The sequence below is a fragment of the Salmo salar genome, chromosome 12 (assembly GCF_965601325.2).
Source record: "Salmo salar chromosome 12, fSalSal1, whole genome shotgun sequence".
Classification (NCBI taxonomy): Eukaryota; Metazoa; Chordata; class Actinopteri; order Salmoniformes; family Salmonidae; genus Salmo; species Salmo salar.
Window position 1 is genome coordinate 73678772 of NC_138302.1, and position 105000 is coordinate 73783771.

Here is a 105000-nt window from a genome sequence, read left to right on the forward strand (position 1 = left end):
GACAGGGTGTCAGTGTGGGGTAAGACAGGGTGTCAGTGTGGGGTAAGACAGGGTGTCAGTGTGGGGTAAGACAGGGAGTCAGTGTGGGGTTAGACAGGGAGTCAGTGTGGGGTAAGACAGGGTGTCAGTGTGGGGTTAGACAGGGAGTCAGTGTGGGGTAAGACAGGCTGTCAGTGTGGGGTAAGACAGGGTGTCAGTGTGGGGTAAGACAGGGAGTCAGTGTGGGGTTAGACAGGGAGTCAGTGTGGGGTAAGACAGGGTGTCAGTGTGGGGTTAGACAGGGAGTCAGTGTGGGGTAGGACAGGGAGACAGAATCAGAGCACAGGGGATGGGGGTTATTACCAACCACAGACAAACACATAAACATACAACAATTACAAACAAAATATGTGTCTCCAATCCACTCTCAGTGAGTGAGGAGTTAACTGTCTGTTTAGTGAGTGAGGAGTTAACTGTCTGTTCAGTGAGTGAGGAGTTAACTGTCTGTTTAGTGAGTGAGGAGTTAACTGTCTGTTTAGTGAGTGAGGAGTTAACTGTCTGTTCAGTGAGTGAGTGAGGAGTTAACTGTCTGTTCAGTGAGTGAGTGAGGAGTTAACTGTCTGTTCAGTGAGTGAGTGAGGAGTTAACTGTCTGTTCAGTGAGTGAGGAGTTAACTGTCTGTTCAGTGAGTGAGGAGTTAACTGTCTGTTCAGTGAGTGAGTGAGGAGTTAACTGTCTGTTCAGTGAGTGAGTGAGGAGTTAACTGTCTGTTCAGTGAGTGAGTGAGGAGTTAACTGTCTGTTCAGTGAGTGAGGAGTTAACTGTCTGTTCAGTGAGTGAGGAGTTAACTGTCTGTTCAGTGAGTGAGGAGTTAACTGTCTGTTCAGTGAGCTCCAGCCACAGCAGTAATGCCTCTCTCTGCTCTAGGCTTCTGACTGTATAACTAATATGTATATTATAGTTGAAATAAAACATTAAGCTGAACCTACCAGGATGAGACAACTGTCCTGACAGTACATTCCCACACACATGATGCAGACACACACACACACACACACACACACACACACACCTGACAGGAGGGAGAGGAGTCTGTGTGTGTGTGTGTGTGTGTGTGTGTGTGTGTGTGTGTGTGTGTGTGTGTGTGTGTGTGTGTGTGTGTGTGTGTGTGTGTGTGTGTGTGTGTGTGTGTGTGTGTGTAATGGTCCCTGGTTCGAGCCCAGGTTGGGGCGAAGAGAGGGACGGAACTTACACTGTTACACTCAATTGGATTCAGGTCTGGGGAACGGGCGGGCCAGTCCGTAGCATCAATGCCTTCCTCTTGCAGGAACTGCTGACACACTCCAGCCACATGAGGTCTAGCATTGTCTTGGATTAGGAGGAACCCAGGGCCAACCGCACCAGCATATGGTCTCACAAGGGGTCTGAGGATCTCATCTCGGTACCTAATGGCAGTCAGGCTACCTCTGGCGAGCACATGGAGGGCTGTGCGGCCCCCTAAAGAAATGCCACCCCACACCATGACTGACCCACCGCCAAACCGGTCATGCTGGAGGATGTTGCAGGCAGCAGAACGTTCTCCACGGCATCTCCAGACTCTGTCACGTCTGTCATGTGCTCAGTGTGAACCTACTTTCATCTGTGAAGAGCACAGGGCGCCAGTGGCGAATTTGCCAATCTTGGTGTTCTCTGGCAAATGCCAAACGTCCTGCACGGTGTTGGGCTGTACGCACAACCCCCACCTGTGGACGTCGGTCCCTCATGGAGTCTGTTTCTGACCGTTTGAGCAGACACATGCACATTTGTGGCCTGCTGGAGGTCATTTTGCAGGGCTCTGGAAGTGCTTCTCCTGCTCCTCCTTGCACAATGGCGGAGGTAGCGGTCCTGCTGCTGGGTTGTTGCCCTCCTACGGCCTCCTCCACGTCTCCTGATGTACTGGCATGTCTCCTGGTAGCGCCTCCATGCTCTGGACACTACGCTGACAGACACAGCAAACCTTCTTGCCACAGCTCGCATTGATGTGCCATCCTGGATGAGCTGCACTACCTGAGCCACTTGTGTGGGTTGTAGACTCCGTCTCATGCTACCACTAGAGTGAAAGCACCGCCAGCATTCGAAAGTGACCAAAACATCAGCCAGGAAGCATAGGAACTGAGAAGTGGTCTGTGGTCCCCACCTGCAGAACCACTCCTTTATTGGGGGTGTCTTGCTAATTGCCTATTCCATTTGCACAACAGCATGTGAAATGTATTGTCAATCAGTGTTGCTTCCTAAGTGGACAGTTTGATTTCACAGAAGTGTGATTGACTTGGAGTTACATTGTGTTGTTTAAGTGTTCCCTTTATTTCTTGGAGCAGTGTATATATAAAGTGGGTAAAACAGTATATAAACATTATTAAAGTGACCAGGGTTCAATGACTCTATGGACTGTAAATAGGGCAGTAGTCTCTAAGGTGCAGGGTAGAGTACAGGGGTGGTAGGCGGCTAGTAACAGTTACTAAGGCAGAGTTACCAGGGTTACCTTGTCCCAGACCTGCTGTTTTTGACATTCCCTCTCTCTCTCAACCTGTTGTCTCAACCTCTGAATGCTCAGCTATGAAAAGCCAACTGACATTTACTCCTGAGGTGCTGACCTGTTGCACACTCTACAACCACTGTGATTATTATTTTACCCTGCTGGTTATCTATGAACGTTTTAACATCTTGAAGCAAGATATGTCCTTAATGGCCATGTACTCTTAAAATCTCTACCCGCCACAGCCAGAAAAGGAATGGCCACCCTTCAGAGCCTGGTTCCTGTCTAGGTTTCTTCCTAGGTTTTGGCCTTTCTAGGGAGTTTTTCCTAGCCACCATGCTTCTACATCTGCATTGCTTGCTGTTTGTGGTTTTAGGCTGGGTTTCTGTATAAGCACTTTGTGACATCTGCTGATGTAAAAAGAGTTTTATAAATATATTTGATTGATTGACAGATGACCAAATCGTTATATTTAGGAAGTCAGTGTGCTACAATGGTTTCATAGTAGCCTACCGTCTCTCTTCTGCTACTCTGTAATACGATTTTAGATGATGACGTAATCCTTTGGGAATTTAACTCCACCTCCATCCAGTGAGAGTGAACAGACTAATCTGACTGGCTCAATGACCACCCAGAAGACGTCTTGTCCAATCAGATTCGAAAATAATGAGCTAGCCATTGAATAACGATACGAAGAAAGTCTCGCGTGATTTAACGTACGTAAGCTCACTTACGTCAGTCCCATGATGGCTGAAGATCCTGGAGGAACAATTTTCAATTTCTCTCCCACTTTTTTATTTTTCTCTTTACCTCTGCTTGTCATAGAGACATGGCAGGATACACAGCCCCGATAAGCGGCCACAGACCCTTGTTACCGCCATGCCCAAGAAAGGGAACCGAAAACGGCTGAAATTTCGGGCCGGGGACGTTTGCTCGGAGTCAGGTACTGTAGTTAGCTTGCTAAAGCTAACTTGTTTACCCAGCCGGTAACAGGCCACCGTACGTCATCAGTAACGTACAGTGGTGCGCAGAGTGGGTGGGTCCTCGAGGACGGAAGTCAAACCACCCGATTCTACTACCATCATTAGTAGTCAATACATTGCTTGTTCATATTAAGGAGGATTTCAATGTTACCCATAAAAATAGAACGTTCAGATAGAAATATGTAGGCCTGTTTCTGCTGGATGTTAGTCAGACATACCCACCAGTTGAGTTTAAAATTAAATGCTAAATTGGGCGTAGCTACGTCAGACTTTGGTATCAGAATTTACACCTGTTGCACCAACCTAAAATAAAACTAGTCGTAGCTAAATCCGGTGTAAGCAATGCGCGTTCATGATCATTTATGTTTTCTTGTTTTGGTTACTAGGCAGCGCCCCTATGCGTGCACGTTTTCTTAACCACAACTGGATGGATCAATCAATAATTACTGTTGGAATGAATATCACTCTGATGAAAATATTGGAATAAAGTAGGCTAATGACATTGAAAGCATGTATCATATTGTTCCTTACCGAAGCTCCCAAAGTCATCCAACCGTTTTAAATACTTTAAATCGATAGCTGTGTGTGGTGAACAATCATTCAGCTCTTTATGATTGGGACAGCGTTATCGCGCAGTTTTGAGACAAGCGTGGGGACTCGTCTCAATAAATCCATTCAATTTCTGTTTTCACGTACACTCCGTTTGGATATTTGGTTACAATTAGGCTGGGGAAAATGTTAGCCAAATTGAGGTGAGTGTTCATGATGATTACCGTCTAACATTGTTATGAGAACATTTTCCTTGTATGTTCTGTAGCTTACACATTCCATGGTGAAGGAAGTGCTAGGCAAATAAGTGGAGTGGCAGCTCATCTATTACTTTGATAATATCTGAGACACATTTAGGCAAGCCTGCAGAGGTTGTGAAATATCAACACAAGACTCACATCCTTTTGAAAATATAGTTTGCTATTTTCTGTCCATATCATGAAATTGCACCCTACTCCTGCTCCCTACTAGGCGTTGAGTCTACTCCCAGTCGTAGTTCAAAGAAGGGCAACAGGTAGAATTTTTAGGTCCAGCATAGATCACATTTTACATCGCACATAGAGTTACGACCAACTGGTGCAAGCGGCCCCACTACTAAGGGGCATCTCAGTAGTGTAGCTAGACTTATTCTCCTCCTTGTCTTCCTTCCTCTGCTGTGTCCTGAAAAAGGTGCAAGTCTCTGTTCGAGGGCATGAAATCTGTGATGCATTGTGGGTAAAGTAGTTAATTATGATGTAAGATGATTTGTTGATCAGTCAGTAGTAGAGGTCGACCGATTATGATTTTTCAAAGCCGATACCGATTAATTGGCCGATTTAAATAAAAGCTTATTTTATTTTTAAATTGTTTTTATTTTATTTGTAATAATGACAATTACATTAATACTGAATGAACACTTATTTTAACTTAATATAATACATCAATAAAATCTATTTGGCCTCAAATAAATAATGAAACATGTTCAATTTGGTTTAAATAATGAAAAACAAAGTGTTGGAGAAGAAAGTAAAAGTGCAATATGTGCCATGTAAGAAAGCGAACGTTTAAGTTCCTTGCTCAGAACATGAGAACATATGAAAGCTGGTGGTTCCTTTTAACATGAGTCTTCAATATTCCCAGGTAAGTTTTAGGTTGTAGTTATTATAGGAATTATAGAACTATTTCTCTCTATACGATTTGTATTTCATATACCTTTGACTATTGGATGTTCTTATAGGCACTTTAGTATTGCCAGTGTAACAGTATAGCTTCCGTCCCTCTCCTCGCTCCTACCTGGGCTCGAACCAGGAACACATCGACAACAGCCACCCTCGAAGCAGTGTTACCCATGCAGAGCAAGGGGAACAACTACTCCAAGTCTCAGAGCGAGTGACGTTTGAAACGCTATTAGCACGCACCCGGCTAACTAGCTAGCCATTTCACATCGGTTACACCAGCCTAATCTCAGGAGTTGATAGGCTTGAAGGGGTGGGTATAATTTGTGGAACGTCCCAACAGGAATCTGTTCCTAAAAACGTAAAGTAAAAGGTTGCCTACCAACAACGCATACAAAGTAGCAACACATACAAACCACGTAGCTTATTCTTAATGTTTGTCCATAGGCAACCAGAATGAGGACAGACATTTTTCTGAATAAACGTGATGAGTGAAAAATGCAATGAAATAGACCACTCACTACCCGGTATCTTATTCTGCCGCCGTACAGTTTTGTATGCGTTGTTTTTGGCAACCTTGTTATTTACAAAGTTTTTGGAATAGATTCCTGTTGGAACGTTCCACAAATTATACCCACCCGGCTTGAAGTCATAAACAGCTTGAAGCACAGCGAAGAGCTCCTCGCAAAACGAGCCTGCTGCTGTCTACCACCGCTCAGTCAGACTGCTCTATCAAATATCAAATCATAGACTTAATTATAATATAATAAACACACAAATATGAGCCTTTGGTCATTAATATGGTCGAATCCGTAAACTATCATCTCGAAAACAAAAGTTCTTTCTTTCAGTGAAATACGGAACCGTTCCGTATTTTATCTAACTGGTGGCATCACTAAGTCTAAATATTGCTGTTACATTGCACAACCTTCAATGTTATGTCATAATTACGTAAAATTCTGGCAAATTAGTTCGCAACGAGCCAGGCGGCCCAAACTGTTGCATATACCCTGACTCTGCGTGCAATGAACGGAAGAGAAGTGACACAATTTCATGTTAGTAGGCAATATTAACTAAATATGCAGGTTTAAAAATATATACTTGTGTATTGATTTTAAAGAAAGACATTGATGTTTATGGTTAGGTACATTGGTGCAACGACAGTGCTTTTTTCGCAAATGCGCTTGTTAAATCATCACCCGTTTGTCGAAGTAGGCTGTGATTCGATGAGAAATTAACAGGCACCGCATCGATTATATGCAACGCAGGACACGTTAGATAAACTAGTAATATCATCAACCATGTGTAGTTAACTAGTGATTATGTTAAGATTGATAGTTTTTTATAAGATAAGTTTAATGCTAGCTAGCAACTTACCTTGGCTCCTTGCTGCCCTCGTGTAACAGGTAGTCAGCCTGCCATGCAGGCTCCTCGTGGAGTGCAATGTAAGGCAGGTGGTTAGAGCGATGGACTAGTAACCGGAAGGTTGCAAAAACGAATCCCCGAATCCCCCCTGAACAAGGCAGTTAACCCCCGTTCCTAGGTCGTCATTGAAAATAAGAATGTGTTCTTAATCTGACTTGCCTAGTTAAATAAAGGTGTAAAAATATTAAATCGGCAAATCAGTGGCTGATTTGTTATGAAAACTTGAAATCGGCCCTAATTAATCGGCCATTCCGATTAATCGGTCGACCTCTAGTCAGTAGGCAGTCGCCTACAATGTCGAACAAGCCCAAAGCCAAAAGTGTCTGACAATGGTTTCACCTAACAAGTGTTTTCAGGTCAGTGCAGACAAAGGAAAAGAGATGGGGGGGAGCAAGAAGTTGTAAAATATAACTATTGAGATGCACCCCATGCCACCCTTTGCTATTGTGAGTGATTGGTAAACTGCATCTTCTCCGCTCTCTTGCAGTGACAGTTGCTGATTTCGCCAACGCCGACCCAGCCGTTGTGAAGTCAGGGAGGGTAAAAAAGGCAGTTGCCAATGCAATTGAAAAAGAAGGTAAGAGCGTCATTCAAAATGTTTCGATTTGTGCTACAGACATTGTGTTTAATCGATACACCACATTAATGTGCTTACTAACTTCGCACTGTTTGTCCTGCAGTGAAGATGTTGTGTGGGCTAGAGGGGTCTCAGGGTTCACTACAGGAGGTGTTCTCGTCAGCATCCACCCTCACCGGAGACACACTGGAGAGTAGCGACGACCTCGACCCCGGGGAGGATGGAGAGAACGAGGCCAAACAGGCCCGCAAGAAGAAGAACAAGAGGAGGAAAGGTACGCTTCACCTCTCTCTAGTCATGCATTGGAAGAGAGTTGAGGACTGCGTTTCATTCCAGAGAGTTGCTCCCTTTCCCCTGTACTCGTTCATGCTCCTTCACAGATATTATACAGTGCAACTGGGTAGGTAATTGCAATAGGCTGTAAACTAGGCCATCTTTTCTTTCACCTATCCAGTCATCTCAGATCTGTAAGGGGAGGTGAACAAGGACACATGGGTGTGAACAACTTTCCTGACTGTAACAGCCCATTTTTTGGGGGATTGTCTGTTTTCCCAGAGTGCAGTGAGTGCAGTGATGGGGAGGACTACACAGTGGATATCTGGCTGGTGCTGGCTTCCTATATCCGTCCAGAGGATGTGTGTACATTTGCTCTGATCTGCAGAAACGCCTGGACCGTCACCTGCACTGCTGCCTTCTGGACCAGACTATACAGGAGGTAGGGTTAGACCCTCTCATTCCCACGGCTCTTGATAAGACTTTAATCCTGGGAAGTCGGATTCACATTGTCCTTGAAATTTGGCGCCTGAAGGAGAAGTACCCTTGTTATTTACATATGTTGTTTCCCTGCCTCGCTCTATGCTCTCACTTTCATCTCCCTTTCTCTCTCTCTCTCTTTCTCCCCCATAGACACTACAGTCTGGATACTCACCTGCCGTTCCGTCTGCAGCCAGACTCCATAGCCAGGAAGCGTTGTCTACGGGCTCGCGTGATTCGCTCCCTCTTCCACCTGTATGAGCCATTCAGCTCACGTGTCTCTCTGAACCCTGCCCTCCCAGAGTCCACGCCCACCACGCTACTCAACTCCAAGGTAAAGAACCAAGATGGCGCCAAGCGGGGCAACAGGCTAGAACTTCCAAAGAACTATTTGGTTTGTTGAGTTTGATGTTCTCGCCTTATTTGGATCCTGAGAGGGTCGGTGTACTTGATCTGGGCTGCAACTCACTAATCCATCAAATTCTGGCATTAACCTCTATGGGCTAGGTGGGACGCTAGCGTGCCACCCGTGGTGCACTCCATCAACAGCAGGTGCATTTCAAGAGCGGCAAATTTGAATCCAAATAAATGTCAAAATTCAAATTTTTCAAACATACAACTATTTTACACCCTTTGAAAGATAAACATCTCCTTAATCTAACCACGTTTTACGATTTCAAAAAGGTTTTACGGCGAAAGCATAAATTTAGAGTATGTTAGGACAGTACATTTACAAGAGTTGTGTGTAATGTTTTGTCAAGTCAAAGACAGGGTCACCAAAACCATAAAACCAGCTAAAATGATGCACTAACCTTTTACAATCTCCATCAGATGACACTCCTAGGACATTATGTTAGACAATGCATGCATTTTTAGTTCTATCAAGTTCATATTTATATCCAAAAACAGCGTTTTACTATGGCATTGATGTTGAGGAAATCGTTTCCCTCCAATAACCGGCAGTCAAGTCAGCGTCACAAATTAAATAATTAAAATTAGAAAACATTGGTAAAATATTATATTGTCATTTAAAGAATTATAGATTTACATCTCTTGAACGCAATCAACTTGCCAGATTTAAAAATAACCTTACTGGGAAATCACACTTTGCAATAATCTGAGCACTGCGCCCAGAAAAATACGCGTTGCGATACAGACTAGACGTCATGTTGGGGAGATCTAAAATCGAAAATACTATGTAAATAATCCATTACCTTTGATTCTCTTCATCAGATGTCACTTCCAGGTATCACAGGTCCATAACGAATGTAGTTTTGTTCAAAAAAGCTCATCATTTATGTCCAAAAATCTCCGTCTTGTTAGCACATGATCTAAGCCAGCCGGACTTCTCGTCATGAACGAGGGGAAAAAATATATTTCCGTTCGTTCAAACATGTCAAACGTTGTATAGCATAAATCATTAGGGCCTTTTTTAACCAGAACATGAATAATATTCAAGGTGGACGAATGCATACTCTTTTATAACGTATTGGAACGAGGGTACCCAACATGAACTCGCGCGCCAGGTGTCTAATGGGACATCATCGTTCCATGGCTCTTGTTCGGTCAGATCTCCCTCCAGAAGACTCAAAACACTTTGTAAAGGCTGGTGACATCTAGTGGAAGCAATAGGAAGTGCCAAAATATTCCTCAGCCCCTGTGTTTTTCAATGGGATAGGTTTAAAGTCAATACAACACATCAGGTATCCACTTCCTGTCAGAAAATGTCTCAGGGTTTTGCCTGCCAAATGAGTTCTGTTATACTCACAGACACCATTCAAACAGTTTTAGAAACTTTAGAGTGTTTTCTATCCATATATAATAAGTATATGCATATTCTAGTTACTGGGTAGGATTAGTAACCAGATTAAATCGGGTACATTTTTTTTATCCAGACGTGCAAATGCTGCCCCCTAGCCCTAACAGGTTAATGTCCACTTGACACTTGTTCAATCAAATCACATGTTATTGGTCACAGACACGTGTTTAGCAGATGTTATTGTGGGTGTAGCAAAATGCTTGTTTCTAGTTCCAACAGTGCAGTAATATCTAACAAGAATATCTAACAATTTCACAACAAATACCTAATACTCACATCTAAGTAAAGAAATGGAATTAAGAATATATTAATATATGGACGAGCAATGTCAGAGCGGCATAGACTGAGATACAGTAGAATAGAATACAGTATAAACATATGAGAGGAGTAATGCAAGATATGTAAACATTATTAAAGTGGCTAGTGATCCATTTCTAAAAGTGGCCAGTGATGCCAAGTCTATGTCTATAGGCAAGCAGCCTCTGATGTGCTAGTGATGGCTGTTGGCCTTGAGATTGAAGCTGTTTTTCAGTCTCTCGGTCCCAGCTTTGATGCACCTGTACTGACCTCGCCTTCTGGATGATAACGGGGTGAACAGGCCGTGGCTCGGGTGGTTATTGTCCTTGATGATCTTTTTGGCGTTCCTGGAGGGCAGGTAGTTTGCCCCCGGTGATGCGTTGGGCAGACCGCACCACCCTCTGGAGAGCCCTGTGGTTGTGGCGTTGCAGTTGTCGTACCAGGGGGTGATACAGCCCGACAGGATGCTCTCAATTGTGCATCTGTAAACGTTTTAGGTGCCAAGACAACTTTCTTGAGCTTCCTGAGGCTGAAGAGGCGCTGTTGCACCTTCACCACACTATGTGGGTGGACCATTTCAGATTGTCAGTGATGTGACACTGAGGAACTCGAAGTTTTCTATCTTCTCCACTGTGGTCCCGTTGATGTGGATAGTGAGGCTGCTCCCTCTGCTGTTTCCTGAAGTCCACTATCCGATCCTTCGTTTTGTTGAGGGAAAGGTTATTTTACTGGCACCACTCCTCCGCCACGGCCCTCACCTCCTCCCTGTAGGCCGTCTCGTCATTGTTGGTTATCAAGCCTACTACTGCTGTGTCGTCTGCAAACTTGATGATTGAGTTGGAGGCGTGCATGGCCGCGCAGTCATGGGTGAACAGGGAGTACAGGAGAGGGCTGAGCATGCACCCTTGTGGGGTCCCAAATGTTGAGGATCAGCGAAGTGGAGGTGTTGTTTCCTACCTTCACCACCGGGGGCGGCCCATGCTAAGAAATGTTTTCCCCATTTTCTCCTCTGCAGTGTCTGCTGTTCTGGGTCAATAAGGTTGTGGGTTCTCCACCTGATCCGATGTGGGAGTTCAACTTCAAGTTTGTGAAGCCGGTATGTATTCATGCCGAACTGTCTGAAGGACACTAGTGAAGTATGTTTGATTTTGAAGTCCAACATTTTAATTGTAATCAGGGGTATGGTAGTTTCTATATGTTTCTGTGTCTCTGTCCACTAGGTGGTGAGGTGTAAGGGTGGTAATGCCACCCGGGGTCTGTTGTTGCCCCGTCAGTATGAGGATGTCCATGCTAACCCAGACTCAGACTGCTACCTGCTGCAGGTCACCACCCTGAACTTCATCTTTACCTCCATCGTCATGGGGATGACCCTCGCCCTGGTCAGTACACCACTCTCCCTGGCTTTCACACTGAATTGAGTCTGTTGTCTCCATCCATGAAGTTGCATTGTTAAAGGCCCAGTGCAGTCAAAATTCAGTTTTTTTCTGTGTTTTGTGTCATATTGTACAACAGCTGATGAAAGGAAGACTTTTAAAGGGGGAACAAATGTGGTCAGTGTCATTTCCTGATTGTTGTTGGTTGAAAATATAACCTTCTAATCAGCAAGTTTTGCCTGGGTAGAGTTGTGGCTTGCCTGGTGACATCACCAGGCGGTATAAGTTAGTAAACCAACAAAGCGTTTCAGACCTCTGCCAATAGCGACTAGTTGTCAGGTTACAGATCCCTTCCTTTAGGCCCCTCACTCAAATTCTTGCTTGAGAAATCGTTTTTTTTGCAAAAAAGTGGTTTTTGTTTCTTTTTGTCGATTTCTTTGAAAAGCGACTACAGTTAGATACTCAACCTAGAAATGATTTGATATTGAGTTAAAAGAACAGCTGCTTTGGGCCTTTTTAAAAGCCCATTATGTGGTTGTAACTCGGGCCTGTTTTTAGGATAGGGGAACCTGTGTCTCCAGTCTGTCTAACCCACTCTCTCTCTTCCCTTCCCAGTTCAACATCAACGTGAGCACAGACATGCGTCACCACCGAGTGCGCCTGGTATTCCAGGACTCTCCCCCCCAGCGGGGGAGGAGGGGGGAGCAGGGGGGGACACAGGTGGTGCTGGATCCTGTACACAGCGTGAGACTCATGGACTGGTGGCATCCGCAGTACCCTTCCTCCCCCTATATCTAAAACCCATCTCTCATCATGTTAGAACCCTCTTACTATCCCACATGCCCCACACATTACACCCCTTTAGTCCTAAACCCCTGACTGTACCGTCTGCCTGTACACCTACACCACCCAATATCCCCTTTACACCTAAACCCCTGACTGTACCGTCTGCCTGCACACCTACACCTACAACACCCAATATCCCCTTTACACCTAAACCCCTGACTGTACCGTCTGCCTGCACACCTACACCTACAACACCCAATATCCCTTTACTCCTAAACCCCTGACTGTACCGTCTGCCTGCACACCTACAACACCCAATATCCCTTTACACCTAAACCCCTGACTGTACCGTCTGCCTGTACACCTACACCACCCAATATCCCCTTTACACCTAAACCCCTGACTGTACCGTCTGCCTGCACACCTACACCTACAACACCCAATATCCCTTTACACCTAAACCCCTGACTGTACCGTCTGCCTGTACACCTACACCTACAACACCCAATATCCCTTTACACCTAAACCCCTGACTGTACCGTCTGCCTGTACACCTACACCACCCAATATCCCCTTTACACCTAAACCCCTGACTGTACCGTCTGCCTGTAAACCTACACCACCCAATATCCCCTTTACACATAAACCCCTGACTGTACCGTCTGCCTGTACACCTACACCTACAACACCCAATATCCCTTTACACCTAAACCCCTGACTGTACCGTCTGCCTGACACCTACACCTACAACACCCAATATCCCTTTACACCTAAACCCCTGACTGTACCGTCTGCCTGTACACCTACACCTACAACACCCAATATCCCTTTACTCCTAAACCCCTGACTGTACCGTCTGCCTGCACACCTACAACACCCAATATCCCTTTACTCCTAAACCCCTGACTGTACCGTCTGCCTGCACACCTACACCTACAACACCCAATATCCCTTTACTCCTAAACCCCTGACTGTACCGTCTGCCTGTACACCTACAACACCCAATATCCCTTTACTCCTAAACCCCTGACTGTACCGTCTGCCTGCACACCTACACCTACAACACCCAATATCCCTTTACTCCTAAACCCCTGACTGTACCGTCTGCCTGTACACCTACACCTACACCACCCAATATCCCCTTTACACCTAAACCCCTGACTGTACCGTCTGCCTGCACACCTACACCTACAACACCCAATATCCCTTTACTCCTAAACCCCTGACTGTACCGTCTGCCTGTACACCTACAACCACGCAATATCCCTTTACTCCTAAACCCCTGACTGTACCGTCTGCCTGTACACCTACACCACCCAATATCCCTTTACACCTAAACCCCTGACTGTACCGTCTGCCTGCACACCTACACCTACAACACCCAATATCCCTTTACACCAAAAACCATCCTCAGTACCCTGTCTCCCTGTACAGCCAGAACCTTGCTTCAGCTCAGCCTTCTACAGCCCCAGACACAAAACACCAAAACACCCAGCTCTCCAGAGACCAACCCTCAATACCTTCCAATCCCCTCACATTGCCTACCCATACCCCCACCCTCCCTAAGTTTATGTTGAACAGATGCAGAGACAATGTCATTTCTTTTAATATTTCCTCCTTTCTGTAACTGCTAAATCTTAGTTTAAGGCCATTTTTAAACGGGGGACTTTTGATTTTACATTTTGGTTTGACTTTAATTCTAGGGTCCCAAATGCTGATTTTCTGCTTGTGTAATTGTATTTTAATTGATACCTCTAATCATTGGTACTTTGTAAACCCCTACACCACCTCAGGAAGGAAGGGGAGATCTGAAGGCTGTGATGGGAGCAGCATTTTATATCCTGCTTATGTCTGTGTTAGAATGTTTCTGAACACAAGGCCAGTCTTGTATGTAAACAATGATCAGTAGAAGCAGGCCAATCTTGCTTAATTTCTAACGAGGGTGGTATTTTAAGGATCAACATGTAATACCCACAGGAGACTGGATGGCAGCTCTGTTCTACTGTTCACTCGTCGTCCAATGAAAATGCAGTTAAGAACATTAGTGTTTGATTTTAGTTTGAATATAGAAGTTTGTTATTGTGTGTAGTGGAAAGCAAAGCTTTTTGTTGATGATCAGACCTGAAGTTGCTTCATTGTAAATGAATGTATAGCTGGTTGACCTTGTGAGGGAAATATGTCTGTTTGCTGAGAGCCAACCATCATTTCAGTCCCCATGTAAAGCCTGTGGATGCTGTCTGTATGTGCTTGTTTGGTCAACCTCCTGTACTGAAATACAACTGGAAAGAACCCCCCCCCCCCCCCCATTTTGTTTTTGTAAGATTTTGTTTTTACAGATTTAATTTGACAATTGACATCAACTTAACATTTCCACCGACATAGATCCACCAAACCAGACGTGGTATTGGCAAAGACTGAATAGAACCCCCTACATGCTGGGCTGTTTTTATCAGTACAAATGAGGTTTCCTACTATCATATGTTTTACATATGGTGATGCCTACTTCAAATGTGGATATACAGCATGAGGGGTAAACTAATGAGGAAATGAATACAGTACTTAGTCCAATGTGTTGATAATAGTGCCCTCTTGTGGTCAACTGAGGTAACATGGAAAGAGTCAAAACTTTGAAGCACAATGAGACGGTTGCTTGTACATTGATTTATTTGATAGATTTTTGGGTAAAACAATTTAAACCATAAAAGTACAAAGAAATTCCAGAGGATCACACAGGTAGCAGGTAGCCTAGTGGTTAGAACGTTGGACCAGTAACTAACAGGCAGGTAGCCTAGTGGTTAGAACGTTGGACCAGTAACTAACAGGCAGGTAGCCTAGTGGTTAGAACGTTGGACCAGTAACTAACAGGCAGGTAGCCTAGTGGTTAGAACGTTGGACCAGTAACTAACAGGCAGGTAGCCTAGTGGTTAGAACGTTGGACCAGTAACTAACAGGCAGGTAGCCTAGTGGTTAGAACGTTGGACCAGTAACTAACAGGCAGGTAGCCTAGTGGTTAGAACGTTGGACCAGTAACTAACAGGCAGGTAGCCTAGTGGTTAGAACGTTGGACCAGTAACTAACAGGCAGGTAGCCTAGTGGTTAGAACGTTGGACCAGTAACTAACAGGCAGGTAGCCTAGTGGTTAGAACGTTGGACCAGTAACTAACAGGCAGGTAGCCTAGTGGTTAGAACGTTGGACCAGTAACTAACAGGCAGGTAGCAGATAGACTAGTGGTTAGAACGTTGTACTAGTAACTAACAGGCAGGTAGCCTAGTGGTTAGAACGTTGTACCAGTAACTAACAGGCAGGTAGCCTAGTGGTTAGAGCGTTGGACCAGTAACTAACAGGCACGTAGCCTAGTGGTTAGAGCGTTGGACCAGTAACTAACAGGCAGGTAGCCTAGTGGTTAGAGCGTTGGACCAGTAACTAACAGGCAGGTAGCCTAGTGGTTAGAGTGTTGGGCCAGTAACTGAAAGGTTGCTGGATCAAATCCCCGACCTGACGAGGTAAAAATCTGTCATTCTGCCCCTGAACAAGTCAGTTAACCCACTGTTCCTCGGTAGGCCGTCATTGTAAATAAGAATTTGTTCTTAACTGACTTGCCTAGTAAATAAAGGTAAAAAAAAACCACAACATTGCAATATTGATATTAGATTGTTGGATTACAGAAAATGACACTTGATCAAAATGAATTCATGCGGGATCCACGAAGGTGGTTGGGCGAGACCCCTAGGGCAGGGTTCCTCACCTGGTGGTCCATTTTTATTTGGACCCCCAAGTTTTCTGGGGGGATTATTAAAAACAGACTTAAAAACACCAGAAAATCAGCTTCAAGGGATTTTAATTTTGGAAATATTTTCCAAAGTATTCCCACGCATAATAGAGATATACACTGTACCATTTTATTAGCTACCTACCTTTCACAAAAGTGGTTTGCACCTACAGACAATGAGTCACTGGCTGTGGCTTTCTCTCGCGCTCTCTCTCTCTATATATATTAGGCAGACATCGAGGCACTCAGTTACTGTTCGATTGAATGTTACAATGGGTTAAACAAGTGACCTAAACAACTTTGAGCGTGGTTATGATCGTCATGGCCAGGCACGTCGGTTCCTGTAGCTCAGACGGTTCACACACCAGTGTCTAGAGTTTCCCCAGAATGGTGTGACAGCTCGTTGATGAGAGGTAGAAGGAGAATGGCAAGAATTGTGCAAGATAACAGGTGGGCTGCAAATAACAGCGCAGTATAACAGTGGTGTGCAGAATGCTCAACTCGTCGATCCTTGTCACGGATGGCTATTGTAGCAGACGACCACACCAGGTTCAACTCCTATCAGCTAAAAACAAGAAGCGGCTCTAGTGGGAACGTGATCAACACTGGACAACAGAGGAGTGGAAAACAGTGCCTAGTCCAGCAAAGGAGACAGCAAGGGGGGAGGTCTACATAATAAACTGGCCAGTGAGAAAGTGATCGAATACAATTGTAAACAAGGTTTTTTGTTTTAGTTAAATAATATATCTCTTTGGACATATTGTGGTCAAGTTGCAGTCTAGAAATTATTTGTAATTATGTTCAGGCCCCCTGACCATCGCTCTAGAAAAAAACCACCCTGCAGCTGAATTTGGTTGATAATCCCTGCCCCAAAGCCCAGGCCACCTGATTCAGGATGATATTTGCCTTGCGACTACGCTGAAACAGACCCATTCAGTTTCAATACCATACTATAATTACGACACACATGCACGCATTAGTGAGAGGGAAGGCAAGAAAGGTGTGCACTACTGTAGAGCTATGCTCCATTTGAAAAATTGTCAGGCGGTCAGGAATGAGTGACCATTAAAGCCAATCCTGGGCAACCATGTGCTGCGTGCACTGACAGTCAACGGGCATAACGTCACTCTCCCGAAAATACCCGTCCAACAGAACTACATCCCCCAGAATTCCCATCACGCTCTGCCATTGGTGGCCGCAGTTGTCACAAGTGCATACAGGTGACTAGGGACGCGCCGAACTCCGCTGACAACATCACAGCCAGCGGGACGAAAACAATCAGCAGCTGGAGAGCCACGGGAGAGTAGCAGCCGTTCTACTGAAATTAGAACAACACACAAAGCTTCTTTTATTTGTCTTTTTTTGCGTAGTATGTGTGTGAGGGTCCCAGCCGTTCCGCGGACAGTATCGGAGCGCACTGGTGGAAGAGCCACCTAGTTTCCAGAACCTGACTCTAACTTCGTATCGTCTGACCTTCATAGCGGGTAAGTGATATTCCACCGCTGAACTTCTGCTGCGCACTCGCACCGCAAATCCACCACAAATGGGCCAACTCTGGAAAACTCACTGGGTTGCATGTATTGTGCGCCATAGTTCAACAGAACTTTGGAAATAGATTTCATGGTCATCTTGAAAGAATGGAAGTTATTTAGCTCGAGCGTTCACTGACACTGCTAGATAAAAAGGCATGTGTGTTATAAAAATGGGCTTATAGTTTTAGTGCATTGAAAACACATTTTATATATCATTGTTTGCCAAATAAACAGTAGGCTAGGCAACTAGATGTATTTGTTGATTTAATTAAGTTGGTAGTCTAGTCAGCTTTTTATTGTAAAGTTATTGGTATTTTTCTTTAAACATTGACAGCTACGAACATGGTATGATCAATGTTTATGTTTAGTGCATTTTAGTGCACTTTCTCCTGAACTGTCAAATTCAATATCCTACCCAGATGCCTTTGCCATTTATGACCAACCTCTGGTTTCCGTTCAGCGCAGAGAAGGACTGAGCATATCATCGAAGACACTCTATCCAGAGCTATGCTGCTGCTATATGCAAACCGTGTTTGTGATACTCAATATATGTAACGAGAACTGCTGGAAAGCTGCGCGCGGGGGACCAAACAGAGCCGAGCGCAGTCAAGTCCCGAGCAATGGCCTCTCCTTCGCGCTCTACCGCGCGATCTTTCCGCTTAGTTACATACAGGGCGTGTTTGTTGTATGTGTGTGTGCATGTAGGCCATCATGTAGTAGGTTATGTTTGTGTTTATATATAGCAGGAGGCAGGGGCGAAAATCTGATATCAACTTTGGAGGGGACAATTACATGAAATTTTCTCAAGAGCAATTCCTGAGGGGGACACCAAAAGTAGTGCTGTAACACATAGCCTACATTGTAATATGGTAAATGTATATTGAGGAACCAAAGAAATAAGGTGTTTGCCGTACTCCTAACTACCGGTACCCAAAACTACACAACTAATCACAACAGCAATACCATTGCCTTTAACAAATCTTAGTTCAGTCGCCAGTTTAAGTTGAGAGTGGGGGTATCCATGGCATTTTCCAATTATGTTCCTATTTTACAAGTCAAAAAAATTGAGAACCTTTCATAATGTTGCCAAACAAAGACTCAACAAACTTATCTGAGACTCCGTCTCTGCCAGTCTGTCCCTGCATATCTGTCCCCAACTCTGCTGTCTGTGTGCCATCTGTTGCCTGCTCTGCCTAATGTCATCATTGTGAAACATTTCCATTAGAATTTCATTTCTTTCTTATGAACATTTTATCAACTAGTCTTTGAGATATTAGGCTACTAGGGTTCTTACTATGCGTTTTGGTATATTGAAAAATACTCTGATGTCCGTCTTTTTTATTTTTTCTGCCATTTTTCTACCTGGCTGGCTGGCTGGCTGGCTGGCTGGCTACACACACAGTGTGTAGGTTATTTACAGTAGGAGATGGGCTTCTATCATCTTCAATCATTCTATTTGGGCTTCGATCTAAAAGGTAGCTAGCAAATGTGAAACGGATTAAAATGACAAGAGTTGACAGCTGTATGAGTTCACCATTTACACAACATATGCTGCAACCTTTTGTAATTGTAATAGTTTGTTTCATATTGGCTGGCTTCCAACAATAGCTCAATTTGCAAAGCTAGCGAGCACCAATTCAGTTTCAGTGGTGTTTGCTATAATCTTTGCTACCCGGGTTAAATAAAGGTGAAATAAAATAAATAAATAAAAGTTCCCTTGCGACAATTTAGCTTTTGCAACGAGACCATTAAATATATTTAAGACAATGGTAGAAGAGAGTTCTGTTCAGTTTGGATTTCAGTTTATCGCTAACCTTATCACAGGGACTTTGAAGCACTAATTTACATCATCTGCATGCTGATCTTGGAATAAATTGACGATAGCAAAGATTCCATCTTTGACGACGCCACATAAATGGAATAGGTACTAGCTAGCTTAATAGTTAATATTTGCGCGCTAGCTCTGCATATTCAGCTAGTGTGTGTGCGCGATTGACTGGATTAACCTCACGTCAGTTACGTGCATTGAGTGCCTTTCAGACAGTAGATACGACCTCTCTGTTACCTTGCCAACTAAGGAACTGGCAGTGGATCAAACCATTGTGAGGCAAAGGGTGGGGGGGTCGCAATCTTTTGAAACTTAAAAACGCGCTATTAACCTCTATGGGCAAGGCGGGACGAATTCGTCCCACCTACGTAACAGCCACCTGAATTCAGTGGCGCGATTTTTGAATCGTTTGAAATACTATTACTTCAATTTCTCAAACATATGACTATTTTACAGCTATTTAAAGACAAGACTCTCCTTAATCTAACCACACTGTCCGATTTCAAAAAGGCTTTACAACGAAAGCAAAACATTAGATTATGTCAGGAGAGTGCCCAGCCAGAAATAATCAGACACCCATTTTTCAAGCCAGCATATAATGTCACAAAAACCCAAACCACAGCTAAATGCAGCACTAACCTTTTATGATCTTCATCAGATGACACACCTAGGACATTATGTTATACAATACATGCATGTCTGTTCAATCAAGTTCATATTTATATCAAAAAACAGCTTTTTACATTAGCATGTGACGTTCAGAAAAAGCAAACTTCCGGGGAATTTACTAACAGTTTGCTAAATTACTCACGATAAACGTTCACAAAAAGCATAACAATTATTTTAAGAATTATAGATACATTACTCCTCTATGCACTCGATATGTCCGATTTTAAAATAGCTTTTCGGATGAAGCACATTTTGCAATATTCTAAGTACATAGCCCAGCCATCACGGCTAGCTATTTAGACACCCGGCAAGATTAGCCTTCACCAAAATCCTATTTCCTATAAGAAAAATGTTCTTACCTTTCCTGTTCTTCGTCAGAATGCACTCCCAGGACTTCTACTTCAATAACAAATGTAGGTTTGGTCCCAAATAATCCATCGTTATATCCAAATATCCTCTGTTTTGTTCGTGCGTTCTAGACACTATACGAATGGTAAATAACGGTCGTGCGCATGGCGTGACAAAAAATGTCTAAATATTCCATTACCGTACTTCGAAGCATGTCAACCGCTGTTTAAAACCAATTGTTATGCCATTTATCTCGTAGAAAAGCGATAATATTCCGACCGGGAATCTGCAATAAGCTAAACAGCCGAATGAAATTTCTCCACGGGGGCGAATCGTGTACGCGCCTCATTCAATGGTCCTCTGATCGGCCACTTGGATAAGGCGATAATCTGTTTCAGCCAGAGGCTGCCTCGTCATCGTTCAGGTTTTTCCCGGGTTCTGAGAGCCTATTGGAGCCCTGGGAATTGTCACGTTACAGCTAAGATCCTTACTCTTCAATAAACAGATGCAAGACGCACGACTCCTTGTCAGACAGGCCACTTCCTGCATGAAACCTTGTCAGGTTTTTGCCTGCCATAGGAGTTCTGTTATACTCACAGACACCATTCAAACAGTTTTAGAAACTTTAGGGTGTTTTCTATCCAAACCTGAACAATAATATGCATATTCTAGCTTCTGAGTTGGTGTAGGAGGCAGTTAAAAATGGGCACATATTTTTTCCAAAATTCTCAATACTGCCCCCTAGCCCAAACAGGTTAAGTGTCTATAATCAGCACAATTGCTTTCATTGCGTATTATTAATATTATTTAAATTACATAGTTATGTTTCAGTGATATATTGGGGGGGACAAATCATATTTTTCCCAGGATGGGGGGGTCGTGTCCCCCCCCGTCCCCCCCGGGATTTCCGCCCCTGGCACGAGGGTCATTTTTACATCGGTTTTGTTGCGCAATGTGAATAATTCTCACTGGGCTGTATGATGTTTGCTTTAACTCGAACAACCTACGCCACGGCCAAAGCCCTCTGATATCAAGTGATGTCACATTATGGGTGGTGGTCTTCCAATACTTGACTGCTGCACCCTGGTCCCTGCACCCCACCCAATGTCATCTGTTTGGTTTTACCTGTTGAATATTCAGGCAAGATATCCAATGCTTTACCAGTTCTCTCTGTCTCTGTCTCTGTCTCTCTCTCTCTCTCTCTCTCCTCATCCCATTTTTTTCCTGCTCCTTATTTTTCCCTCAGTGGGAAGAGAGTGCTCCAACGCTCATCTTGCTGTAGTCCATACTAAGCCTATCTGCAATAAATGTAATACCATGAATTTGACTAATACCTCATTGTAATAACACACAATGAGACCCAGGGGACTGTTGCCTGACCCATCATTGGTCCATTTGATCATGCAGGCCCATTTAGGACAATAGTGTTGAAAGGTCATTTGGTCAGGCCTAGTCAACTGCCCTATTGTCCATCTCACTATTATCTGACTTTACACCACTGTTATGTGTTAGGGGAAATCTCCCATTCTCACCCTGACTCAACAACTTTCACTATTAGGACATTTCTCAGAAATGTCTTTATCAGTGTGACCTCAAAGCAACCTACTGACAAGGATTCATGTTCATATGGTCAATATCAGCAGGAGACAAGTCAAGTTTCAAGCAGAAACGGTGGAAAAAATGATATCTGAGCCATTTTTGGGAGTAGTGGCAGACAGTTAAACTGGTTTAACTCATAAGTAGTTACTAGCTTTCTGTAATTATATTCCACATCTGTATTTCTACAGGTCATCAGCAGCACCGCAGTGTAATATGGTGAACATGCAGTAGACTAGATCCAGACTCTGTAAATTAGGAAATCACTATTTGAGGAATGTGGATAGATGGACCTTTGTTTGGACGCGGAGGGATGCCTCTTATAAGCCCTGTCTGTCTCCATACTCCCAGCATCCCCTCTGTTCTTCCATTCAGGATGACTAACCTAACTTGTGTCCCATGATGAGGCGGGTTGGACGCCCGATGAGATTTAAATACAGTATAAGTTGAACACAATGTGCAGGTGAATGAGGCTGAGATCAGATAGATACTGAAGACAGGGAGCCTCTTCTCCTCTCTGTGACCACTGCTCAAGATAAACAACAAGTCACAGATCATTGACAGGTACTACAGTAGTGGCAGAGCAAGCTCCACTCTCTGCTGCGTTAGTACACACACACACACACACACACACACACACACACACACACACACACACACACTTGAGTGCTAACAGGTTCAGCTGGGGGTCAGAGGACAGATGGGAGGTAGGGGAACGACAGGCCTAGGGCGGCCATGTTTGTTTTGATGCGTCTGACTGACTCCAGATCAGATACACACTTACAGGACAGACAGGCTTGGAGAGAAGGTTACTCTGCACACACACACACACACACACACACACACACACACACACACACACACACACACACACACACACACACACACACACACACACACACACACACAGACTGGTGAATCCAAGTGTGTATCCGTTGCTGTTGGTACAATCATGCACAGTAGACTCAGACTGAGTCGTATCTTTCCATTGCATGTGTTTGTTTAATATCGGCCTCAAGGTTCATTCTAAATTTCCATTCTCTTGGCGAGACACAAACCCTGCTTCTGTGTGTGTGTCTCAATGCTGGGCATGACTGTCTGTGCTGTAGGTCATGAATTAAGAAAATGGATGTTGCCAATGACAAATATGAGAGGAGACAGTATTGCTAGCCCTTTCTTTGTAATATTTGAATGAAGATATTGACTGTCTGGTATCTGAGGTCAGACATCTTAATATGATTTAGTTATGAAACCATTGAACTAAATCCAGGTACACAGTCATTGACCTGCTTGTACAGAGACCAGTGTGTGGTGTGTGTGTGTGTGTGTGTGTGTGTGGTAGTTGGTGACAGTTGGGCCTTTTTCTGTTCATGTGCAACCTGATCTGGACTGTCTCTCCTCTCTCTCAAAGACAGCTGAATGAGCTGGGGGGGCACAAGGTGAAAGGTCAGAGGCTGTTGAAATCAAACTGATCAGCTTGGCTTTCAAAACAAAATGCAGCTGCAGAACACAAACTACTCTTGGAACGTTTCAGTCTGCAGAACTTCACTGTAGGTTATACTGGGGACAGTGTTTCATAACCTTCTAGTTTACCTGATGCCTGGTTAGATTTCTCAGCAGGTCAACATATTTCTAGTGATCTGCTATCAGAAGCACATATTTACTGTTTACAGCTTCTATTTCATCAGAAAGGTGTGTATCAGCTGTGAGAGAGCCTGATGGGCTTGTTCCAGTGCTCATGTTATGTCTGTATCCTGTTTGCTGTGTGTGTGTGAGCTGTATTTTCTGGCTTATTGGACTAGTGTCCACATGGAAGTGGTGGTGACAGGGTTCATTTACTACAGGTAAACACAGGCACCCAGAGATGGGGTCAGTGGTGCCTGTGATCAGATGACAAAGAGCAGCAGGTGTGTGTGTGTGTAAACACAGCTCCATCTCGTTCCCCATTCCATGTGGCACCGAGGACCCAGAGCCCTAAAGAGCAGGGGCAAAAGGTCTCCCATGAAGCCTGGCCCTGGTTCCTAGAAATCTGCTTATTTTAACACTTCCGTGCGGTGCTCTGAGCTGCCTGATGGCTGTTTACTTTTACTAGAATGCATTCCTGGCTGATGCTTCAGTAGCACACACAAGGTCTGTCATATTGAGTGATATCACTTACATTAGGCAGGTTTCCATTGACCCAGGTTTATGCGACAAAATCCTTGTGAAATGTGTAATGGAAACGGAAGATACATTTTTTATCTGTTCGACAGGGGTGGATTTTTCTTTAGTCGACCAATGATGATGGAAACAGTGTTTTTGAATGAATTATGATTAGAGAATAATTTTGAAGGTATGCAGGGTAAGTCATCACGTATCTATAAAGCTCCACTTAATATTTAATTCTAAATATTTAGGCTTACTTCTTGCTAAATACATTTTTTCTGCAATCAAAAAAGGCCCAACTGGCACCAATCATTCTCATGTGCCAACATATCAGCACGATCCATGCCATGGTAAATAATTGGATGGGGAAACTTGCATCCAGCCGACCAGAAAAGTAAGACAAAGCAATTCAGGCATTCTTGAAGGTCAGGACAACGATTGGCACATGAGAATGATTTGAATTTGGCAAATATTAGTCCATTTCTGCTTTCTCTCCATGCTGTCCATTGGTGGCTACCTGAGACATGAAACAGATAGGTGGGAGGGCATTATTAACGTATAATTTGCCTAAATTGATCATGTAAACACTTCAACCACTTAATTATTCTTCTACACTAGGGTTTTATGAATGAATGTATTTATTTTGGTCTACCGTCATTACGTTCAGTTGTTTTTATCATCACAAGATGCACCATAGAAGGTAATTGGCACATCTATTTTCTATGCAAATCTTCTAAATGTCGACAAAAAAATCACTGGACACGTTAATGGAAACATAGCTACTATGTAATAACTATGTAATAACTACTACATGCTAGCTACAATGTAATAATTATGTAATAACTATGTATGAACTACATACTAGCTACAATGTAATAACTATGTAATAACTACTACATACTAGCTACTATGTAATAACTATGTAATAACTACTACATACTAGCTAATATGTAATAACTATGTAATAACTACTACATACTAGCTACTATGTAATAACTACTACATACTAGCTACTATGTAATAACTATGTAATAACTACTACATACTAGCTACTATGTAATAACTATGTAATAACTACTACATACTAGCTACTATGTAATAACTATGTAATAACTACTACATACTAGCTAATATGTAATAACTATGTAATAACTACTACATACTAGCTACTATGTAATAACTACTACATACTAGCTACTATGTAATAACTATGTAATAACTACTACATACTAGCTACTATGTAATAACTATGTAATAACTACTACATACTAGCTACTATGTAATAACTATGTAATAACTACTACATACTAGCTACTATGTAATAACTATGTAATAACTACTACATACTAGCTACTATGTAATAACTATGTAATAACTACTACATACTAGCTACTATGTAATAACTATGTAAGAACTATATGTAATGACTACTACAACCTAGCTACTATGGGAAATAAGGATGTTGACCTTTAATGATTTGCAACCAAAGTCACGTACAGTGCATTCAGAAAGTATTCAGACCTTTTGTTACGTTACAGCCTTATTCCAAAATGGATGAAATAGTTTCCCCCCTCAATCTACACACAATACCCCATAATGACATGTAAAAACAGGTTTTCAGAAATTGTTGCAAATTTATTCAAATAAAAAAATTGAAATATCACATTTACATAAGTATTCAGACCCTTAACTCAGTACTTTGTTGAAGCACCTTTTTCAGCGATTTACAGCCTCAAGTCTTCTTGGGTATGACCGTACAAGCTTGGCACACCTGTATTTGGGGAGTTTCTCCCATTCTTCTCTGCAGATCCTCTCAAACTCTGTCAGGTTGGATGGGGAGCGTTGTTGCACAGCTGTTTTCAGGTCTCTCCAGAGATGTTCGATCAGGTTCATGTCCGGGCTCTGGCTGGGCCACTCAAGGACATTCAGAGACTTGTCCCAAAGCTACTCCTTCGTTGTATTGGCTGTGTGCTTAGGGTCGTTGTCATGTTGGAAGGTGAACCTTCGCCCCAGTCTGAGGTTCTGAGCACTCTGGAGCAGGTTTTCATCAAGGATCTCTCTGTACTTTGCTCCGTTCATCTTTCCCTCGATCCTGATTAGTCTCCCAGTCCCTGCCGCTGAAAAACATCCCCACAGCATGATGCTGCCACCACCATGCTTCACCATTGGGATGGTGCCAGGTTTCCTCCAGATGTGACGATTGGCATTCAGGCCAAAGAGTTCAATTTTCATTTCATCAGACCAGAGAATCTTGTTTCTTTAGGTGCCTTTTGGCAAACTCCAAGCGGGCTGTCATGTGCTTTTTACTGAGGAGTGGCTTCCGTCTGGCCACTCTACCATAAAGGCCTGATTGGTGGAGTGCTGCAGAGATGGTTGTCCTTCTGGATGGTTTTCCCATCTCCACAAAGGAACTTTGGAGCTCTGTCAGAGTGATCTTTGGGTCACCTCCCTGACCAAGGCCCTTCTCCCCCGGTTGCTCAGTTTGGCTGGGTGGCCAGCTCTAGGAAGAGTCTTGGTGGATCCAAACTTCTTCCATTTTAAGAATGATGGAGGCCACTGTGTTCCTGGGGACCTTCAATGCTGCAGAAATGTTTTGGTACCGTTCCCCAGATCTGTGTCTCGACACAATCCTGTCTCGGAGCCCTATGGACAATTCCTTCGACCTTATGGCTTGGTTTTTGCTCTGACGTGCACTGTAAACTGTGGGACTTTATGTAGACAGGTGTGTGCCTTTCCAAGTCATGTCCAATCAATTTAATTTACCACAGGCAGACTTCAAGTTATAGAAACATCTCAAATAAGATATTTCTGTTTTTTATTTTGAATACATTTGCAAACATTTCTAAAAACCTGTTTTCGCTTTGTCATTATGGGGTATTGTGTGTAGATTGATTATTTGTTTTGTTTAATACATTTTATAATAAGGCTGTAACATGTAAAAATTTGGAATTCTTTCCAAATGCGCTGTAGGGTGGCAAATCTAACAATTGTGGGAAAATTGATTTCCACTTGCTCCCTAACATGTATTGGCATATTCTGCCAATCACTACTGTGTTCTCCTCTTCCTTTTTGTTTTCAAAACCGAAACACCAGGGACAGACAGGCACCTGACCAGGGTGATGTGATGAGATTGGGCGGGTGGGTGGGGGGGTTTTGAAGCATGTGCTGGATATGTGACACTACTTCCTCTTCTTAGCCCCGCCCTCAGGGTCCCACTTCCTCTTTCTGAGTCTGAGATTTTGTGGTCTGTGTATCACCTCTTTGCTTGGTAGTAGTCATTTCTGAGCCTGCTGGAGTTTTTCCTGACCACATGACCATAAAACATTTTGGACCCACATTATAGGCTACAACGAGGGCTAAGTGTTCTTCCTGGCCAGCTCATATGGTCACTAGAATCTCCTGACCCTGTAAACTTTTCATAGCTAGTGCTACCAAACATTTCCATATAATATAGCCTACACCATCACAATAAAGACATGATTTATTTTAGACAGGTCCAAAGAAACATGATATGAAGAAAATGTAGTCTATTTCAGAAGAACAGAATAGCATACTCTGAGTTGTCCTAGCCCTGATCTGGCTATGCCAAGTTCATTTAGCGGATGAGATTTGCTTAGAATTCCATGGCATTATTTTATAGTTTGAAGAATACAATTGAACAAAGCTCAATAAAACAGAAAGTATATTTTCTCCAAATGATTTGAGTGAGTGCGCACATGCGTCTGTTCTGTGTTGAGCGGTTAACAAAGAAACAGGTACTCCTATGTGCTTAATTTAGAGTTATTAATGTAACGTTAGTTGTGATACAGATGTTGGGCTATGTGTTTTGATTTTTAATACATTCTAAGGCAGCATGATGCGACTAATGATGATTTGAAAAAAGTAGCATGAAAGGCATGAGCTCTGCTTTGTTTTTTGTGCAGGCTGTACACACCTCATCAGTCTCTCATTCACAATTTGTCAAGCACTTGATAATGCCTCAAATTTCCCGGCTGTATCCCCTTTTTGTGGACGTAATGCCCCATAAAAAAATCCATGCCTTTTGCGGCCAGTGGCATTTCTGCCATTGGGCTGAATATGATGATTATAATTCCCTTCTCCCGGCTGCGTGCCAAAGCACCTCTCACTCAAATGGCTCTTCCTCATGTGATCGGGTATTTCTCACAGGCTACAAGTGAAGACAGACACATCGGGGATGCAACTGCGTGTGCGTCCTTATCCAATTCCGAGGCGCATATTGAAGATATTGGAAGAACTGTCCACATTTACTTTTCGTCAGCCAACAAGATGAGTAGGCCTAACGAACAGCAAAGGCACTAGCCTATGTCAATCTACTATCCCCCACAGTACAAAAGTTGACCTATTCTGTGCGAGAAATAAATATTCCAAACAGTTGGGGGATGCGATAGATCCCAAATGTATACAATTACTAGCATCAAAAAACTGTTTTAGTCAATGAGCCTGACGCAACAAATTACAACGTTTAGCTTAAAATGTTGATAAACTATTAGGCTATTTCTTCACATTATAAGTGCAGCAATGCGTACACGGCAGTAGGCTATAAACATGAATGTTCCATTAGCAGGAAAACACCATTCTCAAAAGTGACCACGAATGTGATTATGCATTTGTGCATTTTTATGGTGAAATGATCTCCCCACACTTGAAACTCACGCACTACATATGCATGCCAGTTAGGCTCTACGCCAGTTGTAAAGTGGATTAGTGTGCTTCATTTTAAAAATGATCTGGCCACTAGTTGTGATACAGACCTAATCTAAACATATAGGCCTATGGGCTAGGCTACATGAAGAGTGTGACTATGATTTGAAAAAGTCGCAAAAAAAAGCATGGGCATCATTCACAGGTAATAATTCATCATTCACAAGCGATAATACACCATTCACAAGGGATAATACATCCTTCACAAGGGATAATACATCATTCACAAGTGATAGGCTAATATTGTCACTCATCACACTATTATTGATTCAATGTTGTCTTTACATATACTAAAGAACATATGTGTGAAATTTGTGTAGATTTAGAATGGACCATTATCATGCACCTGTCTCGAAACAGGGGGGAAGAATACATGACGTCTACAGTAGGCACTTAAATAGAGATGATTTTCCTGTGGTTCAGACAGGTAGGAAGTTTGGTAGGCTACTAATGACCATCAGCATCAGAGGAGAAACCTGATTAATGTGACTAAACGGTCAAGTGGAATTTGACTTGCGTCATGACTCCGCTGGTGTGGCTGTAATACGGTCACCGTAACAACCCTAGTCCACATTTCCTCCTAAATGCATTAGAAGAAATCTGCAGGCCTCAATCCCAAATGAATTGACTCTGTCCAATCCAACACCAGGAAAAACATGAACAACATTACCAAAGCAGAACGATAGGAATAGATGAGAAAATGAAGGTAGCCTACTGAATATGGATTGATTATATAACACACTCAATCAGCCTGTTATGTGAGCGGGATGACGTAAAGACAAACTCTATTATATCCTACATACACACACATACAGTATTCACACCCACACTTTCTCCTAGGCTGTTAAGTGAGGGTGAAGACACTGTAAAGACTGTCTGTCTGTCCTACCATCCCTCCAGCTCAGTACTCAGACAGAGAAAGTTTTTCTAAGCTGTTTGATATCAGCACTTCCGTCAGTGTTTAAATCACTCCTTCCCTTAGTGTTGATACCTCAGCTCGCTGTCCTCCCTCCTCTCTATGCTGTCTCAGCAGAAGACTTATCTAGCAGGATTAGTAATGCTGGAAATCACAGCTATTTTAATAGGCTCTATATGACACAGATATGCTTTATTTGATAAAAACCTTCCTCTTTTGCTCACAGGGAGTTATTCACAGGCGCTGACATATTGTCTGTGTGATGGTGGGCTTGCTTGTGTAATGTGTGTGTGCAGCATTCCTGTCTGGTGTTAAATTCACCAGAAACCCCTTCATGTTTGGTGATAGTAAAGGCGTTGCTGAGCAGATCCTGAGTTTCTGTTATAGTGACTCCCATGATGATGTCACCAGTATTAGCACCTTGAGATATGATGCATGAACACTGTTTATTATTCTGTCAGCATTTACCGACACGACCACCATCGGCAACGGCCCTGTACGCTCACTGACTAAGCTCCCGAAACATCTTACCACTTCTCTCTCGCTCTCCCTCAGCCTTCCTCGCTTCCCTGTTCTTCTCTCTGTCTGTCCTTGCTAGCCCATCTCTCTCTCTCTCTCTCTCTGTCTCTCTGTCTCTCTGTGTCTCTGTCTCTCTGTCTCTCTGTCTCTGTGTCTCTGTGTCTCTCTGTCTCTCTGTCTCTCTGTCTCTCTGTCTCTCTGTCTCTCTGTCTCTCTGTCTCTCTGTCTCTCTGTCTCTGTGTCTCTGTGTCTCTGTGTCTCTGTGTCTCTCTGTCTCTGTGCGTGTGAATGTAGATGCCAGCTAGGTCAAAGGCAGGCATAGTTGTCATACTTTAAAGTGAGCAGCTCCCTGCTAATCCCCCCTGATGTGGCGAGGGAGGGAGGGACAGAGAAAGAGATTGGGAGAGAGAGAAAAAGCGAGTCGAAAAGATAGAGACCCCTCGGACAGCAACAGTAACACAATTAGACCCAACCAAATCATGAGAAAACAAAAAGATAATTATTTGACACATTGGAAAGAATTATCCAAAAAACATGGCAAACTGGAATGTTGACCCTAAACAGAAAGTACACAGTGGAGGTATACCTGACCACTGTGACTGACCCACAATTAAGGGAAGCTTTGACTATGTACAGACTCAGTGAGCATAGCCTTGCTATTGAGAGAAGCTGCCATATGCAGACCTGGCTCTCAAGGGAAGACAGGCTATGTGCACACTGCCCACAAAATGAGGTGGAAACTGAGCTGCACTTCATAACCTCCTGCCAAATGTATGACCATATTAGAGACACATATTTCCCTCAGATTCCACAGACCCACAAAGAATTCCAAAACAAACCCAATTGTATTAAACTCCCATATCTACTGGGTGAAATACCACAGTGTGCCATCACAGCAGCAAGATTGGTGACCTCTTGCCACAAGAAAAGGGCAACCAGTGAAGAACAAACACCATTGTAAATACAACCCATATTTATGTTTATTTATTTTCCCTTTGGTACTTTAACTATTTGCACATCGTTACAACACTGTATATAGACATAATGACATTTTAAATGTCTCTATTCCTTTGAAACTTTTTTGAGTGTAATGTTTACTGTTCATTTTTTATAGTTTATTTCACTTTTGTTTATCTATATCACTTGCTTTGGCAATGTAAACATATGTTTCCCATGCCAATAAAGCCCTTTGAATTGAATTGAATTGAGAGAAAGGAAAGCGAGCGTGAGAGGGGGTGGAATATCAGTAAATGGAGGGTATTTAGTCCGTGACGTCAGTGAGAGTGTGGGACCGCCCAGACGTATACTCATCTCCCAAACGCCTGTCATTCCAACTCTGCCAGCATTCTGACTTTCACCCATGGTCAACAAATATCCAATTCAATTGTATTTGTCAAATGCGCCGAATACAGCTGGTGTAGACTTTATCGTGAAATGCTTACGAGCCCTTCCCAATGATGCAGAGTTTAAAAATACAGTAGTAACACAAGAATGGAGCTATATACAGGGAGTACCAGTACCAGATCAATGTGGAGCTATATACAGGGAGTACCAGTACCAGATCAATGTGGAGCTATATACAGGGAGTATCAGTACCAGATCAATGTGGATCTATATACAGGGAGTACCAGTACCAGATCAATGTGCAGAGGTACGAGGCATTTGAGGTAGATATGTACATGAAGGCAGGGTAAAGTGACTAGACATCAGGATAGATAATAATAAGGTATTTGAGGTAGATATGTATATGAAGGAAGGGTAAAGTGACTAGACATCAGGATAGATAATAATAAGGTATTTGAGGTAGATATGTACATGAAGGCAGGGTAAAGTGACTAGGCATCAGGATAGATAATAAGGTATTTGAGGTAGATATGTATATGAAGGCAGGGTAAAGTGACTAGACATCAGGATAGATAATAATAAGGTATTTGAGGTAGATATGTACATGAAGGCAGGGTAAAGTGACTAGACATCAGGATAGATAATAATAAGGTATTTGAGGTAGATATGTACATGAAGGCAGGGTAAAGTGACTAGACATCAGGATAGATAATAATAAGGTATTTGAGGTAGATATGTACATGAAGGCAGGGTAAAGTGACTAGGCATCAGGATAGATAATAATAATAATAGTAAAATAAAGACCAGAGTGTAAAAGTGTGTTAGTTTGTATGTTTGTGTTGTGTCGGCATGCGTGTGTGCGTATGTATTGTTTGAATGTGTGAGGGATTTGTGTGGGAGTGACAGTGTAGTGTGTATATATAAAGTCTAGTGAATGTGCATAGGGTCAGTGAGATAGAGTCAGTACAGATAGTTTGGGTACCATTAGTTGACTATTTAGCAGTCTTATGGCTTGTGGGTAGAAGCTGTCTCAGAGCCTGTTGGTCCGAGATCCGATGTGATTAGAGTGAACAGTCTATAGCTTTGGTGGCTGGAGTCTTTAGCAACTTTTCGAGCCTTCTTTTGACACCACCTGATATAGAGGTCCTGGATGGCAGGGAGCTCAGCCCTAGTGATGTACTGGGATGTCCGCACCACGCTCTGTAGCGCTTTGTGGTCAAGGGCGGTGCATTTGCCATACCAAGCGATGATACAGCCAGTTAAGATGCTCTCAATGGTGCAGCTGTAAAACTTTTTGGGGATCCGAGGGCCATGCCAAATCTTTTCAGCCTCCTGAGGGGGAAGAGGCGCTGCCGTGCCCTCGTAAATAATAATAATAATAATAATCTTGTCGACAGAGAGTCCCCTGTTTATTCAACCAATCGATGGTTAAACGTTTATTTTTCCATATATAGACACACCCTATATTTGAATAAAATCCACTATATGTATGCTACTGAGCTTGTCTGATGCTTTAAGCTCCTGAAGTTAACCGGTAATAGGCTACCCCAGCGGATGGCAACCTTTTCCATTTGGAGTGACAAGTCATCATACCATTTCTAATGATCTGCGCATCAGTTCTGATTTTCATTTAATTTATAATAAGGTCTTCATATCTCAAAATCAATGTCATGTGGCTATTAATCACAACTCTAGCTAAATGAAAATTATACAAATCTAAAAGTAACTTCTATTGCCATTGCCAGTATGTAAAAATAGACTACATAAAGCCAACAAATAAAAACATTGCAGCCTGCAGGTAGAAAATATCCTGATTTTAAAAATGAGTATTCTAGAAATCACATTGTCTACACATGGCCTGTCTGCAAGGATCTTAAAACATTGTTTCAACTATTAACTTGGTCAACCTGAAGCTTTCAACATTGTATCAAACATTGTATCAAATGTTCAGTTTCCTGCACCAGTGAGCTCTGGACAGACGGACACAGCTGTAGGCTATTAGCTGTAGGCTATTTGCGCAGGGATAAAAAGTAATCAGGTAGGCCTATTTTATGACGTTTCCACTCGGCTAGAGAATGACATTTTTTTCCCCCTTTCATGCTGAGGGGTTATCGAATGGGAGACAGCTGGAAAGATTTTTGAAATAGAGAGAACTATTGTCATTCTCAGTGGATGTAAAAACACTTTGTTCTCTTACTGTTTGTTACCTACAGTGATGGTGAGTTAAGACAATCAGAAATACTATCAGATCCCCCAATAGGCACATTTCTAAGTCTACATTTGATTTCTAAGTCTACATTTGATTTCTAGGTCTACATTTGATTTCTAGGTCTACATAGGTCTACATTTGATTTCTAGGTCTACATTTGATTTCTAGGTCTACATAGGTCTACATTTGATTTCTAAGTTTACATAGGTCTACATTTGATTTCAAGGTCTACATTTGATTTCAAGGTCTACATTTGATTTCAAGGTCTACATTTGATTTCTAGGTCTACATTTGATTTCAAGGTCTACATTTGATTTCAAGGTCTACATTTGATTTCAAGGTCTACATTTGATTTCTAGGTCTACATAAGTCTACATTTGATTTCTAGGTCTACATTTGATTTCTATGTCTACATTTGATTTCAAGGTCTACATTTGATTTCTATGTCTACATTTGATTTCTATGTCTACATTTGATTTCTATGTCTACATTTGATTTCTAGGTCTACATTTACACGCAGGCCAGGTAGCCTAGGCCTAGTTCTATGTGTAATCAAGAGTCTTTACTCAAGATTAACAGGAGTGATCCAAACAAAAGACAATGAATGAATTGACTCATAAATGGAATGAAATAAAACCTTTTTCTCAAGGTTAGCCTAGGTTGTGCGCTCTGCCAGCAACGTGTCCACTCCTACAATGACGACAGTAAGACTGAAATAATAATATATTGAGTGCATTAACAGAAATGACCTTAACAAAACAAATGTAGATTAGAAATGATGGGAATTAATGGAACATACTACTGGTGATACTGGTGTGCGATCCCCGCACCCCTGGATTAGTCCTCTCAGATGGCCGTGAATCAGACGGGTGGCTCGTGTGCCATCATTTTTAGATATATTTGCCACTGCTTGACAATTTTTTTTGGAGGTCGACCCACAGCCTATCGACCAAACAATCGACCAGACGACTAAATGGGGTCAGCGCTAGTGTTGACCATGTTAAGTCCTTAGTGATGTGGATGCCAAGGAACGTAAAGCTCTCGACCCGCTCCACAACAGCCCTGTCGATGTGGATGTGGGCTTGCTCTCTCATCTTTCTCCTGTAGTCCACGATCAGCTCCTTGGTCTTACTGACGTTGAAAGAGAGGTTGTTGTCATGGCACCACATTGCTAAGTCTCTGACCTCCTCCCTGTAGACTGACTCATCGCCGTCGGTGATCAGGCCTACCACTGTCGTATCATCAGCAAACTTAATGATGGTGTTGGAGTCGTGGGTGGCCGTGCAGTCTTGGGTGAACAGGGAGTACAGGCGGGGACTAAGCACACATCCCTGAGGGGCCCCCCTGTTGAGGGTCAGGGTTCAGTCCCAGGGTCCCTAGCTTGGTGATGAGCTTGGAGGCGACTATGGTGTTGACCGGTGAGCTGTAGTCAATGAACAGCATTCTCACATAGTTGTTTTCCCCTCTTGTCCAGGTGGGAGAGGGCAGTGTGAAGTACAGTTGAGATTGCGTCATCTGTGGATCTGTTGGTGCGGTATGCGAATTGGAGTGGATCGTAGGGGGTAGGGTTCCCCAACTGGCGCTGATTTTATTTGACCCTCCAAGTTTTCTGAGTAAAAATGTTTTTGCAAACTTGAACATAAAAGACTAAAAATACCAGAAAATCAGCTCCAAGTGATTTTAATTTTCAAAATCTGTTCCCAAGTATTCCCACGCATAATAGAGAGATATGTGATCGTATACAAATGTAATCAAGGTTTAAAATGATTACGTTTTAGTCAGATATTATATCTGTTATATCTGTTTGGGCTTCTTGCAGTCTACATAATATTTGTATTTGGCGCCCTGACCATTCACTCAAGAAAGAATCGGCCTGCAGCTGAATCTAGATCCTTGGTCTAGATGGTCTGGGAAGATGGTGTTGGTGTGTGTCATGACCAGCCTTTCAAAGCACTTCATAATTACAGATGTGAGTTCTACAGGGGGATAGTCATTTAGGCAGGCTAACTTGGATCTCTTGGAACAGGGACAATGGTGGTCAGCTTGAAACATGTTGGGATACAGACTGGGACTAGGAGATGTTGAACATGTCTGTGAAGACACCTGCCTGCTGGTCTGTGAAGACACCTGCCTGCTGGTCTGTGAAGACACCTGCCTGCTGGTCTGTGAAGACACCTGCCTGCTGGTCTGTGAAGACACCTGCCTGCTGGTCTGTGAAGACACCTGCCTGCTGGTCTGTGAAGACACCTGCCTGCTGGTCTGTGAAGACACCTGCCTGCTGGTCTGTGAAGACACCTGCCTGCTGGTCTGTGCATGCTTTGAGAACAGAAAATATATAAAGATGACTTTATCCCATTACTCAACAGTATGAAAGCAGATCTAATTAAATAGAAACAATCTCACAGGTAGAATAAACCTCTTCAGAATGGCATGGCTCCCAAAGTTTTTAGATTTATTCTTGGTAATACCAATTACCCCACCAAAGACATTCTTTAAAAAAGTACTTGGTCATAAAATACTTTATATGGACAAATAAAACTCATAGAATGAAAATGAAAGTTTTACATCTTACTAAATCTGAGGGTTTAAAACTTCCAGACATGGAATTGTATCAACTCCCCACCCAGGCGTTTACTTGCCACATGTAGTTAAATGCACTAAAGAGGAACAATGGGTCCATATTGAAGATGCTCATCCCCTTAGTTCCAGTGAAGGGAAATCTTAACGCTACAGCATACAATGACATTCTAGAGCATTTCTGTGCTTCCAACTTTGTGGCAACACTTTGGGGAAGGGCCTGCACAGAGCCCTGACCTCAACCCCATCGAACACCTTTGGGATGAATTGGAACGCCGACTGCGAGCCAGGTCTAATCACCCAACATCAGTCCCCGACCTCACTAATGCTCTTGTGGCTGAACGGAAGCAAGTCCCTGCAGCAATGTTCCAACATCTAATGGAAAGTCTTCACAGAAGAGTGGAGGCTGTTATAGCAGCAAAGGGGGGACCTGTTACATGGAGCGGAGCAGGTGAACCCAAGAGCAGACTCAGACGAGGAAACTGGGATAAGGTGACCAAGGTATTTATTGAAAAACGGGGAAGATGGGGTGAAGGCCAGGGAAAGCTCTGGCGGGTTGCAGGGAGTCAGGTGCTGAGGCTGAGGCTGGAGCGAGGGGAGTTGGGGCTGGGTAAGCAGGTCCGGAGAGGAATCTAAAGAAGCAGTAGTGTGGGGAGTCCAGGACAGGGTAGCAGGACTGACGAGACGTGGGACTGGAGACAGGGACCAGAGTCATAGTGGACAGAACTGTAGCGGAGAGGAAAACAGCGCCAGTCAAGGGAAAACGGGCACAACACGAAAACAGGATCTATGCAGGAACAAACGGCTAAAAACGCAGACTGACTGAACAGAGGTTAAGATCTGGCAGTGTGGAAGTGGCAGGACTGAGTATTCGATTAGGTCTTGATTATGGAACAGGTTGCAGCTGGTGGGGATCTGCTCTGCCTCCAGCACACCTGTTTCTGCCCACACAATCACACACACAGAGAGAGAAAGAGGGTGAGAGCACTGGGGGAGTGGTGGCAAGTTAGGGAGACACAGGATGACAAGTAGAGGGTGGTGACAGGAGCAGATGTAACAGGACCAACTCCATATTAATGCCCATGATTTTAGAATGAGATGTTCGACGAGCAGGTGATCATATAGTGTACTATAAAGTACAAAAGTTATGGGCAACATTAGAAAGTTGGCTGTCAGAAGTATTACAATGTAAATGAAGATTTAATCCTCTGTCAGCATATTTCAAGACATGGCTTATGAGTCCTGGAAATCAATCAATCCTCTGTCGTTAACACAATGGAAAGGTCAAATGCTTTATTATCTATCTATCTTTCAACATGAAAGTGCGTGGGTGACGGAGAGAAACAATGGTTTAAAGCGATGAGAGTGATGCGGGAGATGGGGGTGTGAGCAGGTGGGTCTGGGCAGGGGTGATGTTGTGGATGTTTGTGTGCGTCTGTATGAAGAATAATAAAAACATTTAAAAAAAGAACATGCCCTGGTATTCCGTCTGGTCCGGCGGCCAGAGTGTTAATTGTTAATCTGTTTAAAAGTTTTGTTCCCATCGCCACGGAGACATCGATCATTTACATAATTTAGCTCTCATCCAGAACGACTTACAGGAGAAATTGCTCAAGGGCACACCGATTCACCTAGAGCCTCGTGATTCAAACCAACAACCTTTCGGTTACTGGTCCAACTCTCTTACCCGCGAGGCTCCCTGAACACACAGTCTTCCAGAAAAAAATGGTCTTTAATGCAAGGCATAGTGTTATATTCATTGAAGCAAACATTAAAGGCATTTAGCTTGTTTGGGATTTCTGCATTGCTGGGCAAGTCATAGCTAGGTTTCCTTTTGTAATCTGTTATCGTCTACAAGTCCTGCCACATACAGTGAGCTCAAAGTATTGGGACAGTGACTATTATTTTATTTTTTTGTCTCTATACTCTAGCACTTTAAAATGATACAATGACTGAGGTTAATGATACAATGACTATGAGGTTAGTGATACAATGACTATGAGGTTAATGATCCAATGACTATGAGGTTAATGATACAATGACTATGAGGTTAATGATACAATGACTATGAGGTTAATGATACAATGACTATGAGGTTAAAGTGCAGACTGTCAGCTTTAATTTGAGGGGATTTTCATCCATATTGGGTGAACCTATAGAAAGTACAGCACTTTTTGTACATAAACCCCCCCCCCCCCCCCCCACACCCCATTTTAAGGGACCAAAAGTATTGGGACAAATTCACTTATACAGTATGTGTCACGGTTGTTGTCGGTGAAGGAGGACCAATACGCAGCAGGTACGTGTATGCTCATCTTGAGAATTTATTAACTTCAAAAAATGAACGTACAAAATCACAAAACAAAAAGAACGAACGAACAACTACAAACAGTCTGGCTAGCATAGGCTCAACACAGAACAATCACCCACAAAACCCAAACACAAACACACCCTAATATATGGGACTCTCAATCAAAGGCAGATAGACAACACCTGCCTTCAACTGAGAGTCCCAACCCCAATTAACCAAACATAGACATACACTCACTAGACTCCACATAGAACTACCTAGACATAAACCAAAACCCGGAAATACTAAACCAAACACCCTTTTAACAAACACACCACCCCGAACCACATAAAACAAATACCCTCTGCCACGCCCTGACCAAACTACAAAACAATTAACTTTATATACTGGCCAGGATGTGACAGTACCCCCCCCTTAAAGGTGCTACCCCGGAAGCACCTTAACAAAAAAAAAATAACCCCAAACAATACCCAAAAGAAAAATTCCCCCTTACTAAAGGGAGGGAAGGGAGGGTGGCTGCCGTCAACGACGGCACTGTGCTACACCCCCTCTCCCCAACCCACCCATTTTTTGGAGGTGGCTCCGGCTCAGGCCGTTCCAGGCTGTCTGGGCAGTCTGGCAGCTCGGGACAGTCTGGGCAGTCTGGCAGCTCGGGACAGTCTGGGCAGTCCGGCAGCTCGGGACAGTCTGGGCAGTCCGGCAGCTCGGGACAGTCTGGGCAGTCCGGCAGCTCGGGGCAGTCTGGGCAGTCCGGCAGCTCGGGGCAGTCTGGGCAGTCCGGCAGCTCGGGGCAGTCTGGGCAGTCCGGCAGCTCGGGGCAGTCTGGGCAGTCCGGCAGCTCGGGGCAGTCTGGGCAGTCCGGCAGCTCGGGGCAGTCTGGGCAGTCCGGCAGCTCGGGGCAGTCTGGCCACTCCGGCAGCTCGGGGCAGTCTGGCCACTCCGGCAGCTCGGGGCAGTCTGGCCACTCCGGCAGCTCGGGGCAGTCTGGCCACTCCGGCAGCTCGGGGCAGTCTGGCCACTCCGGCAGCTCGGGGCAGTCTGGCCACTCCGGCAGCTCGGGGCAGTCTGGCCACTCCGGCAGCTCGGGGCAGTCTGGCCACTCCGGCAGCTCGGGGCAGTCTGGCCACTCCGGCAGCTCGGGGCAGTCTGGCCACTCCGGCAGCTCGGGGCAGTCTGGCCACTCCGGCAGCTCCGACGACTGTTGACTGACGGGCAGCTCCGACGACTGTTGACTGGCGGGCAGCTCCGACGACTGTTGACTGGCGGGCAGCTCCGACGACTGTTGACTGGCGGGCAGCTCCGACGACTGTTGACTGGCGGGCAGCTCCGACGACTGTTGACTGGCGGGCAGCTCCGACGACTGTTGACTGGCGGGCAGCTCCGACGACTGTTGACTGGCGGGCAGCTCCGACGACTGTTGACTGGCGGGCAGCTCCGACGACTGTTGACTGGCGGGCAGCTCCGACGACTGTTGACTGGCGGGCAGCTCCGACGACTGTTGACTGGCGGGCAGCTCTGATGACGACTGTTGACTGGCGGGCAGCTCTGATGACGACTGTTGACTGGCGGGCAGCTCTGATGACGACTGTTGACTGGCGGGCAGCTCTGATGACGACTGTTGACTGGCGGGCAGCTCTGATGACGACTGTTGACTGGCGGGCAGCTCTGATGACGACTGTTGACTGGCGGGCAGCTCTGATGACGACTGTTGACTGGCGGGCAGCTCTGATGACGACCGTTGACTGGCGAGGCTGGGTTTACGCACTTGCAGTTTAGTGCGGGGAGCGGGAACAGGACGAGTCGGACTGGGTGGACGCACTTCCGGGTCCGCACGAGAGACAGGAGCTGGAAACCCAGGGCTATGGAGGCGCACAGCCGGTCTAGATCTTACCTCCTGCACAACCCGCCTTGGCTGGATGGAACTAGTAGCCCTGTACGAGCGGGGTGCTCGTACAGGGCAGACTGGGCTGTGCAGGGGCCTGATGGTAGCCGTGCGTAGAGCGGGAGTTGGGTAGCCTGGTCCTCGGAGGCGTACCGGCGACCAGATGCGCTGCGCAGGCATCCTCCTACCAGGCTGGATGCCCGCTCTAGCACGGCACCTGCGAGGGGCTGGAATAACGCGCACCGGACTGTGCGTGCGTATGGGTGAGAGTGCGCTCCTCAGCGAAACATAGCGCTCTCCACCCCATACGCTCCTCCATATAACCACGGGTAGCTGGCTTCCGGCTCTTCTTACGCCTAGCCAAACTACCCGTGTGCCCCCCCAAAAAAAATTATTGGGGGTGCCTCTCGTGCTTCTCCTTCAGCGCGTACTTGGCCTCGTACCACCACCTCTCTGCCTTGGCTGCCTCAATTTCCCACTGCGGGCGTCGATAATCCCCAGCCTGGTGCCAAGGTCCGGCCCCGTCCAGAACTTCCTCCCAGGTCCATTTCTCCCGCAAGTCCAACTCGAATTCCCTCTGCTCCTTCTTCTGCTGCTTGGTCCTTGAGTGGTGGGTGATTCTGTCACGGTTGTTGTCGGTGAAGGAGGACCAATACGCAGCAGGTACGTGTATGCTCATCTTGAGAATTTATTAACTTCAAAAAATGAACGTACAAAATCACAAAACAAAAAAACAACTACAAACAGTCTGGCTAGCATAGGCTCAACACAGAACAATCACCCACAAAACCCAAACACAAACACACCCTAATATATGGGACTCTCAATCAAAGGCAGATAGACAACACCTGCCTTCAACTGAGAGTCCCAACCCCAATTAACCAAACATAGACATACACTCACTAGACTCCACATAGAACTACCTAGACATAAACCAAAACCCGGAAATACTAAACCAAACACCCTTTTAACAAACACACCACCCCGAACCACATAAAACAAATACCCTCTGCCACGCCCTGACCAAACTACAAAACAATTAACTTTATATACTGGCCAGGACGTGACAGTAATGTGTATTAAATTAGTCAAAAGTGATGTATTTGGGCCCATATTCCTAGCACGTAATGACTACATGATATTATCAAGCTTGTGTCTCTACAAACTTGTTGGATGCATTTGCCGTTTGTTTTGTTTGTGTTTCAGATTATGTTGTGCCCTGTAGAAATGAATGGTAAATAATGTATTGTGTCATTTTAGAGTCACTTTTATTGTAAATAAGAATAGAATATGTTTCTGAACACTTCTACATTAATGTGGATGCTAACATGATTACGGCTCCTCATGAATGAATGGTGAATAATGATGAGTGAGAAAGTTACAGACGCACAAATATAATACTCCTAAGACATGCTAAACTCTCACCATTACAATAACAGGGGAGGTTAGCATTTTTTTTGGGGGGGGTGATACAGTATTTGTACGTCTGTAACTTTCTGACTCAGTATTTGGTCCCCACGAGGATAGTCAAACAAGCGTGTGTGTGGGCCCAGCCTCCTCTCTCCATAGGCCATTGTTAAGAGCACAAGGCTTTCTTGGTCAGATTTCCATCCCACACAGACGCTTAGGGATTGGTCAACAACAACCGGCATGCAGCTGCTCTAGCCAATCAGCAGGCTGCCTGCCCCAGCCCTGCCCTTGGCCCAAAATAACACTGTAAATACACTGCTGTCTCTATCAGGCTATTAAAGGTGCCCCAGTGTGTTTGCAAACAAGGCCTTGTTGTTAGCAGTGTGAATGTGAGAACCATGCCTCCCAGTGTTTCAGTGAGCCTATGAGACGAGAGTTCAGTGCAAGTCTGCGTCTCCTCATACCCTTGAAACTGATGTGTCTCAATATATCCAGTAGGTTTGGATGGAAACCAAACCTGGGTCTGGGGATGGAGAGACCCCAGCAGAGAGGTGAGGAGGAGTGGAAGAGGGGAAACGTTGGGTGGCCCTTTTAAAGCACAACACGCATCCCCTTAAAAAAGCCTAAATCAGCCTGCTGAATCTCTCTGTTGTTGGTGGTGGGTCACCCTGGGGCAGATCCTAAATCAGCCTGCTGATCTCTCTGTTGTTGGTGGTGTCACCCTGGGGCAGATCCTAAATCAGCCTGCTGAATCTCTCTTGTTGGTGGTGGGTCACCCTGGGGCAGATCCTAAATCAGCCTGCTGATCTCTCTGTTGTTGGTGGTGGGTCACCCTGGGGCAGATCCTAAATCAGCCTGCTGAATCTCTCTGTTGTTGGTGGTGTGTCACCCTGGGGCAGATCCTAAATCAGCCTGCTGAATCTCTCTGTTGTTGGTGGTGTGTCACCCTGGGGCAGATCCTAAATCAGCCTGCTGATCTCTCTGTTGTTGGTGGTGGGTCACCCTGGGGCAGATCCTAAATCAGCCTGCTGAATCTCTCTGTTGTTGGTGGTGGGTCACCCTGGGGCAGATCCTAAATCAGCCTGCTGATCTCTCTGTTGTTGGTGGTGGGTCACCCTGGGGCAGATCCTAAATCAGCCTGCTGAATCTCCCTGTTGTTGGTGGTGGGTCACCCTGGGGCAGATCCTAAATCAGCCTGCTGATCTCTCTGTTGTTGGTGGTGGGTCACCCTGGGGCAGATCCTAAATCAGCCTGCTGATCTCTCTGTTGTTGGTGGTGGGTCACCCTGGGGCAGATCCTAAATCAGCCTGCTGAATCTCTGTTGTTGGTGGTGGGTCACCCTGGGGCAGATCCTAAATCAGCCTGCTGATCTCTCTGTTGTTGGTGGTGGGTCACCCTGGGGCAGATCCTAAATCAGCCTGCTGAATCTCTCTTGTTGGTGGTGGGTCACCCTGGGGCAGATCCTAAATCAGCCTGCTGAATCTCTCTGTTGTTGGTGGTGTGTCACCCTGGGGCAGATCCTAAATCAGCCTGCTGATCTCTCTGTTGTTGGTGGTGGGTCACCCTGGGGCAGATCCTAAATCAGCCTGCTGAATCTCTCTGTTGTTGGTGGTGGGTCACCCTGGGGCAGATCCTAAATCAGCCTGCTGATCTCTCTGTTGTTGGTGGTGGGTCACCCTGGGGCAGATCCTAAATCAGCCTGCTGAATCTCCCTGTTGTTGGTGGTGGGTCACCCTGGGGCAGATCCTAAATCAGCCTGCTGATCTCTCTGTTGTTGGTGGTGGGTCACCCTGGGGCAGATCCTAAATCAGCCTGCTGATCTCTCTGTTGTTGGTGGTGGGTCACCCTGGGGCAGATCCTAAATCAGCCTGCTGATCTCTCTGTTGTTGGTGGTGGGTCACCCTGGGGCAGATCCTAAATCAGCCTGCTGAATCTCTCTGTTGTTGGTGGTGGGTCACCCTGGGGCAGATCCTAAATCAGCCTGCTGATCTCTCTGTTGTTGGTGGTGTGTCACCCTGGGGCAGATCCTAAATCAGTCTGCTGATCTCTCTGTTGTTGGTGGTGGGTCACCCTGGGGCAGATCCTAAATCAGCCTGCTGAATCTCTCTGTTGTTGGTGGTGTCACCCTGGGGCAGATCCTAAATCAGCCTGCTGATCTCTCTGTTGTTGGTGGTGGGTCACCCTGGGGCAGATCCTAAATCAGCCTGCTGAATCTCTCTGTTGTTGGTGGTGTGTCACCCTGGGGCAGATCCTAAATCAGCCTGCTGATCTCTCTGTTGTTGGTGGTGGGTCACCCTGGGGCAGATCCTAAATCAGCCTGCTGAATCTCTCTGTTGTTGGTGGTGGGTCACCCTGGGGCAGATCCTAAATCAGCCTGCTGATCTCTCTGTTGTTGGTGGTGGGTCACCCTGGGGCAGATCCTAAATCAGCCTGCTGAATCTCTCTGTTGTTGGTGGTGGGTCACCCTGGGGCAGATCCTAAATCAGCCTGCTGATCTCTCTGTTGTTGGTGGTGTCACCCTGGGGCAGATCCTAAATCAGCCTGCTGAATCTCTCTGTTGTTGGTGGTGGGTCACCCTGGGGCAGATCCTAAATCAGCCTGCTGAATCTCTCTTGTTGGTGGTGGGTCACCCTGGGGCAGATCCTAAATCAGCCTGCTGATCTCTCTGTTGTTGGTGGTGGGTCACCCTGGGGCAGATCCTAAATCAGCCTGCTGAATCTCTCTTGTTGGTGGTGGGTCACCCTGGGGCAGATCCTAAATCAGCCTGCTGATCTCTCTGTTGTTGGTGGTGGGTCACCCTGGGGCAGATCCTAAATCAGCCTGCTGATCTCTCTGTTGTTGGTGGTGGGTCACCCTGGGGCAGATCCTAAATCAGCCTGCTGAATCTCTCTTGTTGGTGGTGGGTCACCCTGGGGCAGATCCTGATTGATTAGTCAAAGGCCACATTCTAAAACACACTGACCAACCAATCAATACGCTTGACACACAGCACTGCCCACAATGCTCTCCAGAGCCATACTGTGGTGTGAGATAGAGTTTGGCCATCATCATTTCAACCAACAGCATTAGGATAAACATATCTATATTATATAACTAGAACACATAGCTTGATAATTCTCCAGGCCAATATTGACTGCCCAGAGAATTTGCAGAATTGTAAATCCTGTTTGATTGAAGGTCCATAAAAATGTGTTGTATTGAAGAGGTCATGACCTTTAGAGAATGAACCTATGTTCAGCATGCTGTTTCTGTGTCCGAGGTCACATAGCCAGGAAATGCATACAACAACAGTGTTGTTGGTTCTGATTGGTTATATATTTAGTAAATGCTGTTCAGTGACAAAATGATCTCATCAGGGTACGAGAGACAACCAGATGTTCAGGATTTTCTTCTCCCTACTACCTAGCAACTGTCCCATTCACCTTATCACTGTGATTATCACTTACTGTGGTATCACCATGGTTATCTGTATGAGTAACAGCCGCAGCCCAGGAGGAGTTAGCTGAGACCCACTAGTTGGTCCAGCCCACCATGTGGGAAACACTGGCCGTGTTCGAGAGAATCAAATACCTGATTTATTCTGGGTCAACTGGGACTGACTGATCCACCAAATAGTTATTTATGATGCAAGGTGATTTCAGGTTTTTAATGTCACGTGCACAGGGAAATGCCTTTTGTACATCAGTGAATGACGGCTCGCTGGCAGTGCCGTCTGCAATGTTGAACAAGCCCACTGCCTTCCTCACCAGCACTGAGGTGAGGAATTGGGTTTTTGTTTTGTCTTGATTTGTTTTGTCTGGTCGTTCCTTTGAGTGATCACATGACTTGTGGTTCTTGTAAACATGAACCCTGTGACCCAGGCAATCACAGGGTCGCTCTGTGTGTGTGAGTCAGTTGTTATGCAACCTCGTTTCTGGTAAAGGGAACCTCACACTTCCTGTAAAATCACTACATGAAGGAGCTTTTCTCCTCTCTAGAGACTCTGAGAGGTTCAGCCTATCAGGGAGGTTGGTACAGAGATCTTTAGTGGTTCACCCTATCAGATGTGTCTGAACAGGATCGGTACAGGGACTCAGCTACACAGCCAATCGGAGGGGTCAGAAAAATGACCCTCGGGGACACAGCCAATCGGAGAGGTCAGAAAAAAGACCCTCAGGGACAGACTATGAGACCTTGGCATGGTTCAGCATAGTGGAGAGGTGTGACTGAGGAGTGAACTGAGTCACTTCTCTGGGGTCAGGCTGTCGAGACACTGTCTTCCATCTCTCATCTGTGTGTCAACACCAGACCTGAATCAGGAAACAGGATATGATCTTGTAAAGGGGCAGAATGGGAAGTAGGTAGAAGCTGCCCTTAGCCACTGATACAGGGTCAGATGTTAATGAATCCCTCCCTCTAATGATTTAGGATTGTGAGTAGGGTAATCTGGTCAAATACTACCTAGAGTGCAGAATTGCACCAGCAGAGGGGGCTAAAGTATTTTCTGAACAGACTGGAGAGAAACTCTTACCTGTGTACAGGTAGAATGTGTGAGGTTGTGGGAGTGAGGGGGGGTTAAAGGACACAGACTGGAGAGAAACTCTTACCTGTGTACAGGTAGAATGTGTGAGGTTGTGGGAGTGAGGGGGGGTTAAAGGACACAGACTGGAGAGAAACTCTTACCTGTGTACAGGTAGAATGTGTGAGGTTGTGGGAGTGAGGGGGGGTTAAAGGACACAGACTGGAGAGAAACTCTTACCTGTGTACAGGTAGAATGTGTGAGGTTGTGGGAGTGAGGGGGGGTTAAAGGACACAGACTGGAGAGAAACTCTTACCTGTGTACAGGTAGAATGTGTGAGGTTGTGGGAGTGAGGGGGGGTTAAAGGACACAGACTGGAGAGAAACTCTTACCTGTGTACAGGTAGAATGTGTGAGGTTGTGGGAGTGAGGGGGGGTTAAAGGACACAGACTGAGTGAACGCAGTGTACAGTTCCTGAAATACCTGAATTTACTATCCACATATCACTTATTTTTTTAGTAAGCTCTCATTCAACCAGTATCAACCTGTTTGGACCAACTTTTCCTTCAATTAATCACAAGGACAGACATGTTTTTAAAAAGTTATTATTGTTGTCATGGTATGGCAAATCTGTCATTCAGTTTGTTGTGGCTGTTCACCTATTGCATTTTTCTAAATGGTTTGGGCAAAGTTTGATTCTTCCTCTCTACTCATGCCTTTATGTCTCAGCAATGTCGTTCCTTAGGCTGGTAGCTGATGGAAAATGCCCTCATTCATTTCCAGAGGGAGTTGTTGCTCACATGGCTGAACAGCACTCTGTCATGTAACAGACGACATTATGGTCTGCTACCATTCTGTTGAAGATACCAAGCACAATAAACATGTAATACCTGTGTTTGTTATCAGAGCCTTATCGCTTGGAGAGCCTTATCGCTTGGAGAGCCTTATCACTGTGGAAGTGTGTGTGTGTGTGTGTGTGTGTGTGTGTGTGTGTGTGGAGTCTGTGCGTCAGGCCCCGACTCTCAATCAGAGACGTAGCTGCCCCCTCTTTCTTGGCATTTGTGTCTGTGTTTTTGTGTGTGTTTCAGCCATACTCACAGCTCACAGGGAAGGGGAATGGATTTCCCAGCTTGGGGGCAGGGTTCTGTGAGAGTTCTGTGTGTGTGTTTGACAGGGGGCATCTGCTGCGGGGTTCCGGACACTGAGTCCCCTTTGTTCCTCCCATGGACAGCGATATTCTGGACACCCTGGCATTCATTTATGAGGAGGAGGAGAGGAAACACAGTTGGTTTGGGGAGGAAGGGGCAGTGACTAACCCTGTCCCTGTGACTCTTTGAGTGGAGAGGCGCGGTGTCACGAGCAGAGACCAGAGAGAGACTGTATAAGAGCTCAACCCGGCTAGCAGAGTACTCTCACTGAGTGTCTGTATGAACGGTGTGTAGTGGTAGAGGTGTCTGGAATACAGCAGCAGACAGTATGTTGATCTGACGATTGTTGAATTGTCCTTCTCCCTGGTAAGGATGTAGGATCATCCGTGTCGTGATCTTTCCCCCCTTCTGCCTCTGTTTCCATCTGGCTGTGGGATTGTCTCTGGATATAATACGATACAATATGATTGGACTCTGGAATTTCCTTATGTGTTGGGTTGTGCTACTGACCGTATCAGCAGTTTGTGACTGGACAGTAAGCAAGGAATGAGATATAATTTGTCACTGGGCAAGTAGGTTGTTTGAATACATGCTTTGTGTGGTGGGTTGGTGAGTAGACTGGCTTCATTGAGTCACAGATATATCCATGTATAATGGATAACTTGCCATGGAGAATGGAACAGTCATGTTTATATAAGATTGGATGGAAATCTCAGTTATGTACATCCAAACTGTTACTGCTACTGCAACGGCTATGGCTACGGCTACTGTTACTGCTACTGTAACTGTTACTGTAACTGTTACTGCTACTGTTACTGCTACTGTAACTGCTACTGCTACTGCAACTGCTACTGTTACTGCCACTGTACCTACTACTGTAACTGCTACTGCTACTGTTACTGTTACTGCTACTGTTACTGCTACTGCAACTGTTACTGTAACTGCTACTGCAACTGCTACTGTTACTGCTACTGTTATGGCTACTGTACCTACTACTGCAACTGCTACTGTTACTGCTACTGTTACTGTAACTGCTACTAATATTGTAACTGCTACTAATACTGTAACTGCTACTGTTACTGCTACTAATACTGCAACTGCTACTGCAACTGCTACTGTTATGGCTACTGTTACTGTTACTGTAACTGCTACTGTTACTGCTACTGTAACTGTTACTGCTACTGTAACTGTTACTGCAACTGTTACTGTAACTGCTACTAATACTGTAACTGCTACTAATACTGTAACTGCTACTGTAACTGCAACTGTAACTGCTACTGTAACTGCTACTGTTACTGTAACTGCTACTAATACTGTAACTGCTACTGTTACTGCTACTGTTACTGTTACAGCTACTGCAACTGTTACTGTAACTGCTACTGTAACTGCTACTGCTACTGTTACTGTAACTGCTACTGTTACGGCTACTGTAACTGCTACTGTTACTGCTACTGCTACTGCTACTGTTACTGCTACTGTTACTGCTACTGCTACTGTTACTGTAACTGCTACTGCAACTGCTACTGCTACTGTTACTGTAACTGCTACTGCAACTGCTACTGTTACTGTTACTGCTACTGTTACTGCTACCATTTACTGCTACTGCAACTGCTACTGTTACTGTTACATGCAACTGCTACTGCAACTGTATCTGCTACTGTATCTGTTACTGTAACTGTTACTGCTATTGCTACTGCTACTGCTACTGTAACTGCTACTGCTACTGTAACTGCTCTGCTACTGTAACTGTTGTTGCTACTGCAACTGCTACTGTTACTGCTAATGTAAATGCTACTGCTACCATTTACTGCTACTGTAACTGCTTCTGCTACTGTTACTGTAACTGTTACTGCTACTTCTACTGTTACTGTAACTGTTACTGCTACTGTAAATGCTACTGCTACTGTTACTGCTACTGCTACTGTAACTGCTTCTGCTACTGCTACTGCTACTGCTTCTGCTACTGCTTCTGTTACTGCTACTGCTTCTCTTACTGCTACGGCTACTGTTACTGTTACTGCTTCTGCTACTTTTACTGCTTCTGCTACTGTTACTGCTACTGCTTCTGTTACTCCTACGGCTACTGTAACTGTTACTGCTACTGCTACTGTTACTGTTACTGCTACTGTTACTGCTACTGCAACTGTTACTGTAACTGCTACTGCAACTGCTACTGTTACTGCTACTGTTATGGCTACTGTACCTACTACTGCAACTGCTACTGTTACTGCTACTGTTACTGTAACTGCTACTAATATTGTAACTGCTACTAATACTGTAACTGCTACTGTTACTGCTACTAATACTGCAACTGCTACTGCAACTGCTACTGTTATGGCTACTGTTACTGTTACTGTAACTGCTACTGTTACTGCTACTGTAACTGTTACTGCTACTGTAACTGTTACTGCAACTGTTACTGTAACTGCTACTAATACTGTAACTGCTACTAATACTGTAACTGCTACTGTAACTGCAACTGTAACTGCTACTGTAACTGCTACTGTTACTGTAACTGCTACTAATACTGTAACTGCTACTGTTACTGCTACTGTTACTGTTACAGCTACTGCAACTGTTACTGTAACTGCTACTGTAACTGCTACTGCTACTGTTACTGTAACTGCTACTGTTACGGCTACTGTAACTGCTACTGTTACTGCTACTGCTACTGCTACTGTTACTGCTACTGTTACTGCTACTGCTACTGTTACTGTAACTGCTACTGCAACTGCTACTGCTACTGTTACTGTAACTGCTACTGCAACTGCTACTGTTACTGTTACTGCTACTGTTACTGCTACCATTTACTGCTACTGCAACTGCTACTGTTACTGTTACATGCAACTGCTACTGCAACTGTATCTGCTACTGTATCTGTTACTGTAACTGTTACTGCTATTGCTACTGCTACTGCTACTGTAACTGCTACTGCTACTGTAACTGCTCTGCTACTGTAACTGTTGTTGCTACTGCAACTGCTACTGTTACTGCTAATGTAAATGCTACTGCTACCATTTACTGCTACTGTAACTGCTTCTGCTACTGTTACTGTAACTGTTACTGCTACTTCTACTGTTACTGTAACTGTTACTGCTACTGTAAATGCTACTGCTACTGTTACTGCTACTGCTACTGTAACTGCTTCTGCTACTGCTACTGCTTCTGCTACTGCTTCTGTTACTGCTACTGCTTCTCTTACTGCTACGGCTACTGTTACTGTTACTGCTTCTGCTACTTTTACTGCTTCTGCTACTGTTACTGCTACTGCTTCTGTTACTCCTACGGCTACTGTAACTGTTACTGCTACTGCTACTGTAACTGCTACTGCTTCTGTTACTGCTACTGTAACTGTTACTGCTACTGTAACTGTTACTGCTACTGTAACTGCTTCTGCTACTGTTACTGCTACTGTTACTGCTACTGTTACTGCTACTGTTACTGTTTCTGCTACTGCAACTGTTACTGTAACTGCTACTGCTACTGTAACTTCTACTGCTACTGTTTCTGCTACTGCTACCATTTACTGCTACTGTAACTGCTACTGCTACTGTAACTGCTACTGCAACTGCTACTGTTACTGTTACATGCAACTGCTACTGCTATTGCAACTGCTACTGTAACTGCTACTGTTACTGCTTCTGTTACTGTTACTGCTTCTGTTACTGCTACTGTAACTGCTACTGCTTCTGTTACTGTTACTGTTACTGCTACTGTAACTGCTTCTGCTACTGCTTTTGCTACTGCTTCTGTTACTGCTGCTGCTTCTGTTACTGCTACGGCTACTGTTACTGTTACTGCTACGGCTACTGTTACTGTTACTGCTACTGTTACTGCTACTGTTACTGCTACGGCTACTGTAAATGTTACTGCTGCTGTTACTGTTACTGCTACTGCTTCTGTTACTGCTACTGTAACTGTTACTGTTACTGCTACTGTTACTGCTACTGCTACTGTAACTGCTTTTGTTACTGCTACTGCTACTGTAACTGTTACTGCTATTGCTACTGCTACTGTTACTGCTACTGCTACTGCAACTGCTACTGTAACTGCTACTGTTACTGTTACTGCTACTGCAACTGTTACTGTAACTGCTACTGTAACTTCTACTGTTTCTGCTACTGCTACCATTTACTGCTACTGTAACTGCTACTGTAACTGCTACTGCAACTGCTACTGTTACTGTTACATGCAACTGCAACTGTTACTGCTACTGTAACTGCTACTGTAACTGCTACTGTAACTGCTATTGCGACTGCTACTGCAACTGCTACTGCTATTGCTACTGCAACTGCAACTGCTACTGTAACTGCTATTGCTACTCTAACTGCTACTGTAACTGCTACTGTTTCTGTTACTGTTACTGCTACTGTAACTGTTACTGCTACTGTAACTGCTACTGTAACTGTTACTGCTACTGTAACTGCTACTGTAACTGCTTCTGTTACTGTTACTGCTACTGTAACTGTTACTGCTACTGTAACTGCTACTGTAACTGCTACTGCTACTGTAACTGCTACTGTTACTGTAACTGCTACTGCTACTGTAACTGCTACTGTAACTGCTTCTGCTACTGCTTCTGTTACTGCTACTGCTTCTGTTACTGCTACTGCTACTGGTACTGTTACTGCTTCTGTTACTGTTACTGCTACTGCTTCTGCTACTGCTACTGGTACTGTTACTGCTACTGTTACTGTTACTGCTACTGCTACTGTAACTGCTACTGTTACTGTAACTGTTACTGTTACTGTTACTGCTACTGCTTCTGTTACTGCTACTGCTTTTGCTACTGCTATTGTTACTTGCTTCTTTCATTGTCACAGTCAGTGAAAATATTTATATTTTGAAGCTTAATGTTATCTTCTGTAATTTATACCAAAATTGGTAAAGTCCACTGGCTACTGATACTGTTCCTATATTAGGGCTATTATGTGTGTGTGTCTGTATTTGGAAGTGAAATAGTCATTTCTCAGGTCTGAATCAGTTCCTGATTAGTGGGGCAGGATGAAAACCTGGAGTTCTGTGGACCTGAATGTGAAGAGCCCTTGTTTATGATTTGTGGTTGATATGGATGTTTCCCTGGCCTGGTGTAACAGGAAGGTGTTGCCTCACTCCTGACCTTAGGAGTTGTGAAATCCAAGGCGATGAGGAAGGGAAACATAGAGTTGTGGTTGTTTTGGTGATCTAGCTCTTTTGTCTTTACCTAAGACTGATTTGGAATATGAAAAGGACTGCACCTCTCATTGTAAAGTGTCTTTCTCTCTTTGTCTTTTCCACTGACATAAAGATGTGGACAGGTGAAAGCAACATCCTGGTAACTTACATGCTGAGCTCCCTGTAGAGCATAAGGCCGCAGAAAGCCTCCGCCATGCCGGGCGGCCCTCCGCTTGCCCTCTGCTTTCTGATCAGTGCCAATGAAGGAGATAAAGCTACTTTGGGACTCTTGAGATCTACCCCATTTAAGTAATGTGCTGAGCTCATGGTTTGGGAGGGTAGGCTGGGATATGGGGGGTTATTTTTAGACTTCTGTTGACTCCAAACTAACAGAACAGGAGATGAAGGGATGAATGTGTTATTAGTGTGTCATTTCTCCGTCTGTCTGCTAGTTCACTGAAATGGATTTCAGAACCTTACATGTTAGGCCATAATATGTCGTTCTGCCCGTGAACAAGGCAATTAACCCACTGTTCCTAGGCCGTCATTAAAAATAAGAATTTGTTCTTAACTGACTTGCCTAGTTAAATAAAGTTAAAATTAAAAACTATATGAGCAGCTTCATAAATCACACCCTCTGCAGAGGTATGTGCCGTTGTGATGAATGCTTTCTATTGCAGCCCTATGGAAACTCCTCTTCACATCATGCACATACGCACACACACCCACACGGTCCATTGCATCAATTGTTTTGGAAAGTCATTTCTATTATAAGCCTGAGCATGTGTGCTATCCACCTGTTGCCTCACCGTGGCCTATGATGCCAGACCACCTGACTAGAACAGTTCCTTCTACTACTGTACTATCACCATGTACTCCCTTGTCCTACTGTAATATCACCATGTACTCCCTTCTACTACTGTAATATCACCATGTACTCCCTTCTACTACTGTAATATCACCATGTACTCCCTTCTACTACTGTAATATCACCATGTACTCCCTTGTACTACTGTAATATCACCATGTACTCCCTTCTACTACTGTACTATCACCATGTACTCCCGTGTACTACTGTAATATCACCATGTACTCCCGTGTACTACTGTAATATCACCATGTACTCCCGTGTACTACTGTAATATCACCATGTACTCCCTTCTACTACTGTAATATCACCATGTACTCCCTTCTACTACTGTAATATCACCATGTACTCCCTTCTACTACTGTAATATCACCATGTACTCCCTTCTACTACTGTAATATCACCATGTACTACTGTAATATCACCATGTACTACTGTAATATCACCATGTACTACTGTAATATCACCATGTACTCCCTTGTACTACTGTACTATCACCATGTACTACTGTACTATCACCATGTACTCCCTTGTACTACTGTAATATCACCATGTACTCCCTTGTACTACTGTAATATCACCATGTACTCCCTTGTACTACTGTAATATCACCATGTACTACTGTAATATCACCATGTACTACTGTAATATCACCATGTACTCCCTTGTACTACTGAACTATCACCATGTACTCCCTTGTACTACTGTAATATCACCATGTACTCCCTTGTACTACTGTAACGTATCACCATGTACTACTGTAATATCACCATGTACTACTGTAATATCACCATGTACTCCCTCGTACTACTGAACTATCACCATGTACTCTCTTGTACTACTGTAATATCACCATGTACTCTCTTGTACTACTGTAATATCACCATGTACTCCCTTCTACTACTGTACTATCGCCATGTACTCCCTTGTACTACTGTAATATCGCCATGTACTCCCTTCTACTACTGTACTATCGCCATGTACTCCCTTGTACTACTGTAATATCGCCATGTACTCCCTTGTACTACTGTAATATCACCATGTACTCCCTTCTACTACTGTAATATCACCATGTACTCCCTTGTACTACTGTAATATCACCATGTACTACTGTACTATCACCATGTGCTTCCTTGTACTACTGTAATATCACCATGTGCTCCCTTGTTCTACTGTACTATCACCATGTACTACCTTGTACTACTGTACTACCTGAATGTGTATTGCTGTATCTCATTGGTTTCTCTCTATCTCTGTCTGTAGTTTGCAGCCCACCCTCTCTGCGGTGTCCAGAGATGTAGAGAGCAGCGTGAGGAGCACAGTCCCATCTTTCCCAGCAGCACTTTCTCACCAAGAGGTAACATTATGTTTGTGTGTGTGTGTGTGTGTGTCACTGTGTTTCTCACTGTATGTTTATATCTCTGTGTGTTCCTATGTGTTAGATACTGTATTCAGAGAGAAGGGGAGAAGCAGGGTGTGCCAGGGCTCATTTCAGAAAGGAATGCTATGTGAATGTGACTTCCCTGGTTAAATCATGGCTAAAAAGGAAAAGGCGAGAGATTGAGATATTCCTGGTCAGGTCATGTGGTATGACGTGCTAGTGGTTAATGTTAAAGGAACTGGTGCCTGGGTTCACCTGGGTTCACCTGGATTCACCTGCCCCTGACTCCTAACCTGTCCCTGCCCCTGTAGAGAAGCAGGGAAACCCCTCAGCTCTCTGTTCCCTCTCGGGAGTCTGTGGTTGAGTCTTCTCAAACCACCTCTCCTCTCACATAGTGGATACAGGCCGGCTCTGTCTGTGGTTGAGTCTTCTCAAACCACCTCTCCTCTCACATAGTGGATACAGGCCGGCTCTGTCTGTGGTTGAGTCTTCTCAAACCACCTCTCCTCTCACAGAGTGGATACAGGCCGGCTCTGTCTGTGGTTGAGTCTTCTCAAACCACCTCTCCTCTCACAGAGTGGATGCAGGCCGGCTCTGTCTGTGGTTGAGTCTTCTCAAACCACCTCTCCTCCCACAGAGTGGATACAGGCCGGCTCTGTCTGTGATCAGACGCTGGTTGGTGTGTGTTTTGTGTGTTTAAAGTGTATTAGGTGTATCTGCTCTGAGGGAGAGCAGTAACTGTATACCATACACTGTCTCTCACAGTAAAGGAGGGAACCACAGAGGAGGTGTGTGTGTGTGTGTGTGTGTGTGTGTGTGTGTGTGTGTGTGTGTGTTTCTCACTACCTACAGCAGTGTCTCTAAAAAGGACATCAGACACCAGCCAAAGCTTCAGACTGAGAAATAATGGTTTTCCTGCGAATCAGATAGAGTAGGTATTCATTTATACTGAATATAGTATGAGTATAGTCAGAATCACAGTTAGGGTGGTTGTCGGATGCAGCTGTTTGTGTGCGTGAGACCAAACGGGAAGGAACAGGGGACTCACACTGTCACCATAGCAACTCTGACACATGACACCCCACCCTGACACCCCACTCGTCTGAGGTGTGTATGTCTGCCGGTAACGGCTGTGTACCGGCTGTATTCTGGCATGCCACGGACACACTAGTGGAGGGGTCTGTTCTGTGACAAGTGTTCCACACGGCCCACGCACGAGACACAACACACCAGGAAGGGCACTGGCACAGGTTCCAAATCTCTCTCTCACCCACATGTGTACCACATGCGCACACACACACACACATCACACACACACACACACACACACACACACACACACACACACACACACACACACACACACACACACACACACACACCACGCGCACACACACACACACACACCACACACACACACACACCACACATGCGCACACACACATGCGCACACACACACACACACACATGCGCACACACACACACACACAGGGCTCAGGGGAACAGGGTGTTCCTGAAAAGGGGAACAGAGAGTGAGGAGTTATTTTGGGCTTTAGGTCGGGCCGGCAGACATTTCACAGCGGAAAGGCTTGTGTGTGTGTGTGTGTGTGTGGGGGGGGGGGTGTGCAGGGTGCAGGCGTGTGTTTGTGGTAGTGAGAAGAGGGGTAGAAGTCTGTGTGATTTTAAACCTGTGCCCGTCCCTTACTGGACAATCCTGGAACCCCCTTACCCAGGAATGACCACTCTGTACTGATTGGAGCCTGGCTGAGATGAGCAGGAGAGCAGGAGGGCTGACTACACTCCAGTAAGCTTACTACACTGTGTACTGGACACACACTCTACATAATGCTGAGGGAGGTAAACATGCAGGATTTCATTCATACTTCTTCTGTTTGCTTTTGTTATTCATACACATATCTTACATAGTATTTGTGAGCATTGAATGGATATCAAAGGAGGATGGGACCGGAAAGAGTTGTCATTGATCTAAACCCGTTTTGATGCCATGCACGAAGATCAGTTAGTTGTTGTCACTTTGTCACATCATGAATTAGCACCCAGCCAGCCTATCATATCATGGTTTCCTTTATATGTTCAAATATAAACAGGTGTCTGTGTGTGCTAGCATCTATATCATTTTTCTATTCATGGCAGTATTACACTTCCATGAAGGCTGTTGTACCAATGTCAAACTGTGTGTGTGTGTGTCTATGTGTGTCCTTCTATTGTCTATATTGATTCTTCCATTCATGTGGGTACCTCCAGGTGTGTGTCCTCCTATTCCTCCTCCTGCAGCGTTGCTGTGCCCCTGCCATGGAAATAGACAGCTGCCTTTTTATTCTCTGGCACAGATGACCCACAATCCAGTTATAAGCGTGCCCCTTATTTAGCTCTGCCCTGGGCAGAGAGAGTGTGTGTGTGTGTGTGTGTGTGTGTGTGTAGCCCTGATTTAGCTGCTGTGGGATGGCCGTTATAAGGAGCTAGCGGCACCACCAGAACTATAAATACACTCACACACATTAACAACCTGAGCTGATGTTCCAGCTTCTGTTCTCTCTGTCTGTGTGTGTGTGTGTGTGTGTACGTCTCTGCACGTGTACAATGTATGCTGTGTGTCTGTGTGCACATGTATTTATATTAGTACGTAAGTATCTGCATGAATATCAGTGAGTAAACGTATGTGTGTTTGACTAATCTGTAGTGTAGTTCAGTTCTAACCCCTGACCCTGCCCCCCTCCTGTCTGTCCCCACCCACTCTCTGATGAGAGAGAGCTTTGAAACCAAGCCACTGTGACATCACAGCGCCCGGCACACAATGGCTGCTTTTTTTCACCCACCGCGTCACAGATGCCGGCAAAACTGAGTGTATGCCAGGCAACTGGAGGGCCATGTGGGAGAACCCACTGCCGGGTAGCGGTTTGTCAGTAAGTGAGATGTGGAAGGAAATGAAACCATGTGTGTCAGCAGCAGGAGAGGGGAAGTAGAGAGGTACCCATGTACAGTATATTAATACAGTATATTCATCTATGTATTACATATCATTGCCACCATGCGAAGCTGCAGGTACAGTGCATTCGGAAAGTATTCAGACCCCTTTACTTTTTCCACATTTTGTTATGTTACAGCCTTACTCAAATTGATTAAATAGTTTTTTTTCTCCCTCATCAATCTACACAAAATACTCCATAATGATAAATGTATAAAAAATAAAAACCATGAGAATCTTGTTTCTCATGGTCTGAGAGTCTGTAGGTGCCTTTTGGCAAACTCCAAGCGGTCTGTCATGTGCCTTTTACTGAGGAGTGGCTTCCGTCTGGCCACTCTACCATAAAGGCCTGATTGGTGGAGTGCTGCAGAGATGGTTGTCCTTCTGGAAGGTTCTCCCATCTCCACAGAGGAGCTCTATCAGAGTGACCATCGGGTTCTTGGTCACCTCCCTGACCAAGGCCCTTCTCCCCGATTGCTCAGTTTGGCCGGGCAGACATCTCTAGGAAGAGTCTTGGAGGTTCCAAACTTCTTCCATTTTAAAATGATGAAGGCCACTGTGTTCCTGGGGACCTTCAATGCTGCAGAATTGTTTTGGTACCTTCCCCAGATCTGTGCCTCTACACAATCCTGTCTCGGAGCTCTACGGACAATTCCTTTGACCTCATGTCATGGTTTTTGCTCTGACATGCACTGTTAACTGTGGGACTTTATATAGACAGGTGTGTGCCTTTCCAAATCATGTCCAATCAATTGAATTTACTACAGGTGGACTCCAATCAAGTTGTAGAAACATCTCAAGGTTGATCAATGGAAACAGGAAGCACCTGAGCTCAATTCCGAGTCTCATAGCAAAGGGTCTGAATACTTATGTAAATAAGTTATTTATGTTTTTGTTTTTTTATAAATTTGCAGAAATGTCTAAAAACCTTTTTTCCTTTAGTCATTATGGGGGATTTTGTGTAGATTTCGGAGATGTCATATATTTCATCTATTTTAGAATAAGACTGTAACGTAACAAAATGTGGAAAAAGTCAAGGGGTCTGAATACTTTCCGAATGCAGTGTAACTGCCAAAATAAAGTCAACACCAACATAGTGTCTTAATAGGGTGTTGACCCACCATGAGCCGCCAGAAAAGCTTCAATGCACCTTCATATACATTCTACAAGTGTCTCTGGAACTCTATTGGAGGGATGTGACGCCATTCTTCCATGAGAAATTCCAGTTGGAGTTTTGTTGATGGTTGTGGAAAACACCAGAATATCCCATAAGTGTTCAATTGGGTTGATCTGGTGACTGAGACACACCATTTAAACCCCTTATGCTCCTTTGAGACCCCTCTTTCAAAGTCACTGAGATCTCTTCTTCTAGCCATCTTAGACAAAATAATGGCAAACTGGACATGTTTATACATCACCCTTAGCATGATGAGATGTTAGTTGCTTAATTAACTCTGGAACCACACCTGTGTGGAAGCACCTGCTTTCAATATACTTTGTATCCCTCATTAACTATGTCATCATGGTGAGCGTGAACTGAGTGTGTATGAGAGTGAGAGAATGCACTGGCAGCACTGAACATTGAATGAGGTGGTGCCCCGTAGGGTAGCTCAACCAGACAGAAGTTTTCCATTTTCGCATTTCCAATCGTTTACCTTGAGGTAAAAAGTATATTTGGAAATGAACATGATTAACTATGTTGAGAGTGTTAGCATGCATTAGCATTAAACTAAGCTAAACTTTGCCATATCATGCAAAGGTTTGCTTCTGAATGTCAGTTAGCATTCTAAGCTAAACCAGCTAGATTACATTGAGACATGCTGGGAGACTAGCATGTTGAACTAAACCAGCTAGAGTACATTGAGACATGCTGGGAGACTAGCATGTTGAACTAAACCAGCTAGAGCACATTGAGACATACTGGGAGACTAGCATGTTGAACTAAACCAGCTAGAGTACATTGAGACATACTGGGAGACTAGCATGTTGAACTAAACCAGCTAGAGTACATTGAGACATGCTGGGAGACTAGCATGTTGAACTAAACCAGCTAGAGTACATTGAGACATACTGGGAGACTAGCATGTTGAACTAAACCAGCTAGAGCACATTGAGACATACTGGGAGACTAGCATGTTGAACTAAACCAGCTAGAGTACATTGAGACATACTGGGAGACTAGCATGTTGAACTAAACCACCTAGAGTACATTGAGACATACTGGGAGACTAGCATGTTGAACTAAACCAGCTAGATTACATTGAGACATACTGGGAGACTAGCATGTTGAACTAAACCAGCTAGAGTACATTGAGACATACTGGGAGACTAGCATGTTGAACTAAACCAGCTAGAGCACATTGAGACATACTGGGAGACTAGCATGTTGAACTAAACCAGCTAGAGTACATTGAGACATACTGGGAGACTAGCATGTTGAACTAAACCAGCTAGAGTACATTGAGATGTGCTGGGAGACTAGCATGTTGAACTAAACCAGCTAGAGTACATTGAGACATACTGGGAGACTAGCATGTTGAACTAAACCAGCTAGAGTACATTGAGACATACTGGGAGACTAGCATGTTGAACTAAACCAGCTAGAGCACATTGAGACATGCTGGGAGACTAGCATGTTGAACTAAACCAGCTAGAGTACATTGAGACATACTGGGAGACTAGCATGTTGAACTAAACCAGCTAGAGCACATTGAGACATACTGGGAGACTAGCATGTTGAACTAAACCAGCTAGATTACATTGAGACATGCTGGGAGACTAGCATGTTGAACTAAACCAGCTAGAGTACATTGAGACATGCTGGGAGACTAGCATGTTGAACTAAACCAGCTAGAGTACATTGAGACATGCTGGGAGACTAGCATGTTGAACTAAACCAGCTAGAGTACATTGAGACATACTGGGAGACTAGCATGTTGAACTAAACCAGCTAGAGTACATTGAGACATGCTGGGAGACTAGCATGTTGAACTAAACCAGCTAGAGTACATTGAGACATACTGGGAGACTAGCATGTTGAACTAAACCAGCTAGAGTACATTGAGACATGCTGGGAGACTAGCATGTTGAACTAAACCAGCTAGAGTACATTGAGACATACTGGGAGACTAGCATGTTGAACTAAACCAGCTAGAGTACATTGAGACATGCTGGGAGACTAGCATGTTGAACTAAACCAGCTAGAGTACATTGAGACATACTGGGAGACTAGCATGTTGAACTAAACCAGCTAGAGTACATTGAGACATACTGGGAGACTAGCATGTTGAACTAAACCAGCTAGAGCACATTGAGACATACTGGGAGACTAGCATGTTGAACTAAACCAGCTAGAGTACATTGAGACATACTGGGAGACTAGCATGTTGAACTAAACCAGCTAGAGTACATTGAGACATACTGGGAGACTAGCATGTTGAACTAAACCAGCTAGAGTACATTGAGACATACTGGGAGACTAGCATGTTGAACTAAACCAGCTAGAGCACATTGAGACATGCTGGGAGACTAGCATGTTGAACTAAACCAGCTAGAGTACATTGAGACATGCTGGGAGACTAGCATGTTGAACTAAACCAGCTAGAGTACATTGAGACATACTGGGAGACTAGCATGTTGAACTAAACCAGCTAGAGCACATTGAGACATGCTGGGAGACTAGCATGTTGAACTAAACCAGCTAGAGTACATTGAGACATGCTGGGAGACTAGCATGTTGAACTAAACCAGCTAGAGTACATTGAGACATACTGGGAGACTAGCATGTTGAACTAAACCAGCTAGAGTACATTGAGACATGCTGGGAGACTAGCATGTTGAACTAAACCAGCTAGAGTACATTGAGACATACTGGGAGACTAGCATGTTGAACTAAACCAGCTAGAGTACATTGAGACATACTGGGAGACTAGCATGTTGAACTAAACCACCTAGAGTACATTGAGACATGCTGGGAGACTAGCATGTTGAACTAAACCAGCTAGAGTACATTGAGACATGCTGGGAGACTAGCATGTTGAACTAAACCAGCTAGAGTACATTGAGATGTGCTGAAATCATTGGCATGCTAACATGATGGGCCAATTTGTCAGGGCCTTTTTTTCTATTGTATTTTTGACAGTACATTTGTTTGTGTGTAACTCTGTGTTGTTGTTTTTGTCGCACTGCTTTGCTTTATCTTGGCCAGGTCACAGTTGTAAATGAGAACTTGTTCTCAACTGGCCTACCTGGTTAAAGGTGAAATAAAATAATTAAAAATGAAGCTCAACTAGATCACCAAGATGTGCAGGAAATATCATCATGCTAAGCTAAACTTAGGAGTGGACACAGAGGCACTTGTCCCTCTGGCTGGCATTCCTAGGCGAGCCGATTGAGTTAGAAAATGTAATCACCCAATTCGTCAGGACCTATAAATACAACCAGAGGCATTGTGTCTGTCAGTGTGTAGGTAGTGGTAATAGTAATGGTGGACATGAGTTTTTCTTGGTCAGGTTGAGTTTTTGATGTAGCAGAAGTAAAAGTGATAGAATTAGAAGTGCATGTAGTGGTGTAATAGTGTTAATAGTAGTAGTAGTAGTAGTAGTAGTAGTAGTAGTAGTAGTGGTGTAATAGTGTTAATAGTGGTAGTAGTAGTGGTGTAATAGTGGTAGTAGTAGTGGTGTAATAGTGGTAGTAGTAGTGGTGTAATAGTGTTAATAGTAGTAGTAGTGTAATAGTGTTAGTAGTAGTAGTAGTAGTGGTGTAATAGTGTTAATAGTAGTAGTGGTGTAATAGTGTTAATAGTAGTAGTGGTGTAATAGTGTTAATAGTAGTAGTGGTGTAATAGTGTTAATAGTAGTAGTGGTGTAATAGTGTTAATAGTAGTAGTGGTGTAATAGTGTTAATATTAGTAGTAGTAGTAGTAGTAGTGGTGTAATAGTGTTAATAGTGGTAGTAGTAGTGGTGTAATAGTGGTAGTAGTAGTGGTGTAATAGTGTTAGTCGTAGTGGTGTAATAGTGTTAGTCGTAGTGGTGTAATAGTGTTAATAGTCGTAGTGGTGTAATAGTGTTAATAGTAGTAGTGTTGTTAATAGTAGTAGTAGTAGTAGTAGTGGTGTAATAGTGTTAATAGTAGTAGTAGTAGTAGTGTTGTTAATAGTAGTAGTTGTGTAGTAGTGTTACTAGTAGTAGTACTACATTTTACATTTTAGTCATTTAGCAGACGCTCTTATCCAGAGCGACTTACAGTAGTGAATGCATACATTTCATACATTTTTTTCCGTACCGGCCCCCGTGGGAATCGAACCCACAACCCTGGCGTTGCAAACACCATGCTCTACCAACTGAGTCTAATCCAAGTATAAAAAAAAAGTTTTTTTGCTAAATAAGACAATTGAGGTGGATTCAGCCATACCTGTTGCTGACAGGTGTATAATAAAAAATGATTTAAATCGAGCACACAGCCATGCAATTTCTGTAGATAAACATTGGCAGTAGAATGGCTTTACTGAAGAGCTCAGTGACTTTCAACATGGCACTGTCATAGCATGCCACCACCAAGTCAGTTGGTCAAATTTCTGCCCTGGGCAACTCTAAGTGCTGTTATTGTGAAGTGGAAATATCTACGACCAACTGCAGCTCAGCCAAAGTGGTAGGTCACAAGCTTATGGAACGGGACCACAGAGTGCTGAAGCATGTAAACATCATCTGTCCTCAGTTGCAACGTTTGCCACAGTCTGGTTGAAACGAGTAAAGAATTGTCCACGGGCTAGCAGCGCAGCATGCATTTGAGCTTAAAACAAGTGTTGGCATTCAAGTTGTGGCTGTGCGCTCAACCATTTCTGATTAAGTTCAATTTAAACACCATGCCCACAAGTTCATCATTGAGGCATACTGGCAGAGCAAAAGGCCTGGTCATAACATGGACCAGTAGTAGTGTTAATAGTAGTAGTAGTAGTGTTAATAGTAGTAGTAGTAGTAGTGGTGTTAATAGTGTTAATAGTAGTAGTAGTAGTAGTTTTGTAATAGTGTTAATAGTAGTAGCTTTAGTGGTGGTTGATGTAGTAGTGGTGGTGTAATAGTAGTAGTAGTAGTAGTGTTAATAGTAGTAGTAGTGGTGTTAATAGTGTTAATAGTAGTAGTAGTAGTTTTGTAATAGTGTTAATAGTAGTAGCTTTAGTGGTGGTTGATGTAGTAGTGGTGGTGTAATAGTGTTTATAGTAGTAGTAGTAGTAGTTTTGTAATAGTGTTAATAGTAGCAGCTTTAGTGGTGGTTGATGTAGTAGTGGTGTGTGTTTGGTTGGTACTGGTTAGGTGTTGGTTCTCTGTGTGCTGCCATGCTGTAGTAGAGATGGCTCTTGGAGTTAGAATGCTGTGCGTTTGGACCGGCCAGTGTGCACAAAGCGGGCACTGAAATGTACACGGTGGACAACAGGCAGCCTCAGTCCTTCTCAATTGGAGCTGCCCTTCTTATTGTACCTCACACACAGTGAGCTTCTCTCTCTCTCTTTCCCTTCTCTCTGTCCATGCCCATGTATGGCCTGTGTATCTGATGAAGGTTGAGATGTCTGCTCTGATTGGTTGATGTCTCTCTGGCATGGCTTCTTATTCTGCATCTGGATGAAACGGTAGAAATATACTCTCAGGCCACGGCTGCACTTATTTTCACATTGACTTACATTTCATTTGTCTGAAAGGAAGAGCAGAATAACAGCAGATCAGCTGTAGTTTTAACACTGCTGAAAGGAACAGTCCCAGAGAGCAGAATAACAGCACATCAGGTGTAGTTTTAACACTGCTGAAAGGAACAATCCCAGAGAGCAGAATAACAGCAGATCAGGTGTAGTTTTAACACGGCTGAAAGGGGAACTCTGGGGCTCTCCTAAGTGAGAGAAGGGTTGGTTGGAGGTGGAGGACGAAGGGTGTGGAGGTGGGCGATGGTGAGGGTGTTCCCCCTCGACAAGGCTGCTCACATGACCTCCACACAACAACCGGACCACATGACTCCCACATGACTTCCCCAATGGTAACCATGGGGATGCTCCTAGGCCCAGGGCTTGGGCCTGATGTGCCCATACCTCCACCCTACCCCTCCCTTCTCCCCAAACCTCCCCACCCAGCCTCCACTACCTCCTAATGCACAGTGTTATTCAATCTAAACCACAGAGAGGAAAAGGCATTAAAAGTAGCATGCACTTGAGATTCCTTTTAGTTTCAAACTGTAAATATTATCCTGGAGACCATGATTGAATGCGGCCCTTACCTACTCTTAAGATGCCTAAAGACTTACTGTATTATCATGCTGAAAGACTGGCTACTGTGCTTGTCATACACTGAAGGGACAAGGTAGTTCATCATAGTGACATTGGTTTCATTAGTCACTTGATTATGTTTTCACACACTTTAACGTTACATGATGTGAACATATAGACAGTACTGATAGTTCGTGACCTGGGATCCAGTTGTCCTCTCGTCCCGCGTTCCAAAGCCATGGGGTAGCTGCTAGTTAACAGACAGTGAATATATGGCATTGTCTGTGTCTGATATGGAAACGTTTAGGGACGTTATTCATTAGATAGTTTATGTACTGGCCAGACATCATATGACCTGCTAACACAGCATAAACAGACTGATGCATTGTGGTCTACTGTATTGTACATTTACTTTATATTCCACATGTCCTGACAGGGGTACAGACAGACCTGGAGGGATGTGGTTGTGGATTATATCCTTGTTGATTACACTAATTGATTAGTTTGTAAGAAATGTGATTTGAATGTCTAGTTTTCCAGGTCTGACTGAGATGATTAGAAGGTAAAAGGACATGGTTGGTCATGTCGGGGACCACAGTGGCAGGACTCATGAGGTCTTATACCTGATGCACCTGTGTGACTTTCTAACACCACCTTTACTCTCCCTCTTCCCTCAGCTTCCTCACTCTCTCCCTCTTCCCTCAGCTTCCTCACTCTCTCCCTCTTCCCTCAGCTTCCTCACTCTCTCCCTCTTCCCTCAGCTTCCTCACTCTCTCGGGCTGGACTGCAGTGCGTCTGCGTCGGCTCGCCCTCCCCTCCCCCCTCGCCCCCCAGCCATGGCCTCACGAATAGGGCTGCGGCTGCAGGTAAACACATTTTGGACTGATTGATTTATTGGTTAATTGATTGATTGGTTTAACAGACAGATGTACACTATTACTGTATACAGTAGATATATTAATTGACTGACTGACTGATGTCTTGACTGACTGACTGATGTATTGACTGACTGACTGACTGACTGACTGATGTATTGACTGACTGACTGTCTGACTGATGTATTGACTGACTGACTGTCTGACTGATGTATTGACTGACTGTCTGACTGATGTATTGACTGACTGTCTGACTGATGTATTGACTGACTGACTGTCTGACTGATGTATTGACTGACTGACTGACTGACTGATGTATTGACTGACTGACTGACTGATGTATTGACTGACTGACTGATGTATTGACTGACTGATGTATTTTATTGACTGACTGACTGATGTATTGACTGACTGACTGACTGATGTATTGACTGACTGATGTATTTTATTGACTGACTGACTGATGTATTGACTGACTGATGTATTTTATTGACTGACTGACTGATGTATGTATTGTCAGCTGATGCGAGACCAGCTGCAGCAGGAGGAGCAGCGGGAGCGGCAACTGCAGCAGAATGCGGCGCTGCAGTACATGCAACAGCAGCGTATGTCTGCCCCAGCACCCAGCCCTGCCATCAACGCTCCACAACACTGCCAGAGCATGCAGGTGCCTGTGGAGGTCCTCAAGGTAAGACCGAGAGATAGAGAGTAGGTGTGTGTGTGTCCTCAGGGATTGCGCACATTCAGTCAACACCCACATTCAGTCAACACCCACACTCAGTCAACACCCACACTCAGTCAACACCCACATCAGAGGGAGGTGGGGTTGAAGTGAGGGAAGGATTCAGGCGGAAACAGTTAAAAGGGAAGTTTAGTTTGATCTGCAGCAGCAGCAGAAAGGTGAATTGATTAGAAGTACAGTGTGCCAAGAGGGGAGATGAAGAGAGAGAGGGTATAGAGAAGGGAAAAGAAACAATGGAAATGGAGGATAAAGAATGGTGAGGGAGATTAACTTTTCATGGACTCACTCTGTGTGCAATAATGATGTTTAAGATGAGCTCAACCCCACACATACAGTTATCTGTAAGGTCCCTCAGTCCAGCAGTGAATTTCAAACAGATTCAACCACCAAGACCAGAGAGGTTTTCCAATGTCTCACAAAGAAGGGCACCTATTGGTAGATGGGTAAAACAATTCAAAGCAGACATTAAATATCCCTTTGAGCATGGTGAAGTTATTCATTCCACTTTGGGTGGTGTATCAATACACCCAGTCACTACAAAGTTACAGGCGTCCTTCCTAACTCAGTTTCCGGAGAGAGAGGAAACCACTCAGGGATTTCACCATGTGGCCAATGGTGACTTTAAAACAGTTACAGAGTTTAATGTCTGTGATAGGAGAAAACTGAGGATGGATCAACAACATTGTACTTACTCCATAATACTAACCTAAATGACAGAGTGAAAAGAAGGAAGCTTGTACAGGATAAAAATATTCCATAACATGCATCCTGTTTGCAACAAGGCACTGAAGTAATACTGCTAAAAGTGTGGCAAAGAAATTAACTTTATGTCCTGAATACAAATAGTCATGTTTGGGGCAAATTCAATACAACACATTACTGAGTACCACTCTCCATATTTCAAGCATAGTGGTACAGTGGGGGGGAAAAGTATTTGATCCCCTGCTGATTTTGTACGTTTGCCCACTGACAAAGAAAGGATCAGTCTATAATTTTAATGGTAGGTTTATTTGAACAGTGAGAGACAGAATAACAACTCAAAAATATCCGAGAAACGCATGTCAAAAATGTGATAAATTGATTTGCATTTTAATGAGGGAAATAAGTATTTGACCCCCTCTCAATCAGAAAGATTTCTGGCTCCCAGGTGTCTTTTATACAGGTAACGAGCTGAGATTAGGAGCACACTCTTAAAGGAAGTGCTCCTAACCGCAGCTTGTAACCTGTAAAAAAGACACCTGTCCACAGAAGCAATCAATCAATCAGATTCCAAACTCTCCACCATGGCCAAGACCAAAGAGCTCTCCAAGGATGTCAGGGACAAGATTGTAGACCTACACAAGGCTGGAATGGGCTACAAGACCATCGCCAAGCAGCTTGGTGAGAAGGTGACAACATTTGGTGCAATTATTCGCAAATGGAAGAAACACAAAAGAACTGTCAATCTCCCTCGGCCTGGGGCTCCATGCAAGATCTCACCTCGTGGAGTTGCAATGATCATGAGAACGGTGAGGAATCAGCCCAGAACTACACGGGAGGATCTTGTCAATGATTTCAAGGCAGCTGGGACCATAGTCACCAAGAAAACAATTGGTAACACACTACACTGTGAAGGACTGAAATCCTGCAGCGTCCACAAGGTCCCCCTGCTCAAGAATACATATACATGCCCGTCTGAAGTTTGCCAATGAACATCTGAATGACTCAGAGGACAACTGGTGAAAGTGTTGTGGTCAGATGAGACCAAAATGGAGCTCTTTGACATCAACTCAACTCGCCGTGTTTGGAGGAATGCTGCCTATGACCCCAAGAACACCATCCCCACCGTCAAACATGGAGGTGGAAACATTATGCTTTGGTGGTGTTTTTCTGCTAAGGGGACAGGATAACTTCACCGCATCAAAGGGACGAAGGACGGGGCCATGTACCGTCAAATCTTGGGTGAGAACCTCCTTCTCTCAGCCAGGGCAATGAAAATGGGTCGTGGATGGGTATTCCAGCATGACAATGACCCAAAACACACGGCCAAGGCAACAAAGGAGTGGCTCAAGAAGAAGCACATTAAGGTCCTGGAGTGGCCTAGCCAGTCTCCAGACCTTAATCCCAAAGAAAATCTGTGGAGGGAGCTGAAGGTTTGAGTTGCCAAACGTCAGCCTCGAAACCTTAATGACTTGGAGAAGATCTGCAAAGAGGAGTGGGACAAAATCCCTCCTGAGATGTGTGCAAACCTGGTGGCCAACTACAAGAAACGTCTGACCTCTGTGATTGCCAACAAGGGTTTTGCCACCAAGTACTAAGTCATGTTTTGCAGAGGGGTCAAATACTTTTTTCCCTCATTAAAATGCAAATCATTTTCTAACATTTTTTACATGTGTTTTTCTGGATTTTTTGGTTGTTATTCTGTCTCTCACTGTTCAAATAAACCTACTATTACAATTATAGACTGATCATTTCTTTGTAAATGGGCAAACGTACAAAATCAGCAGGGGATCAAATACTTTTTTCCCCCACTGTAGGTGCATCATGTTATGGGTATGCTTATAATTGTTAAGGACTGGGGAGTTTTTCAGGATAAAAAGTTAACAGAATGGAGCTAAGCACTGGCAAAATCCTAGAGGAAAACCTGGTTCAGTCTGCTTTCCAACAGACACTGGGAGATGAATTCACCCTTCACCAAAACAATAACCTAAGACACAAGGCCAAATCTACACGGGGGTTGCTTACCAAGAAGGCAGTGAATGTTCCTGAGTGGCCAAGTTCCAGTTTTGAGTTAAATCTGCTTGAAATGACAATCAGTCAATTTTAAGCCCACTTTGTAACACAACAAAATGTGGAAAAAGTCAAGAGGTGTGAATACTTTCTGAAGGCTCTGTAGGTGAAAAAGAGAATACATACTGGAGATGATAGAGAAAGGGTAGAGATTCAGGCAGAGAAAGAGGGGGATTTAGGAGAAGGGGTAATCCACTCACGTGTTGCTGAGGGTCAGCCAGCCTCACTGAGCTCCTCCTGGGTGCAGTAGAGGTGGTCAGGGCTGGATCACTTCTGCTAGGTGGACTGGACTAGAAAGGGGTGGAAACAGCAAAGACCGAGAAGGAAACGGAGAGGGAAAGAAATACAGAGATAAAGAGACTGAGAATAAAATGCGGTGGAACAGCAACAAGGTAGGGTGACGGAGAATCAGTCTTCATCATGACATGGCACGCAGTGTGTGTGTGTGTGTGTGTGTGGGGAGAGATATGACCGACAGAAGTAAGATACTGTACTGACAGCAGGAGATAAAGGTTATCTGACATTTTGTCTGATTCCACAGATGACAGTGAATGTTCTTATCAGTGTGAGTGGAGTGTACATTCTGTCTTTCTGTCAGTCTCTTTGTCATTGTCTCTCTGTCAGTATCTCTCTGTTTCTGTCTCTGTGTGCTTGGTTCATACTGTGTTTGTGTGTGTACATTTCAGGGGAGGCGACGGTGGGTGATTAGAATTATACATACGTGTAGAAGTTAACTTCCTCCAAGTAGTGAGGAAGTCTCTGCTCTATATCTTCACCTCTGTACTGTTGACAACTGTTGGTCAAAAACGATATCAGTCTTCCTGTCATTCCTTTCACTAGGTGCATGTGGAGTTTATTTGTTCTGACAGAGACATGAGTTATGACATAGATCTGACTGCTGTTACTGTTCTGTCCCTGTGGGCCCATAGCAACATGTTACTGACAGTTTTTCAACTGTAAATAAACAGACCCACACTTACTCACGGGCATGTACACACAGTAAGTGTGTACCATACTGTACTCTACCTTACCCTACCCTATTCTACTCTACTCTACCCTACCCTATTCTACTCTACCCTACCCTATTCTACTCTACTCTACCCTACCCTATTCTACTATACCCTATTCTACCATACTCTATTCTACTCTACCCTACTCTACCATACTCTATTCTACTCTACCCTATTCTACCCTACTCTACCATACCCTATTCTACTCTACCCTATTCTGCTCTACTCTATTCTACTCTATTCTACCCTATTCTACTCTACCCTATTCTATTCTATACTACCGTCTTCTACTCTACCATACCCTATTCTACTCTACTCTACCCTATTCTACTCTACCCTATTCTACTATACCCTACTCTACTCTACTCTACCCTATTCTACCCTACTCTACTCTACCATACCCTATTCTACTCTACCCTATTCTACTCAACCCTGTTTTACTCTACGCTACTCTACTCTACTCTACTCTACCCTACCCTATTCTACTCTACCCTATTCTACTCTACTCTACCCTATTCTACTATACCCTACTCTACCATACTCTATTCTACCCTACTCTACCATACTCTATTCTACTCTACCCTACTCCACCATACCCTACTCTACCCTATTCTACTCTACCCTATTCTATTCTACTCTACCCTATTCTACTCTACCCTCTTCTACCCTATTCTGCTCTACCCTATTCTGCTCTACCCTATTCTGCTCTACTCTACCCTATTCTACTCTACCCTACTCTATCATACTCTATTATACTTTACCCTATTCTACTCTACCATACTCCACTCTATTATACTATACCACACTGTACTCAACCCTATTCTGCTCTACCCTACCCTATTCTACCTTATTTTACTCTACCCCATCCTACTCTACCCTATTATATTCTACCCCATCCTACTCTATTCTACTTTACCATACTCTACTCTATTTCTACCCCCTATTACTACCCCCTATTACTCCCTGGTCAGGCCTGGGGACTACAGGCTTTACTACGGCTCTACTGTAGGATTCCAGAAACAATGCTGGGGTTCCATACATGGACAACAAACTGTTGTGGTATTGTGGCTCATATCAATGGACAACCAGCACGCAATGGGAAATGGAGCTGTTGACATAGTTCAGAGAGAATTCAGTAATGTATGTCTGATATGATGAGCAGTTTGTCTGAATATGATGACAACTGTGTTTAACTCTTGGTGTGGTGTGTTACTTGTGTGTGTTCAGGTGCAGACTCACCTGGAGAACCCTACAGACTACCACATTCGCCAGTCCCAGAGACAACAGGTGAAGGAGTACCTTTCCACCACCTACGCCACCAAGCAGGTACCTCGCAGTCTGCCTTTTTCTCTCTGTCTTGGTCTCTCTCTCCCTCCATCTCTTTCTTCAACACTCTCTCTCTCTCTCTCTCTCTCTTCTCTGTGCAGACGGTGCATGCAGTAACAGGGGTGGTGCAGCCATCCCCTCCCCCCACTCTGGCCCCCCCGGGGGCCTCTTCCTCGGCCCCCCCTCCTCTCCACTCCCCCAGGCTCCGTACAGAGCAGCTCATCACAGGAAACAGCGCCCCCAACAGCCCCATGGCCATGCTCAACATCGGCTCCAGCCACGAGAACGAGGTACACGAGGTACTTACACACACACTTGCACACATACAATCCATACACACCCTCACACTCACACACAGCAAATACACACAGGGATCTCCAATGATTCTGGAGGGCTGCTGGGTTGGAGACTTCAGGAATACATACAGTTCATGAACACACAGATGCAAACGACTTCTGCACACAATCACAACACAGATATACTCTCTCACACTCAACACAAACACACACGTTTGCACACACTGTTGTACTAAAGCTCATAAAAGCCCGTCTCAGCTGTGATAATCTGTGAGAAAGTGATGTTCTGTAATTCACTGTATTTCTGAGGGGGCTGACCTGACCTCAACAAGACATGTCATAAATCATGGACTCATTCCCTTGGTCCATAAAGCCTAGAACGTGTGGGATTGAACATATAACCCTGCAATATTCCCTATACAACTTGATTACCAGGCTGTATAAAGAGAGGAGTTAGGGATTACATTATATTCTATTCACAGTTTATGAAGGCATCATTATGACAGCATTGCACCTTATTATGATGGATTGCAACCTACCATCTCTGCTGTGTGTGTGCGTGTGTGTGCGCAAAGACCGGCTATTGATCTCGGTGGCATCCACAGACCCAGGGCCAGCTCTATAAAGGTGTTGTACAGCAGTGTGCACCCAAAGGTCGCTGTGTTAGCTAACTGAGGCTAACTAGCTCTGATTATCATTGCACTTTAAATGCTCCATTATGGCCTCGCTAAAGTAATTACAGCTTAACGCATGACAGGGGGATAACACACACTGCAACGCCCTTTGAACCCCACAGACTTTGGTCCACACACACACACACACACACACTGGCATAGCAACACATGCAACTTAACTTCACCAGCATCTTCTACAGACTTGAGCAGACCAGCAACTGTAGAGTTCAGAAGTGCATCACTCAACTACAACGGACCAACAACAGAACAGTTAGTTAACCTCAACTAGCCTCAGCCTCAAGTCAGTTAACAGAACAGTTAGTTAACCTCAACTAGCCTCAGCCTCAAGTCAGTTAACAGAACAGTTAGTTAACCTCAACTAGCCTCAGCCTCAAGTTAGTTAACAGAACAGTTAGTTAAACTCAACTAGCCTCAGCCTCAAGTTAGTTAACAGAACAGTTAGTTAAACTCAACTAGCCTCAGCCTCAAGTTAGTTAACAGAACATTTAGTTAACTTCAACTAGCCTCAGCCTCAAGTCAGTTAACAGAACAGTTAGTTAACCTCAACTAGCCTCAGCCTCAAGTTAGTTAACAGAACAGTTAGTTAACCTCAACTAGCCTCAGCCTCAAGTTAGTTAACAGAACAGTTACCAGAGCAGTTAACCATCAGCTGAGAGGCTCTAGTCCTGTTAAAGATGAACATAGACCATTCCGTATGTTGCAGTCCAGCCAAGGTGCATACTGTGCATTGAAGAAGCTTACTGTACAAGGTGCATACTGTGTATTGAAGAAGCTTACTGTACAAGGTGCATACTGTGCATTGAAGAAGCTTACTGTACAAGTTGCATACTGTGTATTGAAGAAGCTTAATGTACAAGGTGTATACTATGTATTGAAGAAGCTTACTGTACAAGGTGCATACTGTGTATTGAAGAAGCTTACTGTACAAGGTGCATACTGTGTATTGAAGAAGCTTACTGTACAAGGTGCATACTGTGCATTGAAGAAGCTTACTGTACAAGTTGCATACTGTGTATTGAAGAAGCTTAATGTACAAGGTGCATACTGTGTATTGAAGAAGCTTACTGTACAAGGTGCATACTGTGCATTGAAGAAGCTTACTGTACAAGTTGCATACTGTGTATTGAAGAAGCTTAATGTACAAGGTGTATACTATGTATTGAAGAAGCTTACTGTACAAGGTGTATACTATGTATTGAAGAAGCTTACTGTACAAGGTGCATACTATGTATTGAAGAAGCTTACTGTACAAGGTGCAAGAGATGGTCAATAAAAAGTTAATGATAACTTTTCACGTAATTCATTTTAACAACCTTTTTCCAGAGAGCTGGCTCACACTTCAGTGTTAATGCACTGCATATTATATAGGGAACTGTCCTGGTCTGTCTGCATATGATTTGGCATCACTGATCTTAGTGTTCTTGAATGTATAAGTATTTAAACAGTTTTTCCCTCCTTGTTCTTGGCACAGATGGATGAGGTCATCGATGACATCATCAGCATGCAGTCGAGCTATGATGACATCCAGCAGTATATTGACCCTGTTCAGATGTCCAACACAGTAAGTATTATATCATACAGTCAGTACACTTTCAACCTGGGTGGGATTGTCAAGGATTGAACACTTCTGAACTGGGTTGAAATGACTATTCCAGGGATTAGGTGGGTTAGGTGTGTGTGTGTTGAGATGGATAGATAGGACTAATATACTGAAGAAAAATATAAACACAACATGCAACCATTTCAACGATTTTAGTTACAGTTCATATAAGGAAATCAGTCAATTGAAATTAATTAATTAGGCCCTAATCTATGGATTTCACATGACTGGGCAGGGGCACAGCCATGGATGGGCCTGGGAGGGCATAGGCCCACCAGCTTGGGAGCCAGGCCGAGACAATCAAAATGAGTTATTCCCCATAAAAGGGCTTTATTACAGACAGAAATACTCCTTAATTTCATCAGCTGTCCGGGTGGCTGGTCTCGGACGATCCCACAGGTGAAGAAACCAGAAGTGGAGGTCCTGGGCTACCATGGTTACACGTGATCTGCGGTTGTGAGGCCGGTTGGATGTACCGCCAAATTCTCTAAAATGACGTTGGAGAACGCTAATGGTAGAGAAATGAACGTTCCATTTTCTGGCAACAGCTCTGGTGGACATTCCTGCAGTCAGCATGCCAATTGCACGCTCCCTCAAAACTTAAGACATCAATGGCATTATGTTGTGTGACAAAACTGTACATTTTAGAGTGACCTTTTATTGTCCCCAGTACAAGGTGCACCTGTGTAAGGATCATGCAGTTTAATCAGCTTCTTAATATGCCACACCTGTCAGGTGGATGGATTATCTTGGTAAAGGAGAACTGCTCACTAACAGGGATGTTTTATTTCAGCTCATGGGACAAACACTTTACATGTTGCGTTTATATTTTTGTTCAGTATAGTTTATGATCAGTCTTCCAGTGGGCTATTTTAGGTTTGTACCCTCTCTGCCCTTTACATACTCCTCTTGATGTTCCTCTACCCATCTCTCACCACTTTCTGCCTCCCGTGTCTTTTCTCACCCCTCGCTCATCCCACTCTGTCCCTATCTACCTCTCTCACCCGTCTCTCACCCGTCTCTCACCCCTGTCTTACCCCTCTCTGTTCTATTTTGGTCCCAGTCCACCCCTCCCTGTGTGAGTCAATGGGGTGATTATGCCGACTCATCAGTACTAAGGCTGTGACTGGGCTCTGAGGGGAGAAAGAGACTCTTTGTTCCGTTTATCAGAATCCCTCCATCTTAAGCTACAGACTCCTCTGTATGTTTGTGTCCTATCTGAGAACTACTGTTGTTGTTATTGTTGTTGCATTTAGCTTCCCAAACTTCAAAATGGCCGATATTTGATGTTGGCAAGGGGGCAGTGGGCCTGTGGTTTTTTGTTCCTCAGTGTTTAATGAATAACTGCTGATCTATATTGGCTTCAATTAGCTGTCTGGTGCTGCTGCCTTCCCACCTAAGGGGAAACCTTCAGTTGTTTTAAAGGACTCTAAGTATTTAATTGATTTTAAATTATTGACGTGAAGTGCTGCACTTTTGAAAGAGAGAGGAAGAGAGGGGCATTCCTAGCCCTAAAAAAGTCTGTGGTCTGAGAGCGTCTTTCTTCGAGCAGAAGCACAGAGCTCTGTGTTTAAAAGGAATGGCTCCGAATGAACAATTAAACCACCACTAGTTAGAGTACAACTTGTTTACAAGGCATTTGGAAAGGGAGGAAGAGGGAAGGAGAGGAGGAGGGGAATGGGGGATGAGGGAAAAACAGGCTGAAAGTCCAGTTAGGGGAAAGTTCACTGTATAGCCGAGAAGTAGAAGAGAGAGGTAGAAGAGAGAGGGATTTGGTGAGGAGGGCTGGAGTGAGTCAGTAAGTCAGTGTGAGAGAGTAAGAGGGAGACGTACCCAGAGAAGGATGAAGGAGATGAATAAGACGTATGCCATCGTGGAGGTGATAGATGGGGAACAGATCCAACTGGTAAGAGGGCTGCGCTCTGGTTTGTGTGTGTGTCTGTGTGTGTGGTTGGGAAATATGAGGTTTGTGTATTTGTTCCCCCATCTTGGTCAGTAGTGAGGCAGGAGAGTTAGTAGAGTTATGCCCCCCTCCCTCATGACCCCTCTCTGGATTGGCTGGGGCAGGGCGGGTCATCTCTAACTCCCAGCCTCGAGTCTCTGATTAGGGGATGAGTCTAGTCATCAGGCCCCTGGGGCTGGTGCTGCAGGCTGGAGGCTGGGAGGAAGCAGCACTTTGATATGGGAGCGGTTGAGATGAGCCCTATCGCTGTGGGCAAACTTCCAGTGAGGGACACGCTCGGCCATTAGAGAGAGAACTGCATGGGACATTAACTGTCTGGCATGACAGAGTAAAGGTCACTGCTTGCTTCTCCCTGCTCTATCCCGTGTGTGTGTGTGTGTGTGTGTGTGTGTGTGTGTGTGTGTGTGTGTGTGTGTGTGTGTGTGTGTGTGTGTGTGTGTGTGTGTGTGTGTGTGTGTGTGTGTGTGTGTGTGTGTGTAATAGAATGGTATTCTCTGGGTTTATGTCTTGGTGTTCCTGGTTCAGTTGATTGGCTCTTGATCACTCAGTACTGTGTGTATTGTGTTGTGTTGGGTGTGTGTGTGTGATTACATAAGATTTAGCTATTTGGCAATTGATTGCCCCTCCAGGAGCTAAACTGAGCGGTGTGATTTGCATGCTGGGACAGTGGTATAAAGTGTCTCTGTGCATGGATTCAGCTCTCTGTATGGAGTATTGATGGTGAGGGAGATAAGGTATTCCCATCGCATTGCTTCAATTTTGCACCAGATCAACGAAAAAAGATGCTTGTTTTTTTTGTTCTGTAGAGTCTAACTTAATATGCAGACCTCTAAACAGATATGCTGTTCTGTCTCCCTCTCCCTCTCTCTCTGTCTCCCTCTCTCTCTGTCTCCCTCTCTCTCTGTCTCCCTCTCTCTCTGTCTCCCTCTCTCTCTGTCTCCCTCTCTCTCTGTCTCCCTCTCTCTCTGTCTCCCTCTCTCTCTGTCTCACTCTCTCTCTGTCTCTCTCTCTCTGTCTCCCTCTCTCTCTCTCTCTCCCTGTCCCTGTCTCCCTCTCTCTGTCTCTCTCTCTGTCTCTCTCTGTCTGTCTTTGTCTCTCTGTCACTGTCTCTCTTTGTCTCTCTGTCTCTCTTTCTCTCTGCCAGGTCAAGGTCCCTGTGCTCTGCTGAGATGTGTATAATGAGATCCCTCAGGACTAATTTTAGTTACCTTACAAATCTCCTCTCTGCATTTGGAGGTTCTTTCCTCGTTAACTTTCCTTAAACACTGAGTTTTCCCCCTAATGAATGAAACTCATCTGCTAATCCGTGAGCAGGATTATCACGGTAAACTCCCTGGAATCTGTGGAATCTGTGAGTTTAAGGAAAGCTTGGGAACGCCACTGAGAGAATGCCAGGCATGACTGACCTGCGAGAGTGAGAGTTTGTTATAAATGGACGGTATCGGGTCATGCTGATTGTGTGTGATGGGAGACAGTGACAGAGAGGGGAGAGGAAGGGACAAGGAGAGCAGAGGGTTACACCTAACTCTTAACTTCATGTCCCAGATTTAAGATAAAGGAGAGCAAGACCCAACAGAAGATGTCCTTTCCTTTTGATCAGTGTACTGTCGATCTGTTTGCTTGATGAGTGATCAGAGGTCTCTGTCCACTTAGCGGTCTGTGTTGAGCCTGTGGTTTAACTGTGTGCATGTGTGAGTGAGACCTGGCTGCTCGTCAGTAGTCTCAGTGATAAGGTATCTGCCTCTCTTATCCGTCAAGCCTCATTAGTAAAGGAGATATTCAGCCACATCCTCTTGTGTGAAATTCAAAGTGTTTCTTTATTATTGGAAGTTTCATCATCAAATCCCTTATCAGGGTGCTTGAGTAGTAGTAGCCCATAGGGCCTGCTACGTAACAGCTAAACAACCTCTACACAACCTGTACACAGCCTCTACAGAGGAGATCGCTAGTCTTCCAAACAGAGGCTGGGTTAGAGATATGGTCAGAGAATAAAGCTATAGAGATAAGAAGAGAGATGGGTCGATAGTCAATAATTGTGTGTCTGTCAGAGCAGAGGCAGTTAGAGGCAGTAGTTTCCAGGTGTGATATTGGCCTGTTATCTTCTGCTATCTGCTCTTTACAGCCAGCCACTAAACATGTAACACACTGTGTGTTTATAAAGTTCCCTCAGGCTCAGAGGGCTAACCAGAGTTACGCACAATATGATGCCATATAACTCCCAGGAGACACTGACTTCACCATTCTGTCTTCGAATTCTCTCTCTCTCTCTCTCTCTCTCTCTCTGTCTCTCTCCGTCTCTCTCTGTCTCTCTCCGTCTCTCTCTGTCTGTCTCTGTCTGTCTCTCTCTCTCTCTGTCTCTCTCTCTCTCTCTCTGTCTCTCTCTCTCTCTGTCTCTCTCTCTCTCTCTCTGTCTCTCTCTCTCTCTCTCTGTCTCTCTTTCTAAATTCAATTCAAAGGGCTTTATTGGCATGGGAAACATATATGTTTACATTGCCAAAGCAAGTGAAATGGATAATAAACAAAAGTGTAATAAACAATAAAAAATTAACACTTAACATTACACTCCAGTTCCAAAGGAATAGAGACATTTCAAATGTCATTATGTCTATATACAGTGTTGTAACGATGTACAAAAGGGAAAATAAATAAACATAAATATGGGTTGTATTTACAATGGTGTTTGTTCTTCACTGGTTGCCCTTTTCTTGTGGCAAGAGGTCACCAATCTTGCTGCTGTGATGGCACACTGTGGTATTTCACCCAGTAGATATGGGAGTTTAATACAATTGGATTTGTTTTCACATTCTTTGTGGGTCTGTATAATCTGAGGGAAATATGTCACTCTCAGTCTCACTCTCTCTGTCTCTCTCTGTCTCTCTCTCTCTCTCAATCAGTTAATTGAGGGTGATCTCAGGAAAGAGTGTTTATGGAAAACAAATGTGTTCCTAGGTTGTGTTTCATGCATGGTTTCCTGAATTCTGTTGTGTATCAGGCTATCAAACAACCGCAAGGGCTTAACGTGGTGTCTAAACTGCCCTGAAAATAGAGTGGAACAACAGTTTATCTAACTATCATTTCCCCATCTGAAGGATGTGCTTGGTGTCATTGTTGGAACCCATTCTTCATTGAACTTGATAGGAGAGTAAGTGACTAGTCATTTGTAAGAGATTAAGTGAAGATACTTCATCTGAAGTATTAGCCCTGTATTAGCATTAGCCCTGTATTAGCATTAGCCCTGTATTAGCATTAGCCCTGTATTAGCATTATCCCTGTATTAGCATTAGCCCTGTATTAGCATTAGCCCTGTATTAGCATTAGCCCTGTATTAGCATTAGCACTGTATTAGCATTAGCCCTAGTATAACCCCTGTTTAACCCTTCAACCTCTTCTTTCCCATGGATTCCAATCTCACAAAGAGAGTGACCCGAATGACGAATCCTCTGTGTTATTGATATTCTAGAGTGAATGTAGGTTATGCGATGCTCCTTCTGATGTGTCCCCTCAGCTCCCTCTGTCCAGCAGTCACCTGGACGTGTACACGGGCCCTGGGATGACCGGGCAATCCATTGCCATGACCAGCAACTCCTGCCCTGCCAACCTGGCCATCAAACGAGAGCTGACGGGTAGGACCAATCACAGCCGCAGGCACAGCCATGGCAACCTACCAGAGACAAGCTTAGACACACAGCAACCACACAGCTCTCAGAGTAATAGCAACCAATCAGAGAGAGACCTGCCGGCCAAAATGGTTTCCTACCAGTTTTCCCACCTGGTTTCCGAGGTCTCAATCAGATGCTGAGTAAACCAGGGTATAAGAGGCGGCTGGTGGGAGGAGCTATAGGAGGACGGGCTCATTGTAATGGCTGGAATGGAATTAATGGAACGGTATCAAACATATGGAAACCACATGTTTCACTCCATGCCATTATAATGAGCCCTTCCTTTTACAGCTCCTCCCACCAGGGTCTATTTTTCTCAAAACGACGGGTTCATTCGACGTCATTTCTGCTGTGATGAAATTCAATTAATAAATGAAGCAATGTAGTTCCTCATTGACAGTTACGGGGAAATACTGTATCCCAGGGATGAACTGAATCTCAATGAGTTGAGTGAGTTAAAGTGATCTGCACACTCTCTATCACCCCAAACTACAAACAGAAATCACACTCTCTGTCACCCCAAACTACAAACAGAAATCACACTCTCTGTCACCCCAAACTACAAACAGAAATCACACTCTCTATCACCCCAAACTACAAACAGAAATCACACTCTCTGTCACCCCAAACTACAAACAGAAGTCACACTCTCTATCACCCCAGACTAGAAACTTTCACACATGTGCATCCTAATGCACATCACACACACACACACATACACACACACACACACACACACACACACACACACACACACACACACACACACACACACACACACGCGTGTGAATATGCGTGCTGCACACGCTCAGCAGAGGAGCACCACATAAACATCCCAGTGGGTTTATGGCTGTTAACATGTTATGGAACAGTGTTTTTCTGAAGCCACACGCGTTTCCACTGTAATGTGTCATTTCACACCCGTTTGCTCTCGCGTGTGTGTTTGTGAGGGCCAGCCTGGGAGTTACATCAATCAGCTCAGGTTTCCTTCAGTAATGTTTCACAGGACGTATCATCTCATAGGGAACGGATCCCATTCTATACTTCAGTTATTCCTAGGGGTTTGGCAGCTGATAGTTGTTAGTGTTGATGGGTTGTGTGAGGACAGTGTTAGTTCATTGCTTGTTGTTTTTGTCAAGATGCAGAAGCCCGTGCGATGGCCAAGGAGAGACAGAAGAAAGACAACCACAACCTGAGTGAGTTTATTCTGCCCTTCCTTCTCTCTCTGTCTCTCTCTGTCTCTGTCTCTCTCTCTCTCTCTCTCTCTCTGTCTCTCTCTCTCTCTGTCTCTGTCTCTCTCTCTCTGTCTCTCTCTCTCTCTCTCTCATCTTTCTTCCTTGCAAAAACACAATATGAATGAGTTTGCACTTTTTCAACATCCCTCTCCTTTTTACTATCTCTCTCTGTTTAAAGTACACCTCTCTATCTCTTTCCCTCTTCACACACACACACACACACACACACACACACACACACACACACACACACACACACACACACACACACCGTGGTAATTCAGCTGATACAGGGCAACCTACAGGTGGATGTTTAACCCACACCTTTCTGCTTCTCTGGCACTAAAGTCTAATTGCCTGTCACACTGGTTTTTTAGGGTGTTTATATGTGTAGTGCCTGTGTTAAATCAAATCAAAATTGTATTTGTCACGTGCCGAATACAACAGGTGTAGACGTTACAGTGAAATGCTAACTTACAAGCCCTTAACTAACAATGCAGTTTTAAGAACATCAAAGAAAAGCAGTAAAATGACAATAGCGAGGCTATATACAGGGGGTACCGGTACAGAGTCAATGTACGGGGGTACAGGTCAGTGTGTGGGGGTACAGAGTCAATGTGTGGGGGTACAGAGTCAATGTGTGGGGGTACAGGTCAGTGTGTGGGGGTACAGGTCAGTGTGTGGGGGTACAGAGTCAATGTACGGGGGTACAGGTCAGTGTGTGGGGGTACAGAGTCAATGTGCGGGGGTACAGAGTCAATGTGCGGGGGTACAGGTCAGTGTGCGGGGGTACAGGTCAGTGTGCGGGGGTACAGAGTCAATGTACGGGGGTACAGAGTCAATGTACGGGGGTACAGAGTCAGTGTGCGGGGGTACAGGTCAGTGTGCGGGGGTACAGGTCAGTGTGTGGGGGTACGAGTCAGTGTGTGGGGGTACAGGTCAGTGTGTGGGGGTACGAGTCAGTGTGTGGGGGTACAGAGTCAGTGTGTGGGGGTACAGGTCAGTGTGTGGGGGTACAGAGTCAGTGTGTGGGGGTACAGGTCAGTGTGCGGGGGTACAGAGTCAGTGTGTGGGGGTACAGGTCAGTGTGCGAGTAGTAGTTTACGGGACACAATAAGCTGCAGGAATGCTACTCTCTCTCTCTCTCTCTCTCACTCACTCACTCACTCACTCACTCACTCACACAGAATAAAGACATTCCAAATGTCATATTGTGTCTATATACAGTGTTGTAACGATGTGCAAATAGTTAAAGTAAAAAGATCTGAAAATAAATAAACATAAATATGGGTTGTATTTACAATGGTGTTTGTTCTTCACTGGTTGCCCTTTTCTTGTGGCAAGAGGTCACCAATCTTGCTGCTGTGATGGCACACTGTGGTATTTCACCCAGTAGATATGGGAGTTTATCAAAATTGGGTTTGTTTTGGAATTCTTTGTGGGTCTGTGTAATCTGAGGGAAATATGTGTCTCTAATATGATCATATATTTGGCAGGAGGTTAGGAAGTGCAGCTCAGTTTCCACCTCATTTTGTGGGCAGTGTGCACATAGCCTGTCTTCTCTTGAGTGCCAGATCTCAATAGCAGGCGTATATCTGTCTGTTTATAACCTCCAACACTCATCTACACTACAAGTCTTTATTATGGCTCTGCTGCACAAAGCCAGCGATAACAGCCAGAGTGTATCTTCACCTCATTGAATTTGTGCGCGTGTGGCTGCGTACATGCATTTGTGTTCATGTTCTTGGGTTGTCGAAGGTGGACTGCCTCACATGAAATTCCAAATGCCATTGTTGCAACACATTTTCCCATCTTTTCCTGTGGTTTAGTTGAGAGAAGGAGGAGGTTCAACATCAACGACCGGATTAAAGAGCTGGGCGGTATGATCCCCAAAACCAATGACCTGTAAGTCATCTCACTTCCCTGTGTGTTGTTCTTTGTTCTTCGATGTCTAGATGGTATGATGTAACTGTGGGCTTCTTCTTGTATGCCTATGTGCAACTAGACTATGGTCATCAGAAACAAATGAGATACTTCTAAAGGTGTTCTTCTGGAATGTTCTGTAGAGACGTGCGCTGGAATAAGGGCACTATTCTGAGGGCTTCAGTAGAGTACATCAAGCGGATGCAGAAAGACATGCAGAGAACCAGAGAGGTGGAGAACAACTTCAAGAGGATGGAGATGGCCAACAAACAACTGTGGCTGCGCATCCAGGTCACACACACACACACACACACACACACACACACACACACACACACACACACACACACACACACACACACACACACACACACACACACACACACACACACACACACACACACACACACACACACACACACACTGTCACACACGCATACGGTACATACATTAAAGAGCATGTATGAGCCGTAGAATGCCGTGCCATGCAGTTCATCATCTCTTCTTCCTCTCTCTCTGTCTCTGTCTCTCTCTGTCTCTCTCTGTCTCTCTCTGTGTGTCTCTATCTCTCTGTCTCTGTCTCTCTCTGTCTCTCTCTGTCTCTCTCTCTGTGTCTCTGTCTCTCTCTCTCTCTCTCTCTCTCTCTCTGTGTCTCTGTCTCTCTCTCTCTCTCTCTCTCTCTCTCTCTCTCTCTCTGTGTGACTCTGTCTCTCTCTCTCTCTGTGACTCTGTCTCTCTCTGTGACTCTGTCTCTCTCTGTGTCTCTGTCTCTCTGTCTCTGTCTCTGTGTCTCTGTCTCTCTCTCTCTCTGTGTGTGTGTCTCTCTCTCTCTCTCTCTCTCTCTCTCTCTCTCTCTGACTCTGTCTCTCTCTCTCTCTCTCTCTCTCTCTCTGTGTGACTCTGTCTCTCTCTGTGTCTCTGTCTCTCTCTCTGTGTCTCTGTCTCTCTCTGTCTCTGTCTCTCTCTGTCTCTGTGTCTCTGTCTCTCTCTCTCTGTCTCTCTCTCTCTCTCTGTGTCTCTCTCTGTCTCTCTCTCTCTGTGTCTCTGTCTCTCGCACTCTGTGTCTCTCTCTCTCGTGCTTTCTCCCTGCTCTGTCTGTGTGTAGGAGTTAGAGATGCAGGCTCGTCTGCACGGCCTCCCCAGCTCCTCTCCCTCTGGGATGGGTTCGGGTGACCTGATGGGTTCCTACGTCAAACAGGAGACCAGCCCTGAGGAGAAGCTCCACCAACAGCAGGCCCAACACCAGGCTCAGGCCCAGGGCCAGCAACACCTCCACCACCCCCAGTCCCACCACCTCCAGCCTCAGCAGGGCCAGCTCAGGCAGCTGCCCCCTCTGCCCCCTCACCTCCAGCCCCAGCTTCCCCTCCAGTACTCAGCCGTGGGCAGCTCCCAGCCCTTTGACTTTGCCCAGTCGCTGGACTTGTGTGACGGGGTCCCTGGCTTCCCAGAGGGCCTGTCGGGGCTAGGGGAGCTGGGCGGCCTTGGTACCCAGGGAAGGAGAGGCGAGCTGGGCTTCCTGATGATGGACGAGCCCCTGTCTCCTCTGGGTGGAGACCCCCTGCTCTCTGCCATGTCCCCTGAGGCCTCGGTCGACTCCAGCCGCAGATCCAGCTTCAGCATAGAGGATGCAGATATACTGTAGATGGAGCACACACACACACACACACACACACACACACACACACACACACACACACACACACACACACACACACACACACACACACACAGTAGAACCACACACATATGGTACGTAATGTACACACACTAGACAAACACCCAGTGCACTGATATACTGTGATATGCTTATGCTCTATTCAACAACCCTGCCAGCATACATTTGCACTCTAAACTCTCTCACACACACTCCAAGCACACTGTACACACACAAACTTGACATTCTCATAGATGCACACCCTTCCTTAGCACTCGTATAGATACACATTCAACAGCAATATGAGAAATGAAACCACGTTTCAGATTGAAATAATTTACCACTGTAAATATCAGAGCACCTCTGAATGATAAACAATCTATTACACACACACACACACACACACACACACACACACACACACACACACACACACACACACACACACACACGCACACAGCACAGACAGATTGTAGTTCACTCTAACACATAAGAGACCCTGTTATTTGAAGGGAAATATGTGAGGCACTGACAAAGGTTTGAGACACACAGACCTCGACCCCTTACTTTGTAAAACACACTGGCATGACCTCCAGTCTGCAAGCTACTGCCTTCTCCTGTGTGACCTATGACCTTTAGCCTTGAGGGTACTGCCAAGTCCACTCCATGACCTCTGACCCCTGTGTGATCTCTGAACGTTGAGGAGAGATAGTTTGGCCTTGATTGTGAGGTGTTGTAGCGATGCAAGGGGTTATATAGCTCCACAGGTGTCTAAGTAGTGCCACTGTGTAGCATCACAGGGTGCTATGTAGCGACTCAGGATCTTCTGTAGCCCTGACCCAAACCTGCCAATGGGCCTTGTGTTAGCCACCTGAAGCCCCACTCTCTCTGGCTGAGGGTGGGAGAGGCTTGTCTTTTAGTAAGTTGTACTGTATAGTTAGGAGAGAGAGGAGCAGTCATAGAGATTGGCTTAGATAACCCAGTAATGTCATTGTCTTCACTGTAACACACACACACACACACACACACACACACACACACACACACACACACACACACACACACACACACACACACACACACACAGAGCAGTGTGCCTTGAGGCTGTGTTCAAATCTCAAAGACTTTGAGCGAGACTTCAGTACCTCACCCAGTCTGCTTGTAGAACTGTCAGCTTTGGGTCAACCAGGTGAAACTAGACACTCAGCAGGTATTAACCAAACCAACTCTGTAGAAACCAAACTACGGCTGTACAATACATAAATAAACTAACAGGTAAACCAATGACTTTCAGATTTGGGTGAGGGACTGAGGGCAACGCTTTGATTTGATATGGCTTATGATCAGTACAGAAAAAAAGGAAGAAAAATGATGATTTTAAAGGTATTTGTTTGTATTCTATTTTAGTTAGTTGTTTTATTTGATTTGATCTCCCAATGCACTGGAACCTGTATTATTTAATTGACTTTGTACATGAAAGAATTTTCAGTTTTATGCCACTTAAAATGTATTTTATTTGTATTTGTCCTTTTTATTTTATTTTATTCCTAAAGTACCTTTTTCTCTAATAGCCATTTAAAAGTGCGAGTCTTTCAGCCACTTGCGTGACAGTGTACGACCAGTGGGGAGCCATATTCTATACTTCTCTTTGTGTAAGAATTATTCAAATTTCACCAGGCTTTGAAGAATTTAGAAGATCATGTACATTTGCAGTATGATGTCATTTTTATATTGATTGGGATTCTCTCTTTTTTAACCTAAATTAGAAATTGGAGCCAGAGACTAAGTTGAGAGGTGATTTTATTAAGTTTTAATTATGATCTTTGTGAATGTGAAGATGGCCTGTACTGGTACCAAGCCAAACCCAAGCATCACAAGAACAGGGTATTTTCCTTCATGGTGCCACTTTTGACCCCGACTTTGGTTTCCATTTAGACTGCTTCCTTCTGATGGAACTCAGAACTCCCATCGAGGAGTTCTGTTGCCATAGCGTTGGCATAGCCTTGAACAAACCTGACCTTCTCTCTGTGTGCCAGAGTTCACCTTTACCCTGCTCCAATGTTTGTCATCGATTGTTTTACTTTTGTGTATATTGTCCAGCCAACATTTTAAAGAGCTTGTCTGCAGATAATATGGCGTGTTGTCCCCTCTGTGACTGTCCCCCTCCCACATGTCACTGTATTGGACTGACTCTGGCCGACTGGTCAGGGGAAACTGGCATTCTGGTTTTGCTTTGGATATAAAATGTTTTACCAAAATCCACCCAGCGCTCCCAGAGTGTTTCTTTAGTGTTTGTGTGATGTTTCTGTAAGATGCATGCAGAGGTGTGTGTGTGTGTGTGTGTGTGTGTGTGTGTGTGTGTGTGTGTGTGTGTGTGTGTGTGTGTGTGTGTGTGTGTGTGTGTGTGTGTGTGTGTGTGTGTGTGTGTGTGTGTGTGTGTGTGTGTGTGTGTGTGTGTGTGTGTGTGTGTGTGTGTGTGTGTGTGTGTGTCACAGAGTTGGAACCAATACTGCTGTTCATACATTATTCCACCAGGGAGCAGCAGAGACCCATCTGACAAGCCCAGCCAGGGTCCCTCTCTCTCTCACTCTTTTTCTCTCTCACTTTCAATTCAATTTCAATTGAACCTCTACGGGATCAGTTTCCCCCCCGCTCGACGGTTGAACTAACGTAGGCTAATGGGATTAGCATGAGGTTGTAAGTAACCAAAACATTTCCCAGGACATAGACTGTTTTCTGCCCCTCCCAAAAGATAGAATTTGTAGATAATTGGCCCTCTTTCTGGGACTCACCCACAAACAGGACCAAGCCTGGCCTGTTGAGGAGTGACGGACTCCATCCTAGCTGGAGGGGTGCTCTCATCTTATCTACGAACATAGACAGGGCTCTAACTCCTCTAGCTCCACAATGAAATAGGGTGCAGGCCAGGCAGCAGGCTGTTAGCCAGCCTGCCAGCTTAGTGGAGTCTGCCACTAGCACAGTCAGCGTAGTCAGCTCAGCTTTCCCCATTGAGACCGTGTCTGTGCCTCGATCTAGGTTGGGCAAAATTAAAAATGGCGGTGTTCGCTTTAGCAATCTTACTAGTATAAAGACCTCCTCCATTCCTGCCATTATTGAAAGAGATTGTGATACCTCACATCTCAAAATTGGGTTACTTAATGTTAGATCCCTCACTTCCAAGGCAGTTATAGTCAATGAACTAATCACTGATAATAATCTTGATGTGATTGGCCTGACTGAAACATGGCTTAAGCCTGATGAATTTACTGTGTTAAATGAGGCCTCACCCCCTGGTTACATTAGTGACCATACCCCCCGTGCATCCGGCAAAGGCGGAGGTGTTGCTAACATTTACGATAGCAAATTTCAATTTACAAAAAAAAAAACAACAATGACGTTTTCGTCTTTTGAGCTTCTAGTCATGAAATCTATGCAGCCTACTCACTCACTTTTTATAGCTACTGTTTATAGGCCTCCTGGGCCATATGCAGTGTTCCTCACTGAGTTCCCTGAATTCCTATCGGATCTTGTAGTCATAGCAGATAATATTCTAATTTTTGGTGACTTTAACATTCACATGGAAAAGTCCACAGACCCACTCCAAAAGGCTTTCGGAGCCATCATCGACTCAGTGGGTTTTGTCCAACATGTCTCTGGACCTACTCACTGCCACAGTCATACTCTGGACCTAGTTTTGTCCCATGGAATAAATGTTGTGGATCTAAATGTTTTTCCTCATAATCCTGGACTATCGGACCACCATTTTATTACGTTTGCAATTGCAACAAATAATCTGCTCAGACCCCAACCAAGGAGCATTAAAAGTCGTGCTATAAATTCTCAGACAACCCAAAGATTCCTTGATGCCCTTCCAGACTGCCTCTGCCTACCCAAGGACGTCAGAGGACAAAAATCAGTTAACCACCTAACCGAGGAACTCAATTTAACCTTGCGCAATACCCTAGATGCAGTTGCACCCCTAAAAACTAAAAACATCTGTCATAAGAAACTAGCTCCCTGGTATACAGAAAATACACGAGCTCTGAAGCAAGCTTCCAGAAAATTGGAACGGAAATGGCGCCACACCAAACTGGAAGTCTTCCGACTAGCTTGGAAAGACAGTACCGTGCAGTATCGAAGAGCCCTTACTGCTGCTCGATCATCCTATTTTTCCAACTTAATTGAGGAAAATAAGAACAATCCGAAATTTCTTTTTGATACTGTCGCAAAGCTAACTAAAAAGCAGCCTTCGCAAATGGAGGATGGCTTTCACTTCAGCAGTAATACATTTATGAACTTCTTTGAGGAAAAGATCATGATCATTAGAAAGCAAATTACAGACTCCTCTTTAAATCTGGGTATTCCTCCAAAGCTCCATTGTCCTGAGTCTGCACAACTCTGCCAGGACCTAGGATCAAGGGAGATACTAAAGTGTTTTAGTACTATATCTCTTGATGCAATGATGAAAATAATCATGGCCTCCAAACCCTCAAGCTGCATACTGGACCCTATTCCAACTAAACTACTGAAAGAGCTGCTTCCTGTGCTTGGCCCTCCTATGTTGAACATAATAAACGGCTCTCTATCCACCGGATGTGTACCAAGCTCACTAAAAGTGGCAGTAATAAAGCCTCTCTTGAAAAAGCCGAATCTTGATCCAGAAATTATAAAAAACTATCGGCCTATATCGAATCTTCCATTCCTGTCAAAAATTTTTGAAAAAGCTGTTGCACAGCAACTCACTGCCTTCCTGAAGACAATGTATAAGAAACGCTTCAGTCTGGTTTTAGACCCCATCATAGCACTGAGACTGCACTTGTGAAGGTGGTAAATGACCTTTTAATGACGTCAGACCGAGGCTCTGCATCTGTCCTCGTGCTCCTAGATCTTAGTGCCGCTTTTGATACCATCGATCACCACATTCTTTTGGAGAGATTGGAAACCCAAATTGGTCTACATGGACAAGTTCTGGCCTGGTTTAGATCTTATCTGTTGGAAAGATATCAGTTTGTCTCTGTGAATGGTTTGTCCTCTGACAAATCAATTGTAAATTTCGGTGTTCCTCAAGGTTCCGTTTTAGGACCACTATTGTTTTCACTATATATTTTACCTCTTGGGGATGTCATTCGAAAACATAATGTTAAATTTCACTGCTATGCGGACGATACACAGCTGTACATTTCAATGAAACATGGTGAAGCCCCAAAATTGCCCTCGCTAGAAGCCTGTGTTTCAGACATAAAGAAGTGGATGGCTGCAAACTTTCTACTTTTAAACTCGGACAAAACAGAGATGCTTGTTCTAGGTCCCAAGAAACAAAGAGATCTTCTGTTGAATCTGACAATTAATCTGGATGGTTGTACAGTCGTCTCAAATAAAACTGTGAAGGACCTCGGCGTTACTCTGGACCCTGATCTCTCTTTTGAAGAACATATCAAGACTGTTTCAAGGACAGCTTTTTTCCATCTACGTAACATTGCAAAAATCAGAAATTTTCTGTCCAAAAATGACGCAGAAAAATTAATCCATGCTTTTGTTACTTCTAGGCTGGACTACTGCAATGCTCTACTTTCCGGCTACCCGGATAAAGCACTAAATAAACTTCAGTTAGTGCTAAATACGGCTGCTAGAATCCTGACTAGAACCAAAAAATTTGATCATATTACTCCAGTGCTAGCCTCCCTACACTGGCTTCCTGTTAAGGCAAGGGCTGATTTCAAGGTTTTACTGCTAACCTACAAAGCATTACATGGGCTTGCTCCTACCTATCTTTCCGATTTGGTCCTGCCGTACATACCTACACGTACGCTACGGTCACAAGACGCAGGCCTCCTAATTGTCCCTAGAATTTCTAAGCAAACGGCTGGAGGTAGGGCTTTCTCCTATAGAGCTCCATTTTTATGGAATGGTCTGCCTACCAATGTGAGAGACGCAGACTCAGTCTCAACCTTTAAGTCTTTACTGAAGACTTATCTCTTCAGTAGGTCCTATGATTAAGTATAGTCTGGCCCAGGAGTGTGAAGGTGAACGGAAAGGCTGGAGCAAAGAACCGCCCTTGCTGTCTCTGCCTTGCCGGTTCCCCTCTTTCCACTGGGATTCTCTGCCTCTAACCCTTTTACAGGGGCTGAGTCACTGGCCTACTGGTGTTCTTCCATGCCATCCATGGGAGGGGTGCGTCACTTGAGTGGGTTGAGTCACTGACGTGGTCTTCCTGTCTGGGTTGGCGCCCCCCCCTTGGGTTGTGCCGTGGCGGAGATCGTTGTGGGCTATACTCGGCCTTGTCTTAGGACGGTAAGTTGGTGGTTGGAGACATCCCTCTAGTGGTGTGGGGGCTGTGCTTTGGCAAAGTGGGTGGGGTTATATCCTGCCTGTTTGGCCCTGTCCGGGGGTATCATCGGATGGGGCCACAGTGTCTTCTGATCCCTCCTGTCTCAGCCTCCAGTATTTATGCTGCAGTAGTTTATGTGTCGGGGGGCTAGGGTCAGTCTGTTACATCTGGAGTATTTCTCTTGTCTTATCCGGTGTCCTGTGTGAATTTAAATATGCTCTCTCTAATTCTCTCTTTCTCTCTTTCTGTCTTTCTCTCGGAGGACCTGAGCCCTAGGACCATGCCTCAGGACTACCTGGTATGATGACTCCTTGCTGTCCCCAGTCCACCTGGCCGTGCTGCTGCTCCAGTTTCAACCGTTCTGCCTGCGGCTATGGAACCCTGACCTGTTCACCGGACGTGCTTGTTGCACCCTCGACAACTACTATGATTATTATTATTTGACCATGCTGGTCATTTATGAACATTTTAACATTTTAACATTTTGACCATGTTCTGTTATAATATCCACCCTGCACAGCCAGAAGAGGACTGGCCACCCCTCATAGCCTGGTTCCTCTCTAGGTTTCTTCCTAGGTTTTTGGCCTTTCTAGGGAGTTTTTCCTAGGGAGTTTTTCCTAGCCACCGTGCTTCTTTCACATGCTTTGCTTGCTGTTTGGGGTTTTAGGCTGGGTTTCTGTACAGCGCTTTGAGAATATCAGCTGATGTACGAAGGGCTATATAAAAATAAATTTGATTTGAAATTTGAAATTTGATTTGATAGACATATCTGATATGGGCAGAAAGCTTAAATTCTTGTTAATCTAAATGCACTGTCCAATTTACAGTGAAATAATACCAATCTATTGTTTGAGAAGAGTGCACAATTATGAACTTGAAAATGTATTAATAAACTAATTACGCACATTTGGGCAGACTTGATATAACATTTTCAACAGATATGCAATGGTTCATTGGATCAGTTTAAAACATTGCACATCCACTGCTGACATCTATTGGCCAAAACCTAAATTGTGCATGGGCTGGAATAACACATTATGACCTTTCTCTTGCATTTCAAAGATCATGGTACAAAAAAAACGTTTTTTTTTCTCCTTTGTATTATCTTTTACCAGATCTAATGTGTTATATTCTCCTACATTAATTTCACATTTCCACAAACGTCAGTGTTTCCTTTCAAATGGTATCAAGAATATGCATATCCTTGCTTCAGGTCCTGAGCTACAGGCAGTTAGATTTGGGTATGTCATTTTAGGTGAAAAATGGGGGGGGGAAGTGTCCGATCCTTTATTGGCATGGGAAACATATGTTAACATTGCCAAAGCAAGTGAACTAGATAATAAACAAAAGTGAAATAAACAATACAAATTAACAGTAAACATTACACTCACAAAAGTTAAAAAAGAATAGAGACATTACAAATGTCATAATGTGCCAATATTCCTCTCTATCACTTAGCTCATTATACTCCATAACAATCACAGGAATAGAGCTGCAATGCAATTAACCTATTTTTAAATATAATTTTATTAGGGCAGAGAGGTGCTTAAAATAGGACAAGGAGGGAGGGAGGGAGGGAGGGGAGGGAGGGAGGGCGGGAAGAGGGAGTACAATGAGTATGCTGTAATTTCACAATGGCTCTCTTTCCACGTCTCTCAAAGCATACCCACACAGCAACACAGGTACAGCTTTACAATCATTCTTTATCTGAAAACAACAAAGACAAACTGTAACAGAGAGAAATAAAGATTGAACAGGTCCTGTAATCTTTGGTCTCAGTAGAAAATGGCCAACAACCACAATGTATTATGAAAGCCAATATTACAGTTGAGGCGTGTGTATTTGTGCAAATCCATCAATGTCAATGGGTTTGTATTTGTACAACTTGGGAGTTTAGAGTTCTGAGTTAGAGTTTGGGCCAATGTTTTGTCTGTAGTTATTATTGGGCCTAGTGTTCTCTTTAGTTGTGAGCCATGTGGTTTCCCCCCTCAACACCCTCCTCTCTCCTCAGCACATGGTTTGGTCCGTCTGTCCTCTCAAAACTCTGATACATCATGCCTCCCAAATCTGGGCGAGTGTATATACCTGAATACTTCATATTTTAGTACACACAGCAGTGGAGGCTGCCGATGGGAGGACGGCTCATAATAATGGCTGGAACGGAGTAAATGGAATGGTATCAAGCAAATCAAAGATGTGGTTTCCATGTGGTTGATACCATTCCATTGACTCCATTCCAGCCATTATTATGAGCCGTCCTCCCCTCAGCAGCCTCCACTGACACACACACACACACACACACACACACACACACACACACACACACACACCACACACACACACACACACACACACACACACCACACACACACACACACACAGTTGATCGTGTGGTAATCCAACATTTCCACTGAGTGGGTTGAAACCTACAACCATTCCCAGGGAAGAAAATGGGTCATTAAGAATGTTGTCTGGTATAAAGGTGGATGGGTCACAAGAATATTGTAAAACTTGAGGAGGTTGTGGCTGTGTATGGGTGCATGTCTGTGTGTGTAGAGTTGTCTTCAGTGTTGTCATTGAGAGTGTGGTAGCTTTCCTAGTGTGTGTGTGTTCATTAGAGTGGTCACCAGTCAGTGCAGTACATTAGAGTGGTCACAGTCAGTGCAGTATATAGAGTGGTCACAGTCAGTGCAGTACATAGAGTGGTCACCAGTCATTGCAGTACATAGAGTGGTCACCAGTCAGTGCAGTACATAGAGTGGTCACCAGTCAGTGCAGTACATTAGAGTGGTCACAGTCAGTGCAGTACATAGAGTGGTCACCAGTCAGTGCAGTACATTAGAGTGGTCACAAGTCAGTGCAGTATATAGAGTGGTCACAGTCAGTGCAGTACATTAGAGTGGTCACCGGTCAGTGCAGTACATAGAGTGGTCACCAGTCAGTGCAGTACATTAGAGTGGTCACAAGTCAGTGCAGTATATAGAGTGGTCACAGTCAGTGCAGTACATTAGAGTGGTCACCGGTCAGTGCAGTACATTAGAGTGGTCACCGGTCAGTGCAGTACATTAGAGTGGTCACCGGTCAGTGCAGTACATTAGAGTGGTCACCGGTCAGTGCAGTACATTAGAGTGGCCACCGGTCAGTGCAGTACATTAGAGTGGTCACCGGTCAGTGCAGTACATTAGAGTGGTCACCGGTCAGTGCAGTACATTAGAGTGGTCACCGGTCAGTGCAGTACATTAGAGTGGTCACCGGTCAGTGCAGTACATTAGAGTGGTCACCGGTCAGTGCAGTACATTAGAGTGGTCACCGGTCAGTGCAGTAGGTGGTCTCGCCACCCTCCTCCCTCTTCTCCCCCCTTTTCTCTTCCCTCTCCTGATTCATTAGGTTCAGTCCTGCCATGGGGTGAGCCATACCTGCCGTTAAACAGCCTTTCTGGGCTTAAATCAGGACCCCCCCCCCCCCCCCACACACACACACTCTCACCAAAGTGTGTGTGGCTGGTGTTCGTCGTCCATCCAAAGCCCCATTCTCCCAGGTCTTTATGATGCTAATGCACTCCCCAGTCTAATAAATCCCTGCAGAGCTGAAGTGCTGAGATCTTATGGCTTGCTTAGAACAGTCCCCCCCCTCCCCGCACATACACTTCTAACGCAACTCACCCATACACCTCCCTCGGCAGTAGAAGTGCCTTCCTTGCACTCGCACGTTTTCCTGGGTGGCTCTCTGGCAGAGAGAGAAGCATAATTTAAGGAGTAGCGTAGTATTAGCCTGTGGGTCCGGGGGCCTTTAGCACCGCAGAACCATTGCGATATAGAGACAGACCTCCAGAGTCCAGACCAGAGCAGGGAGCCTGTTCACCTCCTTTCCCCACAGTCGGACCTGTGGCCTGGGCTTGGCAGCAGCACAGCCCCCCCCCCCAATCACTAATGGACTCTATGGATGAATAACGGAAGAGAGGGGAGGAGAGACGGGGAGGGGGATAAAAAGGAAAATAATCAGAGGATATTTTACTTGTTCAATAAATAGTGAACAAGGAGCTCCATTCAGGGCTGGGAATGTGCCCATTATCAGATTAGGCTGAATTCATGTTCTCTCTCTCTCTCTCAATTAAATTACATTTAAATTCAAAGGGCTTTATTGGCATGGGAAACATATGTTTACATTGCCAAAGCAAGTGATATAGATAATAAACATATTACACTGACAGAAATTCCAAAGGAATAGACATTTAAAATGTCATTATGTCTATATACAGTGTTGTAACGATGTGCAAATAGTTAAAGTACAAAAGGGAAAATAAATAAACATAAATATGGGTTGTATTTACAATGGTGTTTGTTCTTCACTGGTTGCCCTTTTCTTGTGGCAAGAGGTCACCAATCTTGCTGCTGTGATGGCACACTGTGGTATTTCACCCAGTAGATATGGGAGTTTATCAAAATTGGGTTTGTTTTGGAATTCTTTGTGGGTCTGTGTAATCTGAGGGAAATATGTGTCTCTAATATGGTCATACATTTGGCAGGAGGTTAGGAAGTGCAGCTCAGTTTCCACCTCATTTTGTGGGCAGTGTGCACATAGCCTGTCTTCTCTTGAGAGCCAGGTCTGCCTACGGTGGCCTCTCTCAATAGCAAGGCTATGCTCACTGAGTCTGTACATAGTCAAAGCTTCCCTTAAGTTTGGGTCAGTCACAGTGGTCAGGTATACCTCCACTGTGTACTTTCTGTTTAGGGCCAAATAGCATTCTAGTTTGCTCTGTTTAAAAAAATATATATATTTCCAATGTGCCATATAATTATCTTTTTGTTTTCTCATGATTTGGTTGGGTCTAATTGTGTAGTTGTGCTAGGACTATGTGGGGTGTGTTTGTGAACAGAGCCCCAGGACCAGCTTGCTTAGGGGACTCTTCTCCAGGTTCATCTCTCTGTAGGTGATGACTTTGTTAAGGAAGGTTTGGGAATCGCTTCCTTTTAGGTGGTTGTAGAATTTAACGGCTCTTTTCTGGATTTTGACAATTAGTGGGTATCGGCCTAATTATGCTCTGCATGCATTATTTGGTGTTTTACATTGTACACAGAGGATATTTTTTGCTGAATTCTGTAAGCAGAGTCTTAATTTGGTGTTTGTCCCATTTTGTGAATTCTTGGTTGGTGAGTGGTTCCCAGCTCTCTCTCTCTTTCAGCCTGTCCCACATTCTCTTTCTGTTGCTTTCATGCCACTCCCATTCTCCTCCCCCTCTTCCTCTATCTCAGCTCCTTCTCCTCCTCTCTCCATCTCTGTCCTATCTGTCTTTGTGTCTATCTGTCTGTCGCTGTGCTGTGTGTGACTGTGAGTCCCGGCCCCTCTCAGGGGGCAGCATGTCACTCAGCTCCAGGCCCAGCGAGGGGAGGTGAAAGGGAGCTGATTGAGCTAATTTAGCCCCTGGATGTGAGAGCAGGGAAGGCCTCACCCTCCACTAATAGACAGACATCAAAATGGAGATGAGGGAGGAGAAAAGGAGGGATGACTATAAAAACCAGACCGATTTTTTTAATGGATTTATCCTTTTTTGTCCAAAGGGATGAGGAGGAGAAACTTGTATGAACAGGAATGACATTGTGAAGTTGGTAAAGGTTTATGTGTATTGCCGCGTGTTAAAACTTCTGATATTGCTTATTGATCTTTCCCCCTCCATTATGTCACCGTCAATCACTGGTCTGGTTGATGATCTTGTCCGGCTTCTGACAGCCCGTATATCCACACTGCCCAAAACCTAGGCTCTTAGTGCTGATCTGAAGGTTGGACCTGTTTTATGGATTTGCTGGTCTCAGCCATAATGACAGAAAGCCTAACGAAGACAACTGGCTGCTGAGATGTTGCTTTATGACCTTTTGATAAATCATAGGAACAAGAGTGAGAGGCTAGATTGCTTCTTTTAGTGTTTTAAGCCCGAATCCTAACTTCAGCCATTAATCATACATGGATGTCTCGTCAATGAGAGATTTGTGTGAAAATGTGAGTTAAACGCTGGCTCTTTAGTCATTAGGTAGGGAAGTCTGATGAAGGTCAGTGTGGATTATTTGTCAGAGTTTTTCTTCTATTATTTGCACAGGGCCAGGAGTGTTTCATAAACCATACGACCTGACCAGGAAAAACTGGTCGGGAGATTGAAGCAGACACCAAAACATCCGGCATGGGGGGGAACGAGATTGAGAAGACAGCCTAGACAGAGTGCGATGGAGAGGAGTCGTCAATGGCCCCTGGTCCCTGGGGAGCGATGGGCTTTAGTAAGTAACCTACTCAAGATCTGTTTCAGACTCTATCTCAAGTCAACATCAGTAGAACTAGTGTCTTCTACCATAGTCTCTCAGTCCCAGCCTTGATCTGTATTCCTGACTCGTCCTGTGTGAGGGCCTGATGGGCTTTATGTAAATGAGCACTTGGTCCCTGTCCAATGGCAGGCCTCAGAAAGGTAATAATAAAGGTGGAGCTGTGACACACTGGGGGTCGTGTCACTGCGGTAACAGGCCTCTCATCTAATAAGGTCACGAATGCTCAGTGACGGCTTCCACTGTCTGTCGCTTCCTCTCTTTCTTCACCCCTTCCTTTTTTCTCTTCCTTCCCTCTGTCCACCCTTCTTCCTCTACATATTTAATAGTCTTTTCTGACTCCTCACACCTTGTCGCATCTCTCTCTTCATTCCTTCACTCCTTTTCTCTTCCTTACCTCTGTCCGTCTTTTAACATTTAATCCTCCTCTCTGACTTCACATGCCTTCATCTCTGAAAGGAGCCCAAATTGGCAGGAGAGATGAATAATGTGCCTGCCATTAACACCCAGAGAGAGGGATCATTCTTTTCATGTGTGGAGGAGAGGAGAGACAAGGCAGCGAGAGGTGTAAATGAAGGGAGGATAGGGGGCTGACATCGCTCAGTCTTGGTTACATACGCACCAACGCGCGCGCGCACACACACACACACACACACACACACACACACACACACACACACACACACACACACACACACACACACACACACACACACACACACACACACACACACACACACACATTTTGTTTCAGAGAGCTGTGCCAGGAATAAGGAAAGGGGGCAGGGAGCTGCCTGAGTTCAGTCTGTGGGGATCTTTATGGACCACAGATCAAACTGTATTCCCAGGCTGTGGCCTGCAACCTGCTGCCTGATGGAGTAACAGACAGAGAGATGGAGGGAGCCCTATAGAGCCCTCTCACAGCAGCCCGATCCAGTCAGATAATGAATGGGTTTGATTGTTTCAGTGAGCTGACTATTTATTAATAAGTCACTCGCTCTTCACAAATTGTAAGCTAGCTGGTTACAGTGCCTCCTAAAGACATTATTGACATGTGGAAAACAAGGTAGGCTATCAGCTGATCATAGATGTTGTTGTAAATCAATTGTCAATCAAATGCTTTGCTACTGTGGTAGTACTGTTGATATTTACACAAGGTAGCTTGCTACACACACTCAACCGGTGACTGCATCTCAAGCCATGCATGTTTGGAGACCAGGCACGAGCAATCTCCAACCAGGCATGCGTGAGCTCCATACAGGGCAGACCAACGGTAGGGATAGGGGTAGGGATAGGGGTAGGGGTAGGGATAGGGATAGGGGTAGGGGTAGGGGTAGATGTAGGGGTAGGGGTAGGTGTAGGGGTAGAGATAGGGATAGGGATAGGGGTAGGGGTAGATGTAGGGGTAGGGGTAGGTGTAGGGGTAGGGATAGGGATAGGGATAGGGGTAGGGGTAGGGATAGGGATAGGGATAGGGGTAGGGATAGGGATAGGGATAGGGGTAGGGGTAGGGGTCTTGACGACATCACAATGACTTGGGGGGAAGTGGGTTCAGAGCAACAACGATAAAAATTGGATTTGATTTGATTTGATTATACCTCCACCCAAAAGGGCACTTGCCGAGTGGGAGGGAAAAGGGGCAGGTGCTCGTGCCTGGTATAAACCCCTCTATCAGAGATCAGGAGGGTGCCCTGCTCTCAGATGGCCAGTAGGGGGAGGAGAAGGTCCACACACAGATCACCCTACCCCAATAAGGTGCAGGGTTTAAGAAGGAATCGGGCTTTAATGTAAAGTGTAAATAAAGTTACGTGTTAAGAGAATAAGAAGACTTGAGTGACCTGTATTACTTTGGGGTACTAGGTGAACTCTGAGTTCTCCATACCATGCCTAAGGAATGGGCTACATTGAAGACTACAGGGAATGTGACTAGCTTTGACTAGATACCATCCACTACACAGGGAACATGTGTTCCGCTCTAGCAGACTTCAACTTAGTTGCCGTGACTTGAACTTATAGAGTTTGACGTCTGCTCACTATAAGGCTGATCCTGCCTGGTTCTTACCTTGGAGTGACAGAGACCAGGCTTTGTTCCTATCACAGCCTTTTCCCCTTTTCTCTTTCTCACCCGATTCAGTCTCTCTTTACTTCTCTTTTATACTCTCATCCTTTCACTCCTTCTCTCTCTGTTCCCCTATCTCCACCCCCATCTCTCTCATGCAGAGAGCGACAAGTTGCAGAGCCAATCACGATTGCAGACCAGCAGCAAATTCCAGTTTGACCCCTATCCTTATACATCCTGGGCACTGCATAGATCAGAAAAGACTAGAAAGGAGGTTCTGCCATGGTCCTCAGACTGTTTTGTAGAAGCTAGCGGTTGGACTGGATGTCCTTGACGACCAATGGGGCGTGAGGATCACAGAGTCACTATCAACCCGACATGCACAATAAAATCTATCCTAAGCTTTAAACATCTATTTGTCTATTTGTTATTATTATTACTGTTTGTCCTTCCATCCATCCATTCATCCATCCATCCATCCATCCATCCATTCACCCGTCCGAGAAGAGATGAAATCCTCTTTCATTTGTTCTGTTTCATGGTGAGGGTGTGAGCCAGAGCTGGGTCTGTTTGCTTCAGTGAGCTGACTGAAGGTCGCTGAACTTTTACAGCCCCCAAACCTAGCAGAATTATACAGCCTACAGCACTTATCATTTCAACACTTCTCTTCTTCTCTTCTCCGGTTCCCAGAGACTTGTAGATAACGTCATGAAGCCGTCGTCCTCCATCACTCTGGTACAGGGAGCTTTAAAGTTCTCTTCTAAAACTGCCACTGTTCCAATCCTACTTAACCCCCCTCCTCCTCCCCCCCTCCCCTCCTCCTAAGTATACTACCTAACCCTTGTGAACTTCAGTCAGAGTTACAGAAGACCCACAATACCTCTGGGAGTGGGCTACCGCTGAGACAGAGACAGAGACAGAGATAGACAGAGACTTAGCCGCCTGCTATTCTCTCCCTCGCTCCGTTAATAAGAAAAGTTTCTCTCCTCTGTGGCACAGCACTGAGATAAAGCTAGGGATCACACACACACACACACACACACACACACACACACACACACACACACACACACACACACACACACGAAAATGCACACACACACACACACACACACACACACACACACACACACACACACACACACACACACACACACACACACACACACACACACACACACACATACACACACACACACACACACACACACACACACACACACAACACAAGCAAGGGATCACTCCTCCGCACAGAGCTTTACCTAAGCAGAGGACTCAGTGAAAACCTCTCCCATATTACTGAGGGAGAGAGAGTGCAGAGAAGAAACAAGTTTTGTCTGTAAATGCAACAGAAAGCTGGTTAGAATTAGAGGGCGATTTCCAAAAAGGTCAATGTATTCAGACAGTATCCTAAGAGGGAGGAAATTTAATACCCCTTTTTTGGTTGAATTAATTCATTATAATATTAGGCAAGCTCAAGGGGGCCCTTTTCACAGTGATTAAGTGAGCACATATCTTTAAAAGACTCTCCAAGTCTCCTGGGCCCTGTGCTTGTGAACCTGAGGTGAGTCAGACAGAGATATACATTAGATATACATGAGAGGGTGACTCACCTTCATGGCAGACACCACTGGCTTATTTATTTACACCCGCAACGAAGGTTCCTTCTAAATATTTTCTCCGTGGAGATGTCTGTCTCTCTTAGTTCTCTGGCCTGTTCTGGAACTGTACGCTGGTCTACTATCAGCTTCATCTTGAAATGTCACAGATGTAGTGAATAGTTTCACTCGCTGTGGCCAATACTAGTGTTTGGCCCTGTGGTAGCCACTATGACTAATATAGAGCCCCCACCCTCCGTCTCCATGGGCATGGCTGACCTTTGACCATGCTAGAGGTGTTCTATGTCCCTCAGCTGTCAATCACACATCACCAAGGGGTTGTGTTTAACGACTGTGTGTGTGTCTCTCTCTGTGTGTGTGTGTGTGTGTGTGTGTGTGTGTGTGTGTGTGTGTGTGTGTGTGTGTGTGTGTGTGTGTGTGTGTGTGTGTGTAAGTGTGTGTGTGTGTGTGTGTGTGTGTGTGTGTGTGTGTGTGTGTGTGTGTGTGTGTGTGAAGCATACTTAAAACATGCCATGTCTGACAAAACCCCTCTTCACACATATGGAACCTCCTAGTTTAGAGCAGACCTACTGATCTGTCAGTCAACATTCAGGATGGCCATTTTAGTTCATTTGAACAGCCCCTTCCCACCCCTCTAAATGTTCTTCATGTACGCCATCACTGACCTCATGATGATGTCGAACTGGCCCATCTCACACACACACACACACACACACACACACACACACACACACACACACACACACACACACACACACACACACACACACACACACACACACACACACACACACACACACACACACACACACACACACACACACACACACACACACACTTCCCCATATGTGATTGAGAATGAGGGGATGGAGGAGAGTGTGGGGTAAGGAGTGGAGGATGAGGACAGCAGGATGTATGGAGGAGAGTAGAAGAGCTAAAAGGGAATGAGAGGAGAGGAGAGGAGAGGAGAGGAGGAGAGGAGGGGAGAGGAGAGGAGATGAGAGGAGAGGAGAGGAGAGGAGAGGAGAGGGCAAAGGACTGGGGAAGCCAGACCAGGGTGCCTGTGGGCTCTGTAGTTCCTGCGTTCAATTCCATGTGAAGCTGTTGGTTTAGCTGTGTGTCACTAGGTTAGCTAGTGTTAGTGACTGATGTAGCAGCTCACATCGAGGAGTCGGCCACCACCATGTGACCTCACAAACACGCCTGTTGTTGCAAGGATACACACACACATACTAAACACCACAGGCAGCCGAGCTGCATGATCTCACTAAACATTCAGGTACAATTCATTATTCCTTCCTGATCTAACGAACGCTGCGCGCTGATTGGACACCCCGAGGGGGCTGGGGCATTCTTTTAAAAACACTTTCTGGTCATGAATTTTAATCACCCCAAATGTATTGATTAATTATTTATTAAGTTACTTTAAGTGATGCCAGGTGGGCATAATTTCAGAAAGAATAGTAAAATGCTTTTGGGGAGTAAACTCTGTGAAGTGGAGACAGAGGGAGGGGGAAGAATAAGCCATTTCCCCTGTTTGAACTGCTGTTTTATTTAAAGAATATTTCTAGGTTATTATTAAAGAGTTGGTCCTGGTCCTGTTTGGAGTGTCTAGAAGTGGGCATTTTGAAAATGTTTCACTCATTTGCGGGAATTAAGAGTTTTTCAGTCTTTGTTTTATCGCAGCAGTGTGTCTGCTGAAGGCTAGACAGACAGCTTAGTATAGCCTCTCGCTCTCTCTCTGTGTGTGTGTGTGTGTGTGTGTGTGTGTGTGTGTGTATGTGTGTGTGTGTGTGTGTGTGTGTGTGTGTGTGTGTGTGTGTGTGTGTGTGTGTGTGTGTGTGTGTGTGTGTGTGTGTGTGTGTGTGTGTGTGTGAGTGTGTGTGCACCTCACTCAATAACCTACCACAAGATATGTACATGAGTGTAGCCAGTAGGTGTTAAGCGAAAACATGGCGTATGATATAATCAAAGTGCTGTGTGTGTGTGTGTGTGCTATGGGTTAACCTGGCGAACAGGACCTTAGTGGGAACAGCGCAAATTACAAATTACCTGCCTTATTAGACCTGACCCCAAATTTCCTCCCCATGAATATTCATTATGCTGGCCGCTCGGCGCGCCCAGAAATGACTTCCCTTCTCCGCTGAATAAGAGTGATTAATGAAATTCTCCCCAATATGAATCCATCATTCCTGGGATGGAGGCAGGGATGGTAATAAGGATCCAATTAGTCCCTCAGTGGGTGGGACTCAGCAGGAATGCTGGGAAGACCGTTCCTGACTGCTCTCCAACTCACGCCGGAACCACAGCCTTACAGAACACATCCCTGTGCCTCTACCTGTCTCTCTCCCTCTCCATCTTTCTTTTTCATCCTCTGTTTCTCTTGATCATGCTGGGACAATGGCTGCTCAGATCACACCTTTACTTTACTTGGAAAACCACAATTAAAAGTAGGCCAGAGACACATTGTGGGGGCTTCCTTTGGGGTTGAACCTACAAGTCAACTACTATCACTCCTCCCTCTAGGTGTGTGTCTGTTTTTGTCATTCTGTGACTGAGGTGCTGTTTTGGGTGGGCACCCCTGCCCCCCCTCTCTTCTGGTTAATTTCATGTTCTGGTGCATTCTGAGACGGCTCATCCTGCAGCCAAATATTTGTGTTGGGAGACTGGCTAATCTAGGGACCACACACACACACACACACACACACACACACACACACACACACACACACACACACACACACACACACACACACACACACACACACATCTGCCTCTGGAGAGTAGGTGTGGGAGGGAAGTGTGTGTATATACAGTGCATTCGCAAAGTATTCAGACCCCTTCACTTTTTCCACATTTTGTTACGTTACAGCCTTATTCTAAAACAAATCCCTCATCAATCTACACATAATACCTCATAATGACAAAGCAAAAATAGGATTTTAGAAATGTTTGCTAATTTATATTTTAAAAACCCCAGAAATATGACATTTACATAAGTATTCAGACCCTTTACTCAGTGCTTTGTTGAAGCACCTTTGGCAGTGATTACAGCCTCAAGTCTTCTTGGGTATGACGCTACTAGCTTGGCACACCTGTATTTGGGGAGTTTCTCCCATTCTTCTCTGCAGATCCTCTCAATCTCTGTCAGGTTGGATGGGGAGCGTTGCTGCACAGCTATTTTCAGGTCTCTCCAGAGATGTTCGATCGGGTTCAAGTCCGGGCTTTGGCTGGGCAACTCAAGGAGAGACCTGAAAATAAGACTTGTCCCGAAGCCAGTCCTGCGTTGTCTTGGCTGTGTGCTTAGGGTCGTTGTCCTGTTGGAAGGTGAACCTTCGCCCTAGTCTGAGGTTAAATCAAATCAAATGTTATTTGTCACATACACATGTTTAGCAGATGTTATTGCGGGTGTAGCGAAATGCTTGTTAGGTCCTGAGCGCTCTGGAGCAGGTTTTCATCAAGAATCTCTCTGTACTTTGCTCTGTTCATCTTTCCCTCAATCCCGACTAGTCTTCCAGTCCCTGCCGCTGAAAAACACCCCCACAGCATGATGCTGCCACCACCATGCTTCACCGTAGGGATGGTGCCAGGTTTCCTCCAGACGTAACACTTGGCATTCAGGCCAAAGAGTTCAATCTTGGTTTCATCAGACCAGAGAATCTTGTT

At 44.7% G+C, this 105000-nt stretch overlaps 2 protein-coding genes across 9 annotated transcripts; both read left to right on the plus strand.

Moving 5' to 3' along the window:
• The first annotated feature begins 3210 nt into the window (after window positions 1-3210).
• LOC106565693 (transmembrane protein 183A) lies at window positions 3211-14512 on the plus strand. Its single transcript, XM_014133063.3, has 8 exons — window positions 3211-3437; window positions 7093-7182; window positions 7286-7456; window positions 7738-7897; window positions 8089-8269; window positions 11067-11147; window positions 11272-11430; window positions 12040-14512. The coding sequence occupies exons 1-8, from the start codon at window positions 3374-3376 to the stop codon at window positions 12220-12222; spliced, it is 1089 nt and encodes a 362-aa protein (XP_013988538.2). The 5' UTR covers window positions 3211-3373; the 3' UTR covers window positions 12223-14512.
• Window positions 14513-17214: 2702 nt separating this feature from the next.
• Window positions 17215-87282, plus strand: LOC106565694 (transcription factor EB). Of its 8 annotated transcripts, none has more exons than XM_045691687.2 (13): window positions 17215-17464; window positions 54920-55013; window positions 56771-56894; window positions 66035-66139; window positions 66669-66836; window positions 71897-71995; window positions 72097-72294; window positions 74458-74547; window positions 80055-80172; window positions 81348-81404; window positions 83273-83348; window positions 83510-83657; window positions 84472-87282. In XM_045691687.2, the coding sequence occupies exons 3-13, from the start codon at window positions 56883-56885 to the stop codon at window positions 85006-85008; spliced, it is 1608 nt and encodes a 535-aa protein (XP_045547643.1). In that variant the 5' UTR covers window positions 17215-17464; window positions 54920-55013; window positions 56771-56882; the 3' UTR covers window positions 85009-87282. The 8 variants fall into 8 exon arrangements, with proteins under 8 accessions (XP_045547643.1, XP_045547640.2, XP_045547646.1 ...); XM_045691684.2 differs by having other exon boundaries at window positions 72097-72285; XM_045691690.2 differs by having other exon boundaries at window positions 56771-56841.
• The last annotated feature ends 17718 nt before the right edge of the window (window positions 87283-105000 follow it).

Excerpts from the sequence above, each read along its gene's own strand:
- LOC106565693 (XM_014133063.3), top strand. The coding sequence starts at position 3,374 with ATGCCCAAGAAAGGGAACCGAAAACGGCTGAAATTTCGGGCCGGGGAC. Across the intron at positions 7,183-7,285 it reads CAATGCAATTGAAAAAGAAG|TGAAGATGTTGTGTGGGCTA; the intron begins GTAAGAGCGTCA and ends TTTGTCCTGCAG. Across the intron at positions 11,431-12,039 it reads TGGGGATGACCCTCGCCCTG|TTCAACATCAACGTGAGCAC; the intron begins GTCAGTACACCA and ends TTCCCTTCCCAG.
- LOC106565694 (XM_045691687.2), top strand. Across the intron at positions 71,996-72,096 it reads CCACCTACGCCACCAAGCAG|ACGGTGCATGCAGTAACAGG; the intron begins GTACCTCGCAGT and ends TTCTCTGTGCAG. Across the intron at positions 74,548-80,054 it reads CTGTTCAGATGTCCAACACA|CTCCCTCTGTCCAGCAGTCA; the intron begins GTAAGTATTATA and ends GTGTCCCCTCAG.